This window comes from Mytilus californianus, unplaced genomic scaffold (assembly GCF_021869535.1).
Source record: "Mytilus californianus isolate M0D057914Y unplaced genomic scaffold, xbMytCali1.0.p SCAF_5, whole genome shotgun sequence".
Lineage (NCBI taxonomy): Eukaryota > Metazoa > Mollusca > Bivalvia > Mytilida > Mytilidae > Mytilus > Mytilus californianus.
The window spans coordinates 77,860,170-78,004,348 of NW_026262701.1; the positions used below are offsets into that span (position 1 = coordinate 77,860,170).

The 144,179-nt window shown below is 32.0% G+C and overlaps 4 protein-coding genes and 1 long non-coding RNA gene across 5 annotated transcripts; 3 read left to right on the forward strand and 2 right to left on the reverse strand.

The window, feature by feature from the left end:
• Positions 1 to 225: 225 nt before the first annotated feature.
• On the reverse strand, positions 226 to 21,990 carry LOC127701495 (monocarboxylate transporter 12-like). The gene is made up of 9 exons (XM_052205377.1): positions 21,788 to 21,990; positions 19,874 to 19,933; positions 16,310 to 16,395; positions 8,584 to 8,827; positions 7,139 to 7,282; positions 4,570 to 5,301; positions 3,243 to 3,512; positions 1,661 to 1,786; positions 226 to 902 (listed from the first exon to the last, which is right to left on the reverse strand). Exons 4-9 carry the CDS (start codon positions 8,819 to 8,821, stop codon positions 706 to 708), a joined length of 1,707 nt encoding a protein of 568 aa, XP_052061337.1. The 5' UTR covers positions 8,822 to 8,827; positions 16,310 to 16,395; positions 19,874 to 19,933; positions 21,788 to 21,990; the 3' UTR covers positions 226 to 705.
• A 14,129-nt stretch (positions 21,991 to 36,119) lies between these two features.
• LOC127702767 (transcription factor RFX4-like) lies at positions 36,120 to 59,867 on the forward strand. Its single transcript, XM_052207070.1, has 16 exons — positions 36,120 to 36,132; positions 48,742 to 48,840; positions 49,207 to 49,267; positions 50,498 to 50,621; positions 51,264 to 51,325; positions 52,800 to 52,877; positions 53,263 to 53,296; positions 53,852 to 53,950; positions 54,389 to 54,466; positions 54,715 to 54,878; positions 55,139 to 55,239; positions 55,928 to 56,131; positions 57,306 to 57,400; positions 58,597 to 58,714; positions 59,369 to 59,488; positions 59,854 to 59,867. Exons 1-16 carry the CDS (start codon positions 36,120 to 36,122, stop codon positions 59,865 to 59,867), a joined length of 1,464 nt encoding a protein of 487 aa, XP_052063030.1.
• Positions 59,868 to 72,450: 12,583 nt separating this feature from the next.
• On the forward strand, positions 72,451 to 78,248 carry LOC127701531 (uncharacterized). The gene is made up of 2 exons (XR_007982094.1): positions 72,451 to 72,919; positions 78,111 to 78,248. It is a non-coding gene; the product is annotated as an uncharacterized LOC127701531 (long non-coding RNA).
• Positions 78,249 to 84,451: 6,203 nt separating this feature from the next.
• Positions 84,452 to 88,567, forward strand: LOC127701520 (uncharacterized). Its single transcript, XM_052205418.1, has 4 exons — positions 84,452 to 84,521; positions 85,542 to 85,677; positions 85,997 to 86,329; positions 88,356 to 88,567. The coding sequence occupies exons 1-4, from the start codon at positions 84,491 to 84,493 to the stop codon at positions 88,420 to 88,422; spliced, it is 567 nt and encodes a 188-aa protein (XP_052061378.1). The 5' UTR covers positions 84,452 to 84,490; the 3' UTR covers positions 88,423 to 88,567.
• A 24,656-nt stretch (positions 88,568 to 113,223) lies between these two features.
• Positions 113,224 to 138,534, reverse strand: LOC127701508 (uncharacterized). The gene is made up of 12 exons (XM_052205399.1): positions 138,325 to 138,534; positions 135,042 to 135,138; positions 132,825 to 132,931; positions 132,256 to 132,426; positions 130,413 to 130,524; positions 129,112 to 129,195; positions 127,425 to 127,462; positions 121,872 to 121,913; positions 120,420 to 120,558; positions 119,017 to 119,137; positions 118,220 to 118,357; positions 113,224 to 117,305 (listed from the first exon to the last, which is right to left on the reverse strand). The coding sequence occupies exons 2-12, from the start codon at positions 135,126 to 135,128 to the stop codon at positions 117,151 to 117,153; spliced, it is 1,194 nt and encodes a 397-aa protein (XP_052061359.1). The 5' UTR covers positions 135,129 to 135,138; positions 138,325 to 138,534; the 3' UTR covers positions 113,224 to 117,150.
• Between the last annotated feature and the right edge of the window lie 5,645 nt (positions 138,535 to 144,179).

Sequence of the window (144,179 nt, forward strand, 5' to 3'; positions counted from 1 at the left end):
AAGTACGAAGTTGAAGTGCATTGAGGACCCAAATTCCCAAAATGTTTTGCCAAAGACAGCTAGGAAAAATCCTTATTATTTCGAAAAGTTCAACGTTTTATAAATTATAATGACTATCGCTCCAGGTAATATTAATGGCCATCTTCATCTTTGGAAAGGTAAGAAGAACTCGTCATCTCACCGTTGACAACCTACTAGAAATTCAAGATAAAGAACATCAAAACATGAGTTTTTACTTGATCTTTTGCCAACCTTTCGTGATATTAAGTCTTGTACATTGACTCAATATGCCTTCCCATCCAGTCATGTACATTAATATTGATCCGATGATTTATCGATAATAGAAGCAGTATGTTACACAAAAACCAAGACTTTTTACAATTACATTAAAAACAAAAAACACACTATTTTAGACTAATAGATACTATAAAGATATGGCATACAATAAGTATGTGACGTCTGTCTGCTTGCAATATCAGATTTTAACATGGTTAAGAAAAATCATTCTGTCTTTTGTCCTCTGTTTTTATTAATATTCGAGTATTCAACTGTTCTTTTAAAAAATAACAGTATATAGATGAAAAATATAACTAAAAACAGTTTTAATATCTTATCGACTAAAAACTTCTTTCACCAGAAATCAACGAAGAACCATTTAAATGTAACGATTCAAATTTGACTAGCTTTTTCTTTTCTTTACTTCCATCAACTTTTTTCAAGCAGAATCTTTTCTTCATAATTTTTCCCATTTTCAATCACATTTTTTTTTGCTAATTTCTGTTTGTTTTTTTCCCACGCTGAGATTCGACGCAGTGGTATACATATAATTCCAGCCAGTGCAAGAGAAACACCAGCCATGTAAAATGTTATGCTGTAATCTCCAGATTTGTCTGCAAATGATCCTAAAATATAACATCAACAATGTAAAGCATTTTATTCAGTTAGATAATAGCCAAACTATATGTATTGTATTCATTTAAAATAGACACAAGAGGGTTGTATTGATTCGCATACCACGTAGCACTGTACTAGTGTACTTAAAATTCAGTAACCAAAAAGTAAATTTGGTCAGAGAAATATTTGTATTATTCAATTCTTCCATCCAGGATTTAGAACCACTTTTGAGGTGAGGAGGGCGTCCTTTGTATAATCACACCTTAAACAAAACGTATAAATTGTAATGCTTTCTGGACGTGAGAGAACCCAATCAACCATTCTGCAGAGGGGTTCAAATGTGATATATACCCTAACCATGTTGTAGATATATGGCTTGCACGGTTCATATGAATTGTATCTAAGAAAAAAACAAATTATCTGCAACGTAACACATTTCAATTAACTATTATTTAAAACTTTCCGATCACGAAGATTGATATATGATCGAAATATAAACTCAAAATACAATGTAGCTATGATAAAGTTAAGAATTCTTTACAATTATAGAATTCGTCGACATCTAGCGCATTTTATAAAAGATCATACAATAAGATGTACACGTTATCACATCACGGTATGGGTATTACTCATTATTGAAAGTTGAGTGGTGACGTATATTTGCCAACTCCTACGTCATTATTCTCTGGTGGAGATTTGTTTCATTGGCAATCATACCACGTATCATTTTTAAATGCAATAACGTCACTCCTTATATGGTACTTGCCTGTGACTGGTGGACCGAGGAATGATGATAAGCCTTGACACAAGACAACCAAACCAAAGGAACTTGATAACTTCTCTATACCCATCAGTTCTACCATTATAATGGAACGTAATGATACAAATGCAGCTACAATTAAACCAAAAACATTAAACACGACATATCATTTTTTTATTTTTCATAAAGTGATGCATGTATCTATCTTCTTTTAAAATTCTAGTTGCTTGTAAAATATTTTCTTTAATAGACACGGGGCGATTAAACCTTAACATTCTGTAAAGACACTCGTGTATTGAAAAAGACTTATGCTGACCTCAATTACAGTCTTATTTGTGTTTACCCTACAACTTTTTTTAGTCATATTACACTATTGTGTATACTTCAAAGGACTAAACTAGAGTATTATGTTTTGTAAGGTTATCTTATTTGCGTTGAAGAAATTGCCATGCATTGATCTGTATGGCGAGAAATATATGAATAAAAGGAGCTACATGTATGGGGTATACGTCAAGGAGACCGCAACTTTTATAGACTCGGTCCGATTAAGAGCTAGACGTATTGTATAACATCTGTTCAATTTTTTAACTGAGTATTGTCCTCTTGATGTTTTTTTAATTACTTTTGAAGTTGGGTTGTTGCCTCATCGACGTACATCTCATATCTCCGTTTATTCATATGACACTGATTTCCTTACACAAGATAAATGTTACTACAATGACCTTCGTCAGGTAATTCGAGAACAAAAGTTTGGAAAGCCAGAACGTGAAGGATTTAAACCTAATGTGCAAACTGGACTATATATAGCTAGCAACGTTTGTTATAAATCCTGTTCATACATTGACATTAGTAATAATACCATCAACTTAACATGCTTAACACAAACTTTGGACCTATTCAGCAACCCAACGACAAAAATAGCCAAAAGACATCTAGAGGAAAACACGTTCTTAGTTTACCAATAGACAACAAGGACCGGTGTCTATATTCTATGTTAAGTTCGAAATCATCCAGAGTCTAAACAAGTAGTGAAGAAGTTGAACAGAAACTATTTATTATCTGACATCAACACCGACAAAAGTTACATAAAACAAATTTATATCTTATTACAAGCTCTAATGTACTATTTCTTTTTGCAATGCATTATAATATATATAACAGTACTGTAGTCAATTGGAATTTAACGATTGAAAGTGAAGTGGACTAGCAAAGAATGTTATAATTCTGTTAATGCATTCACATTATAATACCGTCAACTTAACATTAACTTTAGTCCTTTTTGGCAAACCTTTTGAATTTTATCGAAGAAAGTCATTATTTTTGTACTGGTACGACGCAGCAGATGCTCTCTGTGCATATGCCAACGTAACAATAATGCATATGATTTTTTAAAACATATTTAACAAAAACAAACCTTGATTTATTTCCTAATTTCTTTCTTTTTTTAATTAAAATTATAAGCCATTCTGGTAATGGCTCTGATATAAATCCGAAGAAATCATATATATATATATATATATGACTTTCTGAATACTCAATATTTCACGCTTCGAAAGTTTATTAAAGAATATCAATATTATATATTTACCTATTCCAGAGCCAAACAAAATAGAATATGTGATTAAAACTCCATATAACCTATAAAATGGCACAAATGCAGTTGTTCCACCGGCTATGATTAAAGCAATATTGTTGATAAGGAGACAATCTGCCCATGGTCTATCGGAGATAAACCCTACAGCTAATCGAGCTACGGTGTTTGCGATACCTATTAAAGATATCAACAAGGCCTGTTCTCCAGGCGATAGTCCAACTTCTTTCGCATAACCTGGTAGAAAGTTAAATGGGATGAAGAAACCTGCAAATATTCAAAATAAGGGTGTTACATAAAATTTAAGAAAAAATAAATCATGACACTGAAGGTCAATACCTGGATACATTATTTGCATAGCATTTTTACTCCAAGCAATAACAAAATGTACTTTTATGCCGATATCAAGATTAAAATCTATCAAAAAATACTTACGGCCACAAGGTAAAGACGTTTGATAAAATTGTGATTTAAAACAAACCTTAGACTGGACGTCCAAAACTGAAGGCCATTTCACTATTAAACACAAGTTTTATTATGCAGCATATTAACTAGTTGAAGTCATGGTCATGTGTTTTCTTTTATTTGAGAAAGATACAAAATCATTAAAAAAAATATTCTTTTCAATATTTCAGTTTATAAAAACAGAGTTCGTTGTAGCGCGCAGGTTTAACAAAGTTTCACAAAGCTCAGAGAACCGTGCATCAGAATCCAGACGTGTCGGTGTTTTGCTAGATATATTGTAATGCTCAGTCTTACACTGCATTATTAATTGTTGTGTAAAACAAATGCTCTCATATCATTGCATGTCTGTTGGAACAATTGATCATCAACACATAACCATTGGCAGAATTTAAGAAAAAAAACCTCAAATTGAGCTTCTATCCATACGATAGGGTTAAGAAAGTTATAAAAGGGGTTATTGGAATTAAAGTAAGTTTTTCCAAGCATCAGAGTTCTCTACAGAGTTTTTGTGGGATTCGTGTTGCCTTTGCTATAATTTTCAATCATTGTTGTTTTTGTGATACTTAATGTTTCAATGAGTGTGCTGTTTTCATCGGTAATACCTTTTTTTTATCCTTTGTCCTAAATTACAATTGGTTTCTTCTTGTGACAAAGTTCAACGTCGTTTACTTCGATTTTGTGATTGCACACGTTCAAAATCCATTAATGTTTTCGCCTAATATAGTAAATGTTAACCATTTGGAAAATTGATTACAAGTGACACATGCAGGGTATTGGAATTGAAATGAATTAAATACGAATGTGCTATGATATTGTTTTTTCTTTCATTTACATACACTTAAATCATTATGATACTTACCAAACATACACAGAAAACATGAAATCCCGTATACTACAAATGTTGGACTCTTCAGCAGTGAAAAGTCAAACGATAACAATATAGATTTTAACAATTGAACACAAGCATTTGATTCTTTCGTCTTTTCTTTGTCTTTGATTGTCATTTTCTTCACGTATTCACATTCATCTTTAGACTCCGTATATTCTGGAATGTGATGTAAACTACCACTATAGAATATATCTTTTCTAGCTAGTGGATTTAGATTATCTACATGTCTATGATGTACATGTAGTTTTTGTGCACCACATATGTCTTGACTCCTTGCTAAACGCCCTACATTGTTTCCTAGATCACCGTTCTGACCTACTTTAATTTCTTGTGATTTACACCTGTAAATTGGATTTGGCACTTCTAACTCTATTTTAATCTTTTGCAAAAGCGGATCCGTGTGTCCATTTGCACATTTGCCGTTTATAGTTTCACTGGTGTCTTTTAATGTTGTCCGACGCCGTTTTGGTAAAGGTCGATAAAAGCAACAAAATAGTACACCATTTAAAACAATACCAGAAATTATCCATAAAGCACCCTGCCATGAATATTCGTTGATTAAATAAACACATAAAGGAGCAAAGACAAAGCCCCCTATCCCAGAACCACACACAGCAATCCCAGTAGCAAAAGCCCTCTTTTTCTCAAAGTAGTATCCTACCATGATAATAGCAGGTAAGTAAGCTAGACCAAAACCTGCTCCTACAAGATAAAAGGTTTTGCATTATATGTAAATTATATACATGTACACAGAGACTTTGTATTAAAAGACTGGAAAGATTAAGTTCCAACAGAATACACCTTTTCTTCATTTTCATTTTCATTGTTCTAAATCCAAATATTTGCAACCGTATTCTCCAACAATATGATTTTAGTTATTATTTAATTAATATATGAAAATAGAAAAAATTAAACAGCTGCGCCATGAGCGCATGATACGCCCGTCAAAATACTCAATAACTCAAAAATAAAATTTTGAATCATCACCAAAAAGTATACAGATCTTAAGATTAATATTACTAAGTAGTGTGTAAAGTTTTAAGCAATAATCATAAATAGTTTTTGAGATACGGCGCGACATGTGAAAAAACACCCACCTGTTTAAGTTACTAAGTCCCGTAAATCAAAAAGTTTTAATCTTATTTTCACCAAAAAGTATACAGATCGTTTGACCATCATAAGAAACAACTATATTAAGTTTCATGAAATTTGGATAAGTCGTTCTCAAGCTACGGTGCGACATGTTTACGCCGGACAGACAGACGGACAGACGACATTTGTATACCATAATACGTCCCGTAAAAATTTTGACGGGCGTATAAAAACAATTATGGATAATTCTAAACTGCAGTATGTTGTGTTTTGTATATTGTTGTTTGTCTTTTGGTCTTTTTTGCCATGGCGTTGTCAATTTATTTTCGACTTATGAGTTTTAATGTCTCTAAGGTACATGTATCTTTCGCCTCTGTGAGATTTTTTCAATAAAAAATAACATACACATTTCTATTTCAACAACCAGATGAGATAAAAACAAACACGTATTCGAATGATGAGCGTTTCAATTAGCATTACCAAAATCATTGTAGTTCCAGGTCTGCGGCCGATTTGTTTTAAATTGCATCCCGGGTTCCTAAGAAAGTCTTTAAGTACCGTAGTATCTACAGACGGTCCATGATGTATCATGGTCATCAAAGGGTACTGACTTTTGACTCTATAATTTTTCGATAGATTAGGTAGTACATTCTGGTATTCGGTCAAGTAAGTGCAACTAAAAGAAGTAACATCAAGCTTACAATCGGTGCAATTTGGGGGAAAAGCAATTGTTTTATGTTTTCTATAAACAACAAAATCATAGCAAAACTGTCAATTTCCCCCAAAATTGCAAACTTGATTTTACTTTTTTTAACTGCTTACTTGACCGAATACCATATTGTAGGTAACCTGTCGAAAATTATATACTAGATGGATTCAAAAGTCGGTTATGTGAAAATAGTCTTTTGTTTATTTTTCTAAAGTTTAACACTTTTATTGTCAACAAGACGATATTGAGAAAATAAGAAAATGCTATGTTCAAAACACGAAATAAACAATATGCATGATAATGTGGAAATGGATTGTATCGTTACTTATGCTGATGTAAGTATCAACAATATTTTATTCAGAAAGCAGTTAGTTTCTACACACGTACAACAGTATACAATACACAAATTCATGCTGATGTACTTTCGATGACATTTAGAAAACTAAAACAAAACAGCCTGACTTTGAGATGAAGAACAGCAATAAAAGCTCTGTTCCTTTGCTTTTTGTGTGATTTTGCTGTGCATGTACTGATTTTGTGTCATGAATGGATACCCCATATCCTTTGTTTTTCTATTGTTTCATTCAAGAAGATGAGAATTGAAAAGAAAAATGCAAAACTGTTTTCCATGCATGTGTTGACCTATATGACAACAGCGGCAAATGATCGTATCCGTCGGGTTTTTAAAGAATGATACAGGTCGGATGTCGGGTATGTGTTTCGAAATCTTATACTAACCTGCAACACCACCATACAAGAAAATCATTAAATCCAAGTTTGTAGAAAACGTACAAAGAAACAAACCAGCTGCTGCCATAAAACTGCCAAATACGGCTACTTTCCGTGCTCCAAATTTATTTACAAATGCACTTGAAATTGGACCTGAAAAAAATATCAGATTTTGAACTTGAAGAACATGGCATGTGAAACTGAGAAACTTTTACGCCCTTTCTAGATTTCAAAATATCCAGACTCTAAACAGCCCTACACACTAAGGTCGTATTTAATCAGTTAAACATTTACCACCATTACGTTATTCAGGATAATACATTTTGCAGGTGAAACTGAACTTTGAGTTTTAGGGGGTAAGTGTGTCGCGCTCATTGTTGTGCTTGTCGTGGAATTATCACGTGCAATTTTGACTTTTTTAAATTCTATTCTGTCGATTTGTTGATCGTTTTGTTGATGATTTTGCGTTTTGGCCTTTACTTTATGCAGATGTGTGTTTTTTTGTCAAGTTATGATAAAAAATAAGGAGACGTGGTATGATTGCCAATGAGACAAATATCCACCAGAGACCTAATGACGTAGATGTTAGCAACTATATGTCACCGTACGGCCTTTAACAATTAGCAAAATCCATACCGCATATCAAGCTATAAAAGGCCGCGACATAACATGATGTTTGGTTTTGGTCTAGTTAATATAATGTTTATTTTGGTCAAGTTATGATGTTTGGTTTCAGTCTTGTTGACATTTATCCCACATCTTGTGAATAACACTTTTAATGTAACTTTCCATTTTTCACTCATTGCCTGATAAACAACACGTTAAGTCCTTCAGAAACTCTTTTTGGTTTTTCTGATGTATTGATGAACTTATATTTCGATAGGTACAAACATGAAAATATAGTATATATTCTACAAACAATATAAATAACAGATTATACAATTATACACAAAATAGCCTTGATACATGTGTGATATATACTAAATTATATTCTCAGGACAAATCTAGATTATGACACATCTTTTGACAAATGATTTAGAAATTATGTTTGTAGCCTTATTAATAACGTGAACTACAAGAATACTGATATATGACAGCGGTTAAACTTGTTTTTCTTTCCTTTGTATGTATAATTCATTATTGTTTTATTTTGTTGTTTAAACAAAAGTCATATAGTAATATGCTCTTTGTGAGCCCATTTAATGGAAATAAAACATCTTCTAACATTTCGTCTAAATTTATTTTAATCATTTACGTGGCGACAGGTTACGTTGTGTACAAACGGAATAGGCTTCATGCTATGTTAACACACAAAGGAGGACAAAGGCCGCCAGCATATCGATTGTTCTATTCCTTTAACAGTGAAACAAAATACTAACAATACCTAACATGATTCATTTATTCTAATAGAATGAGTAAAATTGTATAAATAATGGAAATAAACAAAATCTCACCAAATGATAGGTACATTCCGTTCATCACAGATCCAATTAGAGCTGTCTTCCCCCTACTGCCACCAAAATGATCCAAAAAGGACGGCAGAAACAACCCAAATGTGAAACATACTCCATCAACCAGGAAACTAATCATAAATGACGAAAAAGTTACAACCCATCCCCATCCACCATCTGGGGGTAGGGGAACGTCTGAGTCGCATTCTGTGTCTTCCTCTTCTGTGCGTGACTCCGGCATATTGACCTAATAAACGGAACAATTTTTAGGATATACTACAAACTTATTGATTAGAAAATCATTTTAGGAACAACACATAATGTAAAGAATCAGCTGTATCTACCAACAAAGACATTTTAAATGTTACGCAAGAGTTTACACAACACTAAACGACTTCTATGGACTTTACATCTGCATACAGAAATATCTATAAAATTATGAATAAATGTTTTATGAGCAGGCAAAAAGCCCCAAAGGACACAAGGGCTTATTCCTTGAATGCCTACATTCTTTAATCTGACAAATTACAAGTGACAATTTGTTGGCATTCAAGGGATAGTTTTTTTTTTATTGAAATGAAGTATAGTCAATTGAAAGAGGTCAGTAATTAAAACTTACTCTACTAATTTGAATTCAAGGTAATGTTTCCTGTATCAAAGGACATGAAATCACATATGCATTGAAGCACAAACACGCACACACATATATATATCAAAATATACAGTCGCATTGTCAACATATATTTGTTCCCCTTAACAGAAACTCAACAATGCTATAATATTTGTCCCAACATCCTTTATTCCGTTAGGAACAAATAAGTCATTTTTCTGTATTCTATTAGTTATTTTAGTTATTAGAAAAAGAGGGACGGGGTTGAGGTTACGTCAATTGGAACATATCAGTCGTCATCTGTGAAACAGATATTCCATAGCGGTCAACCAACTCGTGATGGCGTCCGTAAAGTTTTCGAAGGGATTATTCAACATCATCACTTGGATCTCTTGGTTCAATATCTTCCTTGTAAGCAATAATGTTAAGCCTCTATCAAGGAAATCATGACAGGAAATGCAAGCGCTGGAATATCGTATCAACTGGGAGATTTATACTCCATAAGCAGATGCTGCTGGAATGTTACTACATAGAAATAGAAAGTTCATATTTGGGAAGCTGAAATCATCTTTTTTGTCATAGAGTTTGTTATCATCAACCGACCCTTATTGTTAATTTCTAGATGTAAGTCAAGATATGAGGCAGACTTAACTGTATCCGTTGTATCCTTTATTTCAAGTTCGATGGATAGGTGCGTTCAACATAGATAGTCACCAAACTTTGAATTATTTCGTGAGAGGACATCATCTATGTAGCGGAACGTGAAGTAAAGGATAATGCTAGCTCTTGTATGAAGTCAGCCTTATATGAATAAAGGAACACGTCGGCAAGAAGAGGAGCATAGTTGGTCCCCATGGGAATACCGATTGTTTGGTTGAAAAAAAAGGTACTCCAAACGTAACAAATATGTTGTCAATCAAGAAATCAAGTATCTTGATAATGTCAGTTTCAGAGAATTTGTAGTTTAAATCAGAGTGATTTATCCATCCCAAAGGCAAGATACTTGTATCTACGTTGACCATTCTTTTTCTGAATTAAAGCAGGACAAATTCTTTCAATTTGCCTTTTAGGTTGGAATTGGGAATATTTGTGTAAAGGAAAAAAAAGTCAAATGTTTTAATACTTTTGCAAGAGGAACAAGACATTACGGTAGATTGTACGTATTCTAACAGATCATTGGTATTTTTAAGTATCCACATCTGATTAACGCCGCCCCTAGAGTAGGTAGTTTCACAGTAACTTTGAAACCCGTCTTTGATTTCTGATAAAATTGATGATTGTAATTTTGAAAGAGGTTTCATGGAGCCATTGGAAGACCCAGCAATATAACATTGTTTGTAATGACACTTATGTAATTAAGGTATCCAATACAGTGAAGGAAGATCCAGTCCTTCATCTTTGGTTTAAATTCCAAAGGAACATAGAACAGACCTATGATTATTCAGGATTTCCTCCTTTGTAAGTGTCATGAGGGTATAAAATAAAACAAGCATGACTAAAAACAGTGTGGAAAACTGATTATATGAGTGAATTTTTCAAGTCCAAGGACCATAACTCTGCACAAAATCATTAGACCGAAACAAAAATTTGAACTTGATCTGTAACTTGTCATGATAAAACTCTATACCAATTATCAATCAATATCTTATAAGCATGATGAAAAAAACATTAGATATGATTAACAGTTCTCTAAATTTAGATATGATGTAATACAGTGTATATCTATTTTCAAATTATAATCAAATATAATTAATAGTTCCAAATATTTTTCTTTCATTTGTCACAAACTAATATAGATTTGTAACTTATCTATAAAATGTCAACATCTTTTATCTACACAATGTAATGTATTGAAATATATACATTAATAAAAATAGATTATTATCGAATTAAAGAATTTCTCTTCATAATTTTTTTTATATATAAATATAGCATTCAGAAAATTAGTTTATACTAAATAACAAACAAACCTGCCAAAAAATTCTTCAAATAATATAACAAAGAATGTCTTTAAAAAAATTAGTTATCTCCCTTTGTACAGAGATATGGTTTAACATAGTACTCTAACATTAGAAATGGTCTAGAGTTATGGTCCATAACTCTGGACTAAATCATCAGACCGGAACAAAATTCGAACTTGATCTATAAGTTGTCATGATAAAACTATATACCAAATATCAAATCAATATCTTCAAGAACGAAGACAAAAAGTGTGGAAAGCTGATTTGCCGGACTGACGGATGGACAGACGGACGGAGTGCAAACCTAAAGTCCCCTTCGACTTCGTCAGAAGGGGACTAATAACAAAAATACCGAATTCCGGCCGATATTTGAGTTTCCAAATGAATTGTCAACACCTCATTCCTTTATCAAGCAGTTTATGTAATGTGATTTACACACAAAAACGATGTTGTTTGGGGCTTTATCTGCGGAAACAACAACATATTTGTCATGGAGGTAAGACAGGTGCTAATCAGCATTTGGGTCTTTGGAGATCGAAATAGCATATGTATTCAAAAACCCATTCATTTTTTAAAATTCTGATTGGTATCAACGACCTCATAGCCTTAACCAATTCGGAAAGGGTATCTACGTCTTTTTGTCGCTTTTAGCCCATTGCCTGGCATACTTCTCGACTGAATCCATCAGTATTTTGAAGTTGTGTTTCCAATTGATGGATTTTGGCTCATGATATTTCGTAAGTATGAGAACGCATCTGAGAACTGAATGTTGGAAATCACTCTGTTCTGCATGGTCTTCAAATCTGGCCTTTACTCTTCCATTTCTCTCTATTTCCGCACGTTTCCATTTGCAGCATACATAAATTATAATGGCAGATATTTAGCCTTACAACAGGCCCTCTACGGAACCCTTTAACAGCAGTTGGTTAATGGGTTCTTTAACGTGTAGAGAGCTTTGAACCCACCCTACACGAGACATCGATTTAACGTCCCCATTCCGACCGGACGTGGATGGGTATTTATACATCATCCCGAAAAGCCAAACGGACTCCTCACTTTAGCAAGGATTTAACTGCCGAACGGGAAAGTCCACGAATGACCTTATTTCTATACCCTAGTAAACTCTTAAGGTTTTTAGTAACAGTAGTTCTTAATATAGCTTATAGAATACATATGAGAATACTTTATATGAATATACTATTAACTCCAACCAAAAAAATCTGTAAATTTGGTAGTTTATTAGTGCTTTGGAGTATGTTACAGGCTATGCAAAAATAAAATTGTTAACTTCGGGTCTAATTTTACTCATGGAAGAAAAAACATGTTGTAATTGCCAACACTTGGAAACTAGTGGTATAGATTTGTATAGGTATAAGAAAAGTGATGCACAAAACGTAGGTTAAATGTTCTATTGTTGATTATTAACTAAATCAATAATATATTACATAGAGAAGTCACATATGGTCATCCATAAAGTATCACAACGTCAGGTTGTATCCGGTTAAACGTCCACTACACGTCCCTATAGTTTTACAATATTAGAAAGTCACATATGGAAGTCCATAAAAAGTCAGTCTGCATGATCAGATACGGGGTCCGTTTTCTATCGTTCTATCTATCGTAACATGATTTTAGAAATGGCCCTAAGTTTAAATTACGTAAGAAAAATGAGAGTATAATAATGCTAGTATACCCTATGGGCTTTTGTCGGGGAAGATGGGATTTATCCAGAAGAGAGGATTTCCAGAGATTATTTGTTCTAATTTGTTCTAAATCAAAATGTTTTAATTTATAAGAATAGCAAATTCATTATAAGATGTCATAACTTGGTCAGTATTACATGTCTGAAGTTTTTTGACTGAATACTACAATCATAACTTTTAAATACAACTGAAGTTAAACTCTCTATTCATATATAAACATTGACTGATCTGTCTTGGAGAAGAACAGTAATTATATTTTTCTACAATACTACAACTATTATTGTACTAAGCCCGAAGGAAATTTCCAAAATAGAAATAAATCACTACGAAGTTTAGTAACTTTTTAGATACAGTAGATTTAACAACTGAATAATGAATGGCAAATTTTAGATATTCGTATGGCAAAGGTTGGGTTCAAACCAAACCTTTCATCGTGTTCATTCGTATGACAGTTTTTAAAGGCTCCAACTGTCGAAACAATATAAAACAAACAAGCAACCATAACAAGTACCTTTAAGTTATCCATACTGCTTTTAAAATTATGTTTCATCAGATGGTTATACATGTATCATGTCACCTAATAAGAATTCATATGAGGAAAAAATCTAGAAAAACTTAATTACCTTATATGTGATCTTTCTTTTCTACGTCTGTATTATCGCTGTAAACTCGAAACACTTTTAAGTAACGTTTGCGTACCTTACCAGTATGTAAATCAAAGAGCTGAAAGCTCTAAGTAAAAATGACGCCATTGTCTCTCATATTAGGATATTTTTGATGCAAGTCTTGATTTTTACTTAATTTACCTATTGAATCTTAGGCGACGTTCAGTTTATGGTAGGTAGGGTAACTGATAGAATAGATATGAATTGTTTCCACAATCTATAGCGTTTTTATTTGTTTGTCAAGATATATATATATATGTGTGTGAAGTGAAAATAACTACTAGTTCTGCTGTACAAAGAAATAGCTCAAGACTACCTGAACAATCTACAATATTCAAAGTAATATGTGAATTTGTTTCCCTTATTTGTAGAATTATTTAACAAAATGATTATGAAGAGCCTGTAGTAAGAAAGCTCTTATACCAAACATAGTCCTTATTCAAGAGATAAGTTACAGGTGACCTAGTGACATAATCACATTGTTATTTCAGTTACCTAAACGTGATCAATTTCTGTAGATTTAGACAATAGTATTGTTATACTAGTTTCACAATTACAAACAATATGACACCATTTATACAACTTAATTTCATTGTGAAGAGCCTGTAGTAATCAAGCTTACACTGAAATCTTAAAATGACAACATAAATTATTGCAAAAAACTAATGTTTAGTACTGTAGTCATTTATTTCAAATAATTGACCCGTAATAAAATAAGGAGATGGGATGTGATTGCCAATGAGATAACAGTCTGAGGTACTATCTACCAGAGTCCAAATAATGTGGCTGTTGGCAGTTATCAGTCACTTTCAGACCTCAACAATGTACCAAACCGGTTTATTGTTTTCATGTACCACAGGAAAAAGAGGAGTTGTGGCCAGGTGCTGCGTGGATTTAAAACTATTAGAATTACACAGTTTTGTCTGCATTCAGAGAAAATTTCATGGTGTAAACACAGCCATTTTTGTTGGTGTATATTACATGAACCTTAAAGGTGGATTATCAGATTATTGGTCAAAGGAATATTAAAGTGATTGTTGACTTTTCAAATATAAAAATATTCACAAAGAAGGAAATATATCTGATTCCTTGTGAAAATTAAAAGATAGAACATTGTACTTTAATGGATTTGGTAATTTAATTTCAAGAATGACAACATGTATGATCTGTTACCATAAGAGTAAAATTTATCCATTAGCTACTGTTTATTATGTTTATGGTTGAACTGCATCTTTGAACTTTGTCAACCAGTCATGATTTACTTCTTAAGCTGTGTAAGAACCTTCTTGTAATTGAAAATTGGTCTGCCATGATCACGATTTCTACAATATTCTGAGTTCCTGACAAGTTCAAAATTTAGCACATTTGCAGTTTACAATACCCAAAGATCAGGAGAAACAACGATTTTGATTGGCTGATCACAGTTGTCTCCCATGGGAAAAGTTTGAGAAAGTTCGAAATTGGGAACAGTAGAATTTAAGGTTCATCATAACAAATGGACAAATATGGCCGTATTTTCACCTCAAAAACTACTCTGTGTACAGACTTACCTGTGCAGTTTGGAAAGTTTTAAGGCCTGGCATCCACTAGATATATAAAAGTTAAATTTATTTTGCATATCAGAAAGATAAAATCGTTTTTGGATTTTGATGGGCATTTTTTTTCCTTCCTGCAGAGGGTGTAAAAATAAACAAACACCTGAATTGCATTTGATACTGTCCACTCAGTTTCTACCTTTAACTCACCTATAGATGTGTAGATATCTATTGTCCATGCCAATCAAGGACAATCAATACAATACAAACCAGTTGTAACCTGAGAGGGAGCATCTCAAAGTTGTATCCCAACTTAGTTAATTTTTACACCTTCTGCAGGAACGAAAAAAAATGCCCATCATAATCCAAAAAAGATTTTATCTTACTGATATACAAAATGAAATTAACTTTTATATATCTAGTGGATGCCAGGCCTTAAAACTTTCCAAACTGCACAGGTAAGTCTGTACACAGAGTAGTTTTTGAGGTGAAAATTCGGCCATATTTGTCCATTTGTTATGATGAACCTTAACAAAATCGTGCAATCGTGACAAGGGGACAAAATCGAGTTTTTCACGCCTGAATCGTGCAAGTTGGCAGGTATGACAGGTTAAGAAATTAAAGAATGAAAATTACAAATTTAAGTCTGTTCCAGTTGTATTTCCAACAAGATGATTGAAAATTGTCCGACGGTCACGAAGGTTAATGACCGCCATTTTGTACACAACAAGACATATTGAAGGGAGACAACACCATCTGTTATTTTAAAATGTACATTTGCAACGCTGGAGTTGTCTTTCTTTTACCAATGTATGAGCATACGAACATTCACTTTAAGTATGTAAAATACGGAACCGAGTTCGGAATGCGGATTGGAAGACTGGTCAATGGTAAAAGAAAATTGACTGCGTAATTTTCTAAAAATGTGCCTGGTTGGTTAATATTATTAATCACCACAGTATTAAGATACAGTACGTGTCCAAAGAGTTATAAGCTACAGTAACTCAGAAATTGGCCATGTTGGAGGTCATCATGATAAAAAGGGATTCAATAATATTCAAAGCCGCTATCCAATTATCACCCCATGTGTTTGGGACACACTATGAATAACATGTTATGTGGATTATACATCATCGAGACAGAAACCCCAGCAGAAGAAAAAATATTTTATCTATACGAAAAGCTCCAGCTGTACTTTGGTATCTCTTGTTTATTTACATTTATATAATACCTGATCTAATAATTACCCTCTTACCTCTACTGAACTACAAATTCACGTTCTAAACTGGAAAACTGTACAATGAATTCACATGATAAGCTAGTGTTACATCACATCCAGTCCTGCAAATACAACACATATGTATCTATATACACTGACATGTATGAGATAAGTATGTATATACTTTATATGCAAATCATGCTCATGCTCTCAAAAAAAACTGGTTAATTAAATAACAAAATTGAGAGTCACTATAGGATTAAACGCCAGATTTTTTCATTGAATTGTTTGTCTAATTTTTATGATAAGTAACGGTGGAAGCCTTTTTTGTTTTTAAAGCAAATGAGTTTATCAACCGCATTTCTTAAAAGAGATAAAATGTACTATAATTATTTATCCAAAGTTTGGTAGCGATAAGTCCTTCCTATGATTTTCTTGTTTTTCTGCATATTTTTGTCGAATTTTGTATTGTATAGTAACAGTGTTAACAAGTTTTGAAGGCGATCCCATACCTCCCTATGAAAGGATAATATATGTATGATCGCTTAACCATTATAGTTTGATAAATGTTGGGCCAGCAGATAATTTTTCAGAAAATTTTTATTGACTTTTTTGGTACAGGAAATTCTGATTTCTTTTCAGTAATGGTAGCGGTCTTGTTTTAAAAACGGATTGGATCATTAAACATGATTCTTTATGAAGATCATAGATACATCTTTTTAAAAGTTTTAAAAGCAATTTATCTTAAAAAGGATAACAAATGTATCTATTAAATATATAGCGGCCATGTTAGTTAGCAAAGGTGTTATCGGACAAAATTCCTAGAATAGACTCTTTTAAAGATGAAGAAGATCAAAGTTGTTTCAAATGGGCCCAATGGTTTAAAAAGAGATTTTTAAAAAGTGTACGACAGATGCAAATTGTTGACATTTGGTGATCTATAAAGGCGTTGAAACCAGATATGTTACGTTTCAGGGGTGGATCCAGCCATTTTTAAATGGGGGGGGGGGGGGGGGGGGGGGGGGGGGGGGGGGGGGAGGGGGTTCCAACCATATGACCCCGTTCAAAAGCATTGATTGTAAAAAAAGGGGGTTCCAGCCACCCGAACCCCCCCCAACTGCATCCGCCACTGCGTTTGAATTCAGGTAAATCTTATGTAATCCACACTAACTTCAATATAAAGGTAAAATCGAGATTGAACTGACCAATTTTGGTCTTAATTAATATCGCATTTATTGTCTATTATTGTTCGAAATGATAAAAATAAAAATATATATACACGCATTAAGTTCTTGACAGAGTAATTCAAAATGTCCAAACTCATTAAACAATATTTGTCATGAAAACAGGTCGGTATTCACATTTGATGTCACAGTATACACGGTAGTACTAATACATGTATATATGACAAGTGATAACGGGACCTTGATATATAATACTTATACGTATTACTTTGAAAGGGTCACTCAAATGTCAGACACATATAACATTTGATTCGTGTCAAATAAAGTGATAAAAATTACAAAATTATTTTTGCAAGATAAACAATTGTATGGTATAATTATGATAGTTACTTTAAAGTAACGCATGTTTTAATTTCTGTAGCAATATTCCAATGTCATTGTCAGTCAAATTTATTACAATTTATAATCGTCCCTGTACTTTTATGAATTATAATTTAATTTAGTCACCTAGTTTTTTGCATATAAGATAAAACAAAAGTGTTGGTAATTTGATCGTTCCTACGTCACTGTTTTTTTTTTCAAATAATAAGTGCATATCTTATTCAGAACCCGTGCTTTGCCACAAAAAGAGCTGAAATTGTGAAATACATCTAAAAGGAATAAATTTAATGTGCAAACAATACTTTATAAATTTCATGCGTCCGAAGCGCTTTTCTGGATTTACCTTCATCAGGAACGCTCAAAGCCGAATACATGAAAGCCAAGGATGTAACTTGATTCTACAGTGTTAAACAAGATAAATATATACAGTCTGGTCACTTCAGTGAACTTATATTTGATGGAACGGGCGGACGGACAGAGCTAAAGAACTTTATCCATCCTTCGGAGCGAGGGTGTAATTAAATACGAGTAACAATTTTAACCAGCAAGTAGTTATTTTAATCACATTATCAAATTTATATAAAATATTGTTTGCAACACATTTCTAAAACTCATAGTAGAGATTTCAAAATTAGATGATTTGACTTGTTATATTTTGTGCCTGTACCAAATTAGAGTATTTGGACCATGTGTTTTTGTGTGTTCGCACTGCAACCTGTATGATATCATTTACATAAAGTAAATACATGAATTTGATGCAACATTCGAATATAATTATTACAAATATCTGAAAAACTCTGCCGAAAATCTGTAAGAACTTATGTACTATCATGTTATGTGTAAATATATGTACTTGTCGCTCCTGTTACTCAGGAAATCTGCTTTTGATTTCAGGATGAATAAACAGTTTAAACCGATTTACAATAGTATTACTGTGATTATTGAATACAAAGGGTTAAAGGGTAACCCTATCATATAACTTCTCCTTTAACATATTATTAAATAACAAAATAACAAAATATGATTAATTTGTACTGTAGACAATTTTATCAGCACTTGAGTGAACTTGGGATAAATGGTTTTGATGTACTTAGTATAATGAACATGTAATCCCTCAAGTTATGCTTAGTTTGCAGTGTATGAAGCACAGTTTTTCATAGTTCCCTACGTTTGGAATAGTCAGAGTTTTTGGAAAGCGGGTAATGTATTGTAAATATATGAAAAACGTTGTGATAAAAAAAAACTAGTTAAACCACAACATATACATGTACTCATGTACCCGTCTCATGTAAGGAAGTTTGTCATTTGATATCGTTTGTCGAATTATTTTATTTTTGTTTTGTTTGTTATTTTGGATATGTTGGTGTCAATGGCTGATCTTTGAATGTTTCTGTTTAATATTTCTCAACTTTTATAGACACAGAACGATTTATTATAGCTTGACAAAAAAAAAAGTCATACAGTATAGCATACTTGATTTAAGTTGAAAACGGTACGTTGCCCTCTAACTATCTTTGGTTATGTTTTTGTCGTTGGGTTGCTGTCCTATTGACACAGAGGCGGATTTAGGGGGAGGGGGCCTAGGGTGCCTGCCCCCTCCTTTTTGTGGGAAAAATTTGGTTGATTATTTAGGGACCACTGAAGCACGACTGGAGCGGGCCTCCTCTTATGGCAGTTATTCCCCCCCCCTTATGAAAATTTCTGGACCCGCCACTGTGACGTATATCCCGCATGTCTTTTTATTCATAAATGAGTAAAACCAAGTGTGCTTATACATACGAAATTCGGTCTTACTAAAAGTTAACACGAGGAGGTTGGAACTACATAGTTTAAGCAGAAACGAAACAGAAATGTGTTATATTTCATTAAAAAAGAAATGTAACAAATGGTTTAGTTACTTTAGTATTTCATTTCCTCATTGATCTTCAACTAATAAGGAACTCCGAACCAAAATATAGAAACAAGTACGCATTAACAATGTCGTCATGTACATAAAAAAAAAATAAACAACGAAAATTTTCAAATTTTAACTTACCTTATAAATTTAATAACTATTAGGTGTGTACATCTTAGCTTAACAAAGAGCGTTAAGTACCTGCAAAGAGTAAATAATAAAAATGTTTCCATTCACTCCTTGGCCTTGACTTTTTCCATACACTAAATAGTAGGCTTGTCCTGTTTACAAAAGACGGACGTAGAATTATTCAGTATAAACCACAGAGTACCCCATTCGCCGCTCGACACATATACTAATGGGATATATCACAATGCGATGTTTTTTTCAATTTTTAAACTAAATAATACAATAAGAAATAAATTTGTAACAGTTCGAAATATGTGAAAAATCTATAATGATAATGATTTTTATCTAATAGATTTTGCTTGTTGGACAGCTGTGATTATATTAAATACATCAGCATGTATTAATGCGACATAAGCTAATATTAGATATTTATGAAGTCACTTTGACAATCTACTATGTCTATGATGGGTCTCCCACTGAAAAGCAAACAGAAATTCTTAATATCATAAGAGGTTAAGTGTGAAATTATATGATAATGTCAAACTCCCATACAGGTTTACCGCCTATTCAAAGTTCAACACCGGTCAGTAGTACAATGGACAATCTCACTGGTTTTTTTTCAAAAGTAAAATCATAATCTTGTTGGGATTTTTTCCCTGATTTGTCATAATTCTAGTAGGATTATTTTCGAAGGATAATCATGTAATTTTAGATACAACCACGAGGGTACGGTGTGAGTCTTAATTGTGTGTAGCTAATTACACCAATACATATCATAGTATAATACAAATGATAGCTTTCAATAATTAAGCATTTTTATCTTGTGTTATGGAAAAGCATGATAAATGCAGGATATCCGATTACGGATTACGAACAATAGGTTCAGGGTGTTTATATAGTTAAATCTTTTTCTCTAAGAATTAAACAAACATTAACTAAAGGGACAAGTTACAGGAAATGCGTTTTTGTGGTATATTTTGACAACGTTGAAGATTGGATTCATATTACATGATAATTTGTATGAGTACCGAGATGAGTACATTAAAATGTACAATGCCTGGCTGAAAAATGACTGTCTGTACTTTACATTATATCACATTAACCTATATGCGTTGCACTCTCGGGGTTGCACTTGCAGCTATTAAAGTACTGTCATTTTCTATTACTAATGATGGACATAATACATATCAGTGTTACACATCTTATCTGGCTGGACAAAAATAATATATAATTGTCTTTACTACTGCCAAATTTTAATAATGTGGCCAAGTTAGCTTCGTTTATTATTTGGACAGACTAGTATATATGTAAATGTACATGCAGTAATGGTGTCATGAAGAAACTAGATATTTATGAATTGCCCCTAGTGTAAATGTGTGTAAATACATTACAATCAAGATCCCGAAAGCCGATAATGAATGGACAAATGGGATAATCTGTAATGAAAATGGACATCTGTGTGTATCCGCACGTGTGTATACGGGCCATCAAGTCTCCATAATACATCAATTTTCAGTAAACGGAAGAAACCGTTATTATAAACTTTGTAAAAGAAGAAAATCGATTAAATAACAGATAGAAATTAATCCAAAGAATTGCTTTTAAGTTTATTTTCAACCATTGATGTTGTATTTGTTTACAATGATCTTTTAATGATTAAATTAAAAAAAAATACAAATTAATTTAAAAATATCGATAACGGTTGTATCCACTTTTTCGAAAAATACACAAAAGAAAATTGTTTCTAAAAGGAAATGTGACGCGGAAATTCCGAACAGATATATAATAAAATCAAGAGAATAAAATCTTTTTATTGTCACATAATCAGAATACACTACACAATACAAATAAGTGTCGTATAGTATATCGTTACAGAAATCGACAGGTTCCTTTTAAGCTTGAATAATAACAAGTATACAGTCTTACCTTTCTTAAGATTCAGATAAAACAGGAAGGTGTAAACAGCTGATTTTAAGCCAATGCTTGAACAGCGCAATGACCTTGGTATAGGAGACCACTATCGATCAAAATAATCGTTTACGCTAGCCATTGTATTTTTATTACATGTTTACCGAATTAAGATTCCTATTAAGATCTAAACATAAATGTGGGTGTCGTGTGTTATCTTTCTTTTATGTATGAGAATACACATTTGAAGGGCATATTGATATTGCACATTGCCCGAGATACATTTATACATTGTCACGAAAGTGAAACGTGCTACTGTTTACTGTGAGTCAATGTATTTTTACGATGTACGTAAACAATGTGTATTTTGAAAATTGACAACCGCTAACTTTAGTGGACACCAAATACACAATAATTGACAAAAAATAATTATGTATTTTAATAATGTAATTTTTCAATTGAATCAATAATAAGTAAATAATGACCACATTTGAATGCATCAAATTTTCGATACAAATCTTATTGAAAAAAGCAAAACATTAGATTCAGTACAATGACTCGATCACAGAAGCATATTTCATTGATTAGTATTTTTAAAGAATCATTCCTTAATTCCCTGAATTATACTAAATCGGTACCGACGGTTGCGTCTATTGTTACCATAGAATGTAAAAATTTACCATCACAATGGACAAAATCAACGGTTGAAAAAAGTCGTGTGTTTGGATAGTGGTTAAGTAAGGTCTTTTAAAAAACTAAAGGAAATAAAATCGAATGGCTAAGACTATAGGGAATCAGTTGTATAGCAACATTCCTGACTTAACCCAATTAATCTAATTTTTTTTATTTTTATGTAACAAAATTGATTAAACACAATGATATTCGCTAATGTCTTTTAATTAATTAAATGAAATAGTAAAATTGATCGACTTTTGTTTGCTTCACAACCAGTGGCAAATATTTCATGCATATAAAGGACGAAAATATTTGTTAGGTTAGGGTTAGGGTTAGGGTTAGGGTAAGGGTTGGGGTTAGTGTTAGGGTTAACTTCAACATTACTTCAAGCGTTGGCGAAAATTGATTTGACCATGGGATAATGTAAATTCTGATTATTTGCCTAACTTACCTTATACATTGTTCAGTTATATCTTACTATCGTAAACAGAGCACTAGACTTGCTACATGTCCCTTCCTAATTTTTTTTTCTTTCAATTTTACCCCTTTAACAATTTTACTGCTATAGCAATACATCTAAATGTAGACGACCTCTATCATTTGCCCTTTATGAACCTTGTATTTGGATGACAGATGTATTGTCTATTTTATGTGGTCACTAGAATAACTGACAAATTTTCCAAGGTTAATATATGTCCATAGTTTTATTTTTATAAATATTTTTAGTTTATATGTTAGTACTGTACAAACTGTAGTACCGACTCTCTGGCCATAAAACATAATCTTATGAAATGATTATTGGCATATTTGACAGCTGTAAATGATTGAATTTTCAAATTTTTGGGTCAGTTTTTCATTCCTCTCATTTCATTTGCTAGAATATGAAAACCATAGTACAATAAAAATAATTTACTTGTGTTAACAAAAATGAAAGATAGCATGCAACCAGTGCGCTTTAGAAAATTTAGAGCAAAACGAACTCGACTGAAAAATAGGGATATGGTAATAGGATTGAGGGCACACAAATATGTTTAATCCCGCCACATTCTTTAAGTGCCTGTCCGAAGTCAGGAGCCTGTAGTTTAGTGGTTGTCGTTGGCTCATGTCTGTCATATTTGTGTTTCGTAAATTGTATTGTTATAAATTAAGCCGTTGGTTTTCTCGTTTGAATTTTTTCATATTATTCATGTCGGGTCCTATTTTAGCTGACTATACGGTATGGGGTTTTCTCATTGTTGAAAGCCGTACGGTTGCCTTTAATTGCTTACATCCACTTCATTTGAATTCTGGTAAATAGTTGTCACATTGGCAATCATACCACATCTCCGTATTTTTATATAAACTTATAGTGCCCCGGATTGGACAGCAGTTCCCAGGCATAGAGTATCTTGGCAGTATTTGGCAAAATCTTTCGGAACCTTGTTACTTTATTTGGTCTTTTCAACTTTTTTTAAATCGAGCGATACTGATGAGTCTTTTTTAGACGAAACGCGCGTCTGGCGTACCAAATTTTAAGCCTGGTATCTATGATGAGTTTATTCCCTGTACCGTTAGTGACATCTGTCGTGTTAATCCTGTTAAAGTCCGTCTAAAAGTATCCGGTACTAAGACATCACACAGTAGCGGATTGGTAAAATGTTTTATCTAACTCTTAGACATTCAAAAACTAATTTGAAATGGAAACTATAAAAGAGAGGCGAAAGATACCAAAGAGACATCCAAAAAATAAACTGACAACGCCATGGCTAAAAAAGAAAAGACCAACAGACAAAAAACATGACACAAAACACAACATAGAAAACTGAATACTGCATGAGCAACAAGAACCCCACCAAAAATTGGGGAGGGGATCTCAGTCAAAATACGGAAATGTAGTATAATTGCCAATACCGTATAGTCAGCTATAAAAGGCCCCAATATGACAAAATGTGAAATAATTCGAACAAAGAAACCCGACATCGGCCTGAATTATGACTAAACAAATATAACAGACAGCAACAAACCCTTAACCTAACCTACGATAGCGGTGTAACAGCACAACATAATAAGAAACTTTAAAATCAGAATTGGAAAAGGCTTGATCATCGGATTGGCACGAAGCACAACACAAAACCAGAATAACATAAAAGACAAATACAAAGTACAGATCTAAGAGTACTCGCAGTTACCGAAAGCTAGTTCAAGGCCAGTAACTAATAAATAAATCATATTCTCTAAGACTAAAGTATCAAACAGTACATATCCAAAGGATTAAGTGTAAAGACGTGATAGTCCGAGAAAAGCTTGACCTTGTCCAATGCAAAACATTAGTACATGATGTCCACAGAATGTTGGACCATACGTTTTATGTTTAAACTGTTTTTGGATTAAAAACTTTGTATAAAGACGTCATAAATTAAACAGTCTTAGAAACCTTGTCCTTGACCTTGTCCAATGCAAGATATAAATACATAATGTGGACAGGATGTACGACCATAAGTTTTCTGTTTGAACTGTTTACACCACTACACTTTTTTAATGCGCATGCCCACAGACAAGAATTTTGTCGGTGGTTGTTTTGATTTAAATCTGTGTAATTGTTAGGTTAATATACATAAAATTGAGAATGGAAATGGAGGAATATGTCAAAGAGACAACAACCGAACAAAGAGCAGATAACAACAGAAGGCAACCAATGGGTCTTCAAAGCAGCGAGAAAATCCCGCACCCGGAGGCGGTTCTCAGCTGGCCCCTAAATAAAATTGTGTACTGGTTTCAGTGAAAATGGACGTCACACTAAACTTAAAAACATATAAAGGAACTAAAATTAAAAAAAACACGTAAGACTAATAAAGTCCAGAGGCTCCTGACTTGGGACAGGCGCAAAAATGCGGCGGGGTTAAACATGTTTTGTGAGATCTCAACCCTCCCCCTATACCTCTGGCTAATGTAGAATAAAGAAACACATAGCAATACGCACACAGTAAAACTCAGTTTAAAAGAAGTCCGAGTCCGATGTCACAATAGGTAACAAAAGAAACTAAGCAAAATGACAGTGATACATAAATTAACAAAGGACTACTAGCAGTTACTGACATGCCAGCTCCAGACCTCAATTAAACTGATTGAAAGATTATGTCTTCATCATATGAAAATCAGGTACAATCCCTCCCGTTAGGGGTTTAGTATCATACCATCATAAAATATATGAGAAGAACATAACCCGTATCATGCCAACAACTGGTTTTAGAATAAATGTGTTTATTTCCGATGCAAAGACCCTATGAGTGAATCAATATTAATACCAAAATATGCAATCCTTAATGATCTGACAACAGTATCGTAACTATATCCCTTCCGAATAAGTCTGTTTCAAGGTTTAGTTAGCTTTTGAGGTGAATGCCGACATTTTTGTGCTTTGTAAAGAATATTACCATAAAATATTGGATGTGAAATACCTGAACGTATAAGATGTCTGCATGTTGATTTATATTTACGAAAGATGTCCTTGTACCGATGATGAAATTTAGTAAATGTTTTGACTAGTTTGTGATATCGAAAACCCTGGTGTAATAATTTTTCAGTAATACAGAGATTTCTTTCGTTGAAATCAAATACGTTGTTACATACACGAGCGACTGTATGGCATTGACTCTTGTCTATAAATGCATGCTGTCATTTATATTATTGTTTTGTTTTATTGTGTTTCTCTTATTAACTGTTTACAAAACTTAAAATTCTTCGAAATTCTACGGACTTTCTACCCTAGGAATTGATTATCCTAGCTGTATTTGGCAAAACCATATCGGACTTTGGGTCCTCAATGCTCTTTAACCTCGTATTTTATTTGACCTTTTAACTTTTTTGATTCGAGCGTCACTGATGAGTCTTTAGTAGAAGAAACGCGAGTCTGGCAAACAAAATTTTAATCCTGGTATCTATGATTAGTTTATTTGTTCAAAATTGTGTTATACTCTTGTGTTTAACCCCACGAGGTTTGACTGATCAAATTTGTTGAATTTCTTCGACATACAGTGGAACTCTACCTTCCTTAGTTTGGAATTTATAAATACGCAACCACGTCTATGGCAGATGCTGATCCAGGATTCTGAAAAGGGGGGGCCTCAAACTAGACAAAATTTGGGGTGGTATAGGTAAAAGGTGATCAGGTGATTATTTTGTGTAATTCTAAGAATTTGTACTTGTTATAAAACAGTCTAACTTCAATCGTTTTACCGGACAGTCAACAATTTGCATGTTATGCTTCTTTCTCAACGGGTCAGATTTATTATAAAATATCAATTCTTGATTGGTCTAATATGACTGTGACAGATGTATAAAAGGAAAATAACACTTTATACGTGTCAATTTGAAAAGCCCCGGATGTTTAAGTAGATTACGTAAAGAGCTGTATGACCAAAAGTGACATAGAAAGAATAGCCAAATCCACCCTAAGTCAACTTTTAATGAGGGATATACAAACACTTCTTTAAAGAAGAAACAGATCTTCAATTCCAATACTATTATCATTTAATATCATAACTTTTCCGCAACAAAAAGTGGTTTTGCACTTTGTGATCATATAATGTACGCTTTTTCAAATAGGTAAATACAAAAATAAGAAGATGTGGTATAATTGCCAATGAGACAACTCTCCACCAGAGACCAAATGAGGTAACAACTATAGGTCAGCGTACGGCCTTCAACAATGAGCAAAACCCATACCGCATAGTCAGCTATAAAAGGCCCCGAAATGACAAATGTAAAACAATTCAAACAAGAAAACTAATGGACTTAACTCCGTTTTAATCTTTTTGTAACATGACTGGTTCGATATCTGCTTCCCATAATTGACCGTTTTTAGGTATAATCACCTATTTTCGCTATCAACCCTTCCTTATTTATCGCTGAAAAATGTAATTTTTGTGGAAAGAAAGCATATTTCGTCTGCAAGAAGAAAATCCAAAATTAAAAAAAAAGATTTAGAATCTTGACTGTTGACTTAGTTGATATTTGTTTTATAGTGTAACATATCTATTGATATTCTTATAATTTGCTGCTGCTATATTGGACGAATAGAGAACCTGTTTTGTTATCTAACTTAAGTTGTTCATAATACAATGCAACAGTTTAGCTTTAAAGTTAAAATCTATAATTTGCACTGAGTAATATGAAAAACACAATTCATACAGGAATTGTTTACCTTCCTGTTCATATTTTTTATTATATCCATATTATGTATTACATGTATTACATGAAATCACTATATAGTGAAGGAAGACTATTATTATTACCTGCAGAGAGGTTCTTTAATTTCAGTCTTTATCAACAGTTATGTATGCATTTATCACAAATAAGAATAAAATGAGAAATATCTTTTATAAATCAAAAAGCATATATTTGAATGTGACCAATCAAGGACCCACTTATAATTCGAGACATACATTTGTTCATACATACAAACACATACGTTACAATTCACATGTAATAAGGATTCAACAATATTTAACAGCACGATTATAAGTTCACTGGCCACGGAATATGAATTGCGCCAAGCACTGAAACCCGGACTAGGAGAAAGAAATACAAATTACAGTGCAATAAAGTACATGTACATGTATGTTGTAATACTACTAAAGAGAGGCGAAAGATACCAAAGGGATAAATCTTTAGAGCCTCTCAGCGCTCCCGTTTTCTGATATATCGCGTGGAAGATATTACAAAACGGGAACACTGAGAGGTTTGATTTCAATCAGACTGTCAAACTCATACATGTTTGTTTGTTAGTGGAAAACGAACCGACAACGCCATGGCAAACTAGTTTAGAGCCTCTATCGCTCACCTGCATCTTCAATAATGGCTACTTTTCGGTGAAAATCATCATGAAAAGGCAATAACTCTATAAAGAGATAACTGACAATTTCAGACACGTTGGCGTATTTGTAGATTTTGTCCTGCTGATAATTTTTGCTTTTTAAAGTATTTATCTTCATTTGTAGATATTATACTTTTCAAGATGTCCTCAACGTTCTGATTAAAATCAATCTGTCAGTTTTTCTTTATTCATAGCTGTTTTTAAGATAATAGACAAAACTTGTATTTTATCCCTATGTTCCATTTCTAGCCATGTCGGCCATGTTGGTTGGCAGTCGGGGTCTTCGGAATGTTTTTTTTTTCTAATTTAAACTAGATACCCCAATAATTAGTGTGGCCAAGTTTGGTTAAATTTGGCCCATTAGTTTCAGAGGATAAGATATTTGTAAAAGTTAACGACGACGACGACGGACGACGAAAGACGCCAAGTTACGAGAAAAGCTCATTTGGCCCTATGCTCGAGCTCTTTGGGAGAGGTGAGCTAAAAACGGAAAACGAACAAAAGACACACAACATAGTTTACAAACACAACATAGAAAACTAGATTGAGGAACACGAACCCCACCAAAAACTGGGGGTGAACTCAGCTGCTCCGGAAGGGTAAGCAGATTGCAACATACATCAGGAATCGAATTTAGAACCACAGATATATTCTTTTTGTATCCGACTCCTCAAAGGAAGCATTTGAATAGATCACTTTAAAATCAAAAGTAGTTATAAAATATTTATCTACAGAAGACCCTGCTTCAGGTATTTCACATCCAATATTTTATGGTTATATTCTTTACATAGCACAAAAATGTCTGCATTCACCTCAAAAACTAACCAAACCTTTAAACAGACTTATTCGGAAAGGATATAGTTACGATACTGTTGTCAAGTCATTAAGGATTGCATATTTTGGTATTAATATTGATTCACTCATAGGGTCTTTGCATCGGAAATAAACACATTTATTCTAAAACCAGTTGTTGGCATGATACGGGTTATGTTCTTCTCATATATTTTATGATGGTATGATACTAAAACCCTAACGGGAGGGATTGTACTTGATTTTCATATGATGAAGATAATCTTTCAATCAGTTTAATTGAGGTCAGTAACTGCTAGTAGTCTTTTGTTCATTTATGTATCATTGTCATTTTGCTTAGTTTCTTTTGTTACCTATTCTGACATCGGGCTCGGACTTCTTTTAAACTGAGTTTTACTGTGCGTATTGCTATGTGTTTCTTTATTCTACATTGGCTAGAGGTATAGGGGAGGGTTGAGATCTCACAAAACATGTTTAACCCCGCCGCATTTTTGCGACTGTCCCAAGTCAGGAGCCTCTGGCCTTTGCTAGTCTAGAATGTTTTTTTTATTTTAGTTCATTTATATGTTTTGGAGTTTAGTGTGACGTCCATTTTCACTGATGAACTAGCACACAATTTTATTTAGGGGCCAGCTGAGGACCACCTCCGGGTGCGGGATTTTCTCGCTGCATTGAAGACCCATTGGTGGCCTTCGGCTGTTGTCTGCTCTTTGGTCGGGTTGTTGTCTCTTTTACATATTCCCCATTTCCATTCTCAATTTTATATGCATTGTTCATTTGCAGAAGACACTGCTCCAGGATATTCTGTAGCTATTCTTTATGCTGCTATGTGTCCAATCCTAAAAGTTCTACTTATGTTTAATAAACAATAAAAACGGGAAGGATCTGTAGTATTTATCAATAAATTTACTTAATTTTCTTAATAGATCTGTAGATTTTCTAGTGTATAAACCTCGGTGATTTCTATATTCTTATTCCAATTTTTTCTTTGTTGTTTATAGTTGAATGATTTGTACGTGTCAAATGGTAATCATCTGTTTGTATAAATATTTAATATTTGTGTGCATGTTTAAGTTTTACCTTGATTTATATTGATTAAATTACAATACACTAGAATAGTTTTATTGAACAAAAGCGCATGTCTCCCTTTGGAGTCAGATTTGTGGCAAATGTTGCTGTTTGGTAAAAACAAGAAAGATAATTATCGAGCAATAAAATATTTTTTTTCACAATGAGTAGTTATCGATGACTCCGTTATATAAAAATAAAGAGATTTGATTTGATTTCAAATGAAACAACTCCATCAGATACAAAAGGATGAGGACGTAAATAACTATAGCTATAGGTCATCGTGCGGCCTTTAACAATGAGCAGCACCCATACCGTATAGTAAGCTGTTAATCATATAAAGCATTTAACGCGGAAATATTAAGAAGAAGAAAAATAATAGTTAATACTATCTTACTATATAAATCCTCGATGGGGTGGAGATTTCAAATCATACAATATCATAAAGAAAACAGTGGTGGCCGCAGATAATTTCAAATTGAGTTGCCGAACAAATTTCAAATCTGGTTTTGTGGTAAAAGCCCATAGTCAAATATAGGCATTGATAGTGTGCAACACGTGCGTAGCCTCATCATGAAACACCTACATGCGAAATATACAATTCTACCTTAAAAGATTACAAAAAGTTTTGGCAAAGACACGCTCAATGAAAAAGAAATATATTTTTTACATTGTCAAGGTCATCTTTCGATGATAAAGGTTCTCAATGCGATTTAACAATGCCAAATATCATCATTATAAATCAAACGATAAGAGACTTCTTGCAGTCGGAAAAGACGTGAAAGAAAGATGATGGTATTAAAAAATGCCATAAACACACAAAGGCTTTGCTCGATGTGTGTTTATTGCTGTACATGTACTGATTTTGTGTCATGGATGGATACCCCTAAATATGTCCTAAATTTTTTTTTAGCATACTTGTTTTTCATTGGTTGACGTTGTCAGCCACGACGTTTCTTTCTTTCTTTCAACTTGTCATAAAATACAGAAAGATAAAATACTCATCTCTTAATCTCGTCTCATTATGATAAAAAATAAAGTACATATATATTAGGTTCATGGAATGTAACTCCTTTAAACGGTTCTATAGTTGTACCCTGCTCTGTCAATATAGCATAATCGAATGTCTTGCTTGATAATGTCACGAAATAGAAGTACATTCATAATATAAGTTCCGAGTGTAATATTATTTCCACTGGAACAAATATTAAAGTATTTGTTTCTTACGGAAAAAAGGGTATAGAATATCTGTTCCAACAGGAGCAGATATTATGGCATTGTGTATAACAAAGTTTTCAGGGGAACGTCTGTTAGGCAGAACACATATACGTTGACAATAAAACAAAACTTTTTATTTTTTAGGCCTATTTCTCTTAATTATGTAATACCTCAAGAAAACCTCAGACAGACGAGGCAGACCCTCTCATACTGGTTTGGCGTATTCTCCTTGATATTGTGCGGAAGTACGATAAAATTGAGAAAAGGAAACATTTTTCTGCAATAAACAAATATGATCTTTTTTTTAATCTAATATGAAATGTGTCCTTTGACTTTTGTGTATTTTTCTAGTTTTATACACTATCTACTTCTTAAACTGGTTTTTAATCTCATGTCCTTAAGTGTTCAGTTTTAAATGTAGCTATCGTTTGAATTAGATTTATCCAGGAAGCGCAGTAGTCAGCACTTATGTGTTGACATGAATTATATATATTGACAATTAATCGATAATAATAATATCAATACATAGTTATAACTGTTTACAAAACTTTGAATTGTTCGAAATACTCATCATGTTCTACCCCAGGAATAGGTTAAATTTGCTGTATTTGGCAAAACCTTTATGATTTTTTTTTGTCCTCAAGGCTCTTAGTATATGTAAGAGAATGATACTTCCTTTCTTCATGATAAAGTACGAGCGTTAGCGAGTACTTATCATGAAGAAAAGGATTATCATTCTCTTACAAACTTAGAATATTGTAAAGTGCTCAAGGCTCAAATGATCTCTTGATTGGTTGTATTTAAGAATTAGTTTCATTGTCAGCGCAATGTTTGTAGGCTTTTCATTACCTGTGCGTAGGAACTATTTTGTTTTGAATATGTACTACTTTCCAGTATGTTCTTTTCGACCGGGCCCGATTGGGTGGTGTTACATCTTACAAAGTCTGTCCAAATTATTTTTGCAAAGAATTCAACTTAAGCCGGTGCTAGGGGCCGTCTTAAACTTGCAGTGAGGTGAGAGTCTTTTTGCTCCGTGTTGAGGTCTCACTGTGACCTTGAGATGAAGAACAGCAATAAAAGCGCTGTTCCTTTGCTTTTTGTATGTTTTTTTTTGTTGTTGTGCATTAACTGATCTTGTGTCATGGATGGATACCCCATATCCTTTGTTTTTCTATTAGTTTTAGTCATGTTAGGACTTTCTTATAATTTTTGAAAATATAATAGATTGTGTTTTAGACATTATAGATGACACAACAGTACAATGAAATGGTAAGAAATGTTTCCTGATTTTTAGTATGAATGTAAATCATGTAATATTATAGCGAAGAATTATCATTTTTTTTTATTTCCAGTTCAAATCAATAAATTCAAAATTTGAATTACAACTAAATTTTATTTTACAGCCAATATTTTTATAATCAAAAATTAAACTAAATTTATTTTTTTTGAATTTTATCAGAATATTGAAACTATTCTCACCTACCGCGGATCCAGTAATCTGAGTATAAGCTTAAGATTTGTGTTTTATTTAATTTTAGAACATTTTTTCCTTTTTTTTTCTTTTTTGCATTGCTTTGTTATTGTTTATTTTTTTAGTTATTAACGGTACCAATGTTACCGCACCAGTAAACTTCATCTTATTTTGAATTCATTTGTTTGTTTCAAAATTCAACTTTTAGTCAGTTTTAATCACAAATTCATTCAAGCTGATAAATGTGCTTCGGGGCATTTATAACTCATTTATAGAAACTCTTTGTTTTGAACTGTAAGTAGGCCTAAACAATAGGATAATCCCTTACTAAGAACATGATTTCATTCATTCTTCACAATTACGAAACACGCGAATGGTGTTCACATTTATAAGTCTGGTAGCTTTGATCATTTTTTAAAAGGTTATCACTAACAAGTATTTAGATTTTTGAAAATTGTCTATCCTTTATATATAATCAACGTTCTGAATCAATTAACTTGTGGAAGGCTGTGTCAGATCAGACTCATTTGTTTAGACCAGTCGGTTACTTTCGAAATTTATTTGAATGTCTTCTATCTGCTGATAGCTGTTTTCATCGAGACTCCATTTTGAAGTATCATAACAGTTTTTTTTTTTTACAGAGTAGTTTTTAATAAGAGTAGTATATGTACACCTTCCTGTATACAGTTAAACTTAATATTTTTTTTAGTTAATAACAAGTAATATTATGTAATTTAATAATCCGCGTAGCATTTTTTAGGTTATTTCGAATAGACAGAAAAAATATTACAGTCATTCCTTATAATTTAATTCTAAATTCCGTTTTTAAGGAGTAAATTTTGAAAAAAACGTTGGTGACGTCACGGTCACATGACAAAATTATGTCTATGAGCTGATAGACAAAACACTTTCAGCCAATCAGAAGACGTGTTGCATCCAAAATTAAATTATATTTTTTATAACGTATAGCAAAGCGTCGATGGTGAAATTTCTATTTGTTTCTAAACTAGCATTGACTAAACTTCATCGTAGTGTTCCATGCGACATAACTCTTACTGATATAGTTTCAGTAGATTGAAACGTTTATACTACAACATACGTGTTTTGAAGCAAATCAACGTAAGGTCTACCGACATTGCTGAAAACTGTATGACTTTGTTCAGTTACAAGAAGACAGTCCGGGAACTTCGAACTCGACAGAGACCTAGACATTACCTGCCGGTTAAAAGAGATAATAATTACAACTATAAGTTGATAAAAATGTATATATTTCTTAATTTTACATAAGAATACAACTTTTGTGTTCGCAAACCACCATCCGAATGTGATGAAGTAGCAGGCTTTAACACATGTATCACCCCCAGTACCAACATTGCCTTACCTTCTCTCTAGTACAATACATGCATGAAATATTTGCCACGTGACTTTTAACAACCAACAATCAATCACCAATCAATCAACTTCTGTCTCATTGGCAAACATACAATATTTCCATATTTTTCAGTGTATGAATAAGGTGGATATTTTGACCTATAATGGTTTACTTTTACAAATTGTGACTTGGATGGAGAGTTGTCTCATTGGCACTCATCCTACATCTTCTTATATCTATAGTCAATTCATTTGCATGTGTACATTTGTATTTAAAAGCTATCAATGTTGTACTTAAAGTATTACGAAATCAGCACTTACATAAACTGATTGATTGTTGGTTGCTTAGACGTTTTTTGTCGAGTATTTCACATATATTCATGATCACTACGAGAAGTATAAAACACAGTCGTTCTGTAACGTAGGTGGACCAGGATAAAAGGACTTTTTTTTTCTGCCAATGAAAATCAAAGGCGTATTGGTAGGTTTTGAAATTATGCCTCATAAAAGGTCACCAACGAGTCTTTTTTGAAAGCCTGTTGTTCTCATGCGTCAAAATGCAAACAGCAACATATTCCTTGAATTAAACTTTCCATTTCAACCCGGACATGACTTCGTCATTGTACATCCCGCAGAGTCAAACGTTTACCTTACCGCAGCACTGGGATTTACTACAGAAGTAAAGACAAAAACAAAGTAGCCACACTATGCCCTGAGTGACCTCGGGATCGGACAAATAGATAGTTATATATTGTCCTTTATCACTAAAAGATATACATTGGGACTTATTGTATCTTTGGTCCAAGATATATCATTCTGGTAAAAAAATGGAAAATAACTACGCCAAAATAACTTGTTACGGCCAGAAATCACCTTTAAATTGTAGCCAACAAAAGACAAAAATCAATAATAAATTCAACAAGATTTATTATATAATTTTTACAAGAAATATTATACAAATAGAAATGTCAACTTAACTATTAAATTATCTGAATGTCCGATCCTAGTCTTTTCTTTATCCGGAATTCTTCTCTTATTTGTTTCGGAATCCAAATAGAATATTAATATGCCCAATAATAGTTCACAAACTAGTATGATGTTGTTAACGTAAATGAAAGTGTCAATCCAATAACTCCAGAGATCTTCTTAGAATACTAGTATATTTCTGAAGTCAGTACAATTCAGCGTCTATATATATAATTACCACGGAAACTTCTAGAACTCTGTAGAAGGGAACTTCTAGTACACTGTAGAAGGGAAATTTCTAGAACATTTTGGAAGTTTAAATTACGCATCGTAGATTATGATCATTATGCAAGTCAAATAGAAAGTTCTAATCATTCCATCAGTATCTTTGATTGTTCCAGTGATTTCTTAACATTATTTAGTAAACAACTATAAATAGTAAACAACCCAATTATGTAAACTCCTTATAAGGCCACATAAAACAAATTAGGCCAAGTCAAATAATTATAATAACTACAATCTCATAACAAACTATATGTATACCATCTGATATCTGCTCTTTAATTAAAGTGCTGTTGCTACAGAAAAGTATCTTCATTAAGCTTGATGAAAATAATTCTCTTTAAACATTTTATTTCCACTCTTTCATTATTTGTTGATTAATTTTTACTATGCTAGTATCATATTAACTTGGAAACAAATCAAGATTGGACTATTTGAATTTTTGCACAATAAAAGGTACAAGCTATATAAATGAATATTACAGAGGAGGGATACAAAATAGACATCTTGAGGACAATACATACACGAGACATATATCAAAAACATCGAAAAAATATGTGTATAGACCAAGAAAGACTTACATGACCGTTTAACACTAAAACAAAAACCAGGCAATACTAACTCTATTCAAAACCATGCATATAAGTGGTAAGTATATTATCCTACTTCACATGTAATGCATGTCCTATGATCAAAGGTCAAAGCAGGTAATAAGTCAAATTCACAAGGACCAAACTTGATTCCAGAAAGGGAAGCATTTAAGAAAATTGATGATCAATTGTGCCATATACATCAGATAAAATTATTTTCTATGCAAATTAGGCAAAACACTCATCATTTTCTCGTTTTTAATTTTTTCACATTTTCATGTCGGGGCCCTTTATAACTGACTATACGGTATGAGGTTTTCTCATTGTCGAAGGCCGAATGGTGGCCCATAATTGCTTACATCCACTTCATTTGAACTCTGGTAGATAATCATACCACATCTCCTTGTTTTTAAATCTGTCTTACATATTTTCTTACATGTATGTAAAGCCTGGAGTTAAGTCTAAGAAAAACAAGGAAAGTGGTTTTGCAACTGAAATAAACTTAACAACTTAATCAATTGCTTTACTTTAAATCTGTGGATAGACAAGTTTTACACTTATATCTTTTTATAATAGTTGAAATATTGAAACCATAACCTCATATTTTTGGTTACACTCTTTTAGTGCTAAAATTGAAAATAAAAGTGATTTGTAACGTTTATTCATATACTGCTTCTTTAAGAATGAACGCTAAATTAGAAAAAGAAGTGGAATTTAACTGAAAATTTGAACACGGCAAATTCGATTCCGTTTAGATAAATTATGCCTTGTAAATATGCACGATCTTTGACCATTTAGAACTAGGAACCCTCACAATTAATGGTTGATCGTCATATTAATTAAAGCAATAACAGATCCATTCAATATTGTTTACAATAGTTCTTAGAAAGCAATAACACATAAAACTAATTATTAGTTGTATTTTCGACATTTAACACACGTCTGTTGTTTAATCAGATGGAAGTTTGAAGATATTCATTACCCGCTCTTCTGGTTTTACTATGACAGGGACAATGTCTCGGTATTGATAAATGGACCCAGAGAACAAGCCAACACATCAAAACTTCTTTTTACAAACATTGTGAGTTATTGGTTTCTGAAATCAAATTTTCTTCTAGTACTAGAAATAAAAATCTTGACATCGTAAAGCTTAAAGCTTTACTTTTGGAAACCATACTTTAGGATAATTTTCCGAGAAGTAAATGTGTCAGATTTGTGTTTGTTTATTAAAGCTTTTTTATCATTAATATGCAGAAAATAAATGATTAATATCTGTTACAATATGCGTATAAGAAATATAAGAAACAAAACCTGTTTCAAAAAAAAATATAGCTACCCGAGTTATCTATGACTGTCTACCCAAAAAGGTACCTGGAGTATTGGAATTTGTCCAAGTTTCTCCTCGATAATGATACGACTCCCTCGCAAGGTATATCTGTTTGTCTTTACTATGCATTTCCTGTCGAATGCAAACGTTAAGAGCACACGATACAGTTTTGTTCCCAGGGTGATTTTTTTATACAAAAAATGCATACAATTTTTACCTAGTAATTCTTATTTTTTTTTTTTATTTAACTTTAACGTGCAGAGATAGTGGCACTATTTTTAGACGAGAAATCAGATTTAACGTCCCCATTCCGACCAGATGTTACTGCGTATTTATTCATCCTGCACAGCTCTTTAGTATAAGGTTTAAAGCCGAATGAGAGCGACCATATTTCTATATCCCAGAAAAATAACCCTTTTGGTATGGTTTTCAGAGGATATTCAGATTTTTATCTCACCTAGCTTAAAGTGTCAGTGTGAGCTTTTCCCATCACTTGGCGTTCATCGTCTGTCGTCGTCGTCCGTTAACTTTTACAAAGTCTTCTCCACTAAAACTTATTTAATCAACCTTGACCACACTCATCTTGATAGATAAGATAATAGATAGATAAAAATATAAATAGCGAAAATGATCAACAAGACATCATCTATAAATAAATCAACATGGCCGACATCGTCAGTCGACTCCTTATTGCCCTTTTAACGACGATTTTAGCAATTATTTGCGCTTTTGCCAATTATCTTTAAAAGATAGATAAAAGTTCAAATGGCCAAAAAGATCAACAAGACGAAATCTACAATTAAATCAACTTGGCCGAAATCGTCAGTCGACTCCTTATAGGAGTTATTGCCTTTAAATGACAATATCTTTACATAGTTTTGGCGTGTTTGCCTATTAACTTGATTATAGATAGGTAGACACTTTAAAAGGCATAAATGATCAGCAAGCCAAGGTCTGTTAACAGGTTAGCCTAGATGAAATTGTCAGTTAGACATCTAAAGATAAGTCACCTGGTCGAAATCGTCATTCGACTCCTTATACGATTTATTGCCCTTAAATGTCTAAAATGACGATTTATCACCCTGTTTTTTTATTAGGGGGGGGGGGGGGATATATAGAAGGCAGAGAGAAAAATCAGCAGTACAAGAATAACAAAAACAGAGTTTAGTCATGAACTATATTGTAGTCTACAATGTTGGACAGTGTCAATTGTTGAAGATGCACATAGACCTAGGTGAGCGACACAGGCTTTTTAGAGCCTCAAGTTTAAATATAAAGAAGTAAAGGATGTTTCTTACCATTTAATCATATATATATAAGTCATTTTATCTGTTGAAAGTGCCCGATAGGATCCCGATTTACTGTAACCATTTCCTTGTTGTAATCATTGCAAAGCGCACAATAAACCTTCTATAAGAACGTTACCCTGTGTCGGTTTCTTCTCGTCAGTGCTAGCGAGCAAAAGGTTTACTGATGAAGGTAAATCCAGAAAAGCGCTTCGGACGCATGAAATTATTAAACGTGTTGTTTTCAATTTTTTACATCACTGGGTCGATACCTCTGCTGGTGGACTATCAGTCCCCGAGGGTATAATCAGCTCAGTAGTCAGTACTTCGGTACTGACATGATTTATAACAAACCTTTCTAAAATTGTCCGTTTATAAATTTTGAAATTATAAAGTAACTAAGGTTTCAACTCCCTCATGCAAAGTTGACCTTAGATGGATTTGGCTTTTTTTTATGTATTTTTGTCATATAGCTCTTCAACTGTTTCGGTACTTATACATCCCTCGGATTTCAAATGTTTGGCTTTGAGCGTTGCTGATGAAGGTAAATCCAGAAAAGCGCTTCGGACGCATGAAATTATTAAACGTGTTGTTTTCAATTTTTTACGTTGTTGTATTTCTATGTCTGTCAGTTGTAAGTTCGCGTCTGATTATATTTTAAATTAGTACTACGGACACTGCCCAAAAACGTCCAAAGACCTGGTTTTCGAGTTATTGTAGACTTGTAAGTTTTGGTGTATTATTTGGGTTAGCTTTGACTTTATTATCGCTTCATTTCTGCTGGTATCCGTCGACTCATTTAGGGCTGTACTGCTGGTTGACTAGGTACAATGTACTGGCACATAGCGTGTATAACCAAAATTAACATCACCTAAGCTGAATCGAACCGAAACTACTTCGTAAACCAAAAAAACATTGTTTTAGGCTCCATGGCATGTTAAACAACTTTGTTGTACTATTACACCACTGACATAGGTTAGGATGAGGGTTGGTCCCTTCAAACGAGTTTAACCCCGCCACATTCTATATGTGCCTGTCCCAAGTCAGGAGCCTGTAGTTGAGTGGTTGTTGCTTTTTATTGTTTCTCATATTTGTTTTTCGTTTATTGTTTTGCATAGTTTGCTCTTATGTTGTGCTGTTACATCACTGTCCCAGGTTAAGTGGAGGGTTTGGCACAAAAAAAAACTAGTTAACCCCCGCCACATTCTGTATGTGCCTTTCCCAAGTCAGGAGCCTGTAATTCAGTGGTTGTCGTTTGTTGCTGTGTAACATATTTGTTTTTCGATCATTATTTTGTACATAAATTAGGCTTTACATTTGTCATTTCGGGGCCTTTTATAGTTGACTATGCGGTATGGGCTTTGATCATTGTTGAAGGCCGTCCGGTGACCTGTAGTTGTTAATGTCTGTGTCATTAGGTCTCTTGTGGAAAGTTGTCTCATTGGCAATCATACCACATCTTCTCATCTTTATACTAACAACTATTTTAAAACGACACAGGCACATACTCTCTTGTATTGAAAATTCTTTCATTTTGATGACAGTGAAAATTATCCATCCCTTACCCGCATCTCATGCCATTTGACCTTATACAAAAATACTTGCCATTTATTGTAAACTATAGGTTACTAAGGAAAATTGACATCAGTAAAAAAATATTTAATATCTCTTGAAAATACAAAAACGAATACAGGCATTTACTAGTAACCCGTAGATGTTTACATTCTAGTTCTTTGTTCTCTGGTTGATACATGTAGTTACTTCATTGGCAAACATACCATATTTTCTTATTTTCATAAAGAAAGCACTCTCAAGACTTATTACCCTGTACTTCACATTTGTGTCCATTTAAGTAATGGTACTCGTTCTTAAAGTCCGCTGAGAAATATTCATGCATATTAAGCTTAAAGGGAGAGAACAAAAAAGACATGTGTAGTTCTGGAAACGTGGAAGACTGAACTGAAGGAAGGTATTTTGGATATCTGCAGGAAAAATGTATGTTGGATAAGGACAGGCATTTTGCATGGTAGTATTTACCAACTTACTATCATTACTACTATATTTCTTATCATGATTTCTTTGATAGTGGGTTTCAACGTACAAGGAAGCTATTGAACTAAGGGTTCCGGATGGTGCAGTTGAAGCCTTCCCCTATAAAGTTGTACAGACGCCATCATGATTGGACTGACCATTATGAAATATCTGTGTCTGTCTTATTTTATTCAATTATAGCGACACCGAACGCGACCTATCGTCGGATGTTTATTTGCAGTGAGCAACACGCAGGTGCCACTAGTGGTTTTAGTGGGGCTCCTGTTCCTCAATCTTTTAATTCGTTTTTTGTAGTGTTATGTTGACTGTTGTATGTCTTTACGTAGTTTTTTTTACCATGGTATTATCTGTTTGTCCTTGACTTATGTATTTTCACTGAGCCGTGGTATTTTCTTCCTCATTTTAATGTGCATTCAGAGCGTTGTTGCGAATGTTCTAATATGATTAATTGATTGCTATTTGCTTAATGTCTAGTGGCAATTTTTCATGCATATTCAGGACGAAAACAATTTAACAAACAATCGAAAGGTGGGCTCTGCAGTTTGGGTCGACCAGTATATATGAAGGACAGAAAATTCAAAGCTACCACGGAAAAGGGATTTGTTGAAAACCGGGGTGTAGGCATGCAGGCCTTGCAACAGGTCACCTATAGACTCCTTAAATAGTTGTTGCAAGGGGTTTTAGAGAGTACGGAGCGTGACCATATACCTAGCTACATGAGGCATCGAATTTAACGTACCCATTCTGATCGGACGTTGTTGCGGGTTTATATATTCCGCAAAGCCAAACAGACGCCCTTTTAGCATTGGTTTTACTGTCGAATTTAAGAAATCTGGGTAATCCATTTTATATATGCCAGCAAACCCTTGAGTGTGATGACGGACAGGCTGGCACGGCGACAAGCTGTGATAATAATTACTAGTAATTTGAAATTTTCGTCTCACTAACATCTATTTTCATGACCTGCTATCAGATTCTGACTTTTATATATACAATATTAGTAATATAAATTCAGTGATGGTTGTGACCGTTCGTTACGCACATGCTCTTCAGTTTAATTTGTGTCCACAACTCCTCACAATAATCCATAGAAAGTATTTCAATGAAGGTGTTAGAAAATCTTAATTATATAATGGAAGTTTTACTTCTTTTATTTATTTTTATCAAAATGGTTTTCTGTGTTTACCATGTTAGACATATGATGGGCAATGTGTAAAAAGGGGGGTGAGGCATCACAGATATTTAATGGTATTGTGGTGCTCTGTATGTTTTTATTTTTTTTTATTTCAGTATTTTTCGCATAAAGATATAAATGAAGGGGTATGCATTTATGAGCACTGCTCACATAGTTTTAGTTCATATAGAAGATGGTCTAGGTCTTTCATTTCTGTATTCTTTAATTTTCTATGCTATTTTTCTCTATTCTTTATACTTTTTGGCCATTATTCTCTATTCTTTATATTTTAACACCTCATTATTCTCTATTTTTTATTATTTTGGTCTATTTTTCCTTATGCTTTATATTTTTTGTCCATTATTCTCTTTTCTGTATACCCCATCCACACCTTCATAGAAGTCTCATTGTTACTATTTTTTTTTTCTGACTTATCTTTCGGATGTATGTAGCAATTATAGATTAAAATTAAAACCATGAAGTACTAGCATAAAATAATAATGTAAATACAGCATGTATTTCTCTGCAGTAGATAAAACTTAATAAAATTAAATAATTTATTTTTCTTCCTTTGAAGTCTCATTAGACTACGAAACGTTAGTTTTGTATAACTCACTTCCACTTTTAAAAGTAGAATTAGTTTCCTATTTAAGGATCAAATAGAAAATTGACATCTAAAGCTAATTAGTTTTTGTCAAGGAGGAATTGAAAAGAGCAATTTACCACTTATTTTATCTTATTCACATGCCGAAATATTTTCTCTTTCAATAGACATGTAGAAGTTTAAAAGCGATTTTCTGCTAATCCGGTGATGAATAGTCGATTGATGTTGGTGTACATTGTTCTGTTATTGGTTTGCCCGTATTGATGGTTTTATACGGGTCACCAGTCAGCTAACATCTCTGACGATGAACAGCCTCATAAAATCTAATAAAATATACATATTTTTAATCATTTTTGCGATGGAAAATTTGAAATAATTAATCTTAAACTGTATTTTTCTGGAAATCCTATCCTTTAAAATAATACAGATGTTGTTTTTTTTGGGCAATTTGGAAAATTTTAGATAAAAGTCAATTTGAAATATAAATAAATTTACAAAATATTATTACATGTCAATTGAAACGCCACAAGTCTGATCACATATAGTTTTATGGTAAATTGATAAAAAACCAATTTGTTCTGTCTCAAATCATGAATATTAATACTGCTGTCAACACCCAATCAAATCACTTCAATTTCAAAACCAATAAAACATTATCCACTCCCAGGTGATGCTAAATATAGGAAAATATTAGTAATACTTGACTTTGATCTTTTTACATTGCCATTCTTAGTCAAATATAGAATAAATTCAATTAAAAGTTGTAAATTTCACTGTTGGATCAGGTCTATAGAAGGCTATGGATGATTTCGCTCCTTCCAGCGACACCACAGGTACGTTGACTTAACAATCACATAGCTAACATCTCCTAGGATCTAGATAACTGTATAGGCCTACTCCTGGGAGAGAAATTGTTCCTCCGTTTCCGAGCAAGGTTAATTCAATTTAAGTTACTAGGCTGGTGCTTTGTGAGCTTCCTTTTCAATTATCTACTAAGCAAAATTCAACACTTGTGAAATTTTACTTTTAAGTATTGCGGTGGGTTTAATAGAATATTCTATAGATAGCAGCTTTAAGTTTTATATGCATTTATATATTAATAATATCTATATTTTAGAGTTTGAATTGTGTTTAAATCGTTATGAAACAGTGAATTTGCATTTTGTTGAAAACATTCCATTCCATTCCATTTTATTTGTCTTCATTTTGATTTACGTTGATTACCGTGGTGCTTTACACGAGAGTTTAAATTTAAGGTATTAATCATTTAACCGAGAAATGTCATTTTTTTTATATCATTAGGCAATTGTAAGGTTAGAAACTTTACATTTTTACATTGACTTTTTTGTGATGGTATTAAAAATGTTAATCAAATTAAAAAAAATCTAAGGTCTAAAACACTTTCCATTTTGAGTTTTAAGCATCTCGTTTAGTAATTAAGAATTAGTGTAATTTAAATTTTACGGCATGTAGGCAATGAATATGTCTGGTCTCTTATCAATCGGAAATCAGGCCAATGACTTAGAAAATAGACCAAATGTACTCAGTTTATAAAGAATATGTAATTTAATCGTTTTGCTGTTATCTTCAATGAAAAATGTTAAAAATTAAAAATTTATCAGATGTAGATACAATTTCGTTCAATTTATTGTAATCAATTGTTTTAAAAACATAGAAGAATGTACCGTATAATTTAAATTGTTTTTTTTTGTTGTCGTCACAACCGTTATTATATTAATGTTGACTGCATTTGAGAAACATTTCTCGTTAAATCATATCTTTTGTTTGTTTTTAATTAATAAAACGTACAATCCGTGCTCTTAACTAAAATTTTCTTTTCATAAATGATAATCGGTCTTGGTTTCTAGAAGATTTTCACACATTTTACCATTGACTAACTAAACAGTAAGTCTGTTTATTTCAGCTACATGATGATACACACATATCATTTTACAATATATTGCTACTTATTGTACACCAGGGATTATTAAGTCTCTCGATCTCTCTACATGTATCTATCTATCTCTCTCTCTCCTGGCTTCTATCTACATATATTTGCACATTTAGGCGTTTTATTTGCTTTTAATTATGAAAATATACAACCTGTGCTCTTAACTATAATTTTCAATTCATAAATGATAATCGCTCTTGGTTTTGAGTAGATTTTCACACATTTTACCATTGGTTAAATAAGTCTGTTTATTCCAGCTACATAATGATACACATATTTTTTTACAATATATTGCTACGTATTGTACTCCAGGGATTATTAAGTCTCTCTCTCTCTCTCTCAGCTGACTTCTATTTACATATATTTGCACACACTCTCTCTCTCTCTCAGCTGACTTCTATCTACATATATTTGCATATTTAGGCCTTTATTTTAATTTTTTAATAAGAATGCATATTTGACTCTGCTTATGTTTTCATATGCAAATTTATAAAAAAAATATTTCGGAAACAACAAATATATTTTGGAGTGGACAATCAATTATAATAAAATACAAAATCTTTTCACATATTAGTAGGAATTCGTTAAAATATGCATTCCAAATAAATCAAAATGGACTAGATTCACCGAACATATATCTCACAAGTTAAAACTTTTTTTCCAGTATGAATCAAAACACAAAGATGAATGTTTTTGTTGTTTGACCTGGAGAACATGAAATGTTTTATAAGGGGAAATATTTGTCTGTTTCCACCCAGTTGTCCGGGTGATCTCGATTACTTCCTATGATACATTCAATACAAAGTAAATTTGCCATGAAAATGTTTATATTTTGACAAGTATTATATTGTGAAGCCACGTCTTGAGTGCCGTCATTGTAAAGTGATTTGGGACGTTTACGTGCACTAATATGATTTTAAGTATTGTATCTTTAATCCTGGGAAACTGCCGAACACCGTGCGTAGATTCTACTATCGGTTTTATTGTTAGGTTTAAGATACAATTCAGTTGCATAAATTAAACTTTAATAATAGACATAAAAGTGTAATAACATTCGGACGATTACTGACAATGAATAGTTTCTTTTTCATGTGTTCATGTGTCGTTCGTAATGCCTTTACCCTTTTCGAAGATTAAATAAAATCATACGGAAAATATGTACTTTTTTTCTTGCTCACATAAATTAAAACAAATTAAATAACTACCATTCATTTGGATACTTTCTGAATTGAAATTAACTTACTATTCCTCTAATATACTGTTGTTTATTTTGTTGTGAAATAACCCTTCATGTATCAAATTAACTAATATAGTTGAATATGAACTAACAATAATTTTCAACAAATCATACAATTTCCATAAAGAAAATGGACAACTAAAGACATACGCATTGAAAAGAGTAAAACAGACATTTAAGGTATTTTTATAGTGAACCTGCCATATGTGTATCGCGTTTGAGTTAGTTTTCATAACATCAATGTTGTCATCGAAATTTCTGTGTAGTATGTACAACCATACAAGTAAGCCATTCAAATACCAAACTTTTCTTGTTGAAATTCATTATAGGACTCAGTTCCCCACTTCTATTCTAGAGAGTATCAGATGAAGGTGCACGGACTTCTCTACCATACGTGTATATATAATCATCTGCAAGTTCTCCCTCATACAAATGAATTAATAAAAATTTATAACTCAAACATACATAGATACAAGGGCCCGTATAAGTTAAGATATCCAATCGTAATACTAATTTATCGTAGGACATGTAGAAAAATCTGTCCGTTCGGAACAAATTTTAACTTAAGTAGCTTTATGCATACTGGCCCTGGGTTTTCATCCACGAGAATTAACACAGGCACACATCAACTGAATATCCCCGTGGTTGTACTCTCCATGGTAATTGTCCACCCAGTAAACTTTCTATTGGGACTTGGTCAAGAATTTCTGTGAAGAAAACAACTTCTGATTAAATATAAATCCATACTTGAAAATATTTATATTTATATTCATTCTAGTAAGGTTTAATATATTCGGATAAAACTTAAATTAATTTTGTTCGCAGAAAAAGAAAGAATTAATCATTTTTTTATTCTTTTTAATTCGAGAGACGAAATATTCAATTATTGCATCAAATGTTTAAACACACTTCACAATAGTGTCATTTCGTTGTTACAAGAATATTAAGAAGACGACACTAATGAGAAAGAACAAATACTGGAAATTATTCACACAAAATTAATGTTTCAAATTATGTTCAAAATCTAAAATTGTTAAAACTACAAATACATGACCTAACACTAAAGAATTACCGAATCACTAATTTTCTGCTTCTTCGTTTCGGTTCATATTTCTTTTGCTGTTATTACAAAAGTAAAGTCACATTCAAATTAAAGTAACGACCTTTTAAGTAGTAACCTCATGTTTCCATTTACCTTACCACTGAACAAGATCAAATGAGTGATCATAAAACTATAGTATTTCCACTAGTCTGTCTGATGTTAGGAGCATTTTTTAATGATGAAAAGCTAGCTATAAAACCAGGTTTAACCCACCATTTTCTTCGGAAAAATGTCTGTACAAAGTCGGGAATATGACAGTTGTTTTCCATTTGTTCCGTTGGTTGATAAAGTCAAACGTTTGATTTTGTTAGTTTTTATAGATTTCCCCTCTTTGAATTTAATTTGGATTTTGGTATTTTTGTTAATACTTTTTATGATTATTATTTGGTAAACGTCCAGTGACAAATATTTCCATACATATTCATGACGAGATAATATTTAACAATACATTAGATTGGTTTATTCTGCGAAATTAAAATTTGGAATGACACTTATAAAAGGATATTTTGGGTAGAGGCAGGAATTTGACATTGTGATAGGACACATATGGACCTCTCAAAGAGGTATTATTAATATTCATTTGCGTGTAATTTGTGTGCAACCCACTAGAAAATGGGACATAGGATTATCCGTTCATATTCTTACTAAAAAAGCTGCATTTTGAAACATCAGGAGCACTTAAAAAGGCGACCAAAGAGTTCGGGTCTTGCTGATAAACGTGAGAAATCAAGGTGACCATTTTTTTTATTCTCGTGGAGTATTTTAGTGCCTATATAAAGAAGGTTACTGGTGACATTATAAAATATTGACTAAGGAAATGTTTAGAATATTTCAATATTTCATTGTCTGACGAGTTTTTATTCCACATTGTTTTTTTTTAGTTTTTATTATATTGTTCTAAGAGTCAGACCATTGTTGAAGCCTATATACCGTTACCTGTATGTCTTAATTCTTATACACTGTTTTGTTGTTTTAATTTGAAAAAAAAATGTATATTATGCCATGCCAATTAAGTATTAAATCGTGACAGTGCTTAATCGCCGACTACTGGATACCCAATGAAGTCATGTCGTACCCTTGGAATTGATAGCACATGTTTATAATTCTACGATTTCTGTCGGAATATTCTCTGCAACTATAAGTTAGAGCTTCTTGATTTTTGGTACTATTCTTCAAATTGGTAAGCAAAGAATAGATAATAATGCTGAAATAAAAAAAAATAGAGAATAATAGTCAAAATAAATAAAGAATAGAGAAAAATGGTATAAAGTTAAGGAATAAAGAAATGAAGGACCCCATCCAGACCTTCATAGATAGTTTTTTGTTTTCTCTCAAAAGCACGAGTAGGGGTAAACTTCAGTTAGTCGTAGTTTACACTACATCTGGTTTTTTTTTATACCTAAAACGAACATCATGTGCACCAAAGTCGTTATCGTAAATAAATGTGACTAACAGTGGTTTTGACCCTGTGGTACATGTACAAAGAGGCAGAAGGAATATACCAAAGGGAAAATAAAAATCGAAGAAAAATCAACAAAACCATCACACAAAACGAAACGTCTGAAATAATAATAAATATGAAAACGCTTTTCTGAATTAACCTTTATCAGAAGTGTTAAGAACCAACATTATTTTGAAAAGCCAAATATTTAATTGTAAGTGTTTCTGTTGTTCCGTTTTGTTTCCTCTTATAGTTGATGTGTTTCCTCAGTTTTGATTTGTGACCCGGATTTGTTTCAGTTAAATCGATTTATGACTATTGAACAGCGGTATACTACTATTGCCTTTATTGACACCTAGTTAGTACACATTATATTAAAATTTAAAAAAATTGTTGAAGATTCACTGCATATTTTAATGCAAACTTTGGTTTTGTTTGTTCATATCTTGAATTTGAAGTTTAAAGCTATATCCACATATATGTATTTTTAAAGATTGGTTTGATAGATGCATAGACGGAGGACGCAAGCGCCAAGATCTAAGTGAGAATATCGGAACAAGATTTTGTGAAGAGGATGATGAATCAAAATCAGGTAAGCTTTTTTATTCTATTGGAAGGTTTAGTCTGGTGTGTTATAAAAATACTTAGTATATCAGGTAAATGTGTATATAGCCACGCCTTTCATGTAAAGAATAATTACACGCCTGTTCTTAATCTTTTCAAATTAAAAGCATTTTTTTGTTAGGAAATGCACTTTTATCTCTAATTTGTCAGAAATTGATAAGTGATTTTTTGATCAAACGATTTTTAAGTGTTTTTTCTTCATTTACTTGTATACTTGGAAATATTAAGTAATAAGAATTTTGGAATTTTATTTATTCTTACACACATATTCTTTAAATGTTGGAACAAAACAATTAGAAGCTCCTTCATGTTTTTGTTTTTACAAATATTTCAGCAACTTATACTAAACTACGGTCGGCATCTAAACCTCACTCTACACCTCTGACTCTAAAATGGTAAGTAATATAATGTGAATTATTTTTTTTTATTAAGAATTATGCTTTATATGTTATGAAATGTTTTATTGATTGGTAATTATACTCTCTGAAGGAATAGATAAAATAATCACCTTGCGGAAATTTTCTGGTGTTGTTGTCTTTAATGTGTTTTTTTTTCTGAAGGAATACAAGTAACAAGTTGAAAACTTAATAATTTGAACGAATAATGTTTTAACCGTTAGTCCGATTTATATTACTTTTTATGCTTTGTCAGCTATTTCGATTCTTGTTCTACCAGTTTTCTGTACTTCTTCAATTATAAGACAAATTGGAACAAAGTAATATTTTTTTTTCTACTAAGATGGATCGTGAGACAAGTGAACATGATTTTTTGATTGATTGTTGTTTGCGTAACGTCCAGTGGAAAATATTTCACGCATATTAAGGACGAGAACAAATTAACAATAATGCTAATAGGTGTATTCTGTATTGTTGAACGACTGGGATAAATGTTGGGATTTCGACTATCACTGAAAAAGTAGGGTCTGTTGGATAGGGACAAACAGTTTGCCTTGAAACAGGCCACCGACGGATCCCCAATAGAGGTAATGCAAGGATTTTTTATGTACATGAGAGCGTGGTATTTTACTTAAATGAAGCATCGGATGCAACTACGTATTTATACATCTCGCACACCTAAACGTACCTCAAGCATCTATGCCATATATCTATATTCCATTTAAACTTTCGGGTGTTTGTTAACGTGCCCGGGAAACTAATCTTAAAGACTATATTTTGTTTCACTATTATTTATTGTGATTATGAATTTAACCATTATGTTACATTATATTGGATAATTTGCAAATGATCCAACTATCCAACAAATGTCAAAGGTCGGTTCTACATATTAAACAGTGTGGTTATCAACAATGAGCAAAACCTATGTCTTTGAATAAACAATCAGAAGTTGTTTTCCTTGTCCCATGATCTTGCCTGCGGCATAGTTCGCCGTTTTTTTTTTTATTTGTTTTGGTTTCTGCTAACCTAACTGTACACTGTAAAAATGTCCATTATGAAATGTTATTTCACATTGCGGTGTACAATGTAGTGATATTCTACGATTTGTGTGACTTAATGAAGTTACACAGCTTCTATACTGTGTTTATTCAATGTGAAAATAGAAAATCGGAGAAATATACATAGAGAATAATGGAAACGAATTATAGCTACTAAGTGCTAACATTTTAGGTTGGAAGAGAATTACGAGATAGCAGAAGGAGTTTGTATTCCACGAAGTACATTGTATTATCACTATCTGGATTATTGTGAGGCAAATGATACACAACCTGTTAATGCTGCTAGCTTTGGCAAGGTAAGCACTATACAATTTAACTAATTCAATGCTTGATGAATTTAAAACGAGCGGCCAGTCAAATATACCGTATGCTTGTAAAAAAATCAGGCTTCTAGACTTGGTTTCTTAGATCTGTTAAACTGGAACTTAAAAAATCTATTACTTGTATACTAGTAAATGTTGTAGCAAACTAAGAGTTGCATAGCAAAATAAACGACAAAAAATACACATAAGATAAAAAAATATAATGAAATGAAAAGCCAAAGTCACCGTGCTCGTTTTTAAGGATCATACACGAACAAAAAATTAATTGTTTCACTGGAAAAAAATCTAAGTGGTAAAATTCTGAAAACAGATTTCAGGAGAGAGAACTTATAAATTGCTAACTCAATAGAAAATACAAAAATTATGTCACGATACCCGTTTTTTTTCAAACTACATTAATAGTACATTTCTTGTAATATTATAGTTTAAACCTTGGAATAATAAAGTTAATAATATGGCTGAATTATTATATCAATAAGGAATCGGATTTTTCATTATGACTTGTTGAACTGTTTGAAATGAATTCTGTTGATATTATTTCATAATTCCATATGCGTCGTCATATTAAAATCATAATGAATGTTCTGTATTGCAAAACTATTTTTTGCTCTTTAGATCATTCGACAACAGTTTCCACAAATTACTACTCGGAGACTAGGGACCAGGGGACAATCAAAGTAAGTCAGTAAACTTAAGTTGTCTGTAAATAGGAAAATCCTAAATAACAAGTAAGTACACTACCGCTTTTTCTGGAAGAACTTTCATCTGGTACGATTGAGTCAAAGATTTGAGAGGTCATACATGTATACATAAAACAGTTAAGAGCATAAAAAGGGCCTTAACAGAACGCTCGAACTCATTCAACGTAAACTATTCCTAGAGAAGTTTTAACCTTTAGTTAATTTAAGTACAAATAGATAATTTATTAAGTACAAAGTAGGATGTAAGATTAGAGCCATTATGCTTTGCCCCCCAAATTTCAGAAAAGGTTAAATTATATATATAAGACTTCCAAAAATATGGTAATCTTATTGATACATAATAAAGTTAATATAATCTGGAGACTTTATTGCAGAAACACCTTAACTTTGTAAAATACATCTTATAGTAGAATATCTTTTTGGATAAAGCCTTAGCTCATATGCCAAAAAAATAAGACAATATTCAAAAATAAAAATACTGATGTCTTATGAATATTTTAAGCATGTTATTTGGTAGATTTATAATTCAAGGGGCATTACATGTGACCTTTTCTCCTTTAGAATTAAATGCATCGATCATTTAATTAAATCATAAAATTACCGAATAACGTCACTACTTGGTGGATGGTACAGTGGGGAACTGCAAGTCGGACAAGAAGCGACACTGACCACGTGGAACATATAGTAATATACATGTTACAAATGTCCTTGCACACCACACATGTTTCTGGAATAACCTTCATGAGCCAAGGTCGAGATCAAACGTTTGGAAGGTCAAATACATAAGACATCCAGAGTATCAAAACCAAAAAGGGCCTAAACAGAATAACCGTAATCGTTAATAGAGAACCTGAGCAGACTGAAGTCTTGTGAAAACAATTTAGAGTGACTATTTTAGTAACTGAACCCATTTTAATCAAACACATAACTAATCATAATAAATATTAAGTACAAAAGGGTTCAGTTTAGATAGCATTCAGCTTTCACTTTTAAAGGCTATAAACTTTCTAATATCAAATAATTACTTTATTGTTTGTTACATAACGTTATGCCAAGTGCACAATTTGCATGGATTTCCAGGACGACATCAGTGCATGCCAATTCAATAGAATAAGTAGCATAAAGCTTTGATCTGCTTTAAGGTTCTTCAATACTCGTCTAGCTCAATACGATGAGCTCTTGACATTTTACAAAAACGTCTATAGTCAGGTAGAATGTCCTACAATTTAATAAAAAAAAAAAAAAATACATGTAGTTGATTATTTTGTATTGCCAATGGAATGATTAAATGATTAATTGGTTGATTGTTCATTGCTAAAACGTAATGTAGTGGAATGAAATTTTACTATAATTCAATCAGTGACATACATTGTAGATTGGATTTTTCTAACCGTATATTATGAAAAATATCCGACAAGATTATATATGCATTACTCTTTTTATATTTAAGGTATCATTACTATGGAATAGGTGTTTGTGAGTCCTCTAAGTATTATGATGTCATATATTCTGCTAAAGGTGTACAAAAGTGAGTATAAAATAGAATACATTCTCCATATAAATCACCTTGTAAAAACAGAAATAATCAAATGTGTAATAAAAATAAACATCTCATTCCTTTTTTTTTTTTAGTGTTACAAACGTTTAATGCATTTGCTCTCTTTATGTGAAACCATTTTAAAATTACTACATTGCATGCATTTATATGATGACCAAGGAACCTTTTTAAAAAGTAGAGTTTTTAATTGAATGTTGGTCTTTTAATGATTTATGTTTTATTGTAGTGATCGAACTTATTGGAAATTAATTAATGAAATAGATATGTATATATATAAATAAGGTAACTGAAAATGCAAAATTAAGGAAAAAAAACCACTTCTGTTACCCCATCATGTGTTTGTTTTCAATTATAGTTCATCTGAAGGGAAAAAAGAAAACTCGAAACAGGTAAATGTAATTTAATGTTGGTCTACAAACAACAATTTATAGTTAACTATATAGTAAGATAAAGTTATCTCATTAAAGAGAACGAATCAAATGTAAAAGAAGCGATGAATTCGTGGATGAAACTGCATTAAGATTAGTATACAAAAGAAAATTTAGTATATAAAAATTGGAAGTTGAATGATTGACATTGAGACAAGTGTCTATCAAAGCATTTGTAATTTGAATATCTACAGTAGGTCTAATGATAGACCAAGATCCCTACAGTGTTGCAAGTTTACTAAGAGACTTGATTTAACATGTACACATATTATGATTTGTTCTATAAATGATAAAGTATACCTTAGATATTAATTATAATGGTTCATCTTTAATAACATGATGGAAGAACATAAACATTTTGTACTTTTGCAAATTGTTAGGTATATTACTCCTCTCATCTGTACTGTAATGCATTATTTATCTTGTCAACATGTAAACTAATGTATGACTGTTGTAACAACAGAAATTTCCCAGGAAAACACGATATACAAGTAAATGATTTAAAACATATTTCAGATAGTGGCATATTCGCCAAGATCCAAACTCGGCACATTGTTACCAGAGTTTCCTGATATCAAAGATATCAAACTTCCAACAAATATTCAAGAAGACAAGGTACATTTTTAGTGATTTCATACGATATTTTGTGAGTAGTATTGGTCATGATTGAAACAATTTCCTGAATATCATTTACTTTTACTTACTTTGAAAAAAATTGATGTACGACTGCTGATTAATGTTTAAATGGCGTTTTATTGACCCGATGAATTAAAACATTAAATCAGTTCATATGGATTAAAAAAAACAGAGCGAAGAGGGAAGATACATGTAATTTTTATTTCTTGAGGAGGATATTTTGGTGATCGTGAGAAATGTTGTCTGTCAAAATGCCATATGGAGGAGCTATATATGTATTTATATTCGATGTTTTTAAAAAGAGTCTTGCAAAACATGCAAAAAAGGAGCGTTATAGACTTTTGTCATCATAATTGGTCATTTTAGTTGTCCTTGCGAGAAGAAAGCAATGATTTAACAAACTTAATTTGATTTCAGGTGATTACATTTATGATGATGTACAGAACTCATTGCCAGAGAATACTTGATACCGTCATACGTGCTAATTTTGATGAGGTAAAGTAAACCCGAGTATAAAAAGCTTTTTTAAAAGCTAACTTTTACAAGAACTCTCCCATTTGAGGTAAAACAACCATATGACTGTATCCAACAATCCTGTCATTACGAGCTACTAGTAAGGGAACCGAGTCTGTAATAATATCCTGTACTTTGTGAAGCGCATTCCTCAAATATCAAAATCCTTTTTTAGTTACTAAAATGAATGAGATATTACGGTTTTTATTACCCTTTTTCTTTTCTTTCAGGTGCAAAGTTTCCTCTTACATTTCTGGCAAGGAATGCCACAGCATATTATACCAATCTTGGATTCTCAGACAATAGTATTGTTGGTTGGTGTATGTGATTCCATCTTATATAAAGCAATTGCAAATGTGTTGATGCCAACAGTTCTACAACCACTACCAGAAAGGTAATAAACAGATACGTCTACATACTTATAATTTGCAATATTAAAAATGCATGTTTTTAATGCATCTTTTGGGATTAACTATATCAACTGGAACGTGGTACTTAGTACGTTCATCGTTTCCTCTTTTCAATTTTATTATAGGAGCGAAACTTAATCCTTTAAAGTCTTTTAAAGAATATTTGTAAATTTGAGGTTTGATGTGCACATTCGTATTCTTTCGTCAATGATATCATTATGTTTATTAATCTATTTGTTTACAGTTTAACACAAGTGATACGGCGCTTTGCCAAACAGCTAGATGAATGGTTGATAATTGCGCTAGACGCACTTCCTTGTGGTTTGCAGAAAATAAAATTCGACTGTATGTTTCACATTTTTTATTATCATTTTTGATAAATAAAGGCAAATTGGACCTTATATTGATTTGGCTATTAATTTTAAGTCCTTTTTGGTCATATAGATCCTCAACTGTTTCACTTCTTACACATCTTGAATTTTTCTTCGTTGCGTGCATACATGTCCAATTGTACGGAAAGGCTTCGAAGGCATTCAAACTGGAGTATGTTCAATTGTACATGTAGAGTATCATTCAAACTGGAATAATACAATTACTAATTCAACAGCGATACGTACAGTTTGCGGCATGCGATGCACATTTATCAAAATTTAAACTCGCTTTCTGAGACAAACTCCTGGATTTTATTTTAAATTATAGAGGGTTATGTTACCTCAAGCTTTCCAAAAAAAAAAAGAATAGCGAAAGTTTAGCAAAGTCAACTTGGCGTAGTGGAGTAAACTTTTAGTTTTTGTAATGATTAAAAAAATATTAACTTGAGAATTTATTCAAACCTCTTTAATAAATCGTGGTCAATTTCAAACACTACTATTGCTATTATGTAAAATATACACGTTTAGCAAGACATGATTTTTATAACAATATAATAGTTTTAAAAGTACGTTTAACTCTCATGATTAATATACTGGTACATTGACTTAATTTTGTAAGCTGACAGGTTTTGATAATAAAGGTTGTAATTTATGTATTACAGTAGCAAGAAGATTTGCCCAGGTTCTTCGACGACAAACGTCATTGAACCATTTATGCCAAGCATCTCGTACTGTAGTCCATAGTTCGGAAATAACGTCACAGATGCTCGATGATTGGCTGAATGTCGATAGAAACAGTATTATTAAACAAACATTGTACACAATGGACAATTACAGTGAAAATGATCATCAAATTATCGTACAGTGTAAGTGTACTAATACTTCTTATCGCAGTTGGTGCTGCTTATGAACCTTTGACTCTTTCATATAGATAATATCACAACGTTTTCCATAATGTACTTATTTGGACCATGACACCTTTTAAGGTCAAATAGATAATAGAATTTATGCATTGTGAAATTTATAAAATTTTCCTGAACGTAGAAATGTATACATTCAAAAACATGGTATAACATATATTACAGAAATATGGAATTCTAAACATCATTTGAAACATCTTACATAAAAAAGAGAAATAATTCTTCTCGTACAAATAAAAATAAAAAAAAAAACAGTCATCGATAGAATTGATAATTCTTCGGGATAGAGTTTGCCTTTACCAAAAAGTTCTGGAAATAAAATATGGATGAACCCATCCTCCTTTGCTTTAATCTTTCACAAAATGTGTAAACATTGTTTGGTTTGCATATTATTAGTTTTCAGCATAATTATTGGTTCCTAAATTAGATATATTTTTGTACTAGTTATCTTCCTTTTTCAAATCAAAGATTGAATTTAAGAACAAGTTTTCAGTTCTGACATTTTGTAAAAACGTCTTAAAAATAAAATCTTGTATGTTTCCGTTTCTCTAAAATATCATTTTAAAGAAGAAGGTATGATACGACTATTTTGTCCCCTTGCATTTGAAAATCAAAAGACCTTTTCAAGGAACATATTTCAGATTGTTTTCAAAACATAAGTTTATTTAAGTTTTGTCTTCCTTGAAAACGCCAAATAGCCTACTTTTTAGGTTTTGTGATATATATTTATACATACGAAACAACCTTTGTCAGCCATGTATATTGCTAAACACTATACATATGATTAAAGTTAAACTGAATACAATATTTTCATCAATAAATGTTTTATTAATATTTGAAAAAAATTAATACATGCAACACTGTCATCCATGAAACATATATTTATATTGTATATTTTAATATCTCTAGATGCATATATATGTTTCAAAATGTCAACACGTTTGTGATAATAATTTACGAATTTAGTAAAATAAGAGTTGAAAAAACATGTTACAGTTTCCCTTCACCATATACAATGTCTGATTGCAAACTATATAGACATCCCTGACATTGTGATCACCAAATAAATGTGGGCCGTCAAAATATATAAACATTTCTTTTATCATTATCTTATTCACAGTGTGTTCAGAATTTGAGAAACTGCTGGAAGACCAGGCACCACTAGAATCGTACGTTGAATGGTTAGATAGTATGGTAGATCGTTGTGTAGTCAAGGTATAATTCACAGTTTCTTTGTTAACCTTATTTTCCACTTTTTTTTATACAAAAGATTGAACCAATCGTGCCAGAGTTAATGATTGTAAATATTTTTTAATTCTAATTCAATAAACCAAATTTATAACTTTTCCAATATGGTTTTCAAGTTACATTTAAAAAAAAAAGATTATTGGATAATACAAAATCACACTGATTTCAGTGCACGCGGAACGTGTTTGAAATTACTTTCATTCGGGACGCACACGAACAAATGTTTCCAAATTAACACATAAGAGAGCATTAAATTGAAATCGTCTAAACAAAACAGCCAAACATGAAAGTTCAACATTACCTGAGAAATTGGAAACATAGTTTAAGTACAGTTTCATCAATTCTAAATCAATTCAAACAGTCGAAATGAGTCATGTAAATCACGCCTGTACCAAATATACAAGTATGTTCATTATGACCGTTTTCAAGTAATTCTTCGTTATTTTAATGTTATCTATGGTTGAAAAGATATACGATAATAATGAGACAGCAACTAAATCATCACGAAAAAAAACAACACATGGAGATCCAATTGCGGTATGTTTCGTAATACGAAATAAACGCATCAAATCATAAATTTGGTCAAAAGTAGTTTACCGATGTATAATTCTCATAGATCGATTAAGAAGGTTCACACCAAGATAACACACTGAGAACATCGTATATCTTCAAAAGGTGCGTCGACAGTGTCAGTGTCTCCTGCTATAAATACATCATCCGCCATGCGAATCCACACTCAGTCAAAATGTCTCATTCGGGAATGGGACACAATCGGAAAAATTACAGATCAGACGACTATTATGATATCTACAGATTCAACCCAGAGAAAACATGTCGCTTATGAGTTGAGACACAGTTACATCTTTTCGGTATTCCCATTCGTAATTCTGACCGTAAATCTTTTGCAGTTTTGATTTAAGTCGTTTTTCCTCATAACTCTTGTTAAGCGAGTTTTTGTGTAAGGATCAAATCCCTGTTAATGAAGTCCGTGTGGTGTAACATAAAAATGTGTTTTTTTTTAATTATCCTCGTACATTGTAGTGACAAACAATATGGAAGGCAATTCAAAATAGTAAGATAGTAAAGCCCCGAGGACCTTTTTTTATCTATGTTTTTACAAAAAAAAGCAATTATATCACTTATTTGACAATCTTATCTTGAAGCCAAGCATGAAGAAATGTGGAACATTACGAAGAATCGCCCGACAGTTTTTGCTTATGTGGTCTTGCTTTGGGACGAGAATTATAAGAGATATGACGCTGCACAGCTCACCTAGTTTTGGTATAGTATTTTTAATATTAGTTTCTGATCTTCTCATTGAATTCTGGCGATTATTATGAAATGAAACAGTTACATAAATATCAAGATATTTATTGATAAATAAAGGCAACAGTAGTATACCGGTGTTCAAAAGTCATAAATCGATTGAGAGAAAACAAATCTGGGTAACAAACCAAAACCGAGGGAAACACATCAACTATAAGAGGAAAACAAATGAACAACAGGAACACCGAAGTGCAACAAAAACAACGGCCAACACACATAGAAACGATCTATTTGATAACAACTGCCATATTCCTGACTTGGTACAGTACATTTTAAGAAATAATGGTGGGTTGAACCTTGTTTTATGGTATGCCAAACCTCCCGCTCTATGACAATGTTAAAAATATCGTTAAAACGCTACGTGACTGAAATACAGCACGAACACACGACATTGACATTGAATATTTGTTGTAAGGTACAGGTTATTTTACAATGATTTCCAAAAGGCCTACTAGACTGATATTCTATCAGTAACTGTAAAATTTCAAATAGAATAATATTATTTAACTTTTATATGATTTTTTTTCACGATCAGACATGCTTAAACAATATTCAGATGCATTATAATATGTATAGAGGTGATATGGCATATTTTCAACATTATTTCAGGATCCTTTCATCTGATGCATCTGATGTTTGATGACTATGTTTTATATTTGGTGGAGAGCCTACACAGTCAGGAACGCGCAAATGAGTTTCTAAGAATTGTCAAAGGGGATGAAAAGGATGGTAGGTTAAAGTCATATTTTTGTAGCTGTTTCGTACTTTAAGTTAATAAATTTGGAACATTTATTATAGTTTTTTCTATTTCATTTTGTTTCTGTGCTATTATGATTTGTTTATCTTATTTCTTAATCGTGCATTCATTTGTGTTACAAACTTCTACTCAGTTTGAATTTTAAATGTGAAATCTTCCAAATTTGGTACGTTCGAAGATATCTCTAGATTGTGCTTCATAGAAAACGCTCACAGGCAATTTTGGAAAGCTACCAATTTTTGAGCTATATAATTAATGATAGGCTGAAAAAATAGCCCGAACAATTTATATGGCACGACAAAAATTAAAATAAGTTACCATGAACTCTCTTGTACAGAAAAAAAAGACTGATTGTGATAAAACGATTACAATCACTTACTTCTATATAGATAACAAAACGGTATCTATATCTATAAGTAGCAGTGCAGCATAACAAAAAGTAAAATAACAAAAAAACCGAACTCCAAGGAAAACGGAAATTCCCTTATCAAATGGCAAAATCAAAAGCTCAAACACATCAAACGAATGGAAACAACTGTCATATTACTGACTTGGTACAGACATTTCCTTATGTAGAAAATGGTGGATTAAACCTGGTTTTATAGCTAGCTAAACCTCTCACTTGTATAACAGTCGCATAGAATAACAAGTGAGGGGTTACTCTATAAACTATAAGGATAAAATATATCATATAGATAACTCACAAAAACAGTTGTTTAAGGCGTGTGACAGCTGGCGTAAATATCAATGAGTAATTGCTATCAGAGTATGGAAGCGTATGGTCCATCGATATAACAAATGAAAGCAAAGCTAATTATTTGCATGTATAACTGGTAACATGCTATGAACAGGCACATTTGTTTCAATAAATTATATTATTTTGTGTTCTTATCTGTCTTTGTTATTTAACATGATTATTAATTTCATGTTTTTTTTTATTTCATGTTTTTATTTTTCTGTTATATTTATTTTTGCATGTCTATTCTATTTTGATGTGTTGTTTTAAGCAAGTAAGGAAGACATTGTTTTACCAGATTCAAGTGTTATAAAAGATTTGTTTACTTCTACAAGATCAGCATTTTCCCCAACTGCATCTTCTAAACAGAATCAATTGGAACGCAATTCCGTCATTACGAATACTAGAAATATCATAGGTATATTAAGATTGAAAAATAGAATCTAAACTGTTATTACAACTTAACTCGAGGAATCGAGATTCAAGTATTAATAGAAAAACAAAGGACATGGGGTATCCATAAATGACACAAAATCCTTACATGCACAGCAAAAAACACACAAAAAAGCAAAGGAACAGCGCTTTTATTGCTGTTCTTCATTTCAAAGTCACAGTATAAGATGACGTAACATTTTTCCTGAATCTGCATTTTATTTCATGTATACCACATGACGTTTGAGTGTATTATTGTTCATTAAATGTTTTATGCTTAACACCAAAGTCTGCTTGATAAGCTTCATTCACCGTAGAAAAACCATAAAGCGTGATGTGTTTGATAATACTATTGAAATAGAATGCCATTTATTAAAAAAACTAACTAAAACTAAAAGTGCGGTTATTCATTGTCGGAATAAACTAAATTAAATGTCAATGTCTGTCATGTTAGATTAATAGGTGTTGAAACGAATTCTTAATTCTCTTTAAAATCAAAAGCATACGAAAATAAATATGTAACAAACAATAAACTCTGTGAAGTCTTTAGAAGTAAAACAAAATGAAATTCCAATTACTCCATAACTGTTATTTTGTTTACAAACCTGTTGATTCGAGGTGAAAATTATGGTAAATTGTGTAATATTTTTAGGTTTAAGCCCAATATACACTACGGATACAATACTGCAGGACAAAACTCTAAATATATCAAGAGGTATTTCATCTTCAGCAGGGGATACCTCCACAAGACCATCTCAAGATGCCTACAACTTGTCTGAATTACATTCGACTTCTTCAATGCCGTAAGTACTGTATGAATAAGTGAGAAAAAAGGGAAGAAGATACCAAGTTGGCATGCAATAAGAAACAATAAAAAAATAGAACTCAAAGAACACAAAAATACGAACGAATGTTATTATAATCTGGACAATTAAGTTCAGAAAAATCACCTTTGATGTCACTATGACGTCATAAACATGTTGAAATTTAAGTGTTTGACCTAAAATGATTATTTTACCCATAGTTTTGGTTCAAAACATATATGAGCAACAGCAATACCAAAAATATATTTTACAGATATTAAAATCTTTGTTAAATACACTTTGAAGCTGAAGTAACTTTCTGTGTAAAGCCGCACTTCATATCTAGAGTTTGAAGACACAATCTAAAAATTAAACTTAGACAGTTTTTACTGTTTAGCGCTTAATGTTAGAAGTTTGAAGCCCTAATAGAAATATGTTTATCAAAATTGAAAAAAATTACTGATGTCAGACAGACTTATGTCTAATGACCATCTGAAGGATGTTATTTGGAAGATTTGTAATATTTTTTTAATTTTCGAATTCAAGGGGCCAAACAATTGCCTTATCATACTTTCTCTTATCTAGCAAGACACCACTTGCAGCAAAACATATGAGTGCAATGGTATAATTTACTCTATAAACTGCTTTTCTTGATAGAAAAGATAAAAAGATAACAAAGGACGTTAAGACACGTTGAATTTAAAACGCAATTAGAGAAAGGTAAATAAATATAGACGTACACAAAATCACTCGCCAGCCAATAAACACCTCGAAAGAAAGATTGAGCAACACAAACTTTACTGTTGAATATAGGAGATGCTTTTTCAGAAAAGTTAATTTGTGCATACTTTAAAAGGTTCACTGTATCAATGGTTATCTACCCATTTACAAATATTTGTATATATTAAAAATAGCACATGTGCTTTTTTTTTATATATGTAATTACCATTCAAAATATTTTTCAATACCTACAGGTCTCACATAGGAACAGTTTGTGCTATTGTTCCACATGCGTCATCTCAACAAGACAATTCATGTTTTAATGTTGGAAGCCGACCACAGCAGGTATTGATGAATGCAAACAAAGGGATATTTATCGTGGAAATTTCTGAATTGTATTTACCTCAGTCCATTTAAAATGCTGATATTTTAGTTTTTCTGCATACAAATATGTTTTCGATATTTTTTAGCGATGTGCACATCATTTTTTTTGTCTTTCATGTTAAAAGAACAATTATTTTATTTGGCAATTCCGAAGGTAACTTCTTTTGTTTTTTTTTGGTTTCCAGGGACTATTCTTTGTTATTTAATTTCTTCAGGTAAAAGCGAAGTAAATAAAGTGTGAATCAAAAAAAAACTTCATTTGTTTCCCGGGACTATTCTTTGTTATTTAATTTATTCAGGTAAGAGCGAAGTCAAACATCAAAATAATATTTTAAGGTTATATAGATATGGTGTAAGCGGAGATTAGTTTAAATTAACTAATATAACATTAACAGTTACGCAAATTGACTGTCTTATAAGTAGTTTTATAATGCACTAAAATGTTTCTGATATTAATGATTTTCTAATGAAATGTTGATGATGAAATATTTCATTGTTCGTTCTTTAGAAATTTGGTACACAAAACAAGCGAGTGACTTATTATTTTTTTCCTCAAGCGTAATCTGATGTAACAAGAAAATGTTCGGTAGTAAAATATACTAATTTGACTTTTAAACCATACGCGTTTTGATATCGTTTTACTTGTAAACTTCAGAGATTTTGTCTGCTAGCGACTCCAAAGAAGAACAAATTACTTTGTTACAAGTACTCTGTACATAATTATGCAAATTTCTATTTATATTTTAGATGCCAACATCAATATATCACCCGTGTTCATCATCCATTCCTGCTAGTATTGTGACGTCAGACATGAACAGACTACCTGGGCCAATGTGCGACTGGCCTACACAAGTATATGCTGGAAACCAACAAGAGTTCACGGCAATTTCAAGACAGTAAGATATCATTGTTAATAATTTTATATAGTTTTTTATTTTCCCACTTTATCTAGACAGGATATCCTTTAATACTGAATAATACGCAGTCATAAAATACGTTGCTTAATCTTCAATTGTGCTTTATCATGGTCTTTTATCACAGAAATGAAAAAAGTTTTCCATTTTATCTTATAATACGAGGTATTAATTCAAATAGGAGCTACAAAAATTAGTAATTAACAAGTTAAAATTAAGATCTTACTTCACAAGATAACACTTATTACTTGAATGCCAACTCATCCTTCATGATTTTAGAAGCACTAATATTTCAAATTATACGTTGCTTGTAGACAAGACCAGAATTTTTATGGACAGTTTGCTACAGTTCGCCCTCAAGGGTTTGATTGTGGATCTTATGGTTATTATGACTGTTCAACAAGTAGTCGAGGATTTATTCCTGTAGCAGGAGATATCACATTCCCTTGTATATCTGATAAAGTTGATCATATGAACAACAACGGGAAAAGAAGAGCTGAACAGACACACGACAAGCAATATAAAAGAGGTCGGACAGAGTCGTTTCCCTTGCAACCACAAATGGACGACGGATTTGTATAATTTGACCAAAACAAAATTTTGAAATTTGTTTTATGCGATGTGCCAAATCAACAGTATTCTTGCCAAACTCTATTTAGATTGTATAGTGGATACTTATTCATTTAAATGATTTATTGTCTTTAAATCTAAATCAAATTTTCATTAAATGTTTGCCAAAAATATTAGATTCTTTTATAGCCATCGCACATATGGTGTAGTTGTTTGTATACATATCCTTTATGTGTGGTAGTTACATCTATAATATTTTGTCAATTTGAGCATTCTTAGATTTGTCAACATATCATTGATGTAATATTTCTCAAAATGTACTTCAATGCTACCTACAGAAACATGATGGCAAATACATGTAACATGGTAGAGTACCATTTTAAAAATACAAGTTAACGAAACAGACAACTGGAGGTCAACATATAGCTTTATAAGAGAGGCGAAAGATACCAAAGGGATATACAAACTCATAAGACGAAAACAAACTGACAATGCCATGGCAAAAAACGAAAACGACGAACAAATAAACAGTACACAAAACACAACAAAGAAAACTAAAGATTGAGCAACACGGACCCATAAAAAAACCGGGGTGATCTCAAGTGCTAAGGGAGGGTTATATTATAAGTTTTGTAATAAACCTATATTAAAACATGTATCTCTGAATTCCACCAATTAGTCAATGGATGGTATATTTTCGTTCTCTCTGAAGGAATCAAAGACAGTCTTCATAAGTTTGTTTTATTCAGGCAAAATCATACGTTATGTTTTTTAAATTAAAACTAATTTATGGTATGACTTTCCTCGATCTACGATCCACGAACGAATCTTGAATTAAAATACATAGATATAAGAAGATGTGGTATGAGTGCCAATGAGACAACTCTCCATCCAAGTCAAAATTTATAAAAGTAAACCTTTATAGGTCACAGTACGGTCTTCAACACGGAGCCTTGGCTCACACCGAACAGTAAGCTATAAAGGGCCCCCAAAATTACTAGTGTAAAACCATTCAAACGGGAAAACCAACGGTCTAATCTATTTAAAAAACGAGAAACGAGAAACACTTATGAACCACATCAACAAACGACAACTACTGAACATCAGATATCTGTATGAGAGATGGGCGAGATATACCAAAGGGACATTTAAACTCATAAGTCGAAAATAAACTGACAACTGTATGAATCACAGGTGGTAAACGTTTCCTGTCAGTCTCTCGGATTCCTATTTTTGATTTTTAACACAAAACAATGTTCCCTCATGGAATAATATGCTATTTCTAAACATAAGTTAAAATTTGCTTTATACTTAAACCGTAAGTGTTGTCTTTTCTTCTTTAGTTTAAATTCAAATTATTAATCTACTTTTAAAACTTGTACTTATTTGTATTCATTTCATTGCTTACAAGGTCATTTATTCATATCGGTTCAAGGTTATAACTGATTACAAGGTTATGGTCATCTTTATTGCTATTGCTATAGTTCAAAACTTATGTTATACTTGAAACTTTTACTTCACAGCTTATGAAGTCAACTTATTGAGTTACATGCATTACGTGTATATAAATATATTTGATCAATTTCAGGTTTTTCGATAAATTTGATTTTATTTGTTTGCCTGGTTTGATTTTTAATGCTGAAAATGAAATTTGGGCAATTAGTTTTCTAAACATTTTGCGTCGTTCATACTTAAATGTCTTGCTGAAATATATTCCAAATTTTGTATTTAGAGTATTAATGTATCTTATCACCTATATTAAATTAAGTAGCGCAGAGTAAACAAGGCGAATGAGTGTCGAATTTAATTTGAAACGGCATAAATGAATGAGATTCTACGCAGCTATGCATTTTAAAACAAAACATTGTAATGCCAATCTAACACACATCTCAAAGATATCTGCAGTTCGCACAAAACGTGTTTATGAAATAGATATTCACAGAAACCTTACAAAATGATTACACGTGCTTGAATCTAGATTCAAACCGGAATGCACGGCCAGTTTCCCCTTATATGATTTACCCATCAAATCAAAATAAGAGAGATGTTCAAAAAAATTTAAATCAAGTATTAAACATTTCAATAATATTCTTAAATTCATTGCATATGCAATGTATCAATTAACTCAAAATGTTTCAGAGCTACACATTACCGTTTAATAAAATTCAAAGCGTGTTGCTAATTGTACATGCTTTTTGTAAAATTTTGATTCAAAGAATATCTCAAACCAAATAGTATTAATTGCATCTGAAATAAAAGACATAGCTTTACATCCAATACAAATTTGCTCTTATTAAGTAGTTTTCATGTCCTGCTCATACATTTCTATTTGATAAATTCTTAATAATTGTCAAAATTAATAAGAATTGTCGCTTTGAGTTTTCTCTAGGTACTTATAATTTGGTCGACGCCTGCATTTTGTTAGTACGTCAAAATAATACACATAACTGTAATTCTGTGAATCCTAATAAAAGAATTTAAGAGAGGATGACAATAACCATTGAGCATTTCACCGTAAAAGCATGGAAAGTTGTAAAAAAAAGTGATTTCCATGGCAACAATGATAATGTATTTTTTTATAAAATAATTTTTTTTTTTAATTTTCAAACACAGAGAATTGTTTCTTTACTCAAACACATGATATACACAGGTTTTTAGGAAAATCTAAAAAATTACTTTCCATGAAATTCTCAATCCTTACTGTCAGCCCCTCTTAAATCTAATAACGTCTTGAAAATATCTGAAATAAATTCAGGGGAAGTTGGACTTTCCTTTTAGTTGTATGTACAAATATATTTATGTTGACCTTTATTTAGCTTTCTTAAATAAAGCTTGGTGAGCTATTGTGGCTAGTTATCGTTTTTCCTTTGATCATAATTTTGTCCAGGATCCTGGTCTCTATGATAAGTTTATTTATACCATATTCTTTATAATGCTAAACTGCACAATCTTTGTCATTTGAAAGTATCAGTACATGCAGTAGGACGGTTAAAAATGTAACGGTTAGGAAAATTCGTGTGCATAAGATGTAAAGCTGAAATCACTATTTTTTTAAAAAACACCAAAGCAAATGGCATATTAAATGTTTATATAAAGGCAGAAATGACAAACACATTTCGTGTCCTCCAAAGAAACCATGAAATAAATTACAGGTTAAAAATAGAAACTCCTCTCTTCTGTTTATATTGGAAATTTTATCATGTTGACCTTTAACTTATTATTTTTTTTATCTTATCTGGTTTCAAATAGTATCATGGAGATTCTACACATATTGATATATTTAGGTTAGTACTTAGATTAATTAAAATGCATGCATGAACAATTTATTCACTAAAAACATTTTAAAGACTATGTTACAAAGAATTTCTGGTACATACTACACCATGATAGATAACAACATGCAACAGACAAGACGGAAGATATACACATATAATATCAGTGCATGTCTATTATCTAACCAGAAAGACCAACCTGTGAATTGGTCAACCTGGTGAATTTACAGGTATTCCTAAGGTTAAAGAAATTTTAACACGTTTGTTCTTTGTCGTTATAAAGGGTTTAAATACAGTAGTCTAGCTTCTGAAAATATGTATATTAGGAATAAATCCATTAACTCATAGCCCATTGCTTTCTATGTTAAGTTCTGCAATTTCAAGCATCTATAGCTATTTTGTCTTAAGTTCAAATAAAGCGACAGTCATTTCATGTCAAATCTATACCTTATCCTGACTTGTTCTAAAAAGTTCTACATAGCTTGAATTGCATATTTAAGCGCACTGGTTCCCGGATATTTGGTAGTACAAGGGAGGTACTGTTTATCTGAGCAACAGGGCAAATATACTCTCCGTTTCAAATTTCATATATTTGTTTTATTATTCAAAAGTAACTTCCTCGAAGGTTCTACAATAATTCCAAGTCCCTAAGCTTTCATTTGATACCAAAATTACCTAACTATTTTACTTATTAACAAAGTTACAGCTATGCGTAGGAACTATTTCGTTTAAAATATATACTACTTTCTTGTATGTTCATTCTGACCGTGCAGAATTAGTGTTTCTATACCATTAGAAAAGTAAAACAACTAAAATACAGAACTCCAAGGAAATTCAAAACGGAAAGTCCCTTAACAAATGGAAAAATCAAAAGCTCAAACACACCAAACGAATGGAAAACAAGTGTCATATTCCTGACTTGGTACAGGCATTTCCTTATGTAGAAAATGGTTGATTAAACCTGGTTTTATAGCTAGCTGAACCTCTCACTTGCATGAAAGTCGCGTAAAATATAATGACATTATTGCTTAGATCTAGGTTTAAGCATAAATTATAAAAAGGCCTTACCACTATCCAGTTTCACTTGCTAGTTTGTTATAACCTGTTTTAATTATACAATTTATCAGTGACGGATAAGATATATAAATAATTATCATACTGACACCGATTTGAGACCCTGAGGACATATTTCAATGTTTGAATATAGAAATAAGGAGATTAAGAATCCACTGCAAAACCATATTTGAAAGCGGTCAACCCAAGCCAAACCTGGAACAGAGGTGTAATAGCCCGTACAGGATGAGAATAAACTGTAAAAAAACAACTAAAGAACCTAGTTAAAACCACAATTGCAACTTAGGAAAAACCCATGTCTTCCCAGACAAATATTGATCAGTTTTAGTTAAGAGGTTGAAATGAAGCATGATCAATGCCAAAATATGAGTATCGACAGGATGTGGGAGGGACCATCTGGGAATATCTGGGTCGCAAACACATGTTTTGTTGTGTATTAAACTATCTACTATTAAATCAATTAAATCTCTATAATAAAGACAATATTCCAGAATATTATTACCTCCACAGTTAATTGATTACTTTAAAGTATAAGTTGATTAAACGACCAATGAGTTTTTATTGATCGTATCTTAATTTTCGAAATCTACAAACAACATCACTATAAAAAATAGGATGTGATATCCCGTTTACCAAATTTTCAAGGCCAAATCTTTTTAACTAGGATAAAATTAAGTGAAGATTTTAAGTAATTTGTGGTTACGAAATCCAAGATTTAATCCAGAAAAAGATCCTGTAGACACAAAACTAAAGCTCTTTCTTTATACAAGTTGTCCGAGTGTTTTACCATGGATTTGCATGGTAAACTGTTGAGAAATCTTCCTAAATTCCACAACTAAGTTTTCGATCACCCATTGTAGCAGGAACTTTCAATTTGAAATATCGTGTTTGTTTAAATATGGTGGTTTAAAAGTTATGTCTTTTCAGGTTAAAAATTAAAGGATAAGAAATTCTCAAGAATAAAAGATTTTAATATTTTTCAAAGAATTTTAAGAACAGTTTTTCTCGATTTTTTGCTTGCACGCGCAGTATTTGCGATATAATTGCATTACATGTTTATATCAGAATAAGGTCCGTTAATTTGCCTAGTGACTTAAATTCAAAAGTGTTGATCTTAGCTGCATATCATTCGTAGCTATTTTTTTCCTAAATCTATCTGGACTATTTGCTTATATCTACGATGAATTGGCATTTTCCAGTAATGTATACAGCCATGGATTAAATAAAAAAAGTATAACAAAAATACCGAACTCTAAGGTAAATTCATAAAGGGGAAGTCCATAAAAATCAAACGTTATCAATCGACGGAACAAGATAAAAACCACTGCCATATTCATGACTTGGTACGGGCGTTTTCCGAAGAAAACGGTGGGTTAAACATGGTTTTATAGCTAGCTTAATCGCTCATTTGTATGACAGTTGTTTATAGTTCCGTTATATTGACAAAATTGGGTGATCAACCCAAACAGACATACTAGGTTAATGTGACAATAATTGGGATCCAGCAGCCAGAACTGTGTAAACATACATCACAACAGACTGAAGAATTCAAACAAATATACAAATTAAACAAAGACGCCAACAAAAATGAGGTTTCTACTTGAACAATTTATTTCTTAAGCAACATTTCAAATCATTTTCAAACAAAACTCCCATAACCTACTGTTCCCATCGATGGCTAATTACCAGAACGTTTTCCTGTGAACTTATAATCAGTAGCGTCCTCGCGGAGAACGTGCAAAACCTTGTAGAGTAAATGTTCTCATTGCTTGCAGGGGGAGGTAATTTTTCGCCACTATTTTTACAACTGCCACAATTTGCTTAATACTGACAGTGCAAATAAGTACTGATTTAAAAGTGCCAGTAAGTACATATTTAAAAGTTCAAATAAGTACAAATTGAAATATGTTAAAAACTTAAATCCCAAAAAAGGAAACACAACTAATTTGGATATAAATGATTTGTAAACAAATTTCTTTTTTCCTAGGTACCATTAAAATACAAACAAAACATAATCTCTTATGCTTTACTTAAATGTGGTTTATATACTAATATTCCTAAAATTATCATTGAAAATGACATCGACAATGTCAATCTAACAGTTGTAACTGTAGGGCATGTACATCTATTTAGAACCATTTTAATTGGTTGCAAAGAAAACAAATTGAAAATTTCATATACATACAAACCGGAAGGTGCTAGACTTTCATCCTTTTTTTAAATTTGATTTGTTATGTTTCATTAAATAATATAGAAATTCAAAAATGTACCTATCACCCGACAAATGAAATTATTTTAATATCTAAATTGAACTGAAAGTTTCACAAATAAATTGGACTTTTGACTGATTTTTCCACTAACAAATTTTTTTATAAAACATGAAACGTTCACTTCTTCATTCTCAGACATATTTTTTTATTTCCGTCTATATTATCATGTAGAAACACTAAATTTTGCTTTAGAAAAAATCGATTAAGCGATTTTTTCTCATATTAAAATAAGGCTTTTATGCATTTCTTTTACCCCAATAATTTTTGTAATTGTGCAGGAGGACTACTTGGGTTTATACAATCATTTCTGTTGCATCGTGATATTTGTGATGAGATTATGTTTGTGGACTGTAAGACTGAGGCCTTACCAGGAAATAAACTATATCGAGATAACAATGGAACTATCTACGACAATTTGTAAGTACAAAACAATATTAAAAATGACAGAATATTTAAATACTATTTATCAATATAAAACTTTAAGTGTTCGTGATAAAGATCAAGAAATAAAAGACGCTTCGGACACATCAAATTTATGAAGTGCCATTTTCATTTTCTAGCACTGAGAGTAGATTCCGCATTGGTAAAAGGCTAGTCCCCCACGTTATCATCAGCTCAGTATTCAGTGCTTTGGTACTAAAATTAATTATAACATAACATACCTTTCTTCTATTCTCCATCGATGAATTAGAAATAATTAAGAAAATAAGGTTCCAATATGAAAATAAGTAGATGTGGTATGATTGCCAATGAGACAACTATCCACCAAAGTTCAAATGAAGTGGAGGTAAGCAATTATAGACAACCGTACGCCCTTCAACAATGAGAAAACCCATACCGTATAGTCGGCTAATAAAGGCTCCGACATGAAATATGAAACAATTCAATTGAGAAAACTAACGGCCTAATTTATAACAAAACAATTTACGAAAAACAAATATGACAAGCAATAAACTAACGACAATCCCTGAACCACAGTCTCCTGAATGTAAGGAGGGGGGGGGGGGGGGGGGGGGGCTAAATATGTTTGTGAGCACTGAACCCCCCTCCCCTAACCTGGGACAGTGGTGTAATAGTAAAACATAATAACGAACTATTCCAACTCCATCAAACAAAGTTTACCTTAGGTGGATTTGACTATTGCTTGGTCAAATATTCGAGTAATTATAAAACATTGACGTTCATCATTTTGAGTTTAAGAATTCCTACTGAAGATTCTTCCAGAAACTTGCTTCGGATGCATGAAATTTAGAAAGTGTTATTTTCATTTTTGTATCACTGGACCGACGCGGCTGCTGGTGGACTGTCAGTACTTGGTGTATATCTAGCTCTGTAGTCAGGATTACGGTACTAAGAATAATCATAGTATTCGTTTCTTAAATTATCCATTGATAAACTATAAATTTAAAGATAAGGTCCCAACTCCTCAGGAAAAGTGTCATAAATCTCTTCACTTTTTTGTGTTTTGGCGTTCAACAAGAAAGTGAATTAAGCATTTTAGACACGCCTAAATGAGTATTATTGTTTTCATTTCTAGTAAAGTTGCTTGCATTAATAAGCTTGAAAAAATACTTAATCCCAATGTGTATTGGGCTTTAAGTTTGTAAGCTTTATGTCTGATTCAAGGTTATAAAGATGCAAAAGCATAGTCAATATATAAGAAAATCTTTACAATCTTGAAGTCAATTAACCAGAAATGAAGATATATCCATAAGCACGGTGTTTAATATCGTTAAATAATAAGTCAGTAGCACGGATATTATGTAAATACATGTTATCTTACTAATGAGAATTGTTTATTACTTTAGTTGTTCATACAGTCAGGCAAAGTGTAGAGACAGTTCTATTGATCTAGAATCAATATGTACTTGTGTTCATCCTATGATTCATACTCCAGTTACTCCTGATTTACCGACAACGTCAGTTACTTCTGATTTACCGACAACGTCAGTTACTCCTGATTTACCGACAACGTCAGTTACTCCTGATTTACCGACAACGTCGTCAACCTTGACTCCAACGCAAGAGTTTATTACAACTTTGGCTACAGCTAATTTTTCTACGCAACCTAAAGTATCACCAACAGTAAAACCAACAATGGCTCTACCAACTCAAAATGTAACAACACAGGATGCGCTAATTTCTTTATTTTGCGAAAATAAGGATATTACTTGTTCAAAAGACCCGGATCCTATGTGTGGATCTGATAACACAACGTACAATAACAGGTAAAAAAATCATAATATTTTTATTAATTCCTTAACAGTTATTTGTTAACACAAATATATATTGCAGCGTAATAATATAGATAGTTAACATCTTTGACTAAGTATATACGAAAAATATCTACTAAATAATAAAACAAAGTAACGAATACATATTTTTAAATTATGAAAATAAGTAAATTTACAATGGTCTGCGTTTTATACTGTCTTTGTGTGTTACGGTAATTATACTGTTAACCTGTTAAATTAAAAATAAGGATATGTGCTATATTTGCCAACTATCCACCAGAGGTCAATAACGTTAACAATATTAAGTACACAGTGTGCTAGTGATCTAATACAGTAAATTGTGTTGGTGACATAAAACGATATAAACGGGGTAATTAAATTGTGCTTAGTGACCTAATAGGATAAATACGGGGTCAAATTCAATATGTGTCGAAAGTGAGCGCATATGGAATTTACAGACCCAACGATTCAACAAATTCATGACTCGTATTAAGTATCGGGAAGTCTATGAAAAGGTATATACTATGGTATTTAGAGCGAGGGGCTTGCCTTACCTTTCATAGACTAACCAAGTAAGCACATATTTACAACTCAAGTAATCTTTTAATTGGTATATTAATGTTTTGTAAATCTACTCACTAGTATCATAGTAAAATATAAGATTGGCCCTCGACTCCAGAATGAAACGATGGTAGCTGCTGGTGTAAGTAATAGACATTTTCGAAAAGTCGTCTAGGTTGTAGTCTTGTAATTGACTGCTCCATAGGCTTACATGCAAAACAGCTGATCTTTGAAAATAAAAAAATAAAAAATGCTACATAGAAAAACAATTTCATGTTCATACCATGTATGTACTAATGTGAAATTTTGATTTGGTCGAAAAAAAAGTGGGTCATGCCACGAAGAATAAAAAGTTACGTAACCCTGAAGTCAAAACAATTTTTTTCTACTTTCTGTTTGCTGTTTTTACTAGGCCGCACCACTTCCAGTAAACATGATATCCTTCCACTTTCTTGGATTGATATCCCCAAAAAGATGCAAGATTTTTTTAAAATCTATATATATGTTTCAATTCAGCATAAACTTTTAATCAAACAGAAAAAATTGAGTCCAGAAAAAAATTCAGAAAAAAATGGACTATTTCGTTTACCTCCATGTTTTGACATGCACCGGAAATTGGAATTGTAATACAAGACTGGTACCTCTACACAGACACTTACACCGACACCGATACCTACACTGACTACAAAAATATAGGGACCGTATCAAAATGTCGAAACATACTGAATGAATGACCTCGTAAAACTTGGTTGCAGATATAATTTATTTATATAATTGTTCATTCGGAATCGGAACTAGAAACACAGAATGCTCTCATTAGTTTTGGATTATTTTAAGTAATGAATTTGTGATATTTCAACTGGTTTTTTTAATTGTTTCCGTTTGTAACCATTCAAACGGAATACAGTGTTGCGGTAGAATATACAATTGGCGAATTGAATTGCTAGAAAGCATTCGGAACATAAATAAAATATCTTATTTCGTATGAAGCAAGAGTATATTAAATCAATGTAAATCGACAGGACTTAGGATTTGTAATGGACGTTTTTTGTGACTCAAGTATAAAATAAAAATGGTTGTAGTGTAAAATTCCACAAAAAATAAAATGCCAAAAGTTAAAAATAGCTGCAAAAAGTAAAAACGAAATGCAAATACTAATAAAAAAAATTACAAAATTACAAAAGAGCTAAAAAAAAATGTAATATAAATGCCTTTGGTCGTTGTACATATTGAGACGACCCTTCTTAAAAAGATTACCTGCATGATTAAGGCGTAGGTGTCGGTATCGAATAATTTTCGAAAACGTTTATTGATAAGGATCAAATGTCTGTTTTTATAGCAGTGTTTTGATATTTTATCAAAGTAACGAGGTTTGGAGATGTTTTCAATCCAAATCTTATATATTGGGACATGGGAATCATTTATAACAGAACACTATTCTAAATGATTAACACATGTTCCTATAGAGATAAGAATTGCCCAGGACTGTTATCAGTTTGATCACAGGTCAGGGATGAAAGTATTGTTGATTTAGTACATACACCATGGAAGAACAGATCAAAAGATAAATTTACAAGTGGACTATAGAATTATTGTCTTAACACCTCAGGAGATGATAACACTGATTAGTGATTAGTGATTAATATATTACAAGATATTTATTTATTTCATTTTGTGCCTGTTACACCCCATTGATAGATGTGGCTTTTGTATTTACAGATTTACAGATATTTGATTTGTTGATAACAAATATTGACACGTGACTAATTAGTTAATAGTCTCACGGTAAACAAGGATATGCCTTCTTTATGTGTCTGGGGTCCTATAGCTTGATCGTGTGAAAAAAAAGAAAAAAAAAAGCTGCAAATGATATATTCAGAACCGATAGAAACTAGAAAATTAACTGTAAGGATATCGTAAGTTAAAGGTAGAAACCAGAACTAAATGTCTGTTTGTGATTTAACATTTTGGTTCAGAGGCGAAATAAAATTAAGGGCCATTAGTATTTTGTCACTTTAGAATTATTCTTATATGGAGAAAAGGCAACGTAAAAAAAGTCATACTGTAAAATTTGATTGTCAAGACATAAAGTTGGTGATAACTACAATTTGAAGAATATAGATTAGAAATAAAAGCAATGACGGGACGTTTCACTTTATGTGGGAAAGGAATTTGTTAACACATTTTGTCTTTTGTCCTTTTAGCACCTCGTTCGGAGATGCTTTTCAATCCAAATCTTATGTTTTGGGACATGGGAATCATTTATTATAGAACACTAAGTACACGGAAAAAGTATGTACTATGAAAATTAGAAGGCAAATTCAAGCAATTTGATTGGACGAGAAGTTGTAAACATGTGCTAAATGATCGGTGGCAGAGGTGATCCAGTATTGTATATAATTGTCTTAATCATGGTAACACTAGAATAGAGATGTGATTTAATGTTCTCAGAGGACACTATTCTGGAAATTGTACATGCAATAGATCACTTACCAAATAAAAACTTAACTAAGAAATAATGATTTTATTGTTTTACTCCCGTACGACTTTACTGGTAAACAAATATTTTCCATAATGCTTTACGGCAAATTATTTTAACTCAAAATTGTGCTAATCTGTCCACTAATAGGTTGTAAATGACAGATGCCGTTTCAACTTTTGGTGGATGTTTGTTGTTGTTGAACAGCTCAGTCCACACAATGGCATTTAGTGTATACCATGTATACGATAAGCAAAAAATAATGAAATAAGAGAAAAATACCACAAGAACATTTGGCGTCCTGAATAATTCAAACAATTTTCCACAAATTTTTAAACGCTGATTTTTTTTTAAATTTAATTTAAAATTTAATACCAGATCCCTCACGTGACAATTGTAATACTTGACCGCCGTTATATTACCTTTTTATTTACGCTGATTTGTCTCGATATACCAAACGACGGTAGTGGTATGGCTTTTCTTGTTGTAACCATTTATTCATTATAATCAACAGTTAATTTGCAACTGTTTAATAAGATGTTAAACAATAATGCTTGTTTGGTCTAGAATAAAATACATCATCTGTATGACAAAGAAACGTGCTAATAAAGTTTCGTTTGATTTCACATAACTGATCTTGTTAATACTAGTCATGTTTACAATAATTCTTATCAATATCAGTACCTCAATTAATTGAATGTTGCAAAGAAATAATTACAAAAAATAATAAGTTAAGTAATAGTTATTCAATTTTTTAATGATATTAACGTTAAATATAATAATTGTTTTCTGAATGACTTTTAAAGACAAGAAAATAATGTTTTGTTTTAAAAAAAAAACAGTATCACACAAGAACATGAAAAGGGTATTTTTAAGAGTTCTTGCAGAATTTAGGAATGTTCATTTTTTGTCCTTTGAGAATGGCTGAACGGACATTACACCATACAACTTTTTGACGATTGCGTACAACAGATAAAATAGATAATAAGCTTTCAAATAAAATATCATATAACCATTTATTAGGTGGGTGCTTTAAGATTATGGCTTAAAAGTTGATATAGTTCGTCAACGATTTCGGTTCTTATACATCCTTAGGTTTTAAAGTTCGTCTTTGAGCGTTCCTGATGAAGGTAAATCTGGAAAAGGGCTACGGACGCATGAAGTTTATAATGCGTTGTTTTAAATATTTACAGCACTGGGTCGATTATCCGTTTATATATTTATAAATTATTACGAACCTAAGTTTTTTAACTCCCTAAGGCAAAATTGACCTTCGATGAATTTCGCTATAATTTTATGTCCTTTTTGGTAATATGCATCTTCGACTGTTTAGATTCTTATACATCGTTGGGTTTCAAATATTCGTCTTAGAGCATTCCTGGCAAATCCAAAAAAGCAATTCGGACGCATGAAATTCAAAAACTGTTTTTTTTTTTTATCATTTTTTTACCCAGAGCTCACGACCGCGAAGTTCAACTTACGAAATTATAATAAATAGACAAAACACTCTAGATGACCACATAATGGAACAATCTATAGGACATTTCAACTTGTGTAAATAAGAAATCAATAGTTTATGAATTTTGTGCATTCGGGACGCTTCTCTGGATTTACCTTTGTCAGGAATGCGCTTACCTAATCATTTGAAAGCCAGGAGTATATCAATACGTAGAAACGTTATTAGCTATTTGTCCAAAAGGGGCACACAATTAATAACAAAATTTATCTGAACGAGTGAAAAAAATTCTTAGTGCCTTAATAATTTTTTTATTTATCAAAGGGGAATTTAAGAAAAGTTTGTTTTAAATCATATGCATGCCATGTGAAAAAAAACAACAACATAGGACTACCTAGGATCCGATTTAAAAAAAAAGTGTAATTAAGCAAACAGAACAGCATTAAAATGTATAAATGATACAAAGACAGTAACAACCATAACTGTTACTTTGTATCAGGTACTTGTATGTTGTAAAAAGGTTCTCGTAACGAGTTCCATATTATAAATTAACTGTATACTTACAAAATTAGAACTTTCATGAGTTCATTTTGTTATCATTTTCATGATTTCATTATATCTAATACATAATTATTCTAATCAAAAGTGTAACTATATAAATTGTTTTTATATTTCATTTTTTTTTACAGATGCGAGTTCAACAAGGTTAAGTGTAACAATTCGAATCTTTCGATTGTTCGGGAAGGAGATTGTTGACATAAATGTTATCCACGAGGTCATAACCTTTTGCATATACTTAATAAAAAAAATAACATTAAACGAGAGAATTATGTTTCACTTACTTATCTAAATTCAAAAGAAACTGGTGATAATGCCATTCGTCTTAGTGTACTTGTTGTATTGAATACGTGTCCAGCATACAAAATGAGTAGTCCTTGAAATTTTGTGAAAAAGTGACACATGAAGTTAGTTTACGTATACATTTATGTATAAATAGATCACTAGACTATAAATAGTCTGAAATGACTAATTTATAGTTCTAACTTTGCATATTCAAACCGCATCTCAATTTGAAAAACCTACAACTATAAATAGTATAAAAATAAGAAGATGTTATATGATTGCCAATGAGACAACTATCCACCAGAGTTCAAATGGAGTAAATGGAAACAATAATAGGCAATCGTACGGCCTTCAACAATACGAAAAAAAACATACCGTATTGTCGGCTATAAAAAGCCCCGACATGAAAAATGTTAAACAATTCAAGCAGGAAAACTAGCGGACAAAAGGGAGCATGCAATTGGTGCCCATAGGAATGCATTCAATCTGTCGACAAACATTCTTGCTGAAACGTATATAAATGTTGTCAAGAAGAAAATTTAAAGCTCTAATCATCTCATCACAGGTCCAGTAAGTATGTCTAGCATATTTCCCTTTTTCATTACAAAAGAAGGCTTTATATAAACTGCAGCAAATAAATCTGCAACCAGATTTTTCAGAGGAGCATTTGATTAAATGAGAGAACTTCTGTTTGATAAGATTGTGTGGTAGTTTAATGTATATAGTCGGAAAATTATAACTGTATCAGACATCAAAAGCACGTAATTTATTCAAATCATCCAAAGAGTTATTTTCATATGCTTTATTACAAAAATTCATAAATAGTTCTTTAATAGACGTATGGTAATTAAGGTTAACACCACAGAAAGATAAGTCGTAGAACACTTCATCGAAGCTGAGATGAAACGAAATTTGAACGGGTTTTGTGTAGTTTAGGAAACCAATACATAGAAGGAACTTTCAAATTTTCAGAGGAAGTCTTAAGCTGATCTGTGGTAGTGATATGATTATTTACTATTTGACTCTCTGTAAAGCGCACGGCCTAGAATGTAGATGAATGTATAATTTCATTTTTAAGAACTTTCCGTGTAGTATTTACGTCATACCACTGCCACATTGTTGGCTGCTTTGTCGGACGTTACGAACACAAAACGCTTTGCGAGTACTTGAATATTTTTTTTTATCCTAGAAATTAGGTGTATTACTTACTCTATTTTTATTTCTAAATTATTTTCGAAATGTGATATGCGAATATCAACAACATTCAGACATTTATTTAAATAGGAATCAAGTGAATTTTTGTCAGATTTCTCCCGTTTACACCAATCTTTCCAATCGGACGAAAGAGCATCTTTAACGACTAATGACACTCTTTCCAACTTATTTTACGGTGGACGATATTTTGGTCCTTTTTCAGAAAGTTTATAACCTTTCGGTCTTGAACGATATTGAACTCCCTTGTTATTAAATGGCCCTAGGGATGACATCTAAACATCGATGTTTCACAGTGTTTGCATAAGTCTGCGTGCTAGGAAACATGTAATTTAGTTGTAGTCATTAATATCAATTTTCAGTAGTAAATCAAAGTAAGAAAAGAGGATGTTGCTCCAATCTATGCTTATGAACTTTTTTTTATCGCAAGTGCCAATATATTTCTCGCTGTGTTGAAGATCTAGACCCATTGGTGGCCTTCGGCTGTTTTCTGCTCTTTGGTCGGGTTGTTGTCTCTTTGACACATTCCCCATTTCCATTCTTAATTTTATTACATGAAAAGATGAAGGTTTATGTACCTTACTGATCCTTAGTTTTGCAACTACCGTGTTTTAATGCTCCAACAGAGTTATCAGATTTGCATAAGATTTACGGTTACCATCATGAATTGGTGTATCGGTCACTCAACTCACTAGCGACATGTTTTCACGTTTTTTTTATCTTTAGATACTAGACTAATCGTCTGATCAGTGATACATGCATAGCAGGACCGCTCAACTTTGCCACCAAACCCGTTTTCGTTGATGTTATTTCCTCATTTATTTTGCTTTTTCTTAATTCGTTTGGTAGACGTATAATTATTTAGTCTTCCATATATAAATATTTATTTGTATGTGCGTGTGTGGGAGGGATGTTAGCCGTTATACGTCCTTTTGGAGTTCATGCGATTCCCTCAGTTTGTGTAAAACAACACCAAAAGAATAACTAGTAAACAGCAGTAAACAACTGTGGCATAAAATTCACGTTATCCTACACATTTCCAGCAGAATTTGGATTTAGATATCCATTAAGCTTTATCATAATTATTTCCCGGCTTGTAACACAAGAAATTAATAATTAACTTACTAAAGGTGCAGTAGTGTGCCGGTGTTCAAATCTCATAAATATGAAGACCAATGATGTAACAAACTAAAACTGAGTGAATCAAATGAACTTTAAAAGGACCTAGACCGGCTAACAACACCCTCAGCCCCACCCACACGCATTAGCCTTATCAACTATTTTTATTTATTTTTTTCTTTATTTCAGCATGTTCAGTCAATGTTTTGCCAAAAACATTTTTGTAATTGCGTAAATGTTTAACTGTTATCTGAAGAAAATATAGCTTACAAAAAAATTGGACCACCACCCTCACTGTTCATAATGGGAGACTACTGAAATTTACTCCAAACTAGGTTTGAGTCCTGAAATAGTCAAGTCTGTGGTGTACGGGAGGCAACTATTGATATTTATTTCATCATAGAACTAGGGAACATATCTTTTTTTTTAAAGAATAAAACTGTCGCACGGGAACGCACACAGGAAAATAATTAAAGAAAATTCCCAAGTTTTGAAAACTTTTCTCCTAAACATTTAAACTATGTTGGAGAAAAATTCAAGAATTGTTTTAATGTCCCTGGTAAATGCATGCCAACTTGAAAGATGAATTTTAGAGTCAAATCTTACCTCAATGATATGTATTTATGAAATTTCATTGCCTATAAATTATACATTTTCCATTTTAAATTAAAGTCCTTGTCACAACCGTATGCCCGTACTCAAAAGACAGTGATAAACGAACTAGTGCTGAGAAAGCTAAACAATCTGGATTAAGTCTGTCACTGTTAAAAAATTTTTTCTAAAATATAAGTATTCCCCTTTTGCCGCCAAGAACTACCAATAAAGAATACACACATTTAAATAAATATATATACAACGTCTATATGATGGTCTAAAAACTTTCTAACGCGAGCGTCATATTGTTATGAAAACGATATTGTACACAAAAACAAATCAATTATACGTCTACAAAGTGTAAAACAACACCAAAAGTATTAAATGATAAATACATGTACAAAAATTTATAAAGTTTTCGGATAACAAATATTCTTTATCTTTAAACGCATAAAGAACTCATATTGTTTTAAAACATTTTGAAAAAGAACTGATAATGACGAATGCCGTTTGCTATCCATATATTTGTCAAAACAATTTCATTTCATCTTTTTCTCATATTTATCGTCATAAATTCAGTTTTTGGTTTATTATATAATTGTTCTTAACAGTCAGTTGTATGCTGTTTTATGGTATTCTGAACGAATGACCATTATTGAAATCTTGAATTTGATATATCGAATCATTGGAGTAATTTCATCTTACTTCATAGATAATAAAGAAAATTAAATTGGCTGGCGAAAAATATCATTTCATATTTATATTGAATTCATTGTTCACGTTATAAAGCCCGCAGGACTGAATTAATGTACAAAGTTTTAGTGAAACCGCTATACGCATAGTTGAACTCATTAATGAGATGAGGAGTACACTGAAGGCTTCCAAAAGTCCTTAAATATTCGGAATCTCCGTAGAAGCTTCTCTGTATATCGTACCGCCAAACAAATCACAACCACAGCACAGACTTAAAACCGCAGTATGTGGAACACGAGATACAAATGCAATGTTCGATATATTCGTAAAGGAATGTAGAACTCAACCAATCAGATAATATATACATTAAAACCTAACAGATTCCCGCAGAAATGGCACAAGTCTAAAATATCATAATCCCCAGAAGTACCTTACGAACAACTAAGCTAGCAACATGAGTAATGTGGGTTATGTGGGATTGCCTCTGTTCAATATATAGAATAATACAACAAACCGTTTTGAAGGCAAATGTTTCGAATATATAAATACAATCAATTTGACGGCACAGGGACATTTTATTTTATATTTACACATACAAGGTCATGAAATGGCATTATTGAACACATTTACAGTTAAAATTAACCCCACTTTTCGGAATTTGGATATGAATATCGAACTGCAGTCTGATATCATTGACCATAAATTGCAATACATGTGTTCAAAAAAGGAGTTGAAAGATACCAAAGGGACATTTTAACTGATATGTTGAAAATAAACTGACAGCGCCATGGATTTAAAAGAAAAAGATAAACAGACAAGCAACAATACACAAAATACAACATAGAAAACTAAGACTGAGCAACACGAAGCCCAACAAAAACGGGGGCGGGGGGGGGGGGGGGGGGGGGGGATATAAGGTGCTCCGGAAGGGTATGCAGGTCCTGCTCCACATGTGGCAACAGTCGTGTTGCTCATGTAAATACAAACCCGGTGACAAGTCCAAATCGGCAGGTCACACTCGGGGAAAAGGAGACGGGATTGTAGTTACCACAATTGGAACATATCCGTCGGTGGCCGAGTGGTCTAAGTAGTCGTACTACTGTATCACTAGCCTTTCAACACTGAGATTGTGAGTTCGAATCCCGCAAGTGGCAGGTGCGCTCGACTCCAATCTTAATTGACTAGGATTGTCAGTGTTCCTACCGAAGGTCGGTGGTTGGCTTCCTCCACCAATAAAAACTTACCGCCACGAAATAGAACAATAGTGTTGAAAGTGGCATTAAACATCAAATAATCAATCAATCAACTTCACCATTTGGATCTCTTGCTTTAATAGCTTCCTTGTGAGCAGCAACCATCTTTTAAGGAAATCATGGTAGGAAACACAAGCCCTGGAATATCCTATCAACTGGGAGACATATACTCCGTATGCAGGCTCTGATGGAATGTTGCTACATATAAATGGAAATTTCACAATTGGGAAGCTGAAATCATCTCTTTTGTCGTACAGTTTTGTTTTTAACCCACCTTCATTATCAATTTCTAGATGGAAGTCCAGATATGAGGCAGACCTAACTGTATCTGTTGTATCCTTTATATTAAGTTCGGTGGGATAGATGCGTTCAACATAGTCACCAAATTTTTAATCATTTTGAGAGAACATCATCTACATAGCGGAAAGTAAAGCTAACACAGTATATAAGATGCCTATATATTTCAATTGAGAAGTGTTATCACTTTTGTGGTTAAAAGAACGACTGATGCCATTACTATGTCTTTTTGTTTTCAAATATGTAAAACGTTTTGTGGTTGGCATCGTCAAATGGGATTGATAATGAAAATAAAATAAATCGATCGTATGATAAGATCGTACGATCCCAATTTCAAGGCGCATGACACGTTTCTCTGAAACATCTTTAAAAAAATTATTCCTAAATTTTAAATTACAACTCAAAAGTATACATTTGGTGCTGTAAAAATCAACGGCGAATCTAATAACTCAATTGACTGTTTATACTAACTCAAATTGCAGACAATGACTTAACCTGCAACATAATTCATTGTTATTATAGTTTATGATTTGAAATAAAATGAAAAAAAAACTGTTAAATGTACACTTTTACCGCTCCTTAGTTCGTGCTTAAAGAAAAAGAAACAAAATTAAAATAAAAATAAAAACGTTTAGACCTTGTTATTTCTAAATTAAACATGGATTGTACATGTAAAATTAATTAATTATAGGGCAGACATTCCCTACCAGCTCAATATAATCTGGTAACTAGAAATTTGCCAAAGCTATAATACACGATTTCGGTAAATTAAAGCTTTCAAACGACTTTAATATCACGTTTATAAAAATGAGGTTCACAAAAGGTTTGTATATTTCTAAAATTGATTTAAAATAAACCGCAACAATGTCAAAACAACCGTCTGAAAATGTTTTTGAAAAGACAAATATATGAAAAACATTTTATGTCTTTAACATAACATATCAAACAAATCACGTGATCAAAACATAAACCCCTCTTGTTATGCTGATATTGAAAGCTATGTTCTGGTTGACCCTGAATTTGTTTACTTGTATCTTATCACTTTTCGAACTAACATCATGGAGATTCTACATGCATTTATATCTTTAGGTAAGTGTATTTAAATTTAATGAGATGTACAAATACGAATAATTGCAATAAGGTTCCAGTTGAGGTGAATGCACGTGCATTAGGGGACATACAAATACATTTGAAGTTCTTTTGATAATTTGTGCAAACAGTGTAGCTTTGAAGAACATTGTTAAAGAAAATGCAGATATTGATTTGAAAAGATCTAGCAAAATCTAATGATTTACTTTAAGGAGCAAAGAGAACCATTTGATATAATAATAATAATAATAATAATAATAATAATAATAATCGGAGATATTCTGTTTTCAATATATCAAAATTTTGTGCTTTGTGATCAAGATTCTTTTTGATATTTAATTAGCCAATGACATGGCGTTATGTTCATTTTAATGAACAAAACAAATTATCTGGAGATTATTACATTATAAAAAAAAAGAAATTGCACTTTATAAAGTTGTTGCGTCCGAAGCGACTTCCTAAACAGATGAAAAGCTGTACAATCAAGAGGGGCATAACAGATCAACTAAATCAATCTAAGGTCAACTCTGCGCGAGGGAACTGGAGCCTTAGTTTATGTTAATAAATTTGCAATTCATCAACGGAGAATTTAATTGCAAAAGTAACATAATACAGGTCTAATTTTCCATTGTCAAAGTAGAAATATTCACTCCATCCTTTCACCGCAGTTTTCTTACATATTGGCGTATTGCACATAACAGTTTTGAACGAGCAATATGCAATAAGACAGTTGCAATATACATGAAGATGCGCATATTTACAGCCAAAATGTAGATAATGGGCTATGCTTTCAAGCAGTCTTTCCCGAAATTTGATTTGTCAAATTGGTGCTGTTTTCTGATATGAATCGCCTACTGCTTAGTTCTCTAAATTTGCGATCTCTTTTAGCTTTCATTGTCCTATCGAAATTCATAATTTCGCTAATTTGCTTTTCGCGTTGATGATATTTTCTTATCATCATAAAAAGGTCTTATATTTCTTTTTTCAAAACCTATCAAGATATTTTTTTTTATTGTGCAGGACTACTTGGGTTTATACAATCATTTCTTTTGCATCATGATATTTGTGAAGAAATCATGTATGTGGACTGTAAGAGAGAGGCTTTACCCGGAAATAGACTATATCGAGATAACAATGGAAACATTTACGAAAATTTGTAAGTACATTACAAAATATATAAACGACACAGTATTGTGAACTAAAAGGTGTACGTTATAATTAGTAACTTAATAAAGAATCTGTAATTTTGATATATTAAACCAGTCAAAGTATATGAGCTTCATTAGTGACCCTGGTTACATAATTCTACACTCAGAGTTTCCGACCACAATTAAAAATTATTGTAAATGATGTCATCCAAATAAAATTGAATGACTTTTCATGGTTATAAAGATATTGAAACACATTAGTTACATTGAAACTATTGTTTCAGTTAAATTATTTTTCTGAGAAACGACTTTTATCTATCATTCTAGTTGCACATACACTCAAGCCAAGTGTAAAGACAGTTCTATTGATTTAGAAACAGTGTGTACCTGTGAGCATCCTACCATTAATACTCAAGTTACCTTGAAACCTTTGACAACACAAACTACAGTACAACCAATGGTAAAATCTACTACACACTCGACCAAAGCATCATCAACATTAATTAACGTGACAAGTGGAAAATCTACAACTGTTCCATCAAGTGAACCTGTATCAACACAGAACACTTTGGTATCAGCGTTTTGCAAAAATAAGGATTTGGTTTCTTGTCCATCGAACGTGGCAGTTGTATGTGGGTCAGATAACAAAAGTTACAACAGGTAATGTTATAATGCTTTAAGTTTTTGTTTTATTTTGCATTTTGTGTTGTTGAATGCTAACACATTATGGAAGTTGTGTCAAGTATTGCCATTAATTTCTAAAAAATAAATTAAAAAGACGATGTTCATATCACATAGCTTTAAAAAATATCAACGTTTACTTTGGTAAGAATAGTTCTGTTTAATGATATTAAAAAAATACATGTTTAGTAATACCTTTACATTTTAAAGACCTGTTTATTAGAAATTAATTTTCGGTATTGTTAAAAAGCTTTACGATAGAACGTGAGATGTGCATGGATAGTTTTCTGATTTGTTTCATTATTATTAATTTTCACTTTTTGTCATAGTTTAAATATATTGTGTAAAGTATAACATATTAAATTATTTAGTGAAAATGCGTATGAAATAATTATCTCAAGCTGTCGACAATAATGGTCAATGTATAGAACTCTACATTTCATACCTTGGATAGCAAGTTTTTATTTGTTTGCGAGGTGAGAATGAAACTCTAATCATGGTTTTTTTTTCTCTGCATATTTGAAACTATGATTCTTGTCTTTTTTACATGTCAAATCGAGCCAATTTAGTTCGTTAAAAACCAAAAAATCATATATAAAAGATACGTCAAGTTTTGAGAATATAAAAGCACAAGGAAACTTTTTTATTACCTACAAATGTTCGATGAGAAAATAAAATATGCCATATGCTTAACATTCGATTGAATATTCGAGGCTTCAAACAGGACATTAGACAATATTTAACCAAGCGATTTTGAAGAGATTATAATACGCAAATGAATATATTCTAGTGAACAATTAATTAAGTTTTAACAAAAAATTGTATAATGAAAACTTGGGCGTACTTATTTGGATGTCAGCCTGTTGTTATCATATCTAACAATGCACGAGAAAATTTCACAACACTTTCAACACAAAATGGCAATGATTTCATGTTAAGTAACGACGGCTGAAAGCAGAATGATATACTCCGGACCCGTAGATGAAACACACGAGCTGTTTATAATAGATTACATTTCGTATTCATCTACGAATTTTCACACAATTAAATCCTATTCCTTTACACGATAATAAACAAGGGAACAAACAAAAACATATCAAAAACAAAGGTATTCTACACAGATATATAACCCACTGACACAGTGTTATAGCTGCATAGAATAAGCTCATAACCAAGAAGTGTTTATTAGGAGTATCAGTAGCAAGATTGACTGAACAAAAATCTTTTCGAAGATTTCAGAAAATGTCTCCTAAAGGAGAATATAAAATAACCAATACTTGACATGCTTGAAGTAATTGAAGTTTTGTTGTCAATCATAAAATACAAAATGGAAAAATGAGCTTAGATCACGACCAAAACACGAGAACTACCACTGTATAAATGGTAACTAAGTTCCTCCGTTTATAAAAAAACACAAACAAAATACTGAAACATAACCCCGACTGTAGCAACATATTTGATCAAAAACCCACGGTAGCTTACAAGAGATATATCAGATATAAGAACTTTCATCAAAGCATTGATAATTACATCACTTTTGACTTTTCACAATGTATTAATAACATACAGAATAAAACACAAAAGCAAAAACAAAACACGCCAATATACAACTTTCAAGTCGATACCGGACTCGGGGATTTTTCGAAACGAAACATAATCATAAAGTGGTTGCTACCTAAAATTACCACTAAAAAATAGTTTGTGCAGCTACTGATTCGTGCTAAGAAATGACAAAAAAAAACTGAATAAGTACAATTTGAAAATAATGTAAATAAACAAACAAACAACAACACAATGAATTTATGAAAATTGACAGACATTTCTGATGATGTTTATCGGATGCTTTTATTTTGTATGCATTTTTCTCGTAGCGCTATCCACATTAACATAGGCCTTATGTATGCACACAATTTCATGATTTCCCTATTTTATTCTGCAACGTAATTCATTAACTGGCTAACGTTTATTTAAAGACCGGATTTTAGTATCTTTTACTTTTTTACAGATGTGAGCTCGCCAAGGCTCAGTGCGACAACCAAAATCTTTCGATTGCTCGGGAAGGAGCATGTTAATGTATGTGTGATATTCATGAATGGTTTTTAAGCAAATATAAATTTATTGTCTAATTGGTGTTAAATATGATGTTCCGTATTTTGAATGAAGAAAGTAAACGTCTATTTACAAAATAAAGCAATCACTACTAACTAGTCAGAACAATCTGAATTGAATTTTTTATTCAATGTGTTTGCTTATTTTGAACTACATATTGAAATGTATTTTCATATCCTTGTTTTGTAAACATTATTTTAAAAAAGACGATGTATTGGATAAATCTTAATAACAATTTATGTAAGATATAAATGACAAAAATGAAACAACACCTTATTCATTTCATGCGTCCGAAGCGACAGGTTTGTTTTTATTAGCTTTGTAGCTAATACTGATATCATGAGCAATAAACTACAAACTTCAAAAACGTAGAAATATTAGAAAGGTGTGAAATAGAATCATTTAAAAAAGTGAGCTCATTTCATTTTCTGTGTAGATTAACATTAGCTGTCACATTCATTTTCTCCCATGTGCCTCGAATTCTCAACTCTGATTTATAACATACTAAATCGTATATCTAAAATACAAAAAGTCAAAAAGGAACAATTGCCAATGCATTGACTCTACAATACACCAGCATTTGCACGTATTTTAGACTAGATCCTATATAATTAACAATGGATATCACCCCCGGTCAATAACCCGATATGAATCTTTATATAAATATAAATAGACAATCACGTGCAATCGTATATATAATGACAATTTTAACTAGGTCAGTTTGATTTTCATGTCATAGATTACTGAAGTATATCAATCATCGTTTTAAATGTATAAGAAAGGTGTTTTGTTGCCGATACAGTCAACGAAATGGATCTTCCCGGTGACTCTTTTGTTTCACCTTTCAATGTTGACGTTCTTTTTTTATTAATGAATAATCATGTTAGGACTTTACGCAACCCATGTTCTCCTAAAAGTAAAATTAAAGGTCGCATGGTTACGGATTCAAATGAGGCCGAATTATTGACTTGCGAGCTACTAATACATATCAGCGATGCTAATGTCCCTGTTAGTATGTTATACCTTCAAAAATAGAATAAAAATGGAAATCTTCGTTGTGCAGCCAAAAGCGACTTATAAACTTTTTAATTAATATTGGTTTAACTATATATTTATCCGCTATTGACGTTACAAACCTTGCTTTTTTGTAATAAAAAAACACATACAAAAAACAATACAATACTGGGAAACAGTTTTATATTAGAAATGTGTATGAACCATGCGGGGTTTGTTTCTAGTAATTGCATTCTAATGTTTTAAGTTACTTTTATCTTGATAATGTTAATCTACTTACCAGTATGTAAAGCAGAAATTAAACATTGCATATTCTATATTGAAATATTGATAAATATCAAAATATTTAAACGTTGAACCAACTCGGAAGGGGTATTAAAATCGTACATGTAAGTCGAACAAAGACAAACAAGAATGCAAAAAACAACAGTCCACAAAAAAACCCCACTTGAAACTGAAACACGAACACCGCCATAATACAGAGATGAACACATTCTCAATATTTTCTCGGCATATCAATTTTAAAGGCTTTTAATAGATACCAAAGGTACATTCAAACTCACAAGTCGAAACGAATTGACAATACCATGGCAAAAAAAAAATAGAAAAACGACAAATAGACAAACAACAGTATGCAAATGATAACATAGAAACCTACAGACTGAACACCACGAACCCCAACAAAAATCGGGGGTGATCTCAGGTGCTCTGGAAGGGTAAGCCGATCCTGCTTATTCGGTAGGCCATATTCTACGAAAAGAGGATGCGATTGTGGTTACGACAATTGGAACATATCCGTAATCTTCTGTGAAACAGATTTTAAATAAAGGTGATGGCGTCCGTACATTTTCGAAGGGATAATTTGACTTCATCACTTGGAACTCTTTGTTTAGTAGCTTCCGTGCAATCAGCAGTTTTCTATCAAGGAAATCATGATCGGAAATGCAAGCTCTAGAATATAGCATCAACTAGGAGATATAAACTTTCTATGCAGATTCTGCTTGAATGTTACTACATAGAAATGGGAATTCCACAATCAGGAAGTTGAAATCATCTTTTTTGTCGTATAGTTTCGTCCTCAACCGATCCTCTTTGTCAATTTCAAGCTGTAAATATGATATGATATGAGACACACTTAACTGTTTCTGTTGTATCTTTTAATTTTAAGTTCGATGGGATACATGCGATCACCACAGTCACCAAACAGTGATTTATTTAGTGAGAGGACATCATCTCTATATAGCATAACTTTAGGAAAAAGGATAATGCTAGCTTTTTTCATTCTTCCAAAAAAACTCCTGTGTGCTAACTGCCTCCTAATAATCAAGGAACAAGTCGACAAGAAGAGATGATTTCCATGGGAATGCCAATTGTTTGCTAAATAACATTTCCTCTAAACGTAACAAATATCCTGTTAATCTCCTGATCATGTCAGTTTCAGGAAAAGTGATTGAATCAGAGTGGATTTTTACAAATTACAATCTATCCCTCTCTGACACAAGACTCTTGATTCTAGGTTGGCCATTTTTTATGAAACAAAGCAGTTCTTTCAATATGTCTTTTCGCCCTGCTTTGATTGTTGACGATACTTATGTTTTTAATTTAGAAAGAGGTTTCTTGGAGCACTTAGATGACCCAGCAATATAACGTCGTTTGTAAGGACACTTATGTAATTTCGGTAGCAAATACATTATGACAAAATCCAGTTCTTCGTCTTCAGTCGAAATTCCAAAGGAACATAAATTCTGTGTCATTTGGTCACTGTTGGAGAGTTGTTTTATTGGCAATCATATCATATAATCTTATTTTTATATAGAACGGACCTATAATTATTCAGGATTTCATCCTTGATAAGCGTCGCTGGGTATATGTTTCAAAGTAAATTGTCAATACCTAATTCCTTTATCAAGCAGTTTTTGTAATGTGATTTACACACAAAATCGTTGTTGTTTGGGCGTTATCTGAGGAGACAATAACATATTTGTCATGGAGGCATGCTTATCAACATTTGGGTCTACATGATTGATAAAGCATGTGTATTTATAGACCCATTTAGTTTTTTAAATTCAAGTTTATATCAACGACCCCACAGCCTTAACCCATTCGGAAAGAGTATCTACTTCTTTTTGTCACGTTAAGCCCATTACCTGGGCTAATACTCGACTGAATCCTTCAGTATTTTGAAGTAGTGTTTCCAACTGATGGATTTAAAAAAAGCTAACCATATTGCAGGCCTTTGGATAACACATTTCTAAGAGAAGAGTTATTGACAATGTTAAGTCCACGTGACTAGCCGGACTATATATGACTTGGGAACTAGCACAGGTGCAGGCAGGAAGTTTAGACTTAAAGTCGTCTATATTGAGATCCTACAAAACGTGTTTTAATTGAATATTTGAAGCACAATTGGTTTGGTATAGGTATAAAAGATGACAAGTACAGATTGATCTTTGAAGTTGATCGCTTTGTCAGCTTTGTACGATTTCAGGATGGTTTAAGCAAGTTGTCGGCATTCCTATTGGAACGAACTGTGCGGCTCTCCTTGCCGACCTCTTCTAATTTTATATGAGTCGGAATTCCGATCGGAGTAAAAAAAACAAGAAGATCAAAGAAGCCAGATCATTTAAGTTTACATTCAGATATATTGATGATGTTCTTTCTATTAATAATCCAAACTTTTCTGATTGGTTCCATTAATATATCCCCCAGAACTAGAAATTAAAGAAACGACACGACTTCCTCTGCCACATTTTTAGACTTATATCTTGAATTCGACATACGTGGCCATCTTAACACAAGAATCAGTGGCAAATAAAGGCAACAGTAGTATACCGCTTTTCGAAAGTCATAAATCGATTGAGAAAAAACAAACCCGGGTTACAAACTAAAACCGAGGGAAACACATCAACTATAAGAGGAAAACAACGAAACAACAGAAACACTGAAGTGAACAAAAAAAAAACGACAATGCAACACACACAGAAACGAACTATAAGATAACAACTGCCATTTTCCTGACTTGGTACAGGACATTTTAAGAAAAAATGGTGGGTTGAACCTGGTTTTGTGGCTAGCCAAACCTCGCGCTTTTATGGCAATGTTAAATATAACACTAAAATGACAACATTACATGACAGGAATACAGTACAAATAAATGCAGGAACATTCAGGACAGAGAAATACACAAATAAACAATATAATAGTACATTTCGACATGCTAACCTCTAAATAGTAATTAGATAATTATTTGTATTATCTAGCTATGTCGGTATTTCTTCTAAATCAAACTGTAAAACAATACATTGTGTACATATAGTTGCTTTAAACTAAAATCTTATAAATGAACTGGGTGATTAATTATCTTTACTTTTACATACGAATAGAAAATAAAATAATTAGAATTACAACTACAAACGATAAGACATTTAACAATATCCGTTCAGAATTACAAATACAACATCATAACTTAAGACAGGAATGTTGGATAAACAAATACCGTGACACGTCTTATAGAGATGCGAATTCACACACAGCAAAACAGTCATATTCGGGAATAGGTCATGTTCGGTACTTAAAAGACCAGACGACGTAAATGGTAAACCACAATCTAAGACGTGGTAAAAATGTCCTTAGTTAGTTTAGACACAGACACATCGTATGGATCAACCAATTCGTGATGGTGTCCATAAAATTTACGGAGTGTCATTTTTAATCTTTCCTCCTCATAACTTTTGTTGGAGCAGTTTCTGCGTAAGAAGCACACTCCTGTATATGAAGTCCGTATAGTGTGAACATGCACGAGCATAAAGTATCAACTGAGATATGTAAACATCATACAATGGGGCAGAGGGTATGTTACTGGTGAGAAATTGGAGAGGATTTTAATTTTGAAATTATAAATTTCCCCCACCTTAGCAGCAATATACCTGCATATTGGATATACATTTCCCAACTCATTAGGTATTCAAGAGCTTGCAGCTGCTACTCAGACTTTATAAAACATCACCAGTGTCTGAGCAGAAAGTTGATGAGCCAAGATTATGTTAAAGAACGTCTTGTACTTTTTCTTAAAAAGTTCATTGGAAAATACCGAGATCTTACTGATAAATATTCCGTATCAACTTCACAAATAATTCATGATGGTCTTGAAGTATAGGTTTTAGGTACTGACGTTGTTTATCATCTAAATAACGTGTTAAAGTGTTCTTTTTATTTGTCCTTGTACATTTTTAACCTTCACTGTTTAGTTTAAATTTTGGTAATATACTGTAGGCGTGGCTAGGTACATCCCGCCATTATGTTATTGTGCTATGGTCAATTCTGTGTTATTGTGCTATGGTCAATTATGTGTTATTGTGCTATGGTCAATTCTGTGTTATTGTGCTATGGTCAATTCTGTGTTATTGTGCTATGGTCAATTCTGTGTTATTGTGCTATGGTCAATTCTGTGTTATTGTGCTATGGTCAATTATGTATTATTGTCTTTCATTTCTGCTATATACTTTTTCTATAGAGTGTCTATGTGCCGTTTTGTTTTTCTTTGTTGAAATAGTTATTTGCTTTATAGTGATTAAGATTATATTACAATGTTGACTGCTCTACCCCAATTTTTGACATTTTTACCTATTATGTCTGTTTGTTTTGCTAACACATTGTTTTCAATATAATGGAATTATATGCGAGTCATACAAGTGAGAAGTTTCGCTAGCTACAAAAACCAGGTTTTAATCCACCAATTTTTACACAAGGAAATGCCTGTATCAAGTCAGGAATATGACAGTTGTTTTCCATTCGTTTGATGTGTTTGCGCTTTTGATTTTGCCATTTGATAAAGGACTTTCCGTTTTGAAATTTCCGCGGAGTTCGGTATTTTTGTTATTTTACCTTTTTCTGAATTGAAGAAATTACTGTATTATGTATTGTTTAAATAAATTGTCATTAAACTTCTGTTGGGTATTTTACGGTCCAGTTTCTCATGCACTTTATTCCAGAATAACTCTTTTAACTCTTAAATAAGAACAGTAAATGAAGATACTAGTTTCTTGTTCTTGATCTTGTTAAAATAATACTTTATCAAGAACTACAATCATTTCAACAACCTATATATTGGACTAAAACTATATAAAACATATTAGGCTTTTTTTTTACCAACAAAATACCAGTTAGCCTACTGTTTTGTTTACTGATAGTTCAAGACACAGGCGGTAATCGAACGGATACTAACTATGCTCCTCTACCAACTGAATTAAAATCACTTAAAGCAGAAGTTATATAAAACAGCAATAAACAAGAAGGGAAAAACATCAAAGAACATCCTTTATTTGACTTTATGATATGCTGTTTATGTTCTTTCGTCCAATAATTAGTTTTGTGAATCTCAATCACTACATGCGCCATGAAATAGTTATGTACTCTTCAAATACAGAAACGTTTAAATGAGTAACTCGTGAACTGAATATATGTTCATTAAATTACAATTATCAAATGAAAAGATATTAATTGTATAACGTTTGTTTAGAAATTTCGGTTCAACTTCCACAGTCACATCTGTTGTTTCGCCAAGGTGGACCTATTGTGATTTAAAATTTTATTCCGTATAATATTAACTTATGTGTGCTACAATAATATGATTATATGTAAATTTCATTTTTTTTCGATTAGAAAAGTTCCATGTTCTCGAGCTGGCTTATGAATAAGTTATAGTATATTACGCTAATGCTAAAATAGTTATATTAATGGCGTTATATAACTGGAATTACACGCATATGGTGATTATTTGTTCATAATTCTATATTTTAAGGTACGTTCTTTACCAGTAGATATGAAAAAATGTATATGCATTATGTTAACAAAGTGCTGCCGTAAATATGGTTAAGTAAAATATTTATAAATTTTGAATTAATGTGTAATGATAAATTCAGAATATTAAGGCTCTGATGGAGTGAGAACATAAATAAAAACTTTGATATCAAAAATGATAATCGACTACCGTTGTAAGAAACCCATAACTGGGATGGGTTGACTATGAAAAAAAAAAATACATTCAGAAAATGCAACTGTTAAAATTGGGAATCCAAAACTAATGTGAAATAACATGCGATTCAAAACACTAGTAAATAAATTAAAACTGACTCGACAATTTTGAAGTGAACCGATCTAAAAATGTTTGACCACGAATTTATGGAGTACCGTTTAGTCTATATGTTATTCGAATTTTAGACTACAATTCAACTGCGGTAAAACAGTTCTGTTTTAAATCTTGGCTTTGTGATTTTTAAACTTGTTTAGTTCAATTAAATTTGTTGATACAGAAGAAAAGAATTCCCGTGATAAAGAAAAATAACAAAAGTAAGAATAAATTATTGAACCGATCAGGATTAGCGTATTGAGAAATGCTCGAATACTATTTTACCTATTTTAACAAAAATAATATAAAGAAATCGAAATCTGAAGCAAACTGAACGTTTTAATGTTCAGACATTGAAGCGCAAAATAGGATTGATGAAATCTTAGTTGGTTTCGTTATGCATATCAGGCTGAGAAATTGTCTGCGAATATCCATAAATCCAATTAAAGACAACCACAAATTATGACTTTCATCAAAACATAGTATCCAAAATTACCAAATCTAAAACAATATTTTTCCCTGAAGTTCCCATGACCAATAGAAAATGACCATTTCAAGATTTCATAATTTTGATATTTACTTTTGGTGAAGGACATTATTGTATTATTATACAAAACTTAATTTGACGTAAAGCTACTTTTGTTGCATGTTTTGCTTTTTTTCGTTTTTGTTACAGGAACTGCAACAAAATATTATGGCAACGTCATATCATCAGACTTTAACTAGTTAGAAAAACGCCTAATTGAAAGGGTTGTTATTATTACGTCAACATTCCCAAACAGAAATTCTGATTATGCGCAGTTTTTTTTTCAAAGAAGGGGTTATTTTTCTTTTGTATTACTTATTAACACACATATAATGCGGTTTGTAATAAAAAAAAAAACCAACGTCTTTAACACAACATAATGCCTATAACTACAGCATGCAAATTATAAAGCATTCAATGAAATTGTTGGACATCCAGAAGATGTTTAAAGTAAATGATACATAAAAACAATTATTAGTGACCCTTGAGTTATAACCTAGGATATGTCATTACAGTTTTCTCTTTTAATCATACATAAAAGAAAGACAAATATAATGTCGAACGTGTTTAAAAGTATAAAAGATGCATTAGATTTTAACAAAACAAAAAAAGGATATGTACGTGTGCTTAAGGTTCTGTTTCGAACGATAGTAGTATGACAAAGAATAAATTTAAATGTGGCAAAATGAAATTGTTTGGGTGTATAATTATCAAATTCCTAACACAATACTTTCGAAATCAGGTAACTCGATGAGCAATTATTTTAAATCAGCCTTGCAATAAATTTTGTTTAATTGTTTTTTAGGTTGAAGCTGAAATCTATAATGAAATTGTTATTGACAATATTATTTGTCTTTGATCTATTAACTGTTGCATTTTGTCAATGCGGTCCATGTTTTCCTGCCCATATGCAAGACATGTATTGTTCAGCAGGACATGGTTAAGTATATTGTTCAAACGTTATCCATTGTAATCGTTTGACTTCAGAAATTGCAAAATGATACAAATCTGATATGCAATTTTATAGATTTATATTTTCTTGATAAAAGATCGGGACGAAAAAGTTCTTCGACAAATATCAATTTATTTCATATGTGTTGTCAGTATGACGTCATAAACAGGGCATTATTGATATTTATTACTAAAACGGTCATTTTATCTATATTTCTAATACAAAGTCACGTATAAGCAATAGTCTTACCACAACAGATATTTGACTGACGTCAACATAATTGTCTAAATTTTCTGCTGGATGTTGTGGTAGTTCTGTTCCTCATAAATCAATCTTAATATCAAGTTTTCGATATACGGCCTTTCTTCAAATTATCATTATACGCAGAAATGTTGAAAGTCTACATTGTACATGTAGGGTATGCATTCAAATATATGGTATCTGACAGTCGCGCATTTTGTGATACCATATTTCTAAAAACAAACGTAGGTTTTATATTCGTTTTCGTCTTAATATCTTACAAAGATTGGTATCAAACATGGACGTCTAAACCCGCTACGAGTTCTATGAGACAATGTTAAACAATCCTATTCAATGTACAATACTTCTCTACTTTGAGACTAAGATTATTATGTAGATTTCAGTATGCATGTCAGATTGTTTCTTGAATTAACTGTTATTTGGTACAAACAAACGGAATACCAACAAACCGGGAATCCACGAATGATGCTTCTGGTTCCATTTCGATTAAAATTTTTAAAAAAAATTGATGCTGACTAGTTACAGCATTTAGTAATTCGTAACTTGCTATTTTATTATGTTAAAGTATGACATGGTCACAGTTCTTACATGCCCTTTAATTACCAGAATTGTTTTTCTCTTTATTTTGTTTTCATAATTTTACAGTAATCCTTGCAATTCCAATGAATGTGACGTCAAAAATAGTAAAAGGCGGGTCAGATACGTTCTATCGATCATTGGTGTTATCTGTTCTGAGGGTATGTTCTATTCATAAATAATAGTATGTGGCACTGCCTGTTTCATGCAAGGAGCCCGAAAAGGTGCTTGCTGTGCCCACACGTTTTCTTTTGTTTAAAAAGTATAACAGAATAATGAAGGATTTTATTCAGTGCAATGCCCACTCTTTACCAGTTTTTATGTTATGTACTTATAACGTAATATATTTGAATATCGAGGTCATATCATTGGCAAAACTCTGACTTTTGATCTATTTTAACATATGGGACTAACAATCCTACTACTGTGGTATTAAACAGCTTCTTCTTTAAATAATATTCATTTGAATTTAAACAAATTTTGTCAGTCAGTACAATACAAATCACCTTTGCAGCAAGGCTTACCTCCACTAAGACAAGGGGACACCATTACTTTGGTGTCAAGTGCTCGTGATGGTGCAGATTGTAAAACATTTACCATGAGGTTATTCCGGGGTTACATTATCGGATGTATGTATTATATCTAAAATTACTTTATGATTACCCTAGTTTGAACATATGACAAGACATATAATATTGTAAAGCATATTGATGCAAGCTACTGTTGCAGACATTCTCACGCGTTTCGTGAATAGCAAAATGTTATATTGTCCTGCATAAAAAGGATTCAAGGTCAGAGTATAATGTGCTACATATTTGTTTTTCGTTCATTATTTTGTACATAAGTTAGGCCGTTAGTTTCCACGTTTTGAATTGTTTAACATTTGTCATTTTGGAGCCTTTTATAGCTGACTAGGTGGTATGGGCTTTGTTTATTGTTGAAGGTCGTACGGTGACCTATAGTTGTTAATTTCTGTGTCATTTGGTCTCTTGTGGAGAGCTGTCTCATTGGCAATCATACCACATCTTCTTATTTTATACAAAATACTTTTTTGACCTCATTGTGTAAAAGTATCTGTATAAATCTTTTCCTAACCTTAATTCTTGTTTTGAGACTAAAAGTAACAGCTATTTCACATGTAGTGCATATAAATGTGTCAAGGTCTTACTCTACGATTTCTTTTTTCTGGGTAAAAGTAGAATTTTCGCTATTTTGTTCTACTCTGTGACGAATATACATCTTTCTCGAATGTACCAATATGTTTAAAATCGTTTTGAATTACTGCGGTTTAGAGTGTAAAAGAGACACTTTGAAAGCGCAATAAAAAAAAACTTATAAATTTCTTTCGTCTAAAGCGCCTTTCCGTCATAAGGGACGCCCTAAATGAAACGTATACGTCAATGATGAATAAATACCTCTGAACACGAAAGGAACTATCAATTTGAAAGGGACTTAAAAAGATATGCCAAATTTATCTAGCTGAATCTTGGTTTTAATGTTTGTGAAAAAATGAAGCGTAAATTCCCTCTTTGGAACAATGCATTACTTTTCAAAAGAATATAGATGCTAATATCGTTTACGTAGACGAAACGGACGTCTTGTGCACACAATTATAAACATGGTATCTTTGATGAGTTTATTTATCTTTTACTTATATCTGGTATGGACATTTCTAATGTTCTTATATAGTTGATTCTTATTTGTCAATACTTTCAAAAACATATTGTAATGCTTGTATCGTTTTAATTTTTTGTGTATACATTTAGTACATTTTATTTGTTAAACAATGTAATTCATGAAGAATAATTTACTTGTCATATTTCCAGCAATTGTCATGATAAATAATGAATAATTTCTTGAATGTGGTTTCATTTTTGTACAAATGTATAAATGAACGCGCTGTCGCTGAAATATTATTACTTTATTTAATTCAATTGTTCACGTTTTTCGCTTAATTTGATTAAGTATGAATAAGCAAATTCACGATTATCTTTTTATGCATTGCATTTTAAAATACGTTTATAAATACAATGTTCACCTCTTTTAATGTTTGATCAATACAACATCTAGAGCAGTGTACGCAAGTAGATTTTCCAGGCTAAAATTTTCTAAAAGATCTTTTTTTATAAAAAGAAACATTATACATGTGTAAATACTGAGGTCAGTTATATATGTATCCATGGTATCCATCTTTTCTTGACAGGAAATAATATATACTATATTTTGCTTATTTGAACACAAAACTCCCGACTCTGTTCTAAAACGTCGGAATAAATTTATATAAAAATCGTACTATGATACATTTTTCCTGTGTATGAAAAATGCGAATAACACTTTATAGATTTTATGCGTCCAACGTGCTTTTCTGGGTTCACCTTCATTACCTTCATTAGGAACGTTCAAAACCATACATGTGAAATGACTTTTCAATTTCCCCATTGTCAATTTTTCATTCCTCAGAAGTATATTCTTTTTCCTAGCATATAGCGTTTATGTACCACAATTGATACGTAATAACGCGCTTGCATAATAACAGAATACGGCCTTCATTAACAGGAGCATGATTTCAACACAAGACTGACCCAGCAGATTATGAGAAAGAATGACTTAATTCGACACCACAAAACTTTTATGGTTTCTATCACGCCTTGGTATACCGACACGATGTGTCAGTTTTGCAGCTCACAAACGACGTGTGTCCGCTGTCGTATATCTTAATATACCGGACAAAAAGTCTTCTACAATATAAATAAACCGACTGTGTACTATAAAAGAGAGTTCCTTTTTTGTCGTTTACACTTACATGTGTATCGATAGTACCATGAATCTTGTTTACGAATTATTGGTACAGGTAGTTATAGACTTTTAAAATCATTGTCGAACATCGACTAATGGCCCTACAGGCTACAGGCGAAATGAATGGGTCGTTATAAGGATAAAAACTACCAAGAATAACATTACATATACATATTATATTTCATTAGATATTTTTTTTTGAAAAAAAAACGGGTATCGAGAACACGAATATTTGAATTTTTTAACGCTCTCTTTAAACCTTAAGGTAAAAAAGCAATTGATTACTTTCTGAATCCGTGTGTTTTCTACAATTATATGATTGTGAACATTTAGATGTGCGAGGCCTCCATAGAAGACTGCGCCACCTGCCAATAGCGATCAACTCGTTTTTGCAATGTCTTTCATGTCTATACATTTAATAAATTATCCCGCATCGAAAAATTTGCGAAGGGAATACTGAAACGTGAATCTCCGTCCGTTCGTCAATAACACAAATATTGACACTGTAGAGCCTGTGTTCCTCAACCGATATTCATCACACTTGATGTACACGTTCCATATAGGGAGAGCTAGAAGCCTATTGAATTTAGAGATCAAATAACAATGTCGCAATTTTAATCGTGCGAATATGCTCCGCTTTATGGTATCCTTGCTACAGACAAATGTCTGTTCATCTTTATTGTAAAGCGACATATTGTCTTTTTTTCGTTTACTTGTTGTTTTCATTGTATCCCTGGTAGGACATGTACCTTCATTTAGTTCTCACGATTTCACGTCAATTACAATTCACCAAAGACGCAGTTGTTGACAAGAGCTATCATTTGTCCTTTAGCTAAGTAGAGCTAAATGGCTTATTCCACAGGGTGGTTCAAGACGTTTAGGAAATTAAGAACTGTATGATTAAATTGTATATTATTTCATTTTCATTATTACTGAAAAGCTCAACTTAACCAAAATGGTGATCAAATGCATGTCGGCGGATGTGGAATGAATAAACTCATATCACGGTATACAAGCTGTGAACTAGATTTATTGTTCGGCGAAGAACAAGGATTGGGATACGATTGCTCTTGTCAAGTATTTGTTTAATAATTATATCTAATTTTGTTGCTTTTATTTGAAATTTTCTGTGGGAACTATATCGTATTACATAAACACTGAAACTGAAAAGAACACAATACATGTATATCACTATAATCGTTCGGAACAAAACAATTATTTAGTGTCTATCTACAATTGGCACCAAGGGTGTAAATTGTGCATGTTACATATGTTAAACAAGTCATTGTCGACCTTTACAAAATAAGCGTCATGTTCTTGAGCTATTTTGTTTGACCATCTAGACTGTCTCCATCGAAAATGATGTTTTATACATTTGTTCAGTACGTTTTGCATCGCTAATAAAAATTATATCGTTTCCTTGTAAATGAGAGCATTAATTAAAATACAAAAAAAAATATAAAGAGTCTTGAAGCCACCAAAGTCACCATCCAATAATACACAACTGTTCGAGAAACATATTGGAGGTATAGCCAGCGACAGATATGTTCAGTAAAAACTATGGTTTATAGATTTAAGGCAATAAGACAATTATCCATCACAGACCAAAGAACAAGGATTGAAAAAACTACATACCTGCGGCCGTCGACAATGAGGCAATCCAATACCGTGTAGTAAGATTTGAAATGAGTCGGGTCTCAAATTTAAAAAAAAATGTAAAGGCCTGATTGAAACTAATAACATTTCACGAAAAACAGTAACGACAAACAGCAATCAACGACAATAACTGGATATTTACAAACAAAATCAGCCATACAAATGTAAGCGCAATTGTCACTCAAAATCAATGAAACCAACAAGTGTGATATGAACAACTATAAATGTATATTTTGTAGGTGATGCCATGCCCGCAACATCAAGCTGACGCAGGACTATGTATTTCCAATGACAAGTGTTTTTACCAGGGTCCAGCCAATAAAAATACCACAGCTAACTGTAAACGAGGATTCGATGGTAAATGCAATTGGAATGCATGTCAAAAATAACAATTAATTCAATATTTAATATATAATTCATGCGATTAAAATGACATGTGTTACATTTGTTTTCATGTTTGTTTATAAGTTTCTATTTGAAAATTATCACACTTTACTTAATGATACCAAGGAAACACTAGAAATGTAATTTTATTGGCTGAGTACTGATATTTGTGGATTTCCCGGGTAGAGGTAAACCTCAGTTTTGAGTGTATAACACACATTTTTTTTACGTTTGCATCTGAAAATGTATCGAAAACCGCGAAAACGAGACGTTTAATAGTTTATTATTTCAAACCAGAAGCAATACAGCTTATAGGTATATCATAAATATATACATGTATATCATAACAGAACATTTCAAATACAATCGGAGGCAAGACTACAAAGTATAAATCATTCAAAGGTTTGTCCTGAAAATTTTATGTCTGTGGCGTATTTTAAATATTTTCCCAAATTAGACAATTCCTTTTCATTCTTTGTTGACAATAACTGAACTAATTTAAAAACAGATGTATTTGTATAACAATAGCTTTTAATATACCATTTTCGTATATTGTCATATTTTGGACATTTTAAAATAAAATGAAATTCATCCTCAATATCACCATGGTTACATAAAATTTCATTTCTTGCTCTTTTTTATGAATCTAACATATTCAATATTTAGCTTGTGTGAACAAAGTCTATACTTAGTTAAAAACCTAATACATTGTGGAGATGAGTTTTTTGTCAAATAAAACTGCAATTGAAAATTATCCACCAGATATTTATAAATAGTACATTTTGATGACGAATCGAAAAAAAATATTTCTTTCACGAAGAAAATGGTCAATAAGCCCGTTTGAATAATTTTAAAAATACTTCTTCGCATACAACATTCTGGGCATACCAAACATGCCCAAAACCTAAGCTAAGTAATATTCATTTAACATTATTAACCCATGATGACTTATTTCCTCATTCACATTCATCATACATGTCATTATATATAGCACTAAGAATACAGTTTCTCGTCCGTAATAGACAAATCCAATATTTTATTATTCTTCCTTTACGAGATATCAATAAAGGAAATCTTCCCAACTCAGAATAAATCATTGCAGTAGCAATGGATTTCTTAACAGTCAAAATATTTTTTACAGAATTCTATATGTAGTTTTTCTATATCAGATGCATTATGAAAACCCCACATTTAACTTCCATATGATAAAACAGGTGAAACATAAACATCAAATAAATACAATTTTGTTTGTACATTTAAACACATATGTTTTATTTTACCATAAAACATTGATAAACATTTTCTGCCTTTGGCAGTAATATTTAACTGCGTTTGATTAAACTTTTCATTGTAATGCAACATGACACCAAGATATAAATAATGATCAGCAACTTCAATAATTTCGCCATTATAATTTATACAACCATTTTTCATCGCTTCTTAATTTACCACCGTTTCTGAACACAACCAACTTAGTTTTACTTGTGTTTTCAATAAGATTCCAATTTTTACAATAATTATGTAGTGAATTCGACATATTTTGCAACCCATCAATAGTCTCAGAAAATATAACAGTGTCATCTGCATACATCAATAAAAACAATAAAAGTTATGTTGTGTCTACTGGCAGACATAAGCTATTAATAAACTCATTTTCAAAATCGTTTAAAAACATTTAAAATAGTATAGGTGATAATGGTTCCCCTTGTAATACTCCTTTTTCTACAGAGAAAATGTCAGAAAATTCTCCTTTAAACTTTACACAGCTCACAGAATTATCATATAAAGATTTTATAATCGAAAATAGTTTACCACTTATACGACATTTGGCAAGCTTAAAATATAGAAAATTTCTATTCAAATTGTCAAAAGCACTTTTATAATCTATAAAACAACAATACAGTTTTTTCTTTAATCCCAAATATTTAGTAATAACTGATTGTAAGGCAAAAATAGCATCAGTTGTACCATGACCGGGTCTGAACCCAAACTGAGCATCAGTTAAAATGGCATTTTCGTTGGCCTACACTGTGAGCCTTTCATTAATAATAGTAGTAAACAGTTTGCAGAAACAACCACTTAGTGTAAAACCTCTATAAATATCAGTAACATTTACATCAATTTTTTTTATGTACGGGAATAAATATTCTTTTACAACACTGTTTCGGCATATATCCACATTCAAAAATAACATTAAACAATTGTACAAGTAAAGGCATTATAATGTCTTTAAAATGTAGAAAATATTCATTTAACAAATTGTCAGTACCAGGCGATTTGTTACATTTTAACTTCAACAAAACTTTACACACTTCTTTTGGAGTAATAAGCGCATCAAGCTCGTTATACAAACACTCTTGATTACCAGCTTCAAAATCATCAATTATATTATGATTGGTTTCAGCAGTTATGTTTTTGAAATGATTATAAAAATCAGCCGACTTTAAATTACAATTAGTGTTCTTCTTTCCTTTTTTAAAGACATTAAAAAACTTTTTCGATTATGTTTTCGCCAATAGTCAATTTGGTTTCGTAATTTGAGACGTAAGATACCATGGGGACATTCAAAACTTATAAGCCGAAGAGAAAAATGACAACGCTTATTAAAGCAACAACACAAAAGAAGAAGGAAAACGTCTAAAAGACCACAATGCATTACATAGAAAACTAAAGACTAAGCAACGCGAACCCTACCACAAAAGTGAGGTGACTTTATGTGCTTTGGAAGGGTACGCAGGTCATGCTACACTACTGAAACCCGTCATGTTGCTCATGGTGATAAGGTGATAAGTTTCATTTGGGAAGGTCACATTCGAGGAAAATATAACGGTGTGGTGACAATGACAATTGGAACATGTCCGTGGTCAAAACAGTGACACAGGTCAGATGTGACATAACGGCTAACCAACTCGGAATGAAGTCTGTACTCGAGATTAGTAGGAACGAAAACTCAATTTTTCCTCACAAAAATTGTTATCTGCGAAAATTAATGAATTTACAGTAGGTTGATATCAAATGTCCATCAAAACATATAAATATAGCATCTCTAAGCCACCAAATTTTGTTTCTTGTGTTTGCCCTATGACTACGCTAACGAGAAAAGGTATTTCACGGCTATCAATACTAGTAGCTATATGTTCGTGAACAATTACATATATGTATAGCTTAGTTAAGTGATCCAAGGCGCTTGATGTAAAGTGAAGGTCGTGTTGCCGTTGAAAATCGAATCACGCTGATGCAACAATAAATTTGCAAGTGCAAAAATACAGCTCTAACAATTTAAACTGAAACTGGGTTTACTATTATTATAATAATACAGTGGTTGTTATGTTTAACCGAGGAGGTTATATAACCTCCTTGGTTTAACTAACAAGTGTTATATTAATCTCAGCCTGAAATAGCAAAAAAATGCATACATATAAATTATATATATATATATATATATATGACTGTACAGGGACTTTCTATACTTTTTATATGTCCCTGCATTGACTATATAATTCAAACATGCGTATAAGTTGTACATTCCTTATTTTCAAGTTTCCTTACATTGAACTTTGCGGAAGACTTTACAAATATGGCTGTTTGTTTTCGTCATTACATTAACTGGGTCTGTAAATTTCCACCGTTAAGAAACGAATGATTTCCATTTATTTTCCCCTGTCCCCCAAAAATTGTTATCTGCGAAAATTAATGAATTTACAGTAGGTTGATATCAAATGTCCATCAAAACATATAAATATAGCATCTCTAAGCCACTAAATTTTGTTTCTTGTGTTTGCCCTATGACTACGCTAACGAGAAAAGGTATTTCACGGCTATCAATAGCTATATGTTCGTGAACAATTACATATATGTATAGCTTAGTTAAGTGATCCAAGGCGCTTGATGTAAAGTGAAGGTCGTGTTGCCGTTGAAAATCGAATCACGCTGATGCAACAATAAATTTGCAAGTGCAAAAATACAGCTCTAACAATTTAAACTGAAACTGGGTTTACTATTATTATAATAATACAGTGGTTGTTATGTTTAACCGAGGAGGTTATATAACCTCCTTGGTTTAACTAACAAGTGTTATATTAATCTCAGCCTGAAATAGCAAAAAAATGCATACATATAAATTATATATATATATATATATATATATATGACTGTACAGGGACTTTCTATACTTTTTATATGTCCCTGCATTGACTATATAATTCAAACATGCGTATAAGTTGTACATTCCTTATTTTCAAGTTGCCTTACATTGAACTTTGCGGAAGACTTTACAAATATGGCTGTTTGTTTTCGTCATTACATTAACTGGGTCTGTGAATTTCCACCGTTAAGAAACGAATGATTTCCATTTATTTTCCCCTGTCCCCCAAAAATTGTTATCTGCGAAAATTAATGAATTTACAGTAGGTTGATATCAAATGTCCATCAAAACATATAAATATAGCATCTCTAAGCCACTAAATTTTGTTTCTTGTGTTTGCCCTATGACTACGCTAACGAGAAAAGGTATTTCACGGCTATCAATAGCTATACGTTCGTGAACAATTACATATATGTATAGCTTAGTTAAGTGATCCAAGGCGCTTGATGTAAAGTGAAGGTCGTGTTGCCGTTGAAAATCGAATCACGCTGATGCAACAATAAATTTGCAAGTGCAAAAATACAGCTCTAACAATTTAAACTGAAACTGGGTTTACTATTATTATAATAATACAGTGGTTGTTATGTTTAACCGAGGAGGTTATATAACCTCCTTGGTTTAACTAACAAGTGTTATATTAATCTCAGCCTGAAATAGCAAAAAAATGCATACATATAAATTATATATATATATATATATAGATATGACTGTACAGGGACTTTCTATACTTTTTATATGTCCCTGCATTGACTATATAATTCAAACATGCGTATAAGTTGTACATTCCTTATTTTCAAGTTTCCTTACATTGAACTTTGCGGAAGACTTTACAAATATGGCTGTTTGTTTTCGTCATTACATTAACTGGGTCTGTGAATTTCCACCGTTAAGAAACGAATGATTTCCATTTATTTTCCCCCTTTTTAAAAGGGATTATTTTATAAAAAGAATTTTAATCATTTAAAAATTGTTATTGCCTTTTACTTCTTATTTTTATTTACAAATCAGAGTTATCAGAAAAACAGTGTCATCTAATAAATTAAGTCACGTATGATACGAAATAAGCGGTGCTTTGCTTTTGTGTCAATCGGCATTTCATTTGCGCCAAAAAAATCATTCATTTGCGCCAAAATAATACATTTCATTTGTGCCTATAATACAGGTAAATAGTATAAATAATAGATCTATATTGAAAAGAGACTTTTAAACATATTTTTGATAGCATATTCATCATTAATTACAGTCATCATATAAACCAAAATGAAAACATGAAACACTGATTAGTATTTTTAGATGGTTAGATTGTAGTTTTTGCTGGTCTGATTCTGTATCATTCATTGTTTTTATAATGGTTTTGCTGTCCACATCTGTTGTAATTCTGGCTTTGCAACTTTTTGGGGTATATCTGTACGATTTTCCCCGTCATGATTTCAATACATTGGATATTATCCTAAAAGTGAGGTCTTAAAAAATACAGATGTATTTCCTCTTTTTTTAACTGTAAATTGGCGCAAAAGCAGTATTTAGTTTTGGCGAAAATAAAATAATGCATTTTTTTAAAAATTTGCGCAAATAAGCTATTAAAGGGTTCACCAATAAACGTAAGGACCGAACAATGTGTACACATTGGCATACCAATTTTTTATTGATTTGACACACTCATCAAATAGATTGACTCATAAAATACTCAGTATTTGAACATTATTTACTATTTATATCTGTTATAAGAGTCAACAATATTTTTATCACCTTTGTATATGTAAGAGAATGATAATCCCTTTCTTCATGAATAAGTACGAGCGTTAGCGAGTACTTATCATGAAGTAAGGGATTATCATTCTCTTACAAACTTAGAATATTGCAAAGTGCTCAAGGCTCAAATGATCTATTCAAGAATTAGTTTCATTGTCAGTGCAATGTTTATAATTGATGCATGACTTCCTTTTTCGGCATGTCATTTATGGATAAGTTTTAGTGATGTGAGGACTTTCTTATAATTTGGGAAATATTTTTTTTAAAAATGCGTTATAGATATTAGGTGACACACAGTAGAAAGAAAAGGTATGAATTGTATGTTTCCTGATTGTGAGTATGAATGTAAATCATGTAATATTTTAGTGAGGAATTATCCTGTTTTATTTACAGTTTAAATCAATTAATACATTAGAGTTACAACTAAATTTTATTTCACAGCCAATAATTTGGTCCGGCTTTTTACATCAAATACTGTTTCATTATGTCAGGGAAATGCTCAAAAATAATGCCCTTAAAAGTTTTTAATATGTTTAAAATTTAATTCCTGTTTTTATCGGAATAATTGTATTGGAAATAACTATTCTCCCCAACCTCTGATCAAGTAATCAAAGTTTTGGAAAGCTAAAGATTTAGGTTATTTTTTTATCTGAAAGATTTTTTTTCTTTTTTTTTGCATTGCTTTGGTAATGTTTCATTTTATAGTAATTTGAAGTTATTAATATTTTCATAATAAAATTCACGGTACCAATTTTACTGCACCAGTAAACTTCAACTTATTTTGAGATTTTTGTTTGTTTCACAATTCAACTTTTAGTCAGTTTCAATCACTTTGTGATAAAACCTTTCAATCTGATAAATGTGCTTCGGGGCAGTTGTAACTCATTTATAGAAACTCTTTGTTTTGAACTGTAAATAGACCCAAATAATAGGATAATCCCTTTCTAAGAACATGATTTACATTCATTCTTCACAATTAAGAGGCATCCAATTCTACAATTTCATTGGTCAAGAGTACTTTGCTATATTCTAAATGTAGACTGATCAGGATACGATCTGAATTATGTGTTAATCAATCTTACAGATCTAGAGTAATAGTTTTCAGTGTAGAAAAGTCTAACCTTTTTATATTTAAGTATATTTTGAGGAACAATTTGAACAATCAACATCTTATTCACATTACTAGATTTACTAGTAGAGATACATTTCAATTTATCTTTTTACTGCAATATACATACTGAAATTTCAGCAGTGGCGGATTTACCGGGGGGCACAGGGGGCACGTGCCCCCCCCCCAACCCCAGTCGGGGTCACCAAAATTTTTTCTAACATAGTTTTATTGTTACTGTATCTGCTTATCAAGATATCTAGATCGAAAATCAAGGAACAGCTTGATTTGACTTCCTTAACTGGTCGTTAATTAACCCCAGCTTCAACATGCGTGATTTATGACAACTTATCAAAGGGTGTGTAAATATTGACACCTTTGTGTAATGTCTATATCCAAAAGCATTTATGTAAACTACATGTACATGTACATGCTGATTGAAATTATTACGAATATATTTATTGGTTTTTAATACAATATTACAGGATCAAGATCGATTAACAAGTGAAAATTTCTGATCAGGAAAGAAATTACCAACTAAAATCGTTCTTAAAAGAATATGTAAAAATAGATATTTAGTGTCAAGAATGTTAGTATCAATAGGAATACGTCTTTATTACCAAACACTCACATTGTATACGGTTTCTGGGGAATGTGTCTTTCTCAGGACAGTCTTTTTCGGACTTTATTAAACAACAAACGATTTTTTTCAATGCACACAGCATTTTTTTTTAAACTAAATGTCGTGTTTCTTTTCCCCTTATTTTTTTTTATGGAAACCAACGATTTGTCTTTAAAAAAAATCCTTCCCCTCCACAAAACATGAAAGGTCTGTGCCTTATATATAATCATTAATAACATGATATTGTATTTTTAGAAAACCTACGTATAGTACAGTAATATGTGTATATTTTTTCTTGTTTCAATTACCAGGCATGTATGAGGGTATGAATAGGTTACCGTGAATGAGGGTATGAATGGTTTACCGTGAATGAAGGTATGAATGGTTTACCGTGAATGAGGGTATGAATGGTTTACCGTGAATGAAGGTATGAATGGTTTACCGTGAATGAAGGTATGAATGGTTTACCGTGAATGAGGGTATGAATGGTTTACCGTGAATGAAGGTATGAATGGTTTACCGTGAATGAGGGTATGAATGGTTTACCGTGAATGAAGGTATGAATGGTTTACCGTGAATGAGGGTATGAATGGGATTTAGAGATTAGAGAATAATGGTCAAAAAGTAAAGACTAGAAAAAACAATGGGTCCAAAAAATATAGAAAACAGAATAAAGGTGTGATGAACTATCTGATGAGTTAAGCCTTTTTCAACTGATTTTTATAGTTTATTTTTATGTAATACTGTTACAATACTGTCCCAGCTTAGGGGGAGGGTTGAACGCTCACAAACATGTTTAACCCCGCCACATTCTTTATGTGCCTGTCCCAATTCAGGAGCCTGTTTAGTTCAGTGGTTGTCGTTGTTTCATGTCTGTCATATTTGTTTTTCGAAAATTATTTTGTGATGAATAAGACCTTTGGTTTTCTCAATTGAATTGTTTCATATTTTCATGTCGGGGCCTTTTATAGCCGACCTTCCGGTATTGGTTTTTCTCATTGTTGAAGGCCGTACGGTTGCTTATAATTGCTTAAAAATAATGAAAAGATATAGAAACGAAGGCCCGACCCGACCCCCCCCCCCCCCCCCCCCCCCCCCCCCGCACCTTTCCACACCACACACGACCACCATCATCCCCAAGTACGTGACACCACCACCACCTACACTTTCGCATATATACATATCTAAACAAATCTTTAATTTTGGTTTCATGGTGCCCCCCCAAACATCGAGGTTCTGGATCCGCCCCTGTTCAGCCTATTAAAAGATTTTCCAAAATATATATTTGTTTACTTGCATTTATGTGTAAACATTTTCATAATACATACCATCATCAGCTCTTTGACATTTAATAAAATAAGACGTCTGCCTTTGTATGATTCATTTCCTGTAGAACCAATCTGCTATTAATTACTTTATTACTTGCTCATATACAGTTTCGGTTTTTTTGGTATCGTGGTTCTCAAACAATTGATATATTTAGCTTTCTAAGGGGTTTTATACAAGCGCAAAGTACCATTGATGAAAATTATTCGAGAAGCATGCGACCTGCGGAAGGAGATCATTAACACATGCATGACTTTTATCTTTGTTTGAATGTAGGATTAAATTATTGTTTTGTATTGAGAAGGTATCTAACTTTTGGAGGAAGGATATTTCAACAGACACAAAGCGCGCATTCCAAAGGGAACTATATATCGTGTAGATATTTATCTGTAACTGTATTAAGCAGTCATTGTATGTTTTAATAAGAATTTCGACTTCAGTTTAATGCTGTGTCTCTTAATCACTTTCGACAATATAGTGTAATTTATATATTAGGTGAAAAATACAAATCACTTATATACAAATAAAAATAACAAGAATGTGATTGTCCATAAGGCCATCATGCCCTACTGGCACTATCATATTTCCATGTTCAATGAACCATTCAAATCTGGTGCCAAACCCTAATTTGGCATACATTTTAAAAAGTGCACATCATAATGAAGTTTGTACTAAATTTCGGGGGTTGATGTGGCTACAACTTCTTGGTAAACTACCTCAAACCACAACTTTAATCTGATCGGTAAACCGCAAAATCTGTGTTGAAAAACGTTGATTTGATATATATTTTAAAGAGTTCTTCTTCCGTTTGAAGTTCAGTCCACCATCTGCTGTATTTTCGAACTGATTACATTATAATTGATATTCGGACGACGACGATGTGATACCAATATACGACCGCAAAATTTTTTGTGGTCGTATAAAAACTGAGAAATATACTTTCAATAATAAATATCACCATAAAGGAAAATAAAATAAACAAGTAATGAAACCATGTCCATTTTGTGGTCAATTTTAGAGTGAAAATTTGCAGAGGGAAATTCATTTGACATTGCTGGATTTTTTAATAAAAATAAACAGTACCAATTTTACTGCACCAGATGGGCATTTCAACAATAAATGTCACTTCAGGGATGCTCAAAGCCAAATTATTTGAAAATCCAAACTGGAAAATTGAAGAGCTTATAAATTAAACAATAAAAAGTATAACTAAAGCCAAGCAATAGTCATGTCCATCTGATATGCAACTTTCCATTTGACACATCTGTGAGGTATTTAATGTAACAGATACATTATCATATCCAGTGTAGGCAAAAGACTTAGTTTACATTATAGTTATCGAATGATGAACTAGATTTGTGTAAGGTCACTAAGGTATATATATAACTGACTTCACTCCTAGTTTCTGTCAGCAGCCTGTTATTTAGAGATATATTTTAGGTATTTTTTGTTCCTAAATATATATCAGTTTTTATAGGTTATGTATTTGTTGTTCATGCTATTTAAATAAAATGTTAAAATGATTGAAGAACATGTTTATTTAACAGATAATATACATTTATTCCTAATATCATAAATAAAAATTAATATTTTAAAGCTGATTTCAACCTGATAAATTAACAATACATTATCCATTATAATTTTTTGTAGATTTGAAAAAAGAAAACAAGTTGTGTAAAAAAAATACTTAAACAATGACTTAAAATAACTAAACATAAATCTCAAGAATGTACAATATAAGCTATTCTACAGAAAATAATACTTCTATATGATTATTTTTTTTTAATGTCAAATGTAAATCATTTTGATTCAAAATGTGTATAAAATAAATATGAGGATTTCTGATTACTTAAAAAATAAAAAAAAAACATAAAGTGACATATGTTATACTATTTCACTGGGTAGCCCATTCAAAAATTACTGACAAAAAGAAAAACATTAATCATAAGCTTATTTCTTTGCCAAAAAAAAAGGTGAACTGTGAGCTATTTGCTCACTTATGATACCCTATAATAAGTATTCACTAAGCAGTAATTTTTTTCTCACAAATTTCATACATGTTCATTATGTACAGGAAAATAAATGTATTAGTTAAAGAGGAACTTGATGATCAATGGATGCGAGATACAGTGCAGCATGCTCACAGACATGTGGCTACAAACAAAGAATACCACTTAAATATGGTCAACCAACATCCAATTTGTGAAGAAAAGCTTAAATGTACACTTCCTAAACAATAATCTTCAAACTGGCTCCTAGTTTAATCAAAAAGAAAAAATTCTCTAAATTAATTTAATAATTTGTATCAAAGATTATTTAATTACACATGTAATAATGAGGTAGATATATTATTAAAGGAATAGATTAATAGTTTTTAATCAATAATAAAGCAATAAAATTACATCAGAAAAAATATATAACCATTAAAAAAATATGATAAAATTACAAAAATAATTTAAGTCTTTAAATAATGAAAACAACAATTTATAAATTTCACAAGATTTTCTGGATTTACCATCATTAGAAATGCTCAAAGCAGAATATTTATGATCCAAGGATGAATAAAAACCGAAACAGACGAAGAGCTATATGAAAAAAGGACCTAAAAATAGAAGTTCTCATTTGAAACAAGTATTCAACACGTTTTTAATTAAATTGACTATGTTAAGAACAAGGCTACATGTAGATTCAGACAACAAGTGTTCATGTACTTGACAACCATTGCTTGAACAAAGAAATCACGATTTGTAAGGAGACTGTTGATAAAAACTGAATTATTAAGCAGCCTTTTTAAATCTTTTTACCTTGATAAGAGTCTTTTCAATAATTCAAATACCAGCTTTAAAAATGTCATTATGACATTGTCATTTCAACATAACAATGCGGTAGGTTATAATAAACTGTCATTTTAAACAAAATGATCTTCACAATATGCTTCTATTCAAACTTTTGGAAAGACCAATTATTATTGGTTGGTTGTCTTAATACAAATGCTTTTTTAAATGAAATTTCAATTTGACATAGAAAGATGTTAATATAAAGCCAATTCATGTAACTACTGAATCATTTATCTCAGATTAAAATATAATCACCAAAGTTAGATATTAAAGAAGGACTGTTTTCCAGCTTATCCTATGTTTTATTTTTCTCTGCCACTTAAATGTATTGGAATTCACATTGTTAAATAAACTTCACAGTTTTGCCACTGCACATTTTAAATATTTAGACATGATAAAAGGAAATTGTTTTAAAAACATTAAAATTCTTTGGCTTGCTAAAACTTATTAATTCAAACATAACAACCACATTTTCCAAATATTAACTTCAATTTTGAAAATATGAATTTCAATTTGAGGAATCAAGTTCCATACAATTATGAGGGTGTGGATGGTGGTCCTTCATTTCTGTATTCTTTAATTTTTTAGGCCATTTTTCTCTATTCTTTATAAATTCTGCCTGTTATTCTCCATTCCTTATAATTTAGCACCTATTCTTTACTTTTTGGCTATATTTTTCTCTATTCTTTATATTTTCATCTCTTTATTCTGCACATTTTGTTCATTATTCTCTATTCTGTAAACCCCATCCAAACCCTCAATTATCGTCAATGAATTAAAATTGTGAACCAAAGTAGTTTTATTATAATACAATGTACTGTAATTTGTCTAATTATTGCATGTTTGTACCCTTTGAAAACTTAAATAACAGTTATTTACTCATCATGGATTGATATACAATTATGACTTCAGACTTCATTACTTTTATCTGAATCTAAAATTTTTTGAACATTGCGCATGCACATCTTGAAAAAATATTTTTTTTATAAATCAAAAGCAAAGGACATTGGAATTTGGGTCTATATTACTGAAGTATAATTAAAGAAACTTATTTTATCAAAGTACTATGTACAAAACAAAGGAAAAGGTCTATAAATCTATTTAAAAAAAAAATATATGATCATACATGTATGTAACTTTGTACCATAAAATAGTCCATAGAAAATAAAATGATTAAAATGATGACTGAATTAAATATGATACTTATGACAAATCTACACTGAACCCAGCAAGCCTAGTGAGTGTTAAAATTAAAAAAAAAAAAATTCAATTATCTCAAAGTATTTGTATCCCTCAAATCAATGTATGGTTCATTGTCAGTTGGCTTTTGTAACTTTGCACTTTGCATAAAAAATTGTCAATAGACAATAAAACAAGCATTCTGTGAGTATTGCATGGCAATACATAGTCCCCTACCGGTTAAAAATTCATTGTATTGGAACAAAATTCTAACTTGATCTATAACTTGTCATGATGTAAACTATATAACAAATATCAAGTCCATATCTTCAAGCTGTTGAAAACTGATTATTTAATTGAATTTTCTAAGTCCAAGGACCATAACTCTGCACAAAATCATCAGACCAATACAAAATTCGATCTTGATCTGTAACTTGTCATGATAAAACTATATACCAATTTTCAAATCAATATCTTCAAGCATGACGAAAAAAAGTGCGGAAAACTGATTATTTGAGTGAATTTTCTAAGTCAAAGGACCATAACTCTGCACAAAATCATCAGACCGGAACAAAATTCGAACTTGATCAGTAACTTGTCATGATAAAACAATACATCAAATATCAAATCAATATCTTCAATCATGAAGAAAAAAAGTGTGGAAAACTGATTTGCCTGACTGACGGATGGACGGATGGACAGACAGACGGAGTGCAAACCTAAAGTCCCCTTCGCCTTCGTCGGTAGGGGACTAATGATTATGGTTACTACATGTATATATTTATATATATATCACATAATTCACAGCTACATACTATTAACTATTGACAATAACAACTGTTCATGTTTTTTATAAATTTGGTTCATAAAAGTACTGAGTACTAAAAAATAACAAAGAATGATACAATAATGTAAATTTGTGTAGTGTACAGACAATAAATTAAGTCAATGATGTACAACATAAAGGTTTATATAACTTTATAGAAAAATAAATAATAAATATAAAAAAAATAACTCCTGGTTAATCCCATGTTAGAAATTTTCATTGCTATGAAAATGCCAGTGAGTAATATTTGTTCATTTTAATTTAAAACCTCAAAAAATCCTCCATTGTATTATCTTAAGACAATAAATGAAAGTTTATAACATTTATCGTGCCCTTTAGAGTTAACTGTTCAATAATGAAAAGTTCATCTGTTAATATTATCCAAACCAAATATTAATATTTATATTAAAAATCCATTTGCTGAAGATCTTTCACTCAACTGAGTTTTGCAACATTCCTGTAAAAAGTTTAAATAGGAGTAAGTAATCACATACCTATGTAAAAGACAATTCAAATTTAAATTCATTCCAGTGTATGAACTTGCAAAAATGGAGAATATTGTATACATCAATGGTTTATTAACTTTTTTCGAAAATAAAAGAAATTTAAAAAGTTGTACTGACTGTTTTCTTCACCATTTGTATTTCTTCATCAGCGGGAGGTGACATCTGAGATACAAGATAAGCTGTCACATCAATATCCACGTCTTTCAAAGACTTTAAGTACTCTGCACTGTAGGTATCTTCAGCATTTCTAAGATCTAAACAACAAAAAAATACACTGTACAGAACATATTTGAAAAATATTAAAAATCAACATCTAATATTTAAATACCTGTCATTATGAAAGCACATGCCAGAAATAAAATAATAGTTTGTGAAAGTGTATGCATTTTATTCCCTCTATCATCTACTGTGGATTCATTTATTTTCGTGGGTACAAACTTTTTGAAGATTGAGGAAGTTTTATTTTGGTGGATATTTGATTTCTTGGTTTTTAGAAAATCTGTACTTCGCTCAACATTGAAATTCGAGATTCACCTATACCCATGAAAATCAGTATCCCACTAATAATAACGAACCCACAGTATATTGTCATGCATAGTAGTGAGACAAAGAAAGAACGCCACATCTATTTCCAAGTTTTATCTAAAGATCCAGAAGATATTACTCAATTGGGATCTTAATTGAGCAAGATTTAAAAAATAAAATGATCATTAACAAATATGCTGATCTTGTCAACATAAATTTTTTTCCAATAAAACTTGTTCATTTGCATATAAGGTACTGTTTGTCATGGTCAATGGACTCACAACAACAGTGTTAAAATTAATGCAGATTAAACAGGCAAGCTACACTTTTTTCCTAAGATATCTAGGGGCAAAACATTTGTGCTTCAGAAATATTTTCAAATGCTGTAAATTCAGAAATATCACAAGATTTTAATAAATGTGAATACTGCAAAAGGGCCAGCATCACTACAATAAGAACCTGCCTTCTGATATCTGATACATATATCTACATGAAACTTTTCCTGAAATCGCAATCATTAATCTCATAGTTCTGTTCAGTCTTCAAAAATCGCAATAATAAATAATAAAATTCTGAATTTACAGTATTGTCTTGTACTTTTGCATTCAAACTTTAAAACAGTATCATTGTATGTCTATTATACCTAATTTTGCTTTGGTCATGAGTGATCGAACTTGTAGCCCCTGTTGTTGCTCTAAATTCCTTATCTCCAAATCATGCGTCTGCTTCAGAACAGACATCTTTTGTTTATGATCCTGTTTCTCTTTATCCATTTCCTGAACTGAAAGAAAATGTTTAAAAGTAGAATTAAGGAACATATAGTATTAAAGAGTGTGCATTTACTTATGCACAAACTTTCGACAAATACATATTATTAAAGCCAACATATGATTTTGATACTTTCAACATTTAATAAACAGTACAAGATTCCTCTATTGTGTGACAACTTGATATTTTATGCCAGTCATGTTTGCACCTCCAGCCAGGCCAAAATGAATAGAAGGCTGGTAAATTTAAATTTTGTAAAATTTTGGACGAATATTGAATATTCTTATCCCAATATTTCTTTGGCATTCCAAAATTGCCTATTTGCATTCCTGATGAAATTAATTTCAGAAAACAGTTACTGAGGTGTTTTCTGTGGTTTTACAGAGCATTGCACCAGCAGACATAAAATGAGTCGGTTTCTCAATCCTGTTAGTAAAAATCATATTTCCAAAAGTATAATCATTTAACTCTCGGCAATTTCTTCTCTTAAACTACACCGTACAAAGTAATATCACTCAAACGTTTGTATCTAATGATGGTCTTTCTCAAAGATCCCTTTTTTGTTTTACAAGTTTCTTCCTAATGTTAAAATATTTCTTTCCAACCAATCAATACAAGGAATTTTGCCTTATCTAGAATGAAATCAAAACACAAATACAACCAAGAATTTACCTAATTTAGCTCTCTCTTGTTCTTTTGTAATCTTAAGATCAGCAAGTCTTTGTTTTTGTTCTTCTATTTCTACATTTAATCTCAACTGTGTTCTAGACTCAATTGCACTGCTTTGCATGGCCTGAAAGTATAACGACATTTACTTTTCAACACCTGTGACCATAAGGGTGATTTACACCAAATTGTTCATAGATAAAATCAAGACACATAATTTTTATAAAACAACATATAATTTAAGTATATATCATCATAATTAGGAAAAAACCTTTTCAAGGCATAATCCTTTATTTAAAAATACTAAAATGTTTTCTCAACATGGATATGATCTTAAAAGGTCAAACAATGTGGGATCTGATATATCTGTTTAGAATCACCCAGCAAGCTAGAATAAGCATATGCTGTTATTACAGAAACAAGTTAGAAGACCAATTCTTACAATTTGAAAAAAATATTCAATAACTCAATTGCATAGGTATCTTTACTCATTCATGAAATATATTGTTAAAGAAATAAATGACTTTATTATATACTTAGTAGTAAATACAGATAAATTGTATGTGTAATACGGTCAACGGCAATCGTGCTGTATCAGCCATCCGTGATGATATCGATATCAGTCACGGTTGCAAAGGCTTTATCACACCTTTAATCTGTATGACGTCACGTCATCGATATCAGTCACTGTTGCAAAGGCTTTATCAAACCCCTAATCTGTACAACGTCATGTCACATAAAAACATCTACTTGAGGTATATAATAAAGTGTATATGATATGGGTTTTTCAATATCACATCCGTATCAACCCGAGACACCAATATAATCCCAAGAGCTCTGCTGCTTTTTTTTTAGATATATGTTGTAACCAGTCCAACATTTTGTAAAGGAAACAAAAAGACAGTAAATGACAAAGACATTTTTTTTTGTGTAGATTTTCCCATAGAAGTTATTCAACCAACTCAATCTGAGCAAATCTTCTTTTTTTTTTGCAGTGCTAACATAAGGCTGATTCTAGCAGTAAACCTGTCTAAACCAAAACCTTGCAAACTGGAAAGGTAACAGACCTGAAATCTGGTACAAATCATATTGTTTTTGTTACCCAACCTGTATAAACTGAACAAAATCTTCAGTACTAGAGTAGTTTGCTGTATATCATATTTGTTTTTGATTGATTGTTTTGTACATAAATCCGGCCATTTGTTTTCTTGTATGAATTGTTATGCATTTGTCATTTCAGGGCCTTTTATAGCTTCCTATGTGGTATAGGCTTTGCTCATTGTTGAAGCCTGTACAGTGACCTATAGTTAACTTCTTCATCATTTGGTCTTTAGTGGAGAGTTGTCTCATTGGCAATCTTATTATTTTGATAGTAAGAAAGGTTTCAGGTATTATTTTCAATAAGTTACCTGTAACTGTTCACTGGCATGGTATCCTCTAAACACAACTTTCTGTATAGTGTAACCGATTCTGTCAGCTCTCTGCAGTAATTGTGAGTAGCTCTTCAATTCAGATAATCTATGTGTCTGTTTTAAAAAGTCTTCAAATCTAAAAAATATAGAAGTAGCACTTTTTAATGAAACCTGAACAAATGGCATCTTATGAAACAACTATTATGTATCTAATGTATTAGCATGTAGACAAATTAAAACTCTTTAAGTGTTTGTAATACATGTATTATATATGAATTTTTACTATGTTTTGCTGTCAAATGCAGTGTTTTAAGGAAGTGGTTGACGACTAAATAATCTTCTTTTCCATGATTTTGGCCATCTATTTTTCTGGCAATTACACAAGTAATTAAGTAAGAATTAAGATAACAATGCATCTTTGCCTTCTTCTTTTAAAATTAGCCTCACATTGACTAACGGATGCTCTGGAGGAAGAATTTAATAATACTGGAGATTTTTCTTTGGATTACTACATTACTTTTTTTTCAAATTAATATTTATTTTATGCACTCCACCATTTTAATAAAAAAATTAAACTAATATATTTTTGCATTATCATGTTGCATTTTGTGATCATTTCTGTCTTTAAAGTTACGAAAACAAGAATGCATACATTGTCATGATAAGTATACTCCAACTAAAAGGCCACTTGTAAATCAGAAAACAGGAAATTCAGATATAGGTGTCTGGAAGATCCAAACAGTGATCACACCTTATAACTCATTACTTCCAAGCTACTGACCATATCTGAGGTCATTGTGTTCAGTAGTGCTGGAAAAATGTGGGACCAAATCTAAAATATTCCAGTCACTTTCAGACCCTCCCAAATGTTTTCTCTACATAATTTAACTCTTTTCAGCAGTCACCTGTCTTAATCTGTCAGTGGTCACCTAATTTTCAAACGAATCGTCATTTCAACTTTTAACAAAGGTCATTTTTAAAGTTTTAAACTTCGAATATAATCATGACTAAATATATTTGTGTTCAGTATCGAAGTCAAAATGAGAATCTGAAACCGTTTGTAACCGAGATCGCACAAAATGAAGCAAATTTGTGAATTTTCTCGTGTTTCACTCCTTTCAGTTTTATTCAAACCATATCACCAACTTATTTCTCCACAAATATTAACATATTATGAAAGCTTCCTTCGCATTTACAACACAGGAATCTGCCATATTTTTTTTTACTGCTCACAAGAATGATAACTCTACCAATTGCAATAAAAACTAAAACAATTTGCTGCTAGCCCGCCCATGGGTGATGTCAGCATCAAAATTTTTTTGAATCCTCCTTTAAAAGGTCATCTCTCTTGGGCAGTCACTTTTGATACTTCCCATAAGTGACTACTTATGACAGGTCTGACTGTAGGACTAAAATTTAGTAAATCATTAAAACAAAAATTAAACTTACGTAATTCTTCCCGAAAAGGCAATGACATCTGAGCACACAGCACTGAAAAAGTACATTAACTTATCATTATTTTTGTGACTTATAATACACAGATATATTCATGATATTCAAGATATCTATCTAGTCTTAATTAAAATTTTCTGAAGATAGTTTTTATTAATCAAAATTTGTAATTGTTAATATCTGTTATCATAATGACTTGCAGTCAGCATATTACATATGTATACGTATAAAAAACTATTTACATATATACATGTACATTCATATATATATATATATTTGTACATTATGCATAGATAAAAACTAATAATCAATGTGACTATATTTCATATATATGTTTACCTCTTGTTTCACTTGTATGTGACAGAGTGTTTTGAAATAATGCACATCTTATATAATATAACTATTGGTATTGGTATTGGTATTGGTATTGGTATTAGTATTGGTATGGTATTGATATGGTATTAGTATTGGTATTGATATTGGTGCGGTGTGGTGTGTTGTGGTATTGGTATTGTATTGTTTTCAACACCCAGAACACATTATACATGTATTTACCGTGCTTTAAGGGGATATGAAGATTTGTTCAGCATGGAAAAGTCATATTTTTCAAGCGCAATGCCCAATAGAAATATGACTTTTTTCTATGAACAAATCTTACAAGGCAAATGATTTTTTTTTCCACTACTTGATGCTTATACTTTCTTAGACTCTTGAAAATAGATTATTCATAAGGTACATTCAATTTCCCATAATCTTCTGAGTTTATAATGACATTGCATAAATAAAAGTACATTAATAATTAATTTCATATTTATGACATAATTTTTTTTGCTTGTTTTGATTTTACACATGAAATGAGCTTAAACAGGAAGCCAACAATGATTTTGCTGTATAAAAAGTTTTATAACTCTTTAAAAAATCCACATAATAGGGTACAAACAATGTTCAGAGGGGAATACTATATATTTATTTCCCTTGACGTAGGGAGATTTGAAGATTTGTTCACTCTAGAAAGTTCATATTTCATGAGGACACCACTGAGGGCATAAAGTAGAATGAGATATTTCTGATCTTAGAGGGGAATATGAAGTTTTGCTCGATGTAATGTGTGATAGTTGATTTAGCTATCAATATTTACATACAGGGGAATAATAGGTTTTGCTTAATGTCAAATTTGGTAGTCTCAACCAATAAAATATTAATTCAGCTATCAATATTATATTCTAATAATTTAATTTTGGATATAACACGTCTTCTGATTGGCTGAAAGTTTTTTATCTATCAGCTCATAGACATAATTTTGTCATGTGACCGTGATTTCATCAATGATTTTTCATGATTTACTCCTTAAAAATGGAATTAAGAATTAAATTATAAGGAATGGCTGTTATATTTTTTCTGTCTATTCGAAATAACCTCAAAAAATGTGGTGCACACTTTTAAATAACCCGCTACACGAGTAATTCAGTGTGCACCACATTTTTGAGGTTATTTCTTCATAGACAGAAAAAATATTACAGTCATTCCTTAAATAAATTTGAAGTATATTTCTTAAACAAGTGTGCACACGCTGAAATGTCTCGCCTGCTTTACTGACAATTGATTTTACGTTGATAGTCCTAAATATAAAGTTTACTACAACTTGTACAAGTATCACTTAAACTTATCATGATCAAAGAAAATGAGGTAAAGGTCAGATAAACCAATGCAAGCCAGAAATACATGTACACCTTACTATCATACCATACACCTAATAAAGTTAACATATTGCTTATGTATACAAGAAACAGACCAAACCATGAAAACTTTATATTGACCAATGCGCCATAAAAAAATGAGGTCAAGGTCAGAAGAACCCTTCCAAACACACATGTACATCTTACAATCATTCCATACACCAATAAAATGCTCTGCTGGGTGCAGCTTGATACGACCCCAGAGGTCGAACCCTGAACAGTTGGGGCAAGTATGGACACAACATTCAAGCTTGATACAGCACTGAATTCGGATTGTGATTTAATATTTGACACAGCATAGGTTTCTGACACAGAATGAATGTGGTATAAGAACTTAAAAATTATCATTATTATTTGCTTTTATATATTAATCAGAAATAACCAATTTAAAATGGAAAATTTTAAAGAAAAAAAAAGGAAAAAAAGGGAAAAAAAATTCCTCCCCCAAATTTTTTGAACCCCCTTATGATTCATTACCCCCAAACTCAATCCCAGCCTTCCCTTTGTGGTATGGTACCTTGCAGTACAATTTCAGAGAGATCCATACACTTGAACACAAGTTATTGTCTGGAAACTAGAAAAAAACATGTTTTTAGGCCCCTTTTTGGCCCCAAATTCCTAAACGTTTAAGGCAATTACCCCCAAACTCAATTCCAGCTTTCCCTTTGTGATATGGAACCTTGTAGTACAATTTCATAAAGATCCATACACTTACACACAAGTTATTGTCCTGAAACTAGAAAAATGCTTGTTTTTTGCACTTTTTTGGCCCCTAATTCCTAAAATTTTGAGGCAATTACCCCCAAAATCAATCCCAGCCTTCCCTTTGTGGTATGGTACCTTGCAGTACAATTTCAGAGAGATCCATACCCTTGAACACAAGTTATTGTCTGGAAACTAGAAAAATGCTTATTTTTGGCCCCTTTTTCCTAAACCTTTTGAGCAATTACCCCCAAACTCAATTCCAGCTTTCCCTTTGTGATATGGAACCTTGTAGTACAATTTCATAAAGATCCATACACTTAAACACAAGTAATTGTCCTGAAACTAGAAAAATGCTTGTTTTTTGCCCCTTTTTGGCCCCTAATTCCTAAAATTTTGAGGCAATTACCCCCAAAATCAATCCCAGCCTTCCCTTTGTGGTATGGTACCTTGCAGTACAATTTCAGAGAGATCCATACCCTTGAACACAAGTTATTGTCTGGAAACTAGAAAAATGCTTATTTTTGGCCCCTTTTTCCTAAACCTTTGGGCAATTACCCCCAAACTCAATTCCAGCTTTCCCTTTGTGATATGGAACCTTGTAGTACAATTTCAGAAAGATCCATACACTTACACACAAGTTATGGTCATGAAACTAGAAAAATGCTTGTTTTTTGCCCCTTTTTTGGCCCCTAATTCCTAAAATTTTGAGGCATTTACCCCCAAAATCATACCTAGCATTCCCTTTGTGATATGAAACCTTGTGGTACAATGTCGGAGAGATACATACACTAACACACAAGTTATGTCTGGAAGTTACAAATGCTTATTTTTGGCCCCTTTTTGGCCCCTAATTCACTAACTGTTGGTACCATAACCCCCAAAATCAATCCCAACCTTCCTTTTGTGGTATTGAACCTTATGGTAAAATTTCATAGAGATCCATTCACTTAAACTAAAGTTAGAGTGCAAAAACCAATGTGTCTTCGGACGACGACGACAACAAAGCCAACGTCATACCAATATATGATTTTTTCGCGGTCGTATAAAAATAGTTGACCTATTGTTTAAAGTTTATGAAAAAAAAGACCAAAACACAAAAACCTAACATTGAGCAATGAACTGTGAAAATGAGATCAAGGTCAAATAAAACCTGCCAGATTGACATGTACATTACCAAATATTTCCATACATCAAATATAGTTGACCTATTGCATACACATAGAGTATTAGAATAGACTGTTATCACAGAGATATGTCTCGCCTTTTTGTAATTTTGATAATGCAAATGTTGAAATTAAAATAGCAATACTTTAACATGTAAGTTATGCAAATATTCAAAGTCGAATGGCTAAACAATCTCCATTGAATGAGATGTGCCAATGCTAAAACAACTGCATACCAAATACCATTGACTTATTATAAGTCGTTCCCTTTAAACAAACCTAAACACAAACATTAACTTGTAATCTATGTAAAAGTTTCAGAGTCAATGAACCATGATCAGGGGTGAGCTATATAATCTCCATGGAAACGATACTTACAAATGCCAACAAATTTGCATACCAAATATCATTGACTTAACATTAGCAGTTCATCTTAAACTGATCTAATCACAAACTAATACATGTAAACTATGCAAAAGTTTCAAAGTAAATAGACCATGACTGAGGGGGCAGGGCCAAATATTCTCCATGGAAATGAGATGTGCTAATGCTTATACAACTGAACACCAATTAACATTGGCCTACCACTAATGGTTCCCCTTGAACTGACCTAATCACAAACTAATACATTTTAACTTAGCAAAATTTTCAAAGTCTATAGACCATGACTAAGGGGGCGGAGCCAAATAATCTCCATGGAAATGAGATATGCCAATGCTTATACAACTGCATACCAAATATCATTGACCTACCACTAGTGGTTCCCCATAAATTGACCTAATCACAAACTAATACATGTAAACTATGAAAAGTTTCAAAGTCAATAGACCTTGACTGAGGGGGCGGGGCCAAATAATCTCCATGGTAATGAGATGTGCCAATGCTAATACAACTGCATACCAAATATCATTGACCTACTACTAGTGGTTCAGCATGAACTAGACCTAATCACAAACTAATACATTGTTGCTGCCGCCGCCGACACCGGAAACAACATACCTATGTCTCGCTTTTTGACTCCGTCAAGGCGAGACAGGAACAGACCAAAACACAAAAACTTAACTTAACCACTGAACCATGAAAATGAAATCAAGGTCAGATGACACCTGCCAGTTGCACATTTACACATTACAATCATTCCATAGACCAAATATAGTAGACCTATTGCTTATTGTATCTGAGATATTGACTTGATCACGAAAACTTAACCTTGTTCACTGATCCATGAAATGAGGTTGAGATCAAGTGAAAACTGTCTGACAGACATGAGGACCTTGCAAGGTATGCACTTACCATATATAGTTATCCTCTTACTCATAATAAGAGAGAATTTAACATTACAAAAAATCTTAACTTTTTTTTCAAGTAGTCACTGAACCATGAAAATGAGGTCAAGGACAGTGGACATATGACAGACGGAAACATCATAACATAAGGCATCTATATACAAAGTATGAAGCATCAAGGTCTTCTTCCTTCTGAAGTATTAAGCTTTTAAGAAGTTAGTTAATCCTGCCGTTGCTGCCGGATCACTTTCCCTATGTCTTGCTTTCTGCAACAGAAGACACAGGCTCTACAAAAATACGTTTTAATATTCAATTTGATTTTGATTTGATTAAAAGGTGATAAAGGATAGACATTTACGAGGCAGCAACCAACCAATAAACTAAATCCAGAAAAAATTCACCACAAACTCTGGCCTTAAAATTTTAAAACTGGTGAATGTTGCAGCTGATTCTACAATGTATCTTTTTAATGGAGTGGTATACATATCAACCAATTATATATTTTAGGGTTTTTAGTTGCAAAACAATAAACAATCAATTGAAAAGGGTAATATAGAAAAGATATATGATAAGTTGTGTCATAAGATTGAACCAGGATATTTAATACCAGAACATTACTACTAGAATAAATAAATGCTTAGTTCAGCCCTTGTAACTTACTTAATCATATCAGCAATCGGATCCTGTGTAGTATCCAGCTGGAAAAAGACATATGTTCAGTGTTATTCATATATAATTATTTAATCACTTGGCAGAGTAGCATCAAAATCAAACATTAAAGCGGAGCATCAAAAACATACATCAAAGCAAAGCAGCATCAAAAACCAACATTAAGAAGTCTGATAAATTCTAACAAAGGGTTTAGCAGGAATACTCTCTAGATAAAACACAGGCAAAGTCCATAATTTGCTTAGGGTAACCCTAAAACTATTTCATATTAAAAAAATAAAAAGGAAGTGCACAATGGCATTTTTTGTCAGGGATTCTGAGAAAGTTCATTTACTCTGATAAGGGATATGACAAAAGTCCCTGTGATAATTAATTTGTTTATCCAAGCCAGGTAAAATCATGACCTTTTCCTGTCTAGGACTACCATGACAGTGGATCCTATTCTAAATCCAATATTCTCTTTTACAAATAAGCAAAGACCACGCTATAATTCAGATATATTTGTATTTTGGTTTATGGATTTTCTTATGAAAAACCAACAATTCACACCAAATTTATTGTACTACTATCATGACTATAGTATCTAGTAAATTAATTAACAGAATTGGGCTAATTTCGTATTAACATCTTCTTAAATAAAAGTGGGTTCAGTGATCTAGTGGTATAAGTAGTTCTTCTACATTGACCACTAGCCTGCCAACACTGAGGTTGTGAGATTTAACCCGCCTAGTGGCAAGGTTCGTTTGACTCCAATATTAATTAATAAACTAGGATTGCCTGTTTTCCTGCCAAAGGTCATGGTTCTCTCTGGGTATTCTGGCTTCCTTTCCCAGTGAAAACTGTCTGCATAAGACAGCCAAGAGTGCAGAATGTATCATTAAACACCAACAACCAATAATTAAAAAAACAAGTAAAACTGTGAGCTACTGCTCACTAATGATACCCCCGCCGAAATATTTCGGTAAACAGGAAGTTGTTGAGTTATGAATCTGAAAACGCATCACACGGTATAGCTGACTTATATAAACCCTGAAACCAAATTTCAGAAATCCTTGTCAAGTAGTTCCTGAGAAAAATGTGACGAAAATTTTCAACTTGGCTATCATGTGTAAAATAATACAAGTGTTCGGTGAACAGGAAGTTGTTGAGTGATGAATCTGAAAACGCATCACATGGTGTTACTTACTTATATAAACCCTGAAACCAAATTTCAGAAATCCTTGTCAAGTGGTTCCTGAGAAAAATGCGACGAAAATATTCATGGGACGGACGGACGGACTGACGGAAGGACAGACAGAGGTAAAACAGTATACCCCCACTTTTTTAAAGCGGGGGTATAATAAAAAATCTTAAAAAAAATTGTATATCAGTTTATTTTTATATACTTCTTCATATTTTAGTTCAGTATGTATATTTTGCTCTCTTGAGTCTTCCTGATGCTGGCTAATTTAAAAATATCAATCAAACACACTGATAGTGGTATACAGAAAATCGTTTGATATAGCATCACATTACCTTGGTGCTAAAAGGACAACACGGAAAATGAAACTTTGATTTTCACATAGTGTTCACTGTGGCTTGGTGAAAATTCTACATTGTTTTTTTCTTTTCATTGGACCTTTGAAATATCCATTTATTATTATAAACAATGGAACTGAATGTATCAATAGAAACATACCATTTTTAACACATCTTTAAGCTCATAGAATATCATAAGTTTGACTGTTATCATAGTGTCATCAAGCGTTCGTACTTCTTTCACCTGTCAATCAAAAACAATCACTTTACAAGTTATCAATCAAGTCTCAGCAACACAATCTGAGAGCTTCCTAACCATATATGTATATATACATCAACAAACAACTCTGCCATACTTATTTTTAGCTACCATTTCAGTTGAATATGAGATTTATATTCTGTAATCAGGGTACATTGTATTGTCTCTTAATAGATATAAGATCTAGAAGATGTGGTATGAGTGCCAATGAGACAACTCTCAATCCAAGTCAAAATTTATAAAAGTAAACCATTATAGGTCAAAGTACGGTCTTTAACACAGAGCCTTGGCTCACACTGAACAGCAAGCTATATTTAGTAATTATTGCAATACACACCAGTACAGATTGAGATGGAAGAACAAATGTGAAAATTGACAGACACATTGTTTAATAGACAAATCAGTATGTCCATCAAATCTTTCTTTTTGGTTTGACAGATTTATTACAGAGGTTTTTTAATTATATAGTTGTTGTTCAGTCATAATGTCATGAATGTATCGTTTATTTTGGGGATTATTGTAAATTCAAAAATTTTTGAGTGATGCTTTTTATTTTTGTGAAAATTGAACATGTTGAAACCAGACAAGTCTCACCAATAGATCAAATTACTGTGCATTTCAGACTATGATAGCATAATTTGTATGTAGCATTTCATGAAAGCATAATGATAAATCTCTAATTTTAATCTATTGCTCAACAATCACAATAATAAATACACAAGAAGAAATTTCAAAATTTACCGTATCAAATATCTTTTCTTACTTATAGTTTGAAACAAGACTGAAATGTTTTCTTATTTTTCAATAGTGAAATTCTGTACAATTTAATTTAGGCATTGCACAAGATTGTGAAATTTCCTACCCTGTTTGTGATGTTGTCGTTTGAATTGACTTTGAAATACAGCAAGCAATTATAAAGTGAAGGAAAGCATAGTTTCTATATCTGAAGGATACTTTCTGTGAACTCTCAGTAACTATAGGTATTGTTTGTTAGAGTATTGTTTGACATGCATTTGTATTGTTTTTTGTTGTCTACAAAAGGGGTCAGCTTTTAATTTTTTTCATACAATTAATGGACTACTACATGTAGAATACTAATTTCACACACAATCAAAAATATATATAACTCATGTTATAAATGTTCCTAGTCTTAGTGTAATAACTTTTCAGTATACAATATATCAAGTATAAATTACACCTACATTATAGTAGAACTGATCTGGTATAACTGCTAATTGTTGAAATTTATGAAATCCTGGAATCATCCTGGTTTTGTCTTTAGCATCACATCCATGCCAACTAAATTGGTGTAACCTACAAAAACATATTGTCACAATACAATTATACATAATATTACACTATCATGATTTTTAAAAGTTTGCCAAAATGAATACAAACTTGTTCTTTAAAATAAACTGTTGACACAGAGATAGGTCTCGCCTGTCCGCATAAAATTCAGAAAAAGACAATCTGATGAACAGCAACATTGCTTATTAATTCATAGTCGCTGGACAATGATCTTGTGGGCAGGGCCTATAAAATGGTCGACAAACTGAGATGTACTGATCATAATGCAACTTTATACAAAATATCATTGATCTGTCACAAGTAATTCTTATCAAACTGACTTGAGCAGAAAACTTAACATTGAAAATTGCTAATTAATTCAAAGTCACTGGACCATGACCTAGGGGTAGGGTCTCAAAATAGTTGTCAAACAGCTATGTACTGATAGTAATGCAACTTCATACAAAATAACATTGATCTATCACAAGTAGATCCTATCAAACTAACTCAAACAGAAAACTTAACATTGAAAATTGCTTATTAATTCAAAGTCACTGGACCATGACAGGGAGCAGGGCCTCAAAATAGCCCTTAATCAATATAGACATAGTAATGCAACTTTATATTAAATATCAATGATCTATCACAAGTAGTTCCTATCAAACTAACTTAAGCAGAAAACTTAACATTGAAAATTGCTAGTTAATTCAAAGTTGCTGGACCATGACCTAGAGGGCTGGGCCTCGAAATAGTTGTCAAACCATGCAAAATGATATGTACTGATAGTAATGCAACTTTATATCAAATACCAATGATCTATCACTAGAAGTTCTTATCAGACTAACTTAAGCAGAAAACTTAACAATTGTTGACGCAACCGCCGTCGCTGGAAAAGCAATCCCTATGTCTCGATTTCCGTGACTTTCGTGGCAGGCGAGACTATAAGTTACAAATAGTTTGGCACTGGAAATTGAAAATTTAAACAATGAAAATTAAACCATTTACGTTCATTTTTTGTATGCATATATTGTACAATGTCTTATCTAGCAGCTGTTGTTAGAATGTATAATATCCAGTCAAGGGTCTAACTTAAATAAGTTATTAGAGAAAAATAACATACATGTCATTATTGTGAGCTAAAATTTAAAAAAACTGTGATGACATATGTATGTTACAAGTTTCAAAGAGGCAATATACATCATGACCTTTTCTTTGTTAAATTGTATACAAGTTCTATTGGTATTATAATTGTCTTTATGTATACTAAACTTTAGAAAGATATAACAGTTTATAATTTGCCAATCATGTATAGTACACCTATGTTATTACAGAAAATATATGCCTGTAATAACTAAAGGGTGTTATTACAGCTTTTCTACATCTCTTCAAAGCCATTTCTCAGACATATATCACAATATATTTTAATTCATTGTAAGAAATAATGACCAGAGCGTATCTACAGTTTCTTCAAAGGTTTTTAACATATCAACGAATTGATCTGTATTGTTGATATCTATTGTAGATATGACACCAATATCGTAGAGTGGTTGTACAGGACACAAGTTAAGGCTAAGTAAGAAAGACGTCTGATTGCAATGATACTTATATTGGAACTCGAAAGCAGGTAATGACACAACAGCGGTGATGTCATATACATATAGAGCGGTAGCAGGAAACATCTCATGTGCAATCTGGAACAATATCAGTGAAGTATCATCTTCCTTTTATATTCAGTTGACATTGATACAATAAGCTTACCATTCCTCTGCTTCTGGTACAAACACAGAAGGACCTTGAATTACTCTCCTCTGGACATCTGAGTCTTTTAGACGTTTGTAAACAACAATCATGTGATTGGCATCAATCTTTATAGCCTGATTTACATGTATACTTTCTACCACAAGAGGATTACAAAACATCTGACATGGTCTGGAAACAGATTCATAAATGATTAAAATCCAATGTCACAGAATTTATATATAATTTACAATAGGCGTACATGTAGATACCCTATGAATAAATATTTTAAAGTTTTGTTTTTAATTGGCACATTGGTTTCAGAGAAGAATACCTACTATGATTAACAGAGTTAAAAAGAAGACACTACCATGGATGGCTTACAACAAGTGATGTTTGAATATTGATGGCAATAGCACATATAGGCCTTTTGTAGCATATAAGCTTTGAAACACATAAGATATGTTAAATAATGCATGACAATGCCCCATACCATTTATTTCCAATCTAAAAATTACCAGATTTAGAATGTATAAAATAATCTAATCCACAAAACTGTGGGTGCACACATTTAACAGTCAATGACATACCCTCTTTTGTTTGTAACATTTCCGTCTATGTCTTTGACAGTAAGATAGTCATACAAATCTGCCGTAAACAGCTTAAGGTAAGTCAACCTTTCCCGATAAAGAAAAATCTGAAAAAAAAAAAATTTCATATTGTGTGCAAGTCTCATAACATTTGGTTGAGGCTAACTTAAGTAGAGAAAAAATTCAGCAATTTTTCTATTTGTAAACACGCATAACTCTAGAACGGTTGTGTACAAGTTTTATAACATTTGGCTGAGACAAACTAAAGTTAGAGAACAGAAACGAAAAATTCAGCAATTTTTATGTTCATTAAGGGACATAACTCAAGAATGGTAAAAGTGTTGCCACCAAATTTCGTACTTAATCTGTATTATGTTGTAATAAGCATTGTGTTTTAGTTTCATAACATTTGGTTGAGGCAAACTAAAGTATGAAAACGGAAACAAAAAATTTGTAATTGATCTTAGTTTTGTGGTAATGAATATTGTGTATAGGTTTCATAATGTTTGGATGGGGCATACTTAAGTTACAAAATGGAAACTAAAAATTTTGCAATCTTTCGATTTATAAAGGGGCATAACTCAATAATGGTTAAAGTGACACTACCCAAATTCAACTTGATCTGTGTTTTATCAGTGGAAGTCAAAATTAAACATTGCATTGTATAAAGCATTGATTGTAGTTGATTCAACTATAATCATGGACAAAGGAAGATAACTCCAATTTTAAAAATTACTTGATATTTAGAAGAAAATAAAAATTTTGCAATTTTTCCATTTCTAAAGGGGCATAACTCTAGAACGGTAAAAGTGATGCCACCAAAATTCAAACTTGATCTGTGTTTTGTCATGTTTGTGGTAATAAGCATTGTGTATAAGTTTCATAACATTTGGTTGAGGCAAACTAAAGTTAGAGAACCGAAACGAAAAATTCAGCAATTTTTCCATTTGTAAAGGGCATAACTCTAGAACGGTAAAAGTGATGCCACTAAAGTTCAAATTTGATCTGTGTTTTGTGGTAATAAGCATTGTGTATAAGTTTCATAACATTTGGTTGGGGCAAACTAAAGTTAGAGAACGGAAACCAATTTTGGGACGTACGTACGTACAGACGGACAAGGGTAAAACTTAATGCCCCCTCCGCTACGGCGGGGGCATAAAAATTATACATACAATAATAATCTTCACAAAAATGGGATATATATATGTAGCTAATCCCAATACAAACATGACAAATGCATACCAATTGTCTTTTATTTATCAGGGGCCTCGGTGGCCGAGTGGTCTAAGTAGTCTACTGTATCACTAGCCAGTCAACACTGAGGTTGTGAGTTTGAATCCAGCATGTAGAAGGTGCGTTCGACTCCAATCTTAAATGACTAGGATTGTCAGTTCTAACGAAAGTTGGTGGTTCTCCTCGGGCACTCTGGCTTCCTCCACTAATAAAAACTGACCACCACGAAATAGCATTATAGTGTTGAAAGTGGCGTTAAACACCAATCAATCAATCAATCAATTAATCTTTTATTTATCAGAAGTGATCCTCCTTAAACTGACCTAATCACAAACATAAACAATTGATGACGCCATGATTGCCATCAAAACATGCCTCAATCTCTCTTCTATGACTTTGTGACATGTTGCAGGTGAGTAAAATATTACTAGTATAACTGTATAAGTATATATCCATATATGTGTGTCAACTTTTTTCATCAACTCAACTTCTAAATAGCACTATTTATTTTAAGGATGTTGGCTACTCTGTTTAAAAATAACAGATAAGATTTTCAAAAATTGCTTTTAAACTATATGTAATAATATTAGGAAAAGAAAACTAAGGGTTAGCGAGCAACATTTTTAATGGCACCACATGGATAAAACCAGAAGATTCCAATATCTGACAAAAAGTCAAAAACAAGATAAGCAAACATCCTTAACGTTTAAAATATATCTCTGGTAATGCCCTGTGATGATCCAGGTCTATTCATAGAAAATTAAAATGGTACATGTATCACAGATGTAACCATTTGATATTTGCATTAACTATTAATGATCTACATGAACATGTATCTGACCCTTGACCTTTATGTATATTCTGTGGAAAGTGTTGGGGTTAATACACATTAATAATCATTAGGTTTGGGTGTATGCAGATTAAATTGGTTGTAGCTACTCACACCTCTATTGCAGACATTCTAGTTGAAGTAAGCATACCTACCCTTAATGGTCCTTCAAGAAGTCTTCCTTGACCTAAATGGTTATAAACAACAGCTTGTTGTCCTTCTCTTACAGTCTTGAACTTCATCTCATATGAACTAAAATTTAAGTTTATAGTGTACATTAATATTATTCCTGAAAATGAATGAATTAGAATTTATAACAAATTCCTAGAACTTTTTAATGTCTGAGTTTGACTGTCAAATTTATATATGATATTTCCCTTGCCTTGGTAGTAAAACTGGTTCCTTGTCACAAACGTATCATTAGCATCCATTGTTTTGTTAGTGTTACATTATTAAACATTTAAAAAGATTCTATCATCATGATCATAGTGAAGATTTATCAGGCGTTGGTTCACTGTCGTTTGTAATTTAAAAAGTAAATTTAAAGAAATAATCATCAAAACTTAATACTATTTTCTATTCTTATCATTACAATGATTAAAGAAAATGATTATGCTTTAATGGGGAGAAAAAACAATAGACATAATACAGCATAATATAGACCTGCCAACTTTCCAGATTTACAGGGGATTTTCCCCAGGAGTCATTGAGAGACTTTGGATAAACCTTTGAAATCCTTCATTATATAAACTTATTTATAGAATTTAGGAATGAGGAATACCTCAAACGAATTAGAATGACATTTTAAGCACATACAATGTATATGTAGTGCTATCTGCTAATGTCATGAATGTCACACACCTGAGGTTTTTAGTTATTGTACAATAAACATGAATAATTTGATGTTAGAATTGCTATACTCATAAACTAAATAAAGTTTTCCTGATTTAATCAGGATAAATATTTTATCTTTTTTCAAAAATAATAAAACCAAAATTCAAATAGTAGTACTTGAATGTGACCCTTCCACCTTTTTACGCAATTTAGTCTACTAGTAACATGTACAAACATGTTTAACCCCGCCGCATTTTTGCGCCTGTCCCAAGTCAGGAGCCTCTGGCCTTTGTTAGTCTTGTATCATTTTTAATTTTAGTTTCTTGTGTATAATTTGGAGTTTAGTATGACGTCCATTATCACTGAACTAGTATACATATTTGGTTAGGGGCCAGCTGAAGGACGCCTCCGGGTGCGGGAGTTTCTCGCTGCATTGAAGACCCATTGGTGGCCTTCGACTGTTATCTGCTCTATGGTCGGGTTGTTGTCTCTTTGACACATTCCCCATTTCCATTCTCAATTTTATTAAGACTATTACTGGGTTGGACCTGCGTTGCTGCATGCAATCGATTGAGGTAACATGTATACCGGAGCATAACTGATCATTCCCAGACCAAATTTTAAAATCCTTCACTTTAAAAGGAGCCAAGAAAAGTTTGACAAAAGTTTTACTTGTACAATCATGACAACATGGACAATGAGTGTCGTAAAATTTCAAACTATCAGCAAACAGGAAGTGGCTACACAAAAGATGTAAAAACTGCTTACACACTACAAATCAACCAAGCTGCAGACCAAATATTAAATCATTCCCTTTCATAGAAGCCAAGAAAACTTTGATCTAAATTTTTCATTTGCAATGAGTGTTGTAAAATTTCAAACTATCTGCAAACAGGAAGTAGCTACACCACAGATGTTAAAATTGCTAACTTGATACAACTCCACATTATCAAGCTGTAAACCAAATATTAAATCATTCCCTTTCATTGAATCCAAGAATTTTTTTTGGACAGATGGACAGACGGAGTCCAGCATCTACTAGCCATGCTACATGCAGCTTCAGATCTGCTTCTGCCTTTGGTAATGCAGGTTAAATGTACTAGTCATGCTAGTAGGCTTATTGGATTCACTAAAGTTCTGTGTAAACTGCAGTGCTATGCCAGGCAGGAAATCCAGGGTTAACATGTGGAGGGCAATAACTCATGATACTTATAGAAAGTGTCAACTTGGGCAATATGATCTTTTTAGTAAAGAAATATTGTAGTTTCATAGTATTATTGCAAAATATATACAATTTATACAGATAATCATTGAGAGTCATTTTCACAGGATAAAACAAATCTGTTTGATAATTTCTTCCTCTTCTCCAAAAGTTCTGTACGGGTCTGGTACCAGTTGCCATCAGAAATTTGTAGTTTTTGTCAATTTTTTTTTACAGGAACATGCACAACTGTTGAAAATATTCTTTTAACATAAAAAGGGTTACTAAAATTAGGTTAAATAACACACACTCAATCTTTAATTCATTGACATACTAGTGTGCTGATTTTGCCGTGAAATTTTATGGTTAAGAAGACCAATTTATCATGTTAATGTACCATCATTTAAGAATCTACCAACTAAATGATAGATATTTCCACTTTATATGAGGATTTATGTCATACACATGATACAGATGTGTATAATGTATTTCTGTAGTAAGACGAGAAGGTTCTTTGATAAATTAAACAAGCACATAGTCATTATGTCCGTATATTCTAAATCTGTTCTTCCTTTCTCAAAGTCTGAACAAGTCATAAATTATGTCATTTGAGATCAACAAAATATATTGTATTGAAGGAGAGCAAAAAATATGATTTTCAAATTTTTAAATCTGTCCTTATTCTTATGAAAGAAATTTGTGTTCTGAAGCAAGCTTTGATATATATTATGTATTTGAAAACAGTAAGTTTTCTAAAATCGAGGACGCCATAAATTAATGACTTCATGTCCCTGCACGCGTATCTTCCCACAATGTGTTATAAAAACAAAAAAATTGGAATTTCATTTTCTTTTTGATACCAGGTTGTTTTCCCAGCTTTATTTGAATAAATCCAAAGTTTGAAAAAATGCATTTTTTAAATAACAGGTTGTATTCCCAGCTTTGTCTGAATAAATCCAAAGTTTGAACAAATGCACATTTTTTAATAACCAGGTTGTTTTCCCAGTGTTTGAATAAATCCAAAGTTTGAAAAAATGCATTATTAACATGATTAAGTCATTTGAAGTGTAGTCAATGTAGTGTATAAGTGAATTGTAAAATTTAATTGCTTTAAAATCATTTGTTAAATAAACACCCTGATTACGGTAGCATGTCACCCACACCCATAAGATAAAAAGGCTAATTATTTTTTTTATATCTTAGGCCTATTGGACAAATCTGTGTTAATCAATACTGTAGTCTTAATTTTGCAAAAATCAGTATTTTAAAAATTACTTATACGGTGCAATTATAATAAATAGATTAATACCAGCCATTTTTTTAACAGCATAGACGTAGAATTAAATGTATAGAACTGAAGAAGTAGCGCATGTATATAATTTTGGTCAGCTATAGCTACTTACCGTATATCTGTATATTACCTTGCAGTGTTAGCTTGGAATTTGAATTAGTTGCAATAAATGAGCAAGTATTGTCTATGTTTTTCTCAAACACCTCCTTTTTATATATGCTTGCTTGTCAGTTTTAAATATAGCTTCAAAAAGGAGTGCTTTCCTACAACGAAAATAAACACGGAAGTCACGAAATTGTAAACACTCTGGTACAGAGAAATTATGCCCTCGCTGTGCTAGCAAAATGGAACTCACGAAGGAACCAGAAAAAAAATAAACCAAAACGATGTCGGAACAGCCCTTAACTCGATTCTGTCTGTTTCAGAACTGGTAGAAAATTAACTCTTCTTTTTATAAAGGTAACAAAATCTACAGTTTGTATACGGTTGTAACTATGCTTATTTAAAGTTATCTCGAAATCACTATGGTACATTTTTCAAAAGATTATTGTTAACTTCACAAGTGCTTGGGTGAATTTCTAAATATTATTTTTTTTTTTTTGGGTTAATATTTTTATTCTACCTTGTGAAATTTTGTCGCTCTTATCCACACTGTGCGATATTACAATACAGTAGTTTATACAGAGACATACAATACAATTGTATTATATGTCTCTGGTTTATACTAGTTTGACTCAAACTTAAAACTATTTTAGATCACACTGAAAAAAAATATATTGTCTATTGTTGTGGGCTATATAAAGCAATCCTTGGAGTTGCAAAATGAGGTCCACACTAGTCAATTATCCATGATATATTTATATAATTATTAACTTGACTCGTTTAGAACTTTATTCATGTGTTGTATGTTTCTTATGCACATGTACATTGTACATTGTTTGCATTTTTAACCTGTCAGGGTCTATCATAAGATTACTTTTTGCAATACAGTTAACATATGATGCAACTCTTGAAAAATGAAGCATAGAGGGGTGGGGCATCATGATACTGATAAACAACTGTTATTGTAAGATCGTGTGGATAAGGGCAAGAACATATTAATAAGTGAAATAAGTTAAAATATTAAAAGAAAATTTAATAAAAAAAAAATAAAATAAAAATATAAAAAAAGCGCCTGAGGTTAACTTATATATGATATTTGAATTATTATTGTCTTGTTTTCAAGAGTTAATTCTTTTCTTCTTCATGCTTGATTTTCCACTGGTTCACTCTGATTCAAACACCATTTTTTCTGGAACTGACGTCATCAAGATGCTTGATTGCGTTATTGACAAAATATTTGTTACGTTTGGTGTACATTATGTTCAACAGACAAAGTGACATTCCTATTGGGGAAAAGTATAACAAAAGTACCGAACTCCACGGCAAATTCAAAAAGAGGGAAATTCCGTAAAACTGACAAAATCAAACGCTATTAATCAACGGAGTAAGGGAAAAACAATTGCCATATTCCTGACTTGGACAAGTTGGTATAAAGACATTTTCCGAAGAAAATAACTATGTTTATTTTTTTGCTAACCTTTTCCTTTATCCTAAGACTATACTTTTATTACTACTACTACTATTAATAGTAGCAGCTTTATCCTGTCTGATGAGGCAGACTTCTTATATGATCTTCTCAAGACTAGTTGCTTTAAAAAGCCCGAAATAACAATCCTGAACCACAGAACGCAGCATACTTGAAAGGGAAATGTGATGCATACATAAACATTTTGATTATGTCAGTTGATATTATATTTTCATTGACCATTGTTATGTTGGCCCAAACAAAGTTAACAACAAAAATAGAAGTTTGTCCTTAACTTCAGAATTGTACGTTGATACATACAATAAAATTAACGGTACAAATTGAACTGCACCAAATGCTCATTTCGACAACTGATGTCGCTTCAGTGACATCGATGCTCTTGGCTAATGTTGAAAAAAAATCCTTAATAAAAACGTCGAACAGCTGATACATGCAATCGAAATGGACCAAAAGTATAGCTACACCCCGACAAGGAATCGAAGCTCTGCACGAATGAATACGAATACTTTAATAAACCAATTATCGGCCCATAAAGGGCATGTTACATATAATGATTTTAACTACAGACATAAGTGACCTATAGTTGTTAATTTCTTTGTCATTTGGTCTCTTGTGGAGAGTTGTCTCATTGGCAATCATACCACATCTTCTTATTTTTATATAAGTAAAAAAATAAAGAAACAATAAAGATAATGCTTATGTTAATATGTAACACTATTATACTGAGTGCTTCAAGGGGAAACTCACCACAGAAATTCTCCTTGAAACTTACCAATACCTACATGCATAATCAATGTATTGTAAATTTGTAATTATTAAAACAATACATCTTAAACCAGGCATGCGCCAGAAAGTAATCATCAACCAGTTGATGTTTTTCTGTATATAAAGAAGAAGAAGAATATGGACTTAACTTTAGCAGTTGTTTTCTTATTGTAAAACATTTATAGCAAGTTAAAGCCACAGTGTTGTATATTTCTTTATGTTCACAAGAAAGAAGGCAAATGAATTTTTTTTCTGTATTTCGTTAGATTTTTGAAATTATTACATATTTCTAAAGCAGAATTCAACATTACTTGTCGTTTTTGTTCGAATGCTGGACATTCCATTAGAAAATGAATTTTATCTTCAATTGAATTTAAAGAACAAAATTTACAAATTCTTTGATCGTTGCCACGGTCAATCTTTCTATAACCACCTTCATGAGCCCTAATTCTCATTTGTGTGCATGAGGTACTTTCTAGTTTCAATTTTTTTTACAACATTTGAAAACATCCTTAAACTTAAAATAGGTTCGTAATTTACCCTTCTCCACTATAGCATTCGGTAAAAGATTATCTTTCCAAAATTGCATATACCTCTTTAATCTTATTGACATTGAGATTATTAATATCTACATTCAGCTGTTTAACAATAACACAATAGATGAATACCATGTTTGTTTCCCATTCTGGTGCATATAAATGCTATCTGTAAGCGTTTCACTTAACAAATGACACCAATTCATTTCTTTGATTCTACAGAAAAATTTAATAACTGAACAATAATATCAATATGTAGTGGTGTACGACGAAGTTCCCCGTAAACTGCTAAATGTGTTGATTTACTATGAACTCCCATTATATACTTATAAAATTTTAGGCAAACATTTTCACTATACTTTTGTTCTAGTTCATGCAAATCATTATTTTGTGATTTAAATACACACATAGGCCGTGAAACTATGAATTCAACTAGAGATTGACAGACTCTTTTGAAAATTTCCCTGGTATGAAATAAATTCAGGGGAAATCGGTCTTACTCCTTTCAACAAAACAATATCCGTATTTTCACGCCAGTACCAACTTAATTATACTGAGCTACCGGGTTGTTGAAGCCCTCAGGGATCTCAGCTTAATGCCTCATCTGAACAACTAAGACCCCTACTCTATGTATGTATTGGCTACACCCATAAAATATCTAAATACCAAACAAAATCCGCCAAATATCGTTTCATCTCGGTTTCTAGTTTCCTTACTGCAATAATATCATAGATCTTATCGTTAACTTTTGTAATAAAATATAATTATGTAAATATTGAAATTAAATATTTTTTAAGTTTAAAAATCTCTTTGGATGTTTTAGATAAATTACGTGCTGACACTTTCCATTCGGTGGACAGTTATGACCTTTTGACTCTCTACACTACACTTTTATACCATCGTATCAAACAGAATTCTTCTTATTAATAAAAGTGTCACTTGAAAAGCATTCTTTACTCAAGGGAGCTAACTTTTAATGCATCTAACATAAAAAGAAATCACTGTCCTTTTCTAGATTTTGATATTTCAGTTATACAATGGAAACTCTATACAAAAAAAAAAATACAACAAAAGAGACGATTTTTCGTTCCATATTGTTAATTTTCCTTTTTGTGGACGATGATGTTTTTGGCCCTTCTTACTTTGTGTATTTTCCAAGCTCGTTCGCTATGAATATTTTCTTTATCTCAGTGTACTAACATTGACTTTGTTTTGATTAATAAATTGTAGAACGAGGTCATGCTATTGTCAGACTGTTTATGAAGTCTTTTCGATATATCCGTTGGATGTGTACTGGATATTTTAGTGTGAGAAAGCAAGATTTATTTATAAGTCCAGAAGCAATTGACTTTGCACTGGCTTTCAGTAACAACTACGAGTACTATAGCTTAGTTGTTTTTATTTATTTTATATAAAAATGAGGAGATATGGTATGATTGCCAATGAGACAACTATCCACCAAAGTTCAAATGAAGTGGATGTAAGCAATTATAGGCAACCGTACGGCCTTCAACAATGAGAAAAACCCATACCGTATGGTCCCAAACACAACATTAAAAAGCCTCGACATGTATAGATTGTTTTAGGCCTCATTGATGCGTACAAAACATCTCTTTTCATTTATATGTGAGCATTAATTTGACTATGGCATCTGTCTAAAAATTTCGTGGTCCTTTGCTTCAAGGCAAAAACACTTAATCACGGAGGAAAATATATAAAATACAGTCCTTATATTAAGACCTTACAACAAATATCAAGAAGAACAACAACAATTTATTGTTTCCTTCTATAACGATTTTGTATTTCCCCTGGTATATCATGGGCTCCATTTTTAAAGAACAGCACATAATAATTTTGTAAAAATTGAAGACCTGTTGCTCTAGTGTCTTCCCAAAGCTTTCATTTCTTCTTTATGTTTGATAAACTGACTACATGTCTACAGAAAGCTAGTGACCATACATTGGTTATGATATCTTTAAAGTACTATATGTACGTTATGCCTTTCCATTTACATCTGGTTCATATTATTCTGAGAGGTGATTTTCAAGTCTTATATGTCTTTTATCTTGGTTACGTTTAAGATGTTCAACTACGACAAGTACATACTGCACCTTTACATGAATACTATACATAAGAGTCTTGATATCTTTGGATAAAGACGATAAGGAAGTTTTCGTGTTGTGCGAAACAGAATTTAAATGAAAGTAGGTAATTCTCACACATTTTTTTATACATTTTAAATGTTTATTTTTCGAATGACTGTTCACTCTTTTCCGTGTGTCATGTCTTTGAATCGCCCAAAAGACTGAGTGTAATCGCTGTTACTGACTCATTACTTCACTTAGTTCTTATCCAGGAAACAATGCGGTATATGACATGCCTATTTGTATATAATATATATAATTAGCAACTCATGTGAAAGTTATATTAACAAAAATTTATATTGTAGCAACAAAACAACGCGTTGACCGTTAACATGAAGTGGAATATCTGAACAAGTAGAACAAGATAACAATGCTGTATTCAAAGATAACAATGCTGTATTCAAAGATAACAATGCTGTATTCAAAGATAACAATACTCTATTCAGGAGCGCTGGTTTCTATCTGACTAATCACAGACAATTTTAATGATAGTAGTTTAAGGAAATAGTGTTTGGAATCAGAAAAGCATAGAAACTAAACACAATACGTTTTTTCTGGTGTTAATTAAGTACCACACAATGATATAGTGTATGTCCATGTCTAAGTCAATATGCAAGTGATTTTAACAAGAAGAAATTCATAATCACTCAGATTCGACGCAGTTTCTTTCTAGGAATAAATCGAATTATTATTGTTGATTCCCATTCCATGTGGTTTTACTGTATCTATGTCTAAGATATAAGTGCGAATCGAGGAATTACTAGTATTCATTCTTGAAACATACAAAAAGCATACGAAAAAATCATTGTAGTTTTCTTAACTCATACCTTGCAATGGCGGCTAATGTTTAATTAAAGATAATTGATACTAATACTGTAATGTAAACACAAAATTCAAATGATAAACTATAAACAATAGAACCACATTTAAAAGT

Bases quoted from the DNA above. Each gene is read 5' to 3' on its own strand.
- LOC127701495 (XM_052205377.1), bottom strand. From the start codon at position 8,821: ATGCCGGAGTCACGCACAGAAGAGGAAGACACAGAATGCGACTCAGAC. The intron at 7,283-8,583 runs GTGAGATTTTGT...TATTTTTTTCAG, and splicing joins CGGAATGTACCTATCATTTG to GTCCAATTTCAAGTGCATTT. The intron at 5,302-7,138 runs GTTAGTATAAGA...TTTATCTTGTAG, and splicing joins CTTGTATGGTGGTGTTGCAG to GAGCAGGTTTTGGTCTAGCT.
- LOC127701520 (XM_052205418.1), top strand. From the start codon at position 84,491: ATGGAGATTCTACATGCATTTATATCTTTAG. The intron at 84,522-85,541 runs GTAAGTGTATTT...TTTATTGTGCAG, and splicing joins ACATGCATTTATATCTTTAG to GACTACTTGGGTTTATACAA. The intron at 86,330-88,355 runs GTAATGTTATAA...ACTTTTTTACAG, and splicing joins GATAACAAAAGTTACAACAG to ATGTGAGCTCGCCAAGGCTC.
- LOC127701508 (XM_052205399.1), bottom strand. From the start codon at position 135,128: ATGAAGTTCAAGACTGTAAGAGAAGGACAACAAGCTGTTGTTTATAAC. The intron at 121,914-127,424 runs GTAAGTTACAAG...GTACTTTTTCAG, and splicing joins CCGATTGCTGATATGATTAA to TGCTGTGTGCTCAGATGTCA. The intron at 119,138-120,419 runs GTAACTTATTGA...TTATACTTTCAG, and splicing joins ATGCCAGTGAACAGTTACAG to GCCATGCAAAGCAGTGCAAT.
- LOC127702767 (XM_052207070.1), top strand. The intron at 51,326-52,799 runs GTAAGTCAGTAA...TTTATATTTAAG, and splicing joins GGGACCAGGGGACAATCAAA to GTATCATTACTATGGAATAG. The intron at 53,297-53,851 runs GTAAATGTAATT...AACATATTTCAG, and splicing joins AAAAAGAAAACTCGAAACAG to ATAGTGGCATATTCGCCAAG.